Here is a 144,179-nt window from a genome sequence, read left to right on the forward strand (position 1 = left end):
TTATTTGTTCTGAATTACAGAATATATAATGTGTCTGGGATTTTAAGTTTTTTTTTGGTAGTTACAGGTCACAAAGCACAAGGAGTAAAATAACATTTTAATGTGGAGCGATTTTAGAATTTGGTATGTTTGTCTTGTAAGCCTAATAGCCATAAAATAAAACAAAATTGCCACACAAAAGTATATATTTATATAAAGTAGACATCACAGGCTATTTACCTAAGGTTGTTTTGACACTTTCTACGTAGCCATTTTACCGCCAACCTCTGCTAAATAGTGGAGTAAAATTGTGTTTTTTGGGGGTTTTCGCACACAAACGTATAACAAAGAACTTCTCATGTGTATTTTGTAAAGTTGGTGTGTGCTATTCCTGTACAAAGTTTTATTATGTGTTCAGTTACTTCTGCTGAATACAACGGTACCCCCATTGTATGTCTTTGGCACTATTTCGTGAAGCTACAGTGCCATATAGGAGACCTGTCCTTTTCAGTATTCACAGTAGAATTTTGAGAGACGGATTTAATGAGCCTATGCTTCCATTTGGGGTATTATAACAGTTTGACTGTTCAAAAACCCCCACAAAGGCCTACCATTTGTAAAAGTAGACACTCCAGGGTATCTCATAAGGTGCATATTGTGCCTTAACACGCCCCCATTTTTTTACCATTACATGCCAAAGTATGTGGTAAAAAATAATTTTGTGCATTTTTTACATACGGATTGCATTTTTGCTGGGCATTTTGTATATTTCATATGTGCCACTAAGTTCAAACCCCCCAAATTATGCTCAGCTAAGTCTTCTGAGTAAAAGGACACCCCCATTGTATGTCTATGGCACTATTTCGTGAAGCTACAGTGCCATACAGGAGACCTGTCCTTTTCAGTATTCACAGTAGAATTTTGAGAGACGGATTTAATGAGCCTATGCTTCCATTTGGGGTATTATAACAGTTTGACTGTTCAAAAAAAAACACAAAGGCCTACCATTTGTAAAAGTAGACACTCCAGGGTATATCATAAGGTGCATATTGTGCCTTAGCATGCCCCCATTTTTTCACCAATATATGCCAAAGTATGTGGTAAAAAACAATTTTGTGCATTTTTTGACATACGGATTGCATTTTTGCTGGGCATTTTGTATATTTCATATGTGCCACTAAGTTCAAAACCTCCAAATTATGCTCAGGTAAGTCTTCTGAGTAAAAAGACACCCCCAATGAATGTCTTTGGCACTATTTTGTGAAGCTACAGTGGCATATTGGAGACCAAGCCATATCAGTTTTTACAGAACTTTGAATTTTGACGCTGGGCCTATGTGCAATTTCCAAGCATCTTCGTAAGTTTTAAATTCAAACTACCCCACAAAGGCCTACCATTTCTTAAAGTAGACACCCCAGGGTATTTCAAAAGGCATATTTTGAACCTTAGCGTGGTATAATTTTTCCGCTAGCTTGTACCAGGTGTAGTGGTAATAAGCGTTTTTTCTGCCTTTTTGACACACAAAGTGAGTTTGCACAGTATATTTTGCAAACCTTATGTGTACCACCACTCTATAATACTTTATATGTTGCTCAGCTATGTCGGCTTAGTACAAAAATACCCCCGTATGTACCTTTGCCAGGTATATGTGGACATCGGAGGGGCACATTTGGGACACAGCCATTCCATTTTTTTTCAAACTTTAAATTTTTACGCTGTGGCCATGTCCCATTTTAGAGTATTTTACCAGGCTATATAATCCAAATACCCCATAAAGCCATACCATTTCTTAAAGAAGACATCCAAGGGTATTTCAAAAGGCATATTTTGAACCTTAGCGTGGGATCATTTTTCCGCTAGCTTGTACCAGGTGTAGTGGTAATGAGCGTTATTAAATTAATTTTTTAACTTTTTAAAACTTTTTTTACTTTTTAAAACTATTTTTTAAACTTTTGTTTTGCTTATTCATTTTTTTAAAGTTTCCTAAATTTTCGTAAAACTTTTTTTTTACAGATTTAACATTTTTCTAAGCTTTTTCTTTTACCGTTAACCCCTAACTAGCAGTAAGCAGCACTAACAGTAAATTCCCCATTTTCCCATAACTCCCACCCACCCCAGCTAGCAAAATATTTAATTATACAATATTTAAATTAGTTAATTAAATTAATTAAACCCCTGAGGGTTAAAAAATAAATAAAAGTTAATCGTCAGGGGTTAAAAAAAAAATTAGATCACAGTATAATACCGTGCTCTGTATTTTGATCACTGTAGGCAGTGATAGACTGGCAGGGAAGGGGTTAATTTTTATTTGGACTGGGTAAAGGGTTTATTTTTTTTTTATTTTTTACTTAAACGTTATTAAAACTTTTTTTAAACTTAATTTTTTAACTTTTTAAAGCTTATTTTAAAACTTTTTTAACATTAACCCCTAGTTAGCCTAACACTAAATCCCCCAATTCCCCACTAACTTCCACCCTCCCCAGCTAGCTAAATTTATAATTTTAAAATATTTAAATTAATTAATAAAAATAAATTTAACCCCTGAGGGTTAAAAAAAAAAAAAGAATTAACCCTCAGGGGTTAAAAAAAAAATCAGATCATATTAAAATGTAATCCCTGCCAATTGATCACTGTAGTCAGTGATCAATTGGCAGGGAAGGGGTTAATTTTTTTATTAATATGGGTAAAGGGGGGTGGGATTTTAATTTAACTTTTTTTTTTTACACACCAGGGGGCAGGATCACTGAAGATCCGTCTCCCTGCACTTCACACTGAACCCGGAAGTGCAGGGAGGCGGAGGTGAGTATGCAGAGCACATGTGCCCGCTCAGACATGCTGTCAGAGCGGGCACATGTGCTGGGACAGCCCGATCCGGTGCTCCCGGTCTGCCTCTAATACAGAGGCAGACCGGAGCACCATTAACCCCACGATCGCCGCAATTGCGGTGATCTGGGGTTAATTTTACCGCGTGACGGACGAGGTCCGTCATCCGTCGTTAAGGGTATCCCCTGGATGACGGACCTCGTCCGTCACCCGTCGTGAAGGGGTTAAAGAGGACATGGAGTCATTGGGTGTAAGGAATTCCAATACAAGTAGTCTGGCATTCTCTCAGTACAACCACTAGGAAAAACTAGCTGGTTCCCTGCTGTTTGTTATACAATATTCTTAAAAGGTAGGAGCACATTTAATTATTATGGCAACATGGTGTCTGGGTGTTTTGTTTTTTTGTATAATAGCTGACACAATATTAATCAGTCATATCTAATAGACTTTAGTTTAAACATAATAAAATGTTCTCTATCAATTTGTCCTAGCCAACATGCTAGGATATATATACCGGTAAGTGAAAAGTTATTCTGCTACACATTAATTTTGACTTTTTTGCTACACTGCCAGTTTGCTATGGGCATAGCAATAAAAAAGTAGTAAGTCTCCCAAAAGCTAGGAAATTTGGGATGCTGATCAGACAGTTGGGGGCAGGCCAGCTGCAAACACTGGTGCTGCACTTGCTCCAGGAGTCCATGCTGTTTGTGGATAAAGAGAACACTTAAAATGACCTGAGAGTGAACTAATTATTATTATTATTATTTTATTATTTATATAGCGCCAACAAATTCTGTAGCGCTGTACAATCATCAATATGGTATGAGAATGCCAGGTTAATTTTAAATATATTCTCAGATGTCGGGAAATGTAGTAAAGAAATCTAGCAACACTTGCATAGGGACAACAAACATTGCTTGCAGTAAAATCATAATACCTATTTTCACGTTGATTTGACAATAGTATCTTTATTTTTGGTACAGTACAGAAACGCATCCTGTAACTTGCCACTAAGAAAATAAACACAGACATTCAGACATTGCACATTTATTTGTGGCTCCATTACATCTCTAAGTGAAATAAATGCAACTACACATATTGCACTGGGGACCACCTCAAAGATGAGTGTCTTAGTTTGTTTTTTGCAATTGAAGAAAGCAGTATTTAATCCAATACTGGGCTTAGGGCACTAAAGGTCAGTATTTTGTGATCGAAGATTTTTGAAATTGATTATTCATTAGACCGGAATTTTTGGAGTACCCTTCCGTTTCTTAGTGATCAATGAGTCATTTTCAAGCTATTAAACTGCTGGTGTGGTTAGCAGGGGATAACATGTGAGAAATAGCATATAACAAGTGACAAAAAGTGAGGTAAATGTGATATAACATGAGGTAAAGTAGGTCATAAAACAGGAGTTAAAACATTATTCTGATACAATTCATAGGAAATGCTATGGATATCACAAACAAGTATGAGATATTATATATTATATTCCTATGTCTTCGTTGAAAGCAATTAGATACAAGCAAGACACACACACAGCCTCCATCTTGATACTTGTCCTGTCTTGCTTCTTATTTTAATAGTCTATATCATTTTATAAAAGCTATGGTTCACACTTTGGGCATTATTTTAGAATTGAAATGTTGACTAGTAGACCGCATTATGACAATACTATACGTATTTTTGTTTAGGTCACGGCGTAATATCCGTTTTTGTTGTGATGAAGCCTAGTCGGTCAGATTCAATTTTTTTCATCTGAAATTATAACAGTGATGCGAATGATAATATATCCTATGAAGAAAGAGTTTCACAAAGGTTTCACCTCTTGTGGCAGTAACACAGAAAAAGGTGATCATTATTAAGGAACAGTGCTATGCCACGACTGATCACAATTACCGACCTTTAGTGAATGAAGCCCACTGTAGTCTACCAACTTGGTGCAAGGAGCAGTGTTGCTCTCTCGGATGTTGCTAAAAGGTTCCCAAAAGAGTATTGGTGGATGTAGGTAATCTTATAAATGGTCTTCCTTTTACTTTTCTACATGATTTCCAGGTTTAAAACGTAGTACTGTGTGGACATATAGTGCTGGAATCCATATAATTTAAATAATATATTCTATCGTGGTTTAGCACACAATGTATATAGGCTATAATAACAGGCTTGATGACGGTCTCAAATACTTCCTGCTTCCACCTCTTTCTCTCTGCGCACAATGACGTGCTCCAGCTGGCCGGCATCAGAAATGTCATAACTAGTTTTGTATTTGGCTAAGATTTTCATCAGGGGTCGCAGCTTCAACCACCACTGTTCCTTTGGTATTCTGTGCCTGGTATAGAGATAAAATAACTTTTTTAGAATGCGGCAAACTTAAATAGGGTAGACTGAATGTTGGGTTGTTATGAGTACAGTATGTCGCTTATTCGTTTTGAGACAGGAGTGCAAGAATGTCTTCTAAAATTGGGTCTAATTTTGGTAGAGTTTTTCGCTATGGCTGCTTGTGTTTATATAGCCTGATGAAAAGATTACTTTCTGTCCCAAAGTGACTTTGAAGTAGAAAAAACACAACTGGCAGTAAAACATGCACATTGATCTAGATCAGGGGTGCCCAAAAGGTAGATCTTTAGATGATATTGAAGAACTACTACTCCCATGATGCTTTGCATGCCTTTAGAAAGACAGGGCATCATGGGAGCTGTAGTTTTAAAACATCTAGGGATCTACCTTTTGGGCACCGCTGATCTAGATAATAAACATCTTCCTTCGGTACTTCTCAAAGTCACAGTTTGGGGACATCGATTGAACTTGGCCGGTTTATGGTTTTAACCCCTTAAGGACCAAACTTCCGGAATAAAAGGGAATCATGACATGTCACACATGTCATGTGTCCTTAAGGGGTTAAGGGCTGTTCCCATATGAAATGTTCTCAACATGTGTTGCATGTAACTCATGAATTGCTTGTAGCAGGGCCAGGGAGAAACCCAAATAGGATTAATGTAAACACATAGTGTATTTAAAGGCCTGCACTAGATACCACAATCAGATCATGGTGCAGAGACTACCCTGCATCAAAGCTGACAGTGGCTTAAAACCGCTATAAACATCGCTGATATTTTATCTACTTACTTGAAGTCTGTCTCGTCCTTTAACTGAATGACTGGCTGGAAAACCAGGGCTCGTCTTCGCATTCCTAATAGACAGACGCTGTCATCTGTGTTTGCAAATATTTTTCCTGCAAATTAATAACTTTAGTTACTTTTCCAGACATTTTAATTGTTCAAAGTCACGCCCAGCTACAAAGTCTGTTTATTAGAAGCATGTTAAGCTTTAAGCAACTCAATAAACATTGAGTAAAGCGTATATACAACTGGTATAAGAACTAAGGAAAGTGGACCTGCCACCAAAAAGAAGTAAAACAAATCTAAAAGTGAGTAAATATTAAAAACAGTTTATGGGCTCATTTGTGGTTTTTAAAATCAATTTCACAAATAGACCATAAATTTATGGCATTATAAGTGATGTATTTCATCATATCGATGAATGTAATCTTCATTTATAACCTAGCCCCAAAATATGTGTTTTAGATTCATAATCACCATGGCAACCACCACCAGTCAAATACATCAAAATAAGTGATCATGATCAATAAAGTGTTTTTTTCTAGGTGACAGGTCAACATTCAGAAATGAGAACTTTACAGGTTAATACAATATGTAAGATTACTATATTTCAAGTGCTACTTTCCTGTATCTATACAATTGACCAGGTGTCTAATTATGGCAGCAATTACATTATCCTAAGAGCTACTTAAGGTATTTGGATTTTCTGGTATTTGGGTTTTCTGTAGAGCTACTTGAATGCAATCATGATTATCAAAGATGTGCCATGGTTTAAGTTTTTGGCAAAATAAAATAGTTTGTCATCATCATAAGGCCTTTATGTTGGTTTATCGGTTTGATTTTAAAGTTAAGGATTACTGTACTATCTGTATGGAGATATCTTTCTGGTTACAACATTTCGAAATTGATAGTTCCCCTGCTGTGTGACTTGATCGATCGATGAGGTAGCCCTCTTTGCTAAATGTTATTTTGCTGAAATCAAAACATTACAGATAATCCTTGTTTTGTTTGTGGGTTTTTTTTTAATCTAAAAAACGGTGTTAATTAAACCTTATATTTAGCAGCAGAAGGCAAGCTGTCATATTTGAAAACTCCAGTCAGGAAACGTGATTTTCTTAACGTCGTTCAAAAATGTAATTTTACACCTGTGTTAGTAAGGGTGACACAGAATAATGTTGTCTTGTATACTGTATTGATCATTTTATATTGTGTGTGTGTGTGTGTGTTTACTGAAATAAAACAATATTACCTTCCTCTAAGTATCCAGAGTAGCCAGCAAGAACACAAAAAAAGAAAGCGAAACAAAAATAAAAAAAACATATTTAGCTATTTTACATTTCTACAGTCTAATAGCCAGAAAGACAGCATGAAGAGTTATCAGAAACACAAGATTATGAAGCAGTCAAAGTCAAATGAAACAAAAGTTGACTATGTATACAGCCTTTTTCTATCACTAGTGCACAAAACATTAGATGCAATGAGAGATCCAAAGCAGCGAATGATCTGGTCCACTTAATAAATAAACTTCAAATGTGGATGTAACGCTGACGGGAAATTGAAATAAAGAAATATATCTCTGCTGATTTCTCAGGCATATAAAATACCAAGGCAACGTCATACTAATAATATATTTTAAAAATAAACAGATTGCCGTAATCGTGACGCGTGTTATATCGTTAATGTATAATCTAAAAACAAGTATAGCAGCGATAGACAAGAACCTATGCATGCGTAAAGCCTAAAGAGAAAATAGTTAGGGATGAGAGGGAAAGAGAATAGGAAGGGGAGTGGACTGGAGAATTTTAGTAAATAAGAGAAAGTTTCTACATTCTCATAGTATATATTGTGATGACCATTACATGTCTCCCAACTCGTATAATAGCGTAAATGTATGTTAGACTAAAACATGGGGGAGATATGTCAGAATGGAGAACAAGGTAAATAGAGGCGAGGGAGGGTAAGTAAGAAGAGGAGGAGAAGTGGAAAAATAGAAGCCGATGTGTAAACCCTTTGGTGTGTGCCAGGCAGAAATCTCCAGCCAACACCCAGGGTAGGTAAGGAAAGCACGTAATGCATGAGGGCTAGAGGGGGACTGAACTTTTAGCAATTCAACACATATCAGGTACAGGGTATGCCATATGGCTTACCGCCAATAATATTTTGTAGTGTCAATACACATTGGCCCTAGATAGTGGTGGATTGAACAGACGGCCGGGCCCTGCACCCCCTCTATCACGTTTTGTTTTATGTCCTGATAATTGCTTAACTGTTAATCAAATAGCCTTCATAAGAGGAGACCGTCTTTATGCTTATACAGGGAGTGCAGAATTATTAGGCAAGTTGTATTTTTGAGGATTAATTTTATTATTGAACAACAACCATGTTCTCAATGAACCCAAAAAACTCATTAATATCAAAGCTGAATATTTTTGGAAGTAGTTTTTAGTTATAGCTATTTTAGGGGGATATCTGTGTGTGCAGGTGACTATTACTGTGCATAATTATTAGGCAACTTAACAAAAAACAAATATATACCCATTTCAATTATTTATTTTTACCAGTGAAACCAATATAACATCTCAACATTCACAAATATACATTTCTGACATTCAAAAACATAACAAAAACAAATCAGTGACCAATATAGCCACCTTTCTTTGCAAGGACACTCAAAAGCCTGCCATCCATGGATTCTGTCAGTGTTTTTATCTGTTCACCATCAACATTGCGTGCAGCAGCAACCACAGCCTCCCAGACACTGTTCAGAGAGGTGTACTGTTTTCCCTCCTTGTAAATCTCACATTTGATGATGGACCACAGGTTCTCAATGGGGTTCAGATCAGGTGAACAAGGAGGCCATGTCATTAGATTTTCTTCTTTTATACCCTTTCTTGCCAGCCATGCTGTGGAGTACTTGGATGCGTGTGATGGAGCATTGTCCTGCATGAAAATCATGTTTTTTCTTGAAGGATGCAGACTTCTTCCTGTACCACTGCTTGAAGAAGGTGTCTTCCAGAAACTGGCAGTAGGACTGGGAGTTGAGCTTGACTCCACCCTCAACCCGAAAAGGCCCCACAAGCTCATCTTTGATTATACCAGCCCAAACCAGTACTCCACCTCCACCTTGCTGGCGTCTGAGTCGGACTGGAGCTCTCTGCCCTTTACCAATCCAGCCACGGGCCCATCCATCTGGCCCATCAAGACTCACTCTCATTTCATCAGTCCATAAAACCTTAGAAAAATCAGTCTTGAGATATTTCTTGGCCCAGTCTTGACGTTTCAGCTTGTGTGTCTTGTTCAGTGGTGGTCGTCTTTCAGCCTTTCTTACCTTGGCCATGTCTCTGAGTATTGCACACCTTGTGCTTTTGGGCACTCCAGTGATGTTGCAGCTCTGAAATATGGCCAAACTGGTGGCAAGTGGCATCTTGGCAGCTGCACTCTTGACTTTTCTCAGTTCATGGGCAGTTATTTTGCGCCTTGGTTTTTCCACACGCTTCTTGCGACCCTGTTGACTATTTTGAATGAAACGCTTGATTGTTCGATGATCACGCTTCAGAAGCTTTGCAATTTTAAGAGTGCTGCATCCCTCTGCAAGATATCTCACTATTTTTTACTTTTCTGAGCCTGTCAAGTCCTTCTTTTGACCCATTTTGCCAAAGGAAAGGAAGTTGCCTAATAAGTATGCACACCTGATATAGGGTGTTGATGTCATTAGACCACACCCCTTCTCATTACAGAGATGCACATCACCTAATATGCTTAATTGGTAGTAGGCTTTCGAGCCTATACAGCTTGGAGTAAGACAACATGCATAAAGAGGATGATGTGGTCAAAATACTCATTTGCCTAATAATTCTGCACTCCCTGTATAGGGGATTGGAAGTAGCAGCAGTCTGAGGGTGGTATGTAAGTGGTTTGCTAAAGCTAAAAAGACATATAATGAGAAGCTGAATAATGCTGGAACTGTAGAAATAAGCTTGCTTATATGTAGGAAATAAGAGATTATGAGGATAACAGCAATATAACGGGGTAAGTACGACTGCAGCATAGATGGAGCAGGGGGGGGAAATTGCAGGATTAAGAACATAAGGAGATAGTGGGATGGTTTATGGAAGGGGCATTTGCAGACAATGAAAGGGCTTTGTAGAGGATTTGTGACGTTGTTTATGTGCTTTGTAGAGGATTTGTGACGTTGTTTATGTGCTTTGTAGAGGATTTGTGACGTTGTGACACAGGCTCTGGTGGGAGAGGCAAATAATACATAATTATCAGAATTTCAGTTCAGGTAAAATATATTGCTTTAAATGACACTACCACTGCAAGGTTTTAGAGGAAAAAGTAAACTCTATTGTATAAAAGGTAGTTATGGACACTGGTAAAAAATATATATATATATATATATATATATAGTTTATGAATGTTTCATTAAAAAATTTACATTTAGGCATTCCCAACCTTTTCTGTGGGTTTCTTTCAACTTTCTGGAAATCCACTGAATGGCTTTAGCAGAAATCTTTGTGCCAAAATTTCTGTCAAATGGCGAAGGTGCTCCACCCTGTAGGAAAAATATGTTGGACATATTAAGATAAGGCCAGGGACTAATTAAAGTATTTAGAAAATTGGACAGACTAGATGGGCCGAGCAGTTATTTTCTGCTTATTATGTTATGTTTATTAAATGTAAATATGTATATTTAGTAATATGAAATAAAATAAAAAATTATATATATATATATAAACAGATGAATCTCTTGCAGTAAATTCACACTTTCGATCCACCTTTTGTTACATCTACATTAACTAGGAAGTCAGTGTCCCACTGATACCAATTAGAGAAGAAATGTTCATGTTTCCCATTGATGTCCAAAGACAAACATTGTCTACATGTAGTAATGAGCATAATGCTACACAATCAATAGTCACATACTTAAAGTTTATCCACAGAAATGAATAGCAGATGCTTTTTTTTGGACATAAACCATTTTCTTATGTATAAGTGGAACCTCACCACTAGTAATTTGCATCTGGCACAATCAACTTGCTATTGTGACAACAACAGGAGATTTTGTCATAGTGAAAATGTTTTTGGCGCAATCTGTTAAATTATTCAGTTATTAGATATTTACATAGGCTGAAAAGAGACACATGTCCATCAAGTTCAGCCTTGCTCACATTTGTTTTTTGCTGTTGATCCAAAAGAAGGCAAGAAAAAACCAAAAAACAACACAGTTTGAAGCACTTCCAATTTTGCAACAAACTAGTAAAAAAAATCCCTTTTGACCCCAGAATGGCAGTCAGATTTATCCTTGGATCAAGCAGCTATTACCCTACATTGAAAGATTATATCCTTGAATATTCTGTTTTGCAAGCATGCATCTAGTACAGACTGATAAAACCACATCCTTATTATTCTTAAGGTGAAAAATCCTTTCCTTTGCCTTAGGCTAAATTTTTTATTTATTTTTTTAAACGCATGACCTACCTATAAGGTAGAGTGGGGTGGATTATTCTCAGATTTTACTTTGCAGAAAAAAATTTGATTTATCTTGAGCCTTTGTGAATAATATGTCGACAATTAGAGCTGAAAAGTTGCCAACTTTGATCCAAAATAAATTCTTTTAAAGGAGCATATCATGTGATGTCCAGACTTTTGTTTGGTACATATACTGTCATTGGTGCTGTTTCACCTTTCGAATTTCCTGGTTACCATGCTTACCTGTTGCATGTGTCCCAAAACATTTTTTCGGCAGTCAAACACTCCTTTCCCTTCTTCTGAATAGAGCTGGTAAATGAAATCTGTTGTGTAATTCTGATTGCAGTTTTCATTCCTAAAAAAAAAATCAATATGTAATGAGCCAGTTACATAAACACTGGGGTTGGACAAATCATGAACTCACAGTGATCTGTCTAACAGTTTTAAAACTGACATTATTTTGGTTAAAAGGGACAGGATCCTTATTGAGTGGGAAGTTGTCATGAATATGTTTGACTCAGCCTTTCTCCCATTCTACAATCCTACATATACCTCTTTAGGGGGCAGCTACTGAGTCCTCTGTAACTGCCCAGACCAACTTGACAATTCATTTTTTTTCTGAACTGTACAACTTATATCGCGTTAAACATTAATTCCTGTACCTTAGCACAAGACCTCTCTGGATGCACGTCTTCATCTTTTCCGTTAAATGTTCCACATTTGCCTATAAAAAGAAATCAACAACATATTGTGTATCACTCAATAAGGACATCTGGGTAGCAAACAGAACCACAAATACCAGACTATTTAAAGAAGATCTTTAACCCCTTAACACCGCAGCCAAATGTACAAGTTGTGAACGAAACAAAACGTAAACAAAACCTGGCATTTGCGCTATATGTCTGTCCAACCGTAATTCACCTCTTTCATATTAAATGCACCCCCCCTTATTATATATCATTTTATTCAGGGGAAACAGGGCTTTCATTTAATATCAAATATTTAGCTATGAAACATAATTTAATATGAAAAAAATGGGAGAAAATAAGATTTTTTTTGATTTTTTTCGTTCTACATGACATTTTAACTGTTAATGTCATAATACTGTTTGCTTTTACTGCAATAAAATACACATATTTGTATTCAGCAAAGTCTCACGTGTAAAACAGTACCCCCTATGTACAGGTTTTATGGTGTTTTGGGAAGTTACAGGGTCAAATATAGCGTGTTACATTTGAAATTGAAATTCGCCAGATTGGTTACGTTGCCTTTGAGACTGTATAGTAGCCCAGGAAATAAATTTACACCCATAATGGCATACCATTTGCAATAGTAGACGACCCAAGGTATTGCAAATAAGCGATGTCCAGTCTTTTTTAGTAGCCATTTGGTCACAAACACTGGCCAAAGTTAGCGTTCGTATTTGTTTGTGTGTGAAAAATGCAAAAAACGCCAATTTTGGCCAGTGTTTGTGACTAAGTGGCTACTAAAAAAGACTGGACATACCCCATTTGCAATACCTTTGGTTGTCTACTATTGCAAATGGTATGCCATCATAGGGGTAATTTTCATTCTTGGGCTACCATAGGGTCATAAAGGCAACGTAAGCAATCTGGCGAATTTTAATGTGAAAAAAATTAAACACAAGCATTATATTTGACGCTGTAATTTTTGAAAACACCATAAAACCTGTACATGAGGGGTACTGTTGTACTCAGGAGACTTCGCTGAACACAAATATTTGTGTTTCAAAACAGTAAAAAGTATTGCAGCAATAATATCGTCCCTGTAAGTGCTGTTTGTGCGTGAAAAATGCAAAAAACGTCACTTTTACTGGCGATATCATGGTTGTAATACATTTTACTGTTTTGAAACACTAATATTTGTGTTCAGCGAAGTCTCCCGAGTAAAACAGTACCCCCCATGTACAGGTTTTATGGTGTCTTGGAAAGTTATAGGGTTAAATATAGTGCTAGCAAATTAAATTCCCTATACTTTCGGCATGGGTGGTCAGGCAGGTCCCGCTAATTGTAATTAATTAGGATACCTAATTATGTAAAATTATTACATAAATATATGTGTAGAATTAATATATGTATATATATACATATGTGTATATATACGTATATATATATATATATATATTTTTTAATATTTTTATTTATATATAGGTATATATATAGTGATATATACGTATATATTTATGTATATAGATATATATATTATTTCGTTCTACGTGTATTTTGATATAAATATATATATATTAATATCACAATACAGTTAGAACGAAATAAAACACATCTATATATTTTTTAATATTTTATTTTTAATTATTTATTTTATTTTATTTTTTTACGTATTTACATATTTATTTTTTTTATATTATTTATAAATATATATATAACAATAATTATATATATATTTAATCAGTATCAGTCTACGTGTAATTTGATATTAATATATATATATATATATATATATATATATATATATTAATATTTAAATACACGTCGTGTATGTGTAAATGTGTGTGTATGTGTATATATATATATATATATATACTTAGATCATATATATATAATATATATGATCTAAGTATATTTTATTTGTAACTGTCATTTTTTTTATTTATTTTTTTAACTAATATTTTATTTTTTTTACAGGACAGGGGGCAGAGACAGTGTCAGCCAGTGATGTCACATCACTGGCTGACACACAGGATCAGTGATCACAGTGACTGCCTGTCACTGTGATCACCTCCTGCAGATTGGGTAATTGACCACAGGGGGGAGTGCCTGGGTGGTACAAGCACTCCCCCCTTCCAATCTGCAGGGGGATCACTGTGCCAGTTACATGTGTCAGCCAATAGGCTGACACATGTAACACTGATCGCAGTGACAGGCTGTCACTGCGATCAGAGCGCTCTGAGATCGCAGTGACAGCCTGTCACTGCGATCTCAGACCTAGCAGATCGCGGTCACTGACCCCAGGGGGACTGCCTGGGGGGCCAGGTAAGTCCCCCGACCGCGATCTGCAGAAGGGGAAAGCCGCCGGCCGCATGTGTCAGCCGATTTGAAATCGGCTGACACATGCTTAATACTGGTCGCAGTGACAGCCTGTCACTGCGATCAGAGACTGCAGATCGCGGTCACCGGCCACAGGGGGGGTTGCCTGGGGGGCCAGGCATCCCCCCCGACCGCGATCTGCAGCGGGCGATTAGCGCCGGCCACGTGGGCGGCCATTATGGCGAGGACGTACTATTACGCCCGCCGGCGTTTAGAGCCGGTTCCTGCAGGGCGTAATAGTACGTCCTCCGGATTTAAGGGGTTAATATGGTTGTGTTTTTATTTATTTCTGTTTAAATCTGGTCAAAAAAGTACTTGGTTTTACTTTCAATCAGATGTCATTTACCTTCAACAATTGTATCTCTTTCTCTGTAAATTGAACTTTAATCACATACAGGAAGACTCTTGCAGTGTCTAGCAAACTATTAACATATCAAGGAAAAAGAAAATCTAAATTAAACTGAACTTGCAATAAAGGACGGATAAACTTTAGATGACTCTTAACAGGAAGTGTTTAGGAAGGCTGTGCAAGTCACATGCAGAAAGGTGTGACTAAGGTTCATAAACAAAGTGATTTAACTCCTAAATGGCAGAGAATTGAGCAGTGAGACTGCAGGGGCATGATCTATACACCAAAACTGCCTCATTAAGCTAAAGTTGTTTTGGTGACTATAGTGTCCCTTTAATTATTTTTTCTGTTTACTTTTTATTATATTTAAATTCATGCATCGACATAACTCATAATAGCCTAAAATATTATTAGAATTACCTACATTGTCCCATAATTTCGGTCTTTTTTAATGCAATTGTTTCAGCCTGTGCGTGACTCTCCCAAAATCATACATTTGCCGGTGGTCAGTCCCTACTGCCTTCATTTAACAGAAATTAAGTCCAGGCACTCTAATAGCTTGAGGTACATTTATTAGAAACAAGGGAACACTGCAACGTTTCCACCTTAAATTAGGTCTTTGTCAAGCTGCCTTCCTTTGAGTCTTTGCTTGCAATTGCAAGTCTCGACAACTGGCCAAAAAGGGTTAATTGCCAAGTCTTCCATGAGGAGTCACCTCTGGTGATCTTGAATTTGAAGAAACATTTACACAATTTTAAGAGATACATCATGGGTACATATTGAAATGAGGGTGGTCTCTACCTTTTTCTGTCAATACCACATCAACATTGCTTAATGGAATGAATATATTACAAAACCCTGAAAACAGAGTGTGAGGGTTTCATTTAAATATTCCTTGTAGCTCCTTACCAGACTCAGTTATTCTAAGCCAGACAGTTTTGCCAGTGTATATTGATGTGCATCCATTTTGTATACTGATGGCGGCAAACGTGACTTCACCAGTGAAATAAAGCTATTAATAAATGGCTAAAAGGGCAAGCAAATCTATAGACTTGTACTGATCTTGCCACATTCATATTGTAATTCCAACTGTAAGATCAATGGACGTTTACCTGAAGTTCACGAATGTCAAATTGTTCTTCGAAGATGTAAGCTGCATCTGCACCGGCTGCAAGGGCCCCCATGTTTGCCAGGTAACCGCAATATCCTCCCATCGTCTCAATGATGAACACTCGCCTTTTGGTTCCACTGGCGGATTGTTTGATGCGATCGCAGGTCTAATTCAAGATGCATTTTGCATGAATAAAATTATTTTTTTTTCTTTTACACAGGGGTGTGATGCGTGAAAGTCAAATAGTTTCTTAAAAATACAATATGTCGCTATACTCTACACAGATGTATAAAATGACTGCATAAGACAAACATTAACTTATTTGTGTCATCAAATCATGTTCTGGCATTGATTATCTAGTGTTGTCTTTAGCACAACGTGATCTGGTTTATCCTTTAAATGGAGACACTGTGTGATAAATGAACGCTACCGCGCTGTATAGAGAAGTAACAGAAAGCATAAAAAATGGCAACATTTATGTTAAAGTGACGCCATCATCCACAAGCTAGAGGTGGACTTCTAGTAAGTTATAAAATATATAAAATAACAAGGTGATAGTGCAATTTCCAGCAAATTGGTAGATTCGACTATTTATGGAATAAGACTTCGCAGAATGAAAATCCTGGACAGATCGATTTGTTTGAATGTGGATTAAAATAAAAATTTGCACAAGTCTACTATATACATGCTGGAGGTCTGGATTTGGCTAATTTTCCAGTTAAGCTACTTTGGCCTAAAATCGGAAATTCACTTTCATGTCGTAACAAATCACTTTTTAGTAAATAATCTTTTGGATTTTATATTCCATAAACTCTGAATTGTAGCAAAATTTACACTAAAATTGCTAATTTGGGAAAAAACAACTATAGCCACAGCTTTTCTACTTTAACCTAAAATGTATTTTTTAGATTTCTATTCGACACAATTTAGAGTTTAGCAAATAAAATTATTTAATCAGTGTTTGTGGAGCAAAATTGTCAGCCTGGGAGGCAATGGCAATGAAGGCAGGTTTACAATGCCAAACTAATTAGATGTAGATCTTCTAAAAGTCTTTGTACTACGGCATTGTGCCAGTGTGTAGAATGATGACAATTCCCACCCGCTAATAAATGCATTCAGATTATTGATAATACCCAATAGAATTGACATTGATTTGGATCAGTCATAATTACAACACAGTTACAACACTTTCTGGTCTTTGTCAATCATTAGGCTCCATAGAGTAAACCTTGTTTAAAGACAAGGATAGCAGAGGGAGAGAAGGCAATATCAAAGTATTGAACCAGGATGTGTATATTTCGCCGGACAACATCCTTGGGTCTAAAGGTTGTTAGTACCCAGATTACCAGCGCTTATTTTATTGACCTCAGATAGATGGGAGACTAAAGCCAGGAAGCCATCCTTTGATTCTGAGATGGTGTAGTTGGATCTCTAACTATTTATGCTCATTATATGAAGATTATAGATACAGTGAAGTCTTTTTAAATAAGGACATGACACTTTATCCACTGCTGGAAGAGACTTTTAGGAATTGCTGAGCATTCTAGGTGTTCCAATCTCTGACGATCAACAACACATTAAAGGCAATAGACAGAAACTCTATTGCAATTTTTGATCCCGACGAACATTCTCTTGACTACACAATACACCGATGAGCCACCTGCCTTATATTACATGGATTATTTACATGTTGTCAGGCCTCAAACATATCCCATGGTGGAAACAAGTACATAATCTATAGCAACATGGGAACTCCCTGCCCAAACTATCCATTTAGAGCCAGAGCCACGTGAAATTGGGTTAAAGCACAAACTCCTAGACAATATCAGATGTCTCACACTTTGTACATATAGCAATAACGATGTTATATATTTATACTTGTTTATGTAGTAATCACCTTGTTTAAATACAATGCTAAAAGGTTTATTAAGGGGTCATAATGATTCTTGTAAAGTAGGTGAAGTTAGGGACTTCTAGCCTCTCTGGAAGTAGCAGATGAACTGGTAGAACTGGATATGTTTAATTTTGCATTACATTTTTAATTCAAAATTAAATGTAGCGCATGTATAGACGGCTTGGAAGAGAAAGGACTCAAGTACTGAAAACAACAACAAACATCTTATAGTAAAAAATGTATGTAGGCTACATTTACAAAAACTATCAATCTAAAAAGACTAGGGAAATGATTCCCCTACACAATCTTTTTCCGCATTAAAAAAAATAAATAAAAAAAATTGAAGACAATATTTAATGTACTTATACTTTTTAGAACATTGCTTTGTGTACTAAATACATTGAGTATAAAGAAATTATAAATAGTTTTCTATGAAATTTATGTTGAATAATTACAGATTTTATAAGAACACCATACTTCAGTAAAAAGTTTAAATCTCTAACCATGTTACTGTTGCTAATAAATTTGAATATTGTAAGTATGAATTAAAACGCAATCTTACCTCCATGATCGCATTGAGAGCTGTGTCAGCGCCAATACTTAAATCAGTGCCTGGTACATTGTTGCTAATAGTGGCAGGTACTACGCACATGGGGATGCAAAGCTCGTTGTAGCAAGCGCGGCCTTCAGCCAGCTGCAGCAAACTTTCAAATGCCTGAAGCAGCATAAATATTGTTAGCCGTTTGTTACATGCGCATGTGCAGTGCAAGTGGCTCCATCTATGTGATGGGAGGTATGGCTTCCCAAAGGCTTTCATCTCTGCCAAAACTGCTGGTGGTGATCAGAATTTCTTGCGGACTCCCAAAAAAAGCTTTTATTAATGTCCTGACGCAGGAGGGTGAAACCTAATGTCGGTGCTGTGATAATTAAAATTATGCACAGGATATCGCATTGGTGCAATTCATTTCTGGAGTGAGTTTAAAAGAATCCCAATTCAGTATTAGTGCAGGAAAAAAATGGATAGTGTGTATTTGGAAATCAGAAAGTGTTAGAGAAGGAATATAATCTGATTTTATCTTATTTATTAGAAGAAAGCAACATAGTCAAGTATGTTTTTTTTAGTTTTTGAGCTTTTGAGTTATTACGCATTTGAGTTTAATTGAATTGTTAAATAGCAAAATATTCCCTTGTTTACATAGGAAGAATAGATTAATATAGATGAATTGAACACACCTTGTACAGCCAGAGGGTCAGAGAAAGCAGTGTCACAATCAAACTTAATAGCCATGATTAGTTGAGACAAATTTCAATGGGTACAGCCAATATTCGTCTAAACTGCATGTTATGGAAAAGTGTATTTCTGCAAAGACGCTGGTAAATTTACATAAAGGTGTTCACTTAGGTCCTCTTTTCATAGCAAACAAAGACAAAATCTGTCAAAAAACAACGTGCAACAACTAGTTGCAAAATCCTAACTAATTAGGTTTGATGGTCAGGAATTCAAAATAAATTCTTATTTTGAAATTCAGTTTGAATTCACATTTATTTTCCAACTACTATGTTTATGTATTATTATTATTATTTTATTGTTTTATTATTTATATTGCGCCAGCAAATTCCGTAGCGCTGAACAATGGGATCATCTTCCATACTTAGCAATTGGACACGGCAACTTTCAGATTGAAAAATAACCCAAAATAATAACGTCTACATACGATTTTGAATGTTTATCCCAAAGACCCCTGAATATTCCCTGAATTTTAAGAAAATGATCTGAATAAATAATCTGCAGGAGGAATCAGTGGTCAAATGTTTTACCCAAAAATAAACATACAGAGTTATTCACTCAAGTGAGAATCTAAAGTGAATTTAAAGTAAATATCAAATTCAAGGGAAAACTAAACAAAACTAGAAACATTCTCTAAGCCAGCTATGCTTCCCATTTGACTATTTTGGAATAACATTTGAAATTCCCTTTGAATTCTCACTTTAGTGAATAATGTGGCAGCAGTCTTTTGTTTAATGATGTTCTGGGCAGATGGAAAGGAAGCTTCTAACCCATTCCTCCATCTCAGTCCAAAGATTAACAGCGAGAAAAAGATCATCAAATCTTCTCTCAATTTTCTTTTATCAACTTTTTATCACTTCACAGGTCAATAGAGAGGGACAGGGCATCTTCCTGGCATTTTATATTATGGGTGATGGATGGGGTGTACTCATTCCAAGGATACTTGGAATCTGGGTTGCTAGAGAAGGTGGATCCTTTATCTTTTTATCTGTTAATTCTTTATTTTTATTATTCTGGGATTTCTTTTGCAAAAATTGTGAACATCCAAAATCAGAGCCAATGTGAGGCCTATTCCGTGTTCGACATACATCCAGAATCCGATACTGTTATAAAATGTGAAACTTTTTAGTCTGTTGTCAGACGCAGAGATTGACCCAAATGGTAATAACAATTTGGGGTAAATCTCCAAATTTAACACAGACTGTTTTGTTTTGTATAAAAAAAATGCAATTCTGGGTCAAATTTGGCGATTTTAGTAATTAATGACCTTAGTGAATGACCCTAATAGATACAATATCATACTATTAGTAAGCATTGTATCTGTTATATTAACCCCTTAAGGACACACATTACATGTGTGACATGTCATGATTCCCTTTTATTCCAGAAGTTTGGTCCTTAAGGGGTTAAAGAACGGTTCTTTTCTTAAATGGCCCTTAACACTAATGTCAAAGTAGATCTACTATAGATAAACTTACTATCCAATAATGATTTATCTTACGGAAGCAGTTGATTTAAAGACTAGCTCGTAGTGTTCCAAAACTCCTGATTCCATATATACTATATATGTTATACACTTTTAAAGTCGTGCTCACAGATGAAGACATCTCGAAAGGACACTTTAGTCAGAACTGGCATCCAGTTTAATGCCTTGTGTAGTTAATCCATTAAAAAATGCAAAATGAATAATATATATACATACGTATATATATATATATATCAGTAAAGATTTTCTATGCAATCTCTCTTCTGTTATAATAATAACTAAAGCAATAAGGAAGAGTCTGAATATTTCAGCCAATCAGTTCTCTAACACACCAATATATGAGAGAAGCACTGATTCACAAGAGTGCATGTTACATTTTCAAAACTTTTGTAAGGAAAGTAGTTGGGCAAGCTCAGCTGTATTATGACCTACTGTGCCAGTATATATTGCCTTCAGCAATACATTTTCTATTGGAAATGAAAGCAAAAGGTAGGGCTAAATTCTACAGGTTGTAATTGTAAAATGTATTTTGGTTTATTTTTACAAAGACTATGATGCATGTATAGTGAGGTAACTATGTGTACAGTCTGCCTTACCACACATGGTATTTGTTCATGTGATTGGAGGATCACAAGTTTTGTAAAAATATTCATTAATTGTGTTACTGCACCCTCCAGAGGGAGTTGACAGGTTCTGAAAATCTTCTTAGTTTTGTTCTAAGTCAGTATGCTCAGAATGGTGTAGTACACCCTTGAAAGCGTGGCAAAACATGTGGGAGCAATATTTCTCATTTTAGCTTGCTAAAATGCATTATGTGTAAAGAGAGTGTGTCCTTTATTTTTCATTTTACAAAAAATTGCAGATTTAAATAGAAATTGGCTCCGTTATAAATTAACCTGGTTACACCCCGCTGGCTGTCAATCAGACAACAGGTCAGGTTACTTCCTGGTAGTTTTGTTCAGTGGAGCTAAATTTATGAAGCAGCAACTGCCCAGAGCACCTGCCTTGCAAAGACTTTTCATTGAGCTGCATTGGGAAGTCTGTGATTGGACAGCCACAGAAAGTCTGCGAGGGATTAGAAGAGGAGGGCTTGCAAAGACTGCAGACAAGGGAGCTACATCTTTTGCAAGTTGTTTTTACCTCCAAGAAAAAAAAAATCACAAAAAATAAAGGCATGCATGTTTCATTGTGGGTATATCTACTAGATAGAGAGAAACATGTTTGTTTATTTACCTATGTATTCTGTTTGGGCAGTGGAGTGGAGTGTCCCTTTAATAAAAATATGTAGGGTTTTAGAAAAATACCCATCTCTGTCTCATTAGAGATTTTGCCTTCTATCTGTAAGAAGCAAGGTGAATTGTTAGCGAAGGTCTCGCATAAAAGGTTTGCCTTAATGCGGTAGTTGAGCTTGCCATTGGAGTGGTACTGAAAACCACCTGTTATTTAAAGGGACACTATAGTCACCTGAACAACTTTAGCTTAATGAAGCAGTTTTGGTGTATAGAACATGCCCCTGCAGCCTCACTGCTCAATCCTCTGCCATTTAGGAGTTAAATCCCGTTGTAATGCCATTTAGGAGTTAAATCCCTTTGTAAAGAGAGCCCTATTTAGGCTCTCTTTATTGCACGTTCTGTTTAATTAAGATTTTCGTATCCCCTGCTATGTTAATAGCTTGCTAGACCCTGCAAGAGCCTCTTGTATGTGATTAAAGTTCAATTTAGAGATTGAGATACAATTATTTAAGGTAAATTACATCTGTTTGAAAGTGAAACCAGTTTTTTTTCATGCAGGCTCTGTCAATCATAGCCAGGGGAGGTGTGGCTAGGGCTGCATAAACAGAAACAAAGTGATTTAACTCCTAAATGACAGTGAAGTGAGCAGTGAAATGACAGGGGAATGATCTATACACTAAAACTGCTTTATTTAGCTAAAGTAATTTAGGTGACTATAGTGTTCCTTTAAATGTGAATCGGGATTTGAGACATTTTTACCTTTGTTCTATGTATTTGGCCTGATGGCTACTGTAGCCATTGCTGCTGCCCACACGTAGCAGGAGTCTGAGCGCAGGGCTTAATTGTGAGTGATAGTTCTCATTCACTATGAACCTGATGGAAACCAAACAAGTCCCATCTATTGTTTGAAAGGTAGATTTTAAAATAGTTTATTGTTTAAATAAGCTCTGCTCCATGTGCATTGGAACTCAACATTTCTAAAATAAAATTGTCCCTAGTTGTTAATTCAAATATGTTTAAAAAATATAACGACCACACTACAAATTTACGCAAATTATAACTAGAATCGTGATCTAATTGTGATAAACACTAGGTTTATATGACAGACTCAATTTGTGGGTACTTCAGAAAACAAAATTATAATTTTTGTCTTTCTAATTATTTGGATATATTTTAAATACGATTAAAGTAAGTTCAGGAACATAGACCTTTATAGAGATTTGAATGTCTTTATATAGTGTTAAAAAAATGTGTTTTCGTAGTTGCTAAATATTATTAAAGTTGTAGTAAGTCAAAAAGTGATAAAAACGTAAATTCTAAAATGTACTGATGTGTATCATCTACATCGCAAAAGGCAAAAAGTACAACAGCACTCCCAGAATACCATTATAAATATAATATGTCTAAAAATGCTAAGAACTCCAAGGGACTTACATGATGCAAAAAATGCAAAGACAATAGATTTTGCAAGATCAGGTCTATTTGGCCAGATTGTTAGTCACTGCTTTTTATTCAACACACATTTGCATTTTTGCATCATAACAGTTCATTTTGCTTAGAGAATTTAACATTTTTGCATGGATTATAGACTATAATAGGCCACAGTAGGGCATTTGATGCAGTGCCTCTAATCAAACTGGATTTATTTAATGTAGGTAAAAAGAACAAAACTTACATAAGTATTTTGAATGTAGTTTAATGCACCTGTGTTTCTTGGTTTCTAAATATTTAACTGTAATATTTATATTTTGTTTCTTATTTTTCTATTAGTCTGTCTCCCCCAAGGGCACAATGTACACACACAGATAATCTGTCCAGGAGTGTGTTTTGTTCTGTACTTAATGAATGAGCGCTTACCTTGTCAACTAACTGGTATTTCTGATGGAATGGTGTCAAGCTACATTCACTACAGCAGCCAGGAAGTGTCAGAGGTCTATGCATGTGTGGTTTACCAAACAACTACACACTATAAATACTATGAAAGCTTACACTAAAAGCTGCAGACAGGCATCTAGGCAGAGGATCCGAGCGATGGAGTAGAGAAAAGTTTAGGAAGCAGCATGCAGCATGCAATACTTACCATGCTAAAGTACGTTTATTTACCAGAACCCAGTCTTTTAATTAAACAATAAATTGACATTATCTCTGGATACATTTCCAAACATACAATTTTTTGTAGTTATAAGAACTATTTTATTTATTTTGTTAAACAGATTATTATTAAGAGATACTTAAAGTAAAATTATGTAAATGTACACCATGTTAACATTTAATTTATTAATTTGTCCATTACAACAATATAATAGGGTGAAGGTTTTAAAGATTATCCAATATGGGCACATTTTGACTAGGTTAAAATTACAGATACACCAGGCAACTGTATTATTGCAGCCTACAAAGACTCCCTTTGATGGAAAACATGTGTTCGGAGATCCCCTGCTGTCTGTTAGAATGAACACATAAAGTTTGACCTACAAAGGTAACTTTTGAGCGTGGGAGTAGAGATGGAGAGACCATTTACAGTCATCCTGCGGAGATGCAGAGGAACATAATTCAACTCTGGTAGAAAAATGTATATCTCTGCAGAATAAAACCTAGCACTCGAGCAAACTGCAATGTACGGTAAGTGGGGCTCTTTGAGATAAATTTAAAGTTAGCATGTGTACATACATATTTGTTTGGAAAAGATTAAAGGCAAGTCTTTTTTTTTTTATTGTGTTTTCAAGTAAATAGTTCATTTATGATGGGTATCCGAGTATCATGTTCTGGTAAATAAGCAGAGGCAGTGTGCTGTGAGCCAGCTAAATTAGTAAGTGCACTCAAAAGTTTTTAGATCGAACTTACATCGGTTATAGTGTTCAGAGCAGTATCTGCACCAATGCTGAAATCTGATCCCGGCACATTGTTGGAGACAGTGGCAGGGACCATTACGACAGGGATACAGAATTCATCATATTTCCCTCGGGCTTCAGCAAGCTCCAGCAGTCCCAGGTAGGCCTGAGATGCGCAATTCACAGTGTGGGGAGGAAAAAGAAGATATAATCTTTGTAGGAAAATTCACTAAAAAAATAAAAATGACTTAGGGAGCCACAGGGAGAGCCATTTCTACCACAGCACACTAGGAAAGGAACCACTACACACAGCAAAATAAAAAAGAACAAGTCAGATAACAGTAACATATACACAGAAAACAGTTACATTTACATGTGAATGCGCACAGGACAAAATAACCCTGAACAAAATGCAAAGATATACCGTATATACTCGAGTATAAGCCGACCCGAATATAAGCCGAGGCCCCTAATTTTACCCCAAAAAACTGGGAAAACTTATTGACTCGAGTATAAGACTAGGGTGGGAAATGCAGCAGCTGCTGGTAAATTTCTAAATAAAATTAGATCCTAAAAAAATTATATTAATTGAATATTTATTTACAGTGTGTGTATATAATGAATGCAGTGTGTGTATGAGAATGCAGTGTGTGTGTATGAGAATGCAGTGTGTGTATGAGAATGCAGTGTGTATATGAATGCAGTGTGTATATGAATGCAGTGTGTGTGTATGAGTGCTGTGTGTGTATGAATGCAGTGTGTGTGTATGAATGCAGTGTGTGTGTATGAATGCAGTGTGTGTGTATGAGTGCAGTGTGTGTGTGTATGAGTGCAGTGTGTGTGTATGAATGCAGTGTGTGTATGTGTGTGTGTAATGCAGAGTGTTTAAGAGCCTTGGTGGGGGGGTGGGCATTTTTTATTTTTTAATTATTATTTTAATATTTTTTTTTTGTTTCATTAAATTTTTTTATTTTATTATTTTTTTAATTTTTATTATTATTAATATATATATATTTTTTTTGTCCCCCCTCCCTGCTTGCTAGCTGGCCAGGGAGGGGGGCTCTCCTTCCCTGGTGGTCCAGTGGATGGGCACTGTGTAGGAGGGGGCTGTGGGGGCTGCAGAGAGATGTTACTTACCTTTCCTGCAGCTCCTGTCAGCTCTCTCCTCCTCCGCCGGTCCGTTCAGCACCTCGGTCAGCTCCCAGTGTAAATCTCGCGAGAGCCGCGGCTCTCGCGAGATTTACACTGTGAGCTGACAGAAGAGCTGAACGGACCGGCGGAGGAGGAGAGAGCTGACAGGAGCTGCAGGAAAGGTAAGTAACATCTCTCTGCAGCCCCCACAGCCCCCATTGTCTGTATTATGGCAATGCAAATTGCCATAATACAGACTCTGACTCGAGTATAAGCCGAGTTGGGGGTTTTCAGCACAAAAAATGTGCTGAAAAACTCGGCTTATACTCGAGTATATACGGTATACAGAAAATTGGAAATCTTTTAATTAACTTTTCATATGCGTAATAATTGAAATATATATATTTTTAATGATACATTGGGCTTTTTAGGTTTATAGATGCTATAGTTACCCAAGGTCTGAGTTTAACTTGCCAGGTATATAGCCTCTGAAGTTTTAACGGTTACTACATTTGGTGCATTAACCAACTGAACTATCTCTGATGACATCACTAACAAGGTGATTCCCAATGATTGAAACTTAAAGTAAACTTACTTAGTTTAAAAAAAAAATAAAACTAAGGCCTGCAACATCTAAAGTTTAAACTGTAAAACTCTCAAAGACAATAATTAAAAAGGCTGATATGGTGAGGTGTGGTCAGTGGACTATTTGTACTCACCTGTGCATCACGCAGATCATCACTTACTACAGATGACCCTACCTTATTACACTGTTTATTTGGTATTACATTTCTTACTCTATTTTGCCTCTTGGTATTCCCACTATAGGTGTACCTCCATAGCAGTCACTCGGCATTCCACAGACCATAATGAAAGGTATGGTAATTGCCATCTTGTTTACATTCATTCATTGTACAGATTAGAACCACACTATTTTTCTTTAAATACACACTCTCAAAAAGGGTTGGAATATAAAAGAACTTCACCCCCTTAAAAATGTGATCGTGATTTATCTACATATCTAAATCATACTATTTGTTTAACTTTATGTTGATATCGTGTGTTTCTTTATTTTTTACTCAACATTTCCTTCTCACTTTAAGTGCCAATCCTTGGGGTCACAGTTGGTCTGTGTTTAATGATATGTCCTTAATCATATACAAATTTATTTTTTTAATAATCTTATCTGGGTTTCTAGAGGGAATCCAAAACTGGTCATATCTATTTTAACAATCAAGAACAATAGGTATTTTCCTTTATAACTCAAGTAGGGTGAACAACGACTTGCTCTGATATCCTAAGAGCTATTTCTTTACCTAAATAAAGGGTACTTTGTAGATAGTCTGTGATTCGTTACATGCTTATAGTGCAGTCATGGATGGATCTTCTTCTAAAAGGGTTCCCATTGCATTTACATTACAGTAAAAATGATGTATTAATGCAGTAAACATACGGTACATTATCTTTCCTCTCTTTTAATGAGTTGACACAACTGTTCCATAGCGGACTGAGACATAATGAAATGAACTGCATTTAAGATTTGAAAATCAATGTAAATAAACAAACATCTAGTTTCTTACAGTAAGATGTACTGGCAATGGAATTCTAATCCTGGAACTCTGATATTAATAATGTATGTTTTTTTTAAATTCAATATAAGAAAATGAGTGGTACTGTATTTTTTACTTTTACTCTATATTGTGGTCTGAGGAAATCAAAGTTAGCCTAAAAGTATTCCACGTTCTAAATGATAAAAAAAAATTGAAAGGTTTAGCGATATACCTCAAATCCTCCGATAACAAGCAGGGCATTGATGCGGTGAGCACGGATTTGGTCAGCGATCTGCTCAAAGTACTTAGCAGGAAGGGTTCTGGAAAATGAATAATATAATTGTTTAATAGACAGTTTCATTGCATTAGCACATTCAAAATGCTCTGGTACATTTCAGCCATCTTAAAACCACATTATGGTTGGAGACATTATAAGAAATATGTATAAAGAAATATCAATGATAACCATAACCATAATTTGTTCTCATTTAAGACACACGCTCCCTATACATTACATACAGAAACTAAGGGGACGAAAGTGCAACTTGGTTCCCAAACTAACAATTTGTTGCCTTATAGGTGTGCGTCATACATCTCTTAATTGACTTGTAAACATATTTCATTAAACCATTACCGTTTAGTTCCCAGAAGTGATCCTCCTTGACCAGTCCAGCCACCAACGTCTCCCCATCTTATCTCTTTAATCTAACGGAAAGAACATTATTTTATCGTATGTACAAAGCTTTCTTTTTAATTTGTAGCTGCCTGATTGCATTCACCAAAGATATTAGTGTAATTTATTTTTGTATATAATGTGCCAACATTTTCTGCAATGCTGTTAAAAATAATGCTGATACAAACATGCTTATGTACAGTAAAACATAACACAGAATACAACTAAATACATATTTACACAGTGATACAAGATGGACCTTAATCCTGGTTCTGGAAGCTTACAATCTAATAGGTTTATTACGATAACAGCAGGTTGTCAATAAACGGCATGAGTGGACAACAAGACAACCAAACTGCAAGATTTAAGACAGGAGTAACTAACTTGACTATTCTGGCCGAAATTTTTGAAAAATAAAATAAAATAATGAATGAATTATTGGTCAAGCACTCCTTCTCAGGGAAAAATGATCCCTTTATTATAATGTGGCTGGTTTGGTTTAGTTAATAATTCCAAAAGAGTTATAGCGGCATACAAATGTGATTGAGACAACTGACTCAAGCATTTAGCATTCACAATGGATAATTTATGATGAATGGATGCTAGAGAAATATGTAGAGTTTGGAGGAAAGATGAGTAAAGTTAGAAACATTCAAATATATTACGGTATTTATTGAATTCCATAATTGGTAGCATATTTCAAATAGACAAATTGTCCAACCTTGACAAGAGGTCATACTCAATATCTTGAGACGGAAAGACTCAAGATATGTTTAGTTAAAAGGTGGTACATGACTCTCTCAGAATAATCTGTAGAAGCTAGCTCTGCAGAAGAATGTAAAGCATTTGCGGGACTGACTTAGGGCAATTCTGAACATTAGACATGAGGCTGAAGGACAAATTGAGTTTTCCATAGGTACGAAATGTGCACAAATGTAACATTCCATGTTTTGTTTTGTTTAAATTGAATTGTGTAGATCAGTGGTTCCCAAACCAGTCCTAATGGCCCACCAACAAGCCAGAATTTATGTATGTTTTTCTATTCCAATGGAGATACTGACAAAACCTCAACTGTTGGTGGGCCTTGAGGACTGGTTTGGGAAACACTGGTGTAGATGATAAATAGATTAATTTGCAGTCAATGGTACTAACCTATAAAGTTCTAGTAACTACTAGTTACAATCTTTATATTAAAAAAGTCACATTTTGGCAGTGACAAAAATATTGCTTCCACGCATTTGGGGTCGTCTTGAAATTTTTTCACGCAGTAACGCTCAGAGTTAGGGGCATTTAAAGTTATTGTGCCTGATCATGATTTGACCTCTATTTACTAGAATTCCAATACTGAACACGTGGAAGGAATTAAGTAAGTGTGGTTTGTAATCACTGTAATTAATTTGGTCAGTTGTGTGTCCTATATATTGCACAGTGGTGTTAGCTTGATAAAGACCTAGTTTAAGGTTGAAACGTTGCTGCTGTAATTGTTAAACTGATCTTTATTAAACCTGCCATTCACTAGCCTTCAGTGCCTGGATCAATTTTTGTTTTGCTACATATATATTAGGATTTGCCAGTCCTAGATCTGGTTCTGCACCGTAGACTGATTTATAATACGAAAGAGCGTGTGTGCCTTTTATATCCTTTACAATAAGGGGCAAAAATATTGACTACTTTGTCGAGAAGCCCAAAGGAAACTGGCCAAGAGTGGACCAGCTCTTACAGTACCTTGATATTAATGTTTTAGTTACTAAGTCCCAAAGGGCATATAAATAGCAGAAAACATTGGTGTGTAAGAACCTTGAGACCTCACTCTTACTCCTCTTTCAACAAAAGAAAGAAGGGAATGGTTAAATACAAAGAGATAAACAGGGATATTCGTTAATATGAGGATTAAAAGTGAATTCACAGTGAATTTAAAATAATAAGATACATTGTTTGAACTGGAAGCATAGCTGATATTTTTTCCACTTCAGCTAATTTTTTCTTAAAATTGAAATTCACTTTGATTCTAAATGTAGTAAATAACCCTGCAAGTCAAGAAAATGGTCATAAAAGTGGTGGCTAAGGGCTGAAAATTGACACAACCACCACAAAATTGGGGGGTGGGGGCTACATAAATAGCTGCCAAACATGGATTGTGAGTAGGTAGAGGTAAACATAATTCCCCACCACCCACAGAGAAGATTAGCATGGAGACCAGAGAATAGCCACAAATGTCAGATAAGGATAAAACAATATTTTGTAGTTAGTTCAATAGGATTAACTAATTGGCTCCATGGATACAAGTAATAGATTAATAATGAATACATCAAGATGATATAAATAAAAAGTGAAATAATGATGTTAGATGTGCCATTACAAACCTGTCCTTTTGCAAATCCTTCAAATCCATCGTTGACTGCGAGCATCTTATGTCCTTCAGTTATTCCCACCCTCACAGCGGACCTCACAGCTCCGTTCATTCCGGCTGCAGGTGCCCCAACATTTAAAATAGCGACCGTGAAATTACTCTACGAAAGGCAAAAGGAGGAGACACATTTAAAAATAATCCAAGGGTTCACATTTGTACAATATAAATAAAAAGGCATGGGCCGCAGATTTGGTAACGTCTTTAAGTCATTCCAAAAGCCTCAGGTCTTAGCCACACTCCATTCCGGCCAGATTCCTGCAGGTGATGTGGCAGGACCTGTTTGACCATAAACACATGATCTCGTACTAGGAGTTTATACTAAATGCCTGCAAGGGAAGGCTGAAAAAACCTGGGGAAAACACACAGGTCACAGCTTTGCATCATTCATGTGAAATACCTGCAAGCATAATAAGGAATGAAAGCCATTTTTAATCTTACAAGGCATGCTCCATTTACATATATTTAAGTTTCTTTAAATGTTCACTTTTCTAAAATAATACTGTATATTTAAGTATGTTGGCCTGGGAGGTGCATAAATGCTGTCTAATTGAAAAAAAAAGTGAAATATCTATATAGGTCACATAAGTTTGGTTATTATATGTTTTTGCAATCATTTCAGTGATATGTATCATTTTGTCTAAAAACTGAATATCAGGTTTTACTATTAGAACGCCTGAGATGGGAAGATTAATTCCTCAGGTGGAGGGATAGTGTGATGTCCAGCAGTCTCCTCCTCAGTTATCTCATCAGACTGACAAGCATTGTAAAACCAGAGGTGCAAAAGGCACAGGGTAAGCTCTATATTACTGCCCCAGGTCTATGATTATGCTATCATTATTATATTTTGGATCTGAAGCAATTTGAAAAGTTATCGTACCACTTTAAAAATGTAATTGCTAAACATATATCCATTTTGCTTTGGATAGTCTTAGACTTCTACTGCACAGCACAGATTTAAAGTGGCACGGTTACTTTAAAGATTTTCATAAAAATATGTCATCTATTATTCCAGATATCACGGGCATTGAGAAGAGGTGTCTTCCTGGGTAATGCCTATGGCATCTCATTGCATGTAAGATCATTTATGGATGATTTACTGTATACAAACCTAATCATCTATAAAACAGTTATCTTTGTTTTATAAGACTTTAGAGACTGTGAACAAACACTCATTAAATAATGGACTGCATTTATAGAAAGAGGGAGAAAAACAGGTGTTTACACAAAATACAAAAGATTAGTATTGGACTTGTAAGCTGCACGATATACCTAGCTGCATGTACAAAGCATTTTCTAAATAAGGGATATACATAACATTTGGGTTGTAACCACATCAGGTACCTCTCTGGATATGCAAAGCCACTTAAAAAAGCACATTCCATTGGCACGGACATTTCAATCGATGTAGATTTAAAGGAACACGAACCTCAAATATGCACAGATTAGTTTGCCGTGCTAAAAAGCTAAGCAGTAAAACCCACATCAACCGTGTTCTAATCATAGGCAGTATGTCCTTCCTTAAACCACTACAGACAGGTTACTGCCCTTTTCATTGCCAGGATACTGAGAAATGCACCATTTATTCTGCTTCAATAAAGAAGTTTAAACAATCTGTATCATGCTCCATAAATCAGAAAGGTGATGGCTTCTCTGTTTTTTTTTTTTCTGAATTGCAATTCCATAGGCATAACCGTCAATCCATGCCATATCCCACAGTGTAATATATAAACCAGTTTGAAATTGTGGCAGGGTAATCCCAGTTCTATTAAGATATGAATCTTGAAGACCAGTGGATGTGGGAATGCTAGAGATTTTTACTCACCAGTCAAATGGCCTTATCACTACCTGTTTTGAGTATAACATACTTCAGAATGATAAAGCTGGCCTATCTTTGGAAACAGCTCACATTAGATGAATGTTTTTTGTTTTAAGAACATCCAAGGGAGAGACATTTATAACTTGGCTGGATGTAGTTGTCCCAGTTTTCTTTATTTCCATCTGGAATTTAGATCAGTAGTCTAACTTGGGTATATATTAAAGAAGTCCTACGACCATAAAGCCACAATGGTGGGTTGCCGTCCATCTCTAAAGTGGCTTACCACCTTTCCTGGTTACAAAACCCTCAAAGTGTTCTCAAATCAGCATACGTTTTGATCAAGTAGATTGTAAAGTTCAGTTAATATTAGTAGTAGGCAGCCATATAATATATTTAGCTCATGCTTCCAAAGCCCATGTGCAAGCTCATGAAACAAACAGCAAAATATGTTATCATGCAAAAAATATATATATATTGTATACATTTATTAGTCAGTGATCAGCACTTGCAAATAGTTACTACATACACAACAAGAGAGGTTATCCTGTTAGAAGAAAGAGAAAGTAGTTGTAGTCATCAATTATTTGATAGCCTAAATGATTGAAATCATTAGATGTACAACAAAGTGAATCCAGACTCAAAGAAATGTAATAACTGTACATATTTATATTGGAATTGCAACAAGACCCGAAAAAAAGAACTTTAATATAACGTTATATTAAAGTTCTAGATGTTAGCGCAGTTGCATTTACCTTAATTGCAGGTAGGGTCGCCAGATTGGACACGTATCATATCTTCGTCCCGATGTGCTATTCATGAAAAGTGTTGCCCTCTAGTATTTATTTATTTATAAAATATTTTACCAGGATGGATACATTGAGATTCCTCTTGTTTTCAAGTATGCCACATATGTATAAATGTATGTATTTCTGTGGCATATGAATACTACAGGGTAATGCTTTTTATGTCCTGCCCATAAAAACAAAGAAGTGATTTATGTTCTGGCAACCCTATGTCTAAGGCACATAAAATGGTACAGAGGATGAGAAAATGACACCAACGTAAGTCAAGTAGGGAGAAGAAAAAATGCGGAGGAGAGAGAGAGAGGAATTACCTACAGAATGGGGAAGCAGGCATGGAAACGAGGACTAAAAGAGAGAATGCGAGACAGGGGTGAGTAACAAAAAAACAAAGGTTTTATTGAAAGTAAGAGGTTGTCAGAAGATCATATTTCAGCGCTTTCTGTACAGCTTTCTGCCACTAATCGCGTATACAGTGGGATGTGTACAGGTGTGCAATCATCCTACAGCTCAGGTGTATACCTTGATGTGATTATTTTATTTACTGTATGACATTACTGTTGTCATTGCTTATAGAACAGGTTTTACAACGTACCTGAATGAGACCATGTCATTCACGCATTTGTGGAAAACGAGTGTCCATGCTCTCAATACAGTTTAAATACAGTGAAATACATATTCATGCAACACTCTTTAAAACCACTAACGCAGAGAAGACATCACAAACAGATGTAGAGTCCACGTTACCTTTGGAAGTTCAGATACATTTTTCTTGTGGGACAGCAGCTTATAGGTGTTGAGGTTGTTTTCAAAACTCCTAAAAACATAAATGATTGAACTGTAAACTAATTGCCTTCTAAGTCACTAAAAGAGGTGAATTCATTGTCAGATTCAGAGATTTCAGTTCTATAATCTATGGGAAGAGATATGCAACCTTTCACTATCCAGATGTTGTCTACTACATCGTCCCTGGTGCTTTGCCAGTGTTTTGGCTGTAAAGGTGTTATGGGAGATGTAGACAACAATATCTGGAGTGCCGAAGGTTACCTAATCCTGCTCTAAAAGTATCAAATATAAAGTTAACAGTACAAATATTAATGTAAAGGAACCCATTGGTTGGTTCATTCTCAAGCATGGAGCACCATTCTCATGGCCCTTAAAACACTGTTGCAAGTGCCTCTTCAACTTGACAGATTGAGGTCTAGCACTCCCTTTGTAAATTCCTCTAAAAATGTTTAAGATGTAGTTGTTGTGACAAAGGCAGGATAAATACATCTTGGGAGGAACTGTTTGGCAGGGATCATGTATTTTATTAACTCTACTGGGAAATGTATGAATTTATTGTCCTCCTGAATATTCCTGATCATTACTGAACAAGTGTGAGCCATGGCAGGTACACTTTAAAATACTGTATCTCCTAACTAACAGGAAGGAGAAATATGGAGTAAGAATGGTCTCATTGTCTTCTCTAACACTTTGTGTAGGATTCAGTAACATATGTTTAGGTGGAAGGAGAAAGCTTTGTAAATGCACTCCCCTATTCCCCTTTTAAATACATCTATCAATTATAGAATCTATATATCCAGGATTTGTTTCATAACTTGATTACAAGCTAAATGTGTCAATGTGATGTACCTTCCACGCAACCTTACAGCATCTTGAAACCTTCTCTCATCCATTGCTTTTTGAACTTCTTGGGTCTAAACAAATAATCAAAATGCAATTAAAATCAACATCACGTTAGCACACAGAATTAAATAACTGATATGGATTTTGAAAGTTAATTAAATCATTCTAAGCCCGGCAAAAATTCTAAATAGTCTGAATTATTCAAATCCGCTATGAAGCTACTGAACACTAAACAAATAATGCAATTAATAGACAATTGAGCATTGCAGCATATTTTAGTACTTAGGACAAAAGGCAAAATAGCTCAAACCAAATGGAAATGCCTTGACAATTTGAAATTACTTTCAAACCCTTTTAACACTATCAGGGTTTATTCACAAAATGAGTTTCAAATGTATGGCCAAAGTAGTCAACCTGAATTATATCTCCAGGTCAGCTCGACTTATTTTAACCTTTATTTAAATTCACACTTTAGTAATTAACCCTTTATGTACAGTGAGGGAAAAAAGTATTTGATCAGTCTATAATGTTAATGGTATGTGTATTTTAACAATGAGAGACATATTAACAAAAAAAAAATCCAGAAAAACGCATGTCAAAAAAGTTATAAATTGATTTGCATGACACTGAGTGAATTAAGTATTTGATCCCCTATCAATCAGCTAGATTTCTGGCTCCCAGGTGTCTTTTATATAGGTTACTAGCTGAGATTAGGAGCACTCTCTTAAAGGGAGTGCTCCTAATCTCAGCTCTTTACCTGTATAAAAGACACCTTTGCCCAGAAGCAATCAATCAGATTGCAAATTTTCCACCATGGCCAAGACCAAAGAGCTATCCAAGGAAGATAGTAGACCTACACAAGGCTGGAATGGGCAACAAGACCATCGCCAAGCAGCCTGGTGAGAAGGTGACAACAGTTGGTGCGATTTTTCGCAAATGGAAGAAACACACAATAACTGTCAGTATCCCTCGGTCTGGTGCTCTATGCAAGATCTCACCTCATGGAGTTTCAATGATTATGAGAATGATGAGGAATCAGCCCAGAACTTCACAGGAGGATCTTGTTAATGATCTTGAGGCAGCTGGGACCATAGTCACCAAGAAAACAATTGGTAACACACTACGCCATGAAGGACTGAAATCCTGCAGCGCGACAAGGTCCTCTGCTCAAGAAAGCACATGTACAGGCCCGTCTGAAGTTTGCCAATGAACATCTGAATGATTCAGAAGAGAACCGGGTGAAAGTGTTGTGGTCAGAGCTCTTTGGCATCAACTCCACTCACCGTGTTTGGAGGAGGAGGAATGCTGCCTATAACCCCAAGAACACCATCCCCAACGTCAAACATGGAGATGAAAACATTATGCTATGGAGGTGTTTTTCTGCTAAGGTGACAGGACAACTGCAAGTCTTGGGTGAGAACCTCCTTCCCTCAGCCAGGGCATTGAAAATGGGTCGTGGATGGGTGTTCCAGCATGACAATAACCCAAAACACACAGTGTTACAGTTGCCTCCAGGCTAGCTGGAAGTTGGACCGCTTGGATATCCTGGTTCCCGATCTTGGAGAGTGAGAGCGCTGCTCCGATCAGCATACAATTTTAATCCCTGGAAATGTAGAAAATCCCACTAGTTATTAGCAAAGCTAGGATAACACCTTTCCCTACAACACGAGTTGAGGCTGTGAGTTGAGGGTAAAACAAACTGGTTTAAATACAAGTTTTCAGGCCAGGGGACCACCCACCTGGACCTGATGGTACACAGGACAATACAGTGTCGCAGCCAATAGGGACAAAGTGCATTTTATAAAACACTCCCCCTACCCTGGAGATAATTGGTCTCAACGGTTACAATAACTCAATTATCTCCAGGTACATGCAATACCCACGTTTTATTTCACACATGAAAACAGAATAAAAATAAATAACTTTCACATTTTAATGCTAAAATGTCACATCTGACCCATCCCCAGACAGCTTGAATCTGAGCGCACAAAACATACGAATAGCGCTCAGATCTCACGTATGGTATATGAAAGCCCCGGCAATAAAGTCTGTCTGTATGGCCTTCGTGTATTTTTGCCCGAACGGATGGGACAACCAGTACCTCAGCGGGATTCGTGCAAACTTGTGCCGGATAATAGCTCCAGGAGTTTGACGATCAAGTCTCGCTGAGCGTTCAAAGACAAAAGATGGCCGCCGCCTCGTGTTCGGCATACGAACGGTGACCACTTTGGTGCTAAGCGATTATGCTGCGGTTAATTACAGAAACCGCAGCTTCAAGGTAGTCATTTGAGGGCACACGCTGGTGTCCAGGTGGTTGTTGTTCGGTAGTTCTTTCAGTGTTTTATTCGTCACCCCGTTCGGTTTCTTAGGTACGAACGGTGACCACCCTGATGCCAGCCAATTAGGTTGCGGTTAACCACAAACCGCAACTCCGGGGTGGTTAATTGCCGACACACTCCTCAAGTGGGGTGGTCAGCCGTTCGTCGGTTTATTCTTTACTTTAAAGGTGACCGGGGTTAACTAGAGGCACACGCCAAGGGCCGGGTGGTTGGTCATTCATGTATACGAATGGCCTATAAAGGGTGTTCGCATAAAACAAAGTATCCAAATAGAAACAAAAGTATCTGTATGTAGCAGACAGAGGGGATCTCTGTAACACACAGCCAAAGGAGTGGCTCGAGAAGAAGCACATTAAGGTCCTGGAGTGGCCTAGCCAGTCTCCAGACCTTAATCCCATAGAAAATCTGTGAAGGGATCTGAAGGTTTGAGTTGCCAAACGTCAGCCTCGAAACCTTAATGACTTGGAGAGCATCTGCAAAGAGGAGTAGGACAAAATACCTCATGAGATGTCTGCAAACCTGGTGGCCAACTACAAGAAACATCTGACCTTTATGATTGCCAACAAGGGTTTTGCCACCAAGTACTAGTCAAAGGGGTCAAATACTTATTTCACTCATTGACATGCAAATTAATTTATAACTTTTTTGACATTCGTTTTTCTGGATTTTTTTTCGTTATTCTGTCTCTCACTGTTAAAATACACATACCATTTCTTTGTCAGTGGGCAAACATTTAAAATCAGCAGGGGATCAAATACTTTTTCCCCTCACTGTATTTATTTTCTTTAATGCTCCATCAATTAGGAAACACCTGACTGTATTATCTGAGCTAGTTGAGGTCTCTGTGTTCAATAATAGTAGCGAGCAGAGTATCACTTTACGCTTACTGCTTACAATAACTATAACTATACGTCTTTCAGGTCTGTTTATTAAATACATGCTTGGCCCAGGTTGGCTTCAGAGTTGATCATTCTTGTGTAACAAAGTAAATATCGCAATCTGGTGTTATGAATGAACCTCTCTAATTCATCCACCACTGGATTTATCTGATGATTAGAAGCAGAGGGTGGAAAACTAAGCTTTAGTGAATTCATGGGAAAAATCTGTGAAAGTGCACTTATAATGCGCTGAGTATGACGGAAATGTACTCATGCCTCAATGAAAGGCCCAACATGGTTGACTAGCTTCACTTCAGCTCAACCATCTATGGATATTTATTCTTATTAAACCACGGATTTCCAATAAATTATTGTTGTACTTGATATTCAGTAATCTACAGACATGCTAAGAATCATAGGAGTTTTAGTTCAGAAATAGCTAGACGACTACTTGTTGGCTACCTGCATGCAAAACCATCACTTATAATTTTATTTTAAACTGGTAAGAAAAATGAGGAAAAAGAAAAATGCCAAACGTACATTTTAATAACATGCTAGTGATCATGATTGTGGTGAATGATATTTAACATTGGAGGACTGTATGAGTGTATTAAGCAAACCCCCATCTATAACAGAAGCGCCTCTTTATAATTATTCATGTAAAAAAGATTCCACAGCAGTTCATTCAACAAGTGTTCCATATGTTGGAGGAGAAAGAAGGACAGTGTATGAGAGCCACAGAAAGACTTGCTGTTTTGCCTGCCAAGTATTGAACTTCACAGAGCCAGTGATTGTCTCCCGCAGCTCCCTGCTCTCGGTAATACCCGGATTAATACTGCTCTGATACTCACCATCTGTACACATTCCATGAGAGGGAGGCGCACCGCTTGGTTTCCACATAGAGATACCACGCAGGCCGGGGTTTCTGGCGTAGCTTCAAGAAGGGCCAGGACACATTCGACTCCCATTCGACTAGCCTATTAATAAGATAATAGGAGAGTATGTAAATTCTATTTGTATTTAGGTCTAGATAGAGAGTCAGACAGACAGACAGACAGACAGACAGACAGACAGACAGACAGACAGATAGATAGATAAATAGATAGATAGATAGATAATACTTAATGGTGAATTGTGTTTTAGGGGAAAATAATGCACACATCATCACATCATAATACATTTCTGCAGCTTCCCAATATGGCATTATTTCCCCTTAGTTCATGGTTCACCATTAAATAGTGATATTCGGTAGTGATGTCCCGAACTGTTCGCCAGGAACCGTTCGCTGGCGAACATAGTTTGTTCGCAGCGAACGCGGTGGGTGAACATATGCGATGGTCGGTCCGCCCCCTATTCATCATGGAGGTGGGAGGGTCTGGGAGGGAGGGTCTGCTGCTGATTGGCTGGAATGTGTCTGCTGACTGTGAGGTACAGGGTCAAAGTTTACTCTATGATGACGAATAGGGGGCGGACCGACCATCGCATATGTTCGCCCGCCGCGTTCGCCACGAACAAGCGATGTTCGCCACCAACAAGCTATGTTCGCCGGCGAACGGTTCCTGGCGAACAGTTCGGGACATCACTAATATTCGGTAATATTATTAGGTTATGGTCAGTGTTAGTGTGTTAAGGTAGTGTAAGGGGTTAATGTTTAGTGTTGGGGTACTGTAGGGGTTAATGTGTAGTGTAGGGGTTCATGTTTAGTTATAGTGTAGTGTGTTACGGTAGTGTAGGGGTTAAAGTGTAGTGTATAGTCCGCAGTCTAGGAGGAAGAGTTTTCTGTAAGGGCAGCACTAAGACATGTTCCAGTGCTGCCTGATATTAGTGGGAGTTTCAGGTGGCAGTTTTTTCAGCTGCTATCATTAAAATGTCTACAGATGCTGCTCCAGAGTATAACAATCACTAATCTCTGGCACACTGGGACATGGAAGTCTTGGTCTGTCTGAGATTAGGGCCCCAGAGATTAGGGCCCCGGAGGCGATCCTTGCATTATGTCCAGGTCATTGGAATAATAACACAGATAATGTCACTATCCATGCTATGGGGGATTCTAAAACATGACCTGTTGTTTAAAATAACTGTGTGCGTTTGTATGTTTTCGTTTGTGTGTGAATAAATAAATACGTACACATGTGTTATCTGGGTATATACATTAATTTGTGCATGTAAACATATATGTTGATGTGTATTTATGTGAGTGTTTATTATACGATGTTTGTAACACAGAACTACACTGCTCAAAAAAATAAATAAAAAGGGAACACAAAAATAACACATCCTAGATCTGAATGAATTAAATATTCCTCTGAAATACTTTGTTCTTTACATAGTTGAATGTGCTGACAACATAATCACACAAAAATAAAAAAATGGAAATCAAATTGTTCAACCCAAGGATTTGGAGTCACACTCAAAATGAAAGTGAAAAAACACACTACAGGCTTTGATGTAATGTCCTTAAAACAAGTCAAAATGAGGCTCAGTAGTGTGTGTGGCCTCCACGTGCCTGTATGACCTCCCTACAACACCTGTGCATGCTCCTGATGAGGTGGCAGATGGTCTCCTGAGGGATCTCCTCCCAGACCTGGACTAAAGCATCTGCCAACTTCTGGACAGTCTGTGGTGCAACGTGACGTGGTGGATGGAGCGAGACATGATGTCCCAGATGTGCTCAATTGGATTCAGGTCTGGGGAACGGGCGGGCCAGTCCATAGCATCAATGCCTTTGTCTTGCAGGAACTGCTGACACACTCCAGCCACAGGTCTAGCATTGTCTTGCATTAGGAGGAACCCAGGGCCAACCGCACTAGCATATGGTCTCACAAGGGGTCTGAGGATCTCATCTCGGTACCTAATGGCAGTCAGGATACCTCTGGCGAGCACATGGAGGGCTGTGCGGCCCCCCAAAGAAATGCCACCCCACACTGACACACTGCCAAACCGGTCATGCTGGAGGATGTTGCAGGCAGCAGAACATTCTCCACAGCGTCTCCAGACTCTGTCACGTCTGTCACGTGTGCTCAGTGTGAACCTGCTTTCATCTGTGACGAGCACAGGGCGCCAGTGGCGAATTTGCCAATCTTGGTGTTCTCTGGCAAATGCCAAACGTCCTGCACGGTGTTGGGCTGTAAGCACAACCCCCAACTGTGGACGTCAGGCCCTCATACCACCCTCTTGGAGTCTGTTTCTGACCGTTTGAGCAGACACATGCACATTTGTGGCCTGCTGGAGGTCATTTTGCAGGGCTCTGGCAGTGCTCCTCCTGTTCGTCCTTGCACAAAGGCAGAGGTAGTAGTCCTGCTGCTGGGTTGTTGCCCTTCTACGGCCTCCTCCACGTATCCTGATGTTCTGGCCTGTCTCCTGGTAGTACCTGCATGCTCTGGACACTACGCTGACAGACACAGCAAACCTTCTTGCCACAGCTCGCATTGATGTGCCATCCTGGATGAGCTGCACTACCTGAGCCACTTGTGTGGGTTGTAGACTCTGTCTCATGCTACCACTAGAGTGAAAGCACCGCCAGCATTCAAAAGTGACCAAAACCTCAGCCAGAAAACATAGGAACTGAGAAGTGGTCTGTGGTCACCACCTGCAGAACCATTCCTTTATTGGGGGTGTCTTGCTAATTGCCTATAATTTCCACCTGTTGTCTATCCCATTTGCACAACACCATGTGAAATTGAGTGTTACTTCCTAAGTGGACAGTTTGATTTCACAGAAGTGTGATTGACCTGGCGTTACATTGTGTTCCCTTTATTTTATTGAGCAGTGTATAATAAGAATACACACTGGAAAAAAGTAAAAAGCGCCCAAAAAGATTCCACTTACAAGAATTCTGTCAAAGGCTGATGGGGTCCCTCCTCTTTGTACATGACCCAAAATGGTGACACGAGTATCAAATCCCAGACGTCTAACAACAAGCTGAAAAAAGAAGCAACGCAATTCATTTATTGATACATATAACAAACCAGAGTGATAAAGAAATGTTTTAACTTAATATAAACCGTAGGGGTTGTTCTTTATTGTAAAGCAACAGAATAAAGCTGTTTTACAGTGTGTAGTCATCTCTCATTACGAAGGAATACTGACCGTTGTACGTGTTCTTTCAGCACACTAATTCTAATTAATGAATGAGGGTTATACGTAATGCTTGTCATTGATGGTCAATGACAGCCAACAGATGGTGCGACACGATAAGCCACTGCTTAACCTAATGAAGGTACATTCCTCGACAGAAGACATAGTGAGAGTGACAGGGAAAGGTAAAGGAGAAAGCTGAGTGAGAATCTTCAACATAATGGTGGTTTCTCACTTAATGAAGAGATCTCTATCAAAGCTGTTCTCCAAAAACATTTCCTCTAAACTCCTCAATATTCCGAGACATAATTTCACTCTGTCAAAGAGATCCCCTTTATTTTTTTCTCAATATACCTAACGTTCCCAGTTCAAAGAGATCTCTTGCACTCCTTTTTCACAGACTGAAGAGACTGCCACTAAGACTACATAGTGCAAAAGATATCGCATTTTTCCTTAATCAGTGAGATTTCCTCCCAGTACTTTATCATTCCCCAAATATCTTCCAATACCAAAGAGATTCTTCTCATTCTCTATTTTTGGACAAACATCTCCTTCAGTTTGTCAATGTTTGAGATGTCATCCTCTCAATCCCTTATTATCTGATAACACCCGCTCCCAATCTATACCAGATATATCTTTCCAGTTTTTTATTGTCCGAAGAGATTCGTCGTGGTCTGCACTGTCTCTATAGATTACCTCCTACTTCTTACCTGTTTGAAAATCTCCTTTCAGTTCTTCACTGTAATTTCTCTCTTGCTTCTCACTGCCCAGAGCCCTCTAATTTATTACTGTCTGGATATCTCCTTTAAACTCATCACAGTCTATATAAATAACTCAGAATCCATGCAGCTTACAGAGATGCCCCCTCCCCTTTTCTCAGTTGTCCCCAAGAACTCCTTAATTACAAGCTAAAAAACAATGCAATAGTGGATTTGTTACAAATGGTTTTTTGTTGTATAACATACAAAAATCAAATCCAATCTATTTTTGGAAAATCAAATTTGAAGAACTGTTACAAAATGAAGATATGTTTTTTGTCTTGCATAAGCAAAACAATACATTAATTGTCTGAAATTGCCTTTGTATATCTAATTCTTAAACCCCTTACATTTCAGATTTAGATAGCTGTATATGGATTTCTCGAGCCTACAGACTACTAAGCACATTAGAAAGACAATCTTACACAGTAGTTACCGTTCTTTCAAACAGTTGGCATGTACAACTTCACAGAATTCACAGGAGACATATAGAAGGCTTTTGCCTGAAATTGTGGGAGGGATTTACAGCCCTATATAAGCTAACTAGTCCCCACTCACCTGTCTTCGTCGATCCGGAAGTTCTCCCGCTTTCGTTCCGCCTGACGTCATTCCTCCGCGTCGTGCGCCACGCTGCCCGCCGGTTCCTGGCTGTCCCACGCGGCCTTCAGCAATCTCTCATTCGTCTAACCGTAAGTCTTTTCAGTCCGTGCTCGTTCTACTCACCCTTCACGATCTCTATTCGCACATCACCTCGCTTTCCCAATTCATCGCTTTCGTTTCGCTTCAAAACGCTTGCCTTTCCATCCTCGTGTGCATGCCGTTTCGGCTACTTCCTTCCCGGTCTCATTTATTACGCATTCGCATATTTAAATGTTCATTTGAGTATATTCATGTGTGCCACCCTATATATTATAGCTGTGTGGGCAGCTGCACGCTGGCATTAGTAATAACAAGGCTTGATATTTCCTGCGTTGATTAGTTTTTTCTTATATATGGGGTACAAGTGGGGGGGCATGGGGAACGGTTTGTTTGCCATGAATTCACATGAATGCTTCTGGTCACTTAATATTGGTTATATAATTGGCTGGCTCCTTTTGGACTCTAAATTTTTCATGGGGTTACTGACTTCTTGGGTCTCCTCTGCGTTCTCTCCTCCTATACCCCTGGGGGTAATTCTGCCATTATAGTTGCAACATCTTACGGGTATTTTGTTAATAAAAAAAAAAAAAAAAAAATATATATATATATATATATATATATATATATATATATATATATATATAGACATTGTGTGTAATGTATATATGTATGTGTGTGTATATATAGAAGGCCAATTGATTACAGTTAAAGGGCAGTTAAATTTCGTCTAATACGCTGTACCCCTAGCAATGGGTTAGCGATGCATAGGGTTATTTCAGTAATTCATTGGCTGCACCACAAGGATTAGTTCTAATTGTATTAATCATTTAACCCTCCACCACCCAGCCCCCATTATTTAACTCATCCCTGCACACACAGATAGACAAGCTTTTTAAAGGACCAGGGGTGCTCATTATAATATATACAGCCCTCTAGCCGTGTCTTCAATTGCATATGGGCACGTTTTATGAATGTGTTCTGCGCATTGTTTGTGCACTGCATAGATATTCTCCTTTTATACTAACTAATTCCTTATACCAGAGATTTTACACCGGATGCTGTGCTCCTTCAACTCCTATAATCCTCAGCACGCCCACCGCTGGCAGGGAATTCTGGTTAAATTCAATAGCATCTGGTGCGTGCAGCTTGACACCCCCATGTCTTATTAATCTCTCCATTACTGACATGATTCCAGGTAGACACCGAAGCCATTATCGTTGCACTACAGCTCACTTCTGCCTCTACCCAAGTTTACCATTTCGTCCACAGTTTTGATTTTATTTCCCTCTGTCCAGGGCTGCATTACACAAATTGCATAATTAAAGCTCTCTACACACACAAAAAAAAAAAAAAAAAAAAAAAAATTATAATAATATAATGATTCCGTGTTTATATTAATACATTATCCCTGACGTTCACGTACGCATTCATACGCAGATATGTACACTGACATACGGATATACAGGGACACGCATTGGCGGTTTCGGACATTTGCCTGCTCGTTTGCTTATGGCTGAATTTTTGGTTAATTGGCTATTCTGACTTGCTTTCACCTGCTCATCGTTGTGAGGGTCTTCTAAGCGATGTGGGTACACAGCACGCGGTGCGTTGTCTCTACCAGCCCTAATTCATCCTCAGTCAGCGCGGCATTCTGCGTTACGTGTAAAACCCGGCGTACTCCTACGCAGACAAGCACTTGCGTTATTGGACAAACGCGTCTACTTTCATATTGCAGTTCTGGGGAGCGAGCCTCGGCTAAGGCACGTACGCATTTAACAATACTACGAACATATATGTATTACGACAACTGATATACACGTTTATTCGTATTGCATTTCGACTCAAGGCCACGGTCTGGCACCACGAGCCCCGAGGGCCATACATACGATCATACACGCATTCTAGTTCATACGTCCCGACCATCCGGACCCCACATCCTCGCTGGGCACTCCAGTTTCGCTCAGAAGTACGATCCTACCTCATCGCTACCCACGTTTCGCTCTGTAGCATGTCCTCTCTCACTACCCGACCTTCCATCTTAGTTAGCAACTGCTGGCTGTTAGGTTCCTAGGTGTCCACTAGTTGTTATTCCCCCTGGCTTCTTCGCCATAGGTTAGTGGTCCCGCGAGGCCAACACCCATCCTCATACTCGGAGGTACTATGCCCCTCGGGCCAAATCATAGTTAGTCGCCTCGCATTGTGGCATAGAGAGGGCCTCATCTGTCACTCCCAGTCTATCTTATGTTAACTGTCACCGAGAGGCCGACACCCCGCCACCTCATTCAGTGGCCACGCTGCCCCCTCGCGCCAACGCATAGGTAGAGCCTCTCAAGCCGCTTGGCAACTAGCAGGGCCTCACCTGTCACCAACCTAGTGTAATCGTTTCGCCGCATCGCGGCACTAGCTAGTCGGCCAGCACACACGCACTCACGCTCGCGCTCCTAGCAAGCTGGGGGGGGGGGGGCGCACACCCCAGACCCGTCAAGCAAAATCGCTCTGTTTTAGATCCCATAACCGCTTCAGGTATCCTAGCGCTTTATTTCCCGCCTTTGTTTTGTTCGTGCGTTACATGCTCCTACATTGGTGCAAAACGGTATTTCAGAACTATCGTACTCGGCTACTCCGGTGCTTTCAATACGTTATCTCTTACGGGCAATGGGTCTGCTAGACGCTTAGTGCTAGCTGTTCGAGGTTACCTGTGTATATATGGTTGTATATATTTATACATACATATATATTACCCCAACCTGTCGCTCACTGGCGATCCTTAGGTACCACGTACACTACGTGCCCAGTCCAAGCTTGGAAACTCCAAGACCAGCGGTTCCTCCAACAACATGTTTCGGGCATTTCTTGCTTATATTCAGTCGAATTGGTATGTTGGGTCTCACGTTGCCCTCCGCATTGCACGTCGTACAGATTTGGCCTCGTATCGGACCATCGTCGGGTCCTCCAGGCGCGGACATGACGCACAGTGACTGCTTCCGGACTCATGTATCACGGATATACCGTTTATTTCTTCACAACGTTTTGGGGGCGCTTCGGTTCGCTGAGTTCTCAATTACCGTTTATCGACTCATACTATCACTCAGTTTTCACGTCGGCGTAGCTTATACGACCTATGCAGGACAAGCTTTAGCGATCTGATCGGACCGGGTGAACGGAATTCCCACCTGTTTCATATCGAACACCGAGGCATCACTCCGCCTTCTTTTTGGCCAAACAAATACCATTCGGATCCTTAATCTACTAATTAGGGACTTGTCTGCACGCCTGACGTTCACAGGGTCCTCCATGCGCAGTCAATTCATTTATCACGCATTTGTCGTCGTTCACGCTTCTCTTTATGTAAGCTTAAGTAGTCCATAGGGAGTTACTTTCGGTCATGCTGGATGTTTTAATTTAAGGCGTGACACCTTACGCATCCTGTTGTACGATCTTTCACGATCTCATGCCTACCAAGTAGCTGCTATAGGGTACTTGCTATACGAACACATATCGTCTTCAAATTTTGTCAAAGCTCCTCTTCAGGTTCCTCTCTCGTGCAAACATTTCCCTACGGTGGGTCACGGTTTTGCATTCTATTCTTCGATTCACGTCACGGCAGTTTCTTCAGGCGCCTGTTACAGTCCTTTTTCGCTATGGTTTAATGCAGGTAATCGCACGTGTTCGGTCAGGTTAACGCTTTTCCACAAGAGGTTAATACCCTGCCGCGCTTAGATGGTACAAGTCCACATGGCCTAAATCGTAGGTAGGGCTTCTCTCAAACACAGGGCTACTGGCACGGCCTCAACTCTTACGGGATAGTCCTTATCTTCACCTATTGGTTCCCATTAGCTAGCAGCTCTACTACACGAGAAAGCTCAATGAGCCGAGTTTCGCATAATCTAAACCTATTACGTTTCCTTCCTCCTCACAGCATGCTACAAGAACTAGCTCCAGGTATCGTATTATCTTTAATAAACGCTAACCCTGACGTCTCAAGTTCCCCTGCAGTTTCCTCCGCTTTAGCCACTTCCGAAGTCCTGAAGTCGGACATTGCTTAAACGTAACGGTTGAGATAAAGAACACACAGTCCAGATTTCCTCTGCAGGTCAAAAAAGGTATCAATCATGCCTGTAGTTAGAGTCTATGCAGGTAAGATTTGTCCACTAATACTAAGCAAACGTACTCTACGGCTTTCGATATGTGTAATTATTGTATGTGGTTTCAAGATGCTAAATGCGTTCCGATTATAATGGTTGCACGTACAATTTTGCCACATCTCTCAAACAGTTCATGCTATACATTCGCTCCTTGTTTGTTAGTCTTGGCCTCAATCCAAAGTTCCTTCTCGGTACATTCATTCCGTGTTAGGGTCGCCACAGCAGCCTCAAGTCATCCAGTTCCAACTCATCTTGTAGAGAAGATGGGTCGCTGGTAGTCCTCGGCATACAACCGGTTCATTCCAAATCCAGAAAGAAATCAGGCTCGCTTTCTATAATATGTCTAAGTGATTTGTTATGTCTAATAAATGTCACACACTTTTTGGCCCTCTTTTGCAGGCGTAACCTCACGTCGGTTTCGGCACACCTCAACCGACTCTCATATATTTAAATTACACACAGTTTTAATGTGCGCCCCTTCCATAATCCCGTACACAAATAGAAGGCTTTTGCCTGAAATTGTGGGAGGGATTTACAGCCCTATATAAGCTAACTAGTCCCCACTCACCTGTCTTCGTCGATCCGGAAGTTCCCCTCCCACCACACCCTCTTATCAGTTCATCATAACCAGGCGGGCCCTCTTTTGCAGGCCTAACCTCACGTCGGTTTCGGCACACCTCAACCGACTCTCATATATTTAAATTACACACAGTTTTAATGTGCGCCCCTTCCATAATCCCGTACACAAATAATTTATACCTTCAAAACATGTGTCCCATATCAAAAATATTGAACAGAATGTTCCTTGACTGTGTAACGTGACTGACGGCTGAAATTAGTCTAGAGTAGAATATAGCCAAAACAAAGCAACCTAAAGCCTCATATAGTAAAATGTAAGAAAAATGATGGGTTGAGCAGTGGAAGCAAAATGTAAACCCGTAAAAAATTATCTATTTTACTATAGAAATAATTTTAAAATGGACTTGAAAAAAATCAACCTAATTTATGAACAGCCACAGCCATTCTAAAGAGTTTTATTATTGTAAAACATAAATATAACAGAGCGTCTTTAAATCTGCCTGCTGAGAAATGTTACCAGATCTCGTTTAGCAAATACTTGTGTGTTATAATACAGAGCCATTTTTAGATTTACTAATATATCCCTGAGACTGAAGATAATGTTTATCTACCTTTAACAAGGAGAAACGGAATTCTAGAGTACGGTTACTTACTTCCTTAATGGTTTCTGAAGTAATCGCTTTGTTATGGGAATCAATAGCTCCTTCTGAGACGATGATGATGTTCAGCCTTTTCCTTCTTGCGCGATTCTAAAGCAAATAAGAACATTATTACGTATACAGACAACAGCAATCCAATTCTAGTTAATCAAGGCTTGTCTTATTGCAGCTTAAGTCTCTCTTTGCAAATAAACATAGAAAAATCTGACCGCCCATCTTCAAAATTGTGTATAGCCCACAGTGTTAAAAAAATGGGTTCACTTCTTTCTTAAGAAGACTGAGTGACAATAGTCAAGGATACCTAAGGGTAAACAGTAACCAGCTCTAGAATGACCACTTCAGGAATCCAGAAGTGTTTTGCAATATTCCTTTGGATATCATAAATAATATGTAAGTGTGAACTATTTAGACGATTATTTACCTCGGAAAGTTTGGTACACATCAGGTCTTCCCATCCTTCTTCTGGTGGACTTTCAGGGATGAACACCCAGTCAGCTCCACAAGCCAAAGCACTTACAAGGGCAAGATACCTAGAAGGCCAAAGGAAACATACATCATATCAAAGAATACACAATTTATATCCATTACTTCTTACATTAAAGGAAAACCCACAAAGCATCACAGTTACATACCCACAGTGTCTTCCCATCACTTCCAGAACAAAAGTCCTCTGGTGGCTAAATGAAAAAAATGGAAAATATTACGATGGTGCATTTAGAAAGCTAACATGTTTAGGGTGTAGCTCCAATTGTTAATAAAGAGTTAGAAATGTTATTACTCATTGTTTACACAAATCAATTCAGACAAAAATATCTCAGTTCCTGATCAATAATAGACATAAAAGAAAAATGCACATTTGCCTGGAAAACCACTAGCCTGGTTCTGAATTATTAACCGAATGGCAAGGTTCCAACACAGTAATTAAAAGCACTCATGTACATGTATCTGTAAGAAATATGCCAAATGTGTCATCTGATTTTAACAGTTACCATATTTCAAAAGAAGAACCAGTTAAAGGATCACTATAGGGTCAGGAACACAAACATGTATGCCTGACCCTATAGTTTTAACACCACCATCTAGCCTCCCTGGGCTCTTCAGGCCTCCATAAATATAGTAAAAATCTTACTGTATTCAAGCCTGAAGCTGTAAATCTGCATGCTGTTAGACTCAGAAAAACAAGCAGTCTGCTGACATGTGGTAGCCTGATCCAATCACAGTGCTTCCCCATAGGATTGGCTGAGACTGACAAAGAGGCAGATCAGGGGCAGAGCCAGCATGATTCAAACACAGCCCTGGCCAATCAGCATCTCCTCATAGAGAGATTAATTGAATCAATGAATCTCTATGAGGAAAGTTCTGTGTCTGCATGCAGAGGGAGGAGACACTGAATCACAGCATGCTGTGCACACTGCTGCCCTGTGCTCTGCTGACAGCAGATCTGAGTGGATGGAGGCATATTATGCAGTGTAGGTAAAGGAAACCAAATACCGCAATGATTTAGATTTGCTTAATACGGTATTAGTAATACAATATACTACCACATGAGTTTCCTGAGCAGGGATTCATCGAATATGTACAATGCTCACATATAGATCTATGAGAGCACCAACATTTCGCTACCTCCCAGTATAGTGAGAGTTCACAGCAGACAATTCTAACACTGAAGATTTGTAGGATACCCGGGAAATTTAAAGGTGAGTATCTTTCTTTAGTAAGAAAAATCTATTTGTTTGTATTTCTATACATTCTCTATACACTGCACTACATTTTCTGCCTGGAACGTCGATTTTAAGAGGAAAAAAATAGGTGTTATTAGCCTGAAAAGTCTACTACTTTTTGGATTGATCCATGAATGTTCTACTACAACATTTTCCTTAACACTAGGATAACGTGAAATCAGATCGTATTTTTAAAGTTAAAGCCAGAAAGTATAGTCGACTGTTTTATAATACCAAACGTAATTTCCGAGCGTACCTTATTCACCCTTAGGCCAATGAATACATTAAAACAAGAAATACCTATTTTTGTTTACTTTACCATTCTTTAAATAGTAAAGAACACTAAAACAGTAATTAATGTCACATATTGTAATCCTTAATAAGGTGGTGCAAGCCAAGTGAAAACCAGTACGGTGTGCTTGTATGTTGTCACATTGTGATAACATTTAACACTTCGTCAAGCATGTCCCGTGTCCTTGCCAGCTGGGAAGTATTCAAGTATTCAAACTGGAACATGAATCACTGGAGAGACAGAAAGGAGCTGGGATTTTGGCTGGCTTCCAGGTCTAGATCTGAAAGTATTTTCACATATTATGATTAAGCAGTAGGTTGTGAGATCACTGATGTTGATGGGTGTCTATACCAGGTGAGCTGTTTCTATTCTATGCTTATAATGTGGTCTATACTCCTCCTTCTTTAATCTACAATCGGCGGTGTGGTCGGTGCGGGGAGGTTTACTCCAGGTGGTCTTCGGCCTGGGAAGGCTTTTAGGACGGCCATTGTCAGTGGCCACTGTAATGTACAAGGGGCTCTGGGTGGTCATGCATTTCATTTAAGTCCCTGTCCTCTGTCCCTGTAGTGGGGGGGTTCGATGGGTAGTCTTGTTGGATTTTCTGCCCTGGTGGGTTATGTGTATCTGAGGTGGGGGTTCGGCAGGATTGTATACCTTGTGGGGCCCCCCTTAACCCCTCTTCCGCTTGTAGGCCTTTGCTTCTCCTCTCCCCATTAGCTTCCACCACATTTACCTCCAGTTTCTCCCAGAATCGTGTAAAGAGTTCGTCGATGCGCTGTAGCATACCATCCAGCGTGGCGCTTCCGTTTGGCTTGGACTGCCGCATGTCACTGATAATGATTGTGTCTGCCATTTTGTGAAGGTTCGCCGGACGGCAGACACCCAGAGGCTTAGTCGTCTGCACCGTAGGTGGGGTGATCTGGTGATGGACCGAGATAGCCCCCGTCGGTCCGGGGGGGGGGGGGAGGGGAAGTGCTTCCCGAGGTGTCCAGCTATGGTTAGTGAGTTCGGAGAGCGGCCGCCTCTCCGAGTCTCTTCCTCGTGTAGGCCGCAAACCTCGTTCCGTTAGCGATAAAGTCGGGAAAGGCACCGTTCGGTGCAGCAGCCTCTCCCCGGTCGCGTGATACAGGTTGCGGTTGGCAATTGTTGTTTTTTGGGTCTGGATCACCCCGGATTATGTCCCCAGGCGCGGGAGCTCTTATCGAGCACGTCTGGTCCACTAGGCAGTTAGGCTCCGCCCCAAAAATCCACTTATTTTCGACCAGAATGTAGACGCTGCAGCGCTACTTGAACTGCTGAGGTTTGTAAACGCGTTTGTGCTTTTGTTTTGTTTTTTAGAATAACGTTTCTGAAAGAAATTAAAGGGACACTGTAGTAACCCAGACCACTTAAGCTCATTGAAGTGGTCTGGGTGCTGTGTCCCTTTTACACTGCAGTTCCAGAGAAACAGCAATGTTAACACTACAGCACTAAGTCAGCCTCTAGTGGCTGTCCACCAGACAGCTACTAGAGGGCTTCATGGATTGAAACAGACCTTTGGTACGGTATCTGACACTAAACGTCCTCACGCTCCGCATGAGGACACCCAGTGTCAGATTTTTCCCCATACGAAAGCATTGATTCAATGCTTTCCTGTTAGGAGGTCTGCTGCGTGCGTGGCATTTCATTTGCATGCGCATTAGCACCAGTCTGAGGGGTGGAGTGTCAACCCAGCACCGAGGGACATCGGCGCTGGGATAAGGTCAGTAAATAAAGGGGTTTTTACCTTATACAACATCTATTTTTCAGAACCAACTTTTTATAATAGGATTATATATGTCTTCATAATCTCTTCTGTAGGATAGAATGGAGAAATGCTGTGATATACTGTTGCCTGTACAATTTTACCTTTGAGCTGTGGTCATGATTGCATCCACAACCTCAATGATCCTGTGCAAGGCAGAGTCCGTTCCAATTGTCATGTCAGTTCCACAAAAGTCATTATCGATGGATCCCACCATCCCGACTATATTTAGATGTGAATGCTGCTGTGCAGCCGCGGCCTCAATCTGACCTGTAAAAAGGGGAAAGATTAATGTATAAGTAACGCTAATCTTACAATTAATTTTAGATCTATTAACTGCAAATTAATATTATTCTATCAGCTATTGAAATAGTTTTAAAAAAACATGTCTTCATAGCAATATCTCACATAGGAGAGCTAAAAGGCAACTTCAACTTTTCCGGTGACGAGAACCTTCAGAAAAGCAAAAAACGCTGTTCACACACGCCATGATGGTAAACGAAATTAACCCTGAAAAAAGACCCCTAAAAATCTACAAATGTACTTTGTGTAAGGCTGATCCAAAGCAATGACTTATTTAAGGACCACATTGATAAAATAGCCATCAAACAATAACAGGGAATCATGGTCTAAAATAAATCCAGGAGCGAGCATCATTTCATCTTTCCTTAATTATTTCATTTTATTTTCCTTTTTTTGACGGTGAATTGCCAAATGTCTTGCAAAATTTAGACCATAATAGTACAGGTGAAACAAATGTTCATCTCAGCTTCTGACCAAAATTGCTGAGCATTTGCATTTTGGATCATTTTCGCAAAATTTTGTAAACTGGTTTTAAATTCATCAAAATAAACGATTTAGTCAGTAATCTTCAGAAAAAATATATATATTTTTTTTTTTACCATTTTTAACCAACTCCTCCAAGAGTCCACTCCATTCCTCACGGAAAAGGTTTGCTCCCGTTAAACTCCCATCTCCACCAATGACGCAAAGATTAGTGATTCCGCGCTGAATTAAGTGGTAAGCAGCCTTTAATCGCCCTTCACGGGTACGAAACGACTTGCAACGAGCACTTCCGATGACAGTTCCACCCTGAAAACAAAAATAGGTGTTTTGTTTTTTTCCTTTTAGCAAATAATGTAAATGTTTGCTGCTGTTGGAGTTAGCAAATAATTTATATTACTAGTAAGAGAACATCGGTTCAAAGTATTGCAGCACCTATTAGGGGTCATTCAACAAACTGGAAATAGTTGAGACTTGAAAGGGGTAGTTGGACATTTCAGACAAAAGTAGGCATATTTGCTATGGATTTACAGTCACCTTGTCAGTTATCTAGAATTCCTGGTTTAGTGGCTAACATCTATTTATTTTCTAGAATGGGAGCTGTTCTCAAAACGTGACTGTGACATAATGTGATAGTGGGTGGGGTTACAGAAAGGAAGAAGGGGGGGGGGAAGGAACATGAGTAGCATTGACCGCTTATCATCCATTCTAATAACTATACAGTAATAGTGTCTATTTATTCATCTGGTCGAGGTCGGCATATCTCGTTTGGTGGCCTACTTTTTACCATGTCACAGTGCAATAACCGTTTCCCTTCACTTGATTTTGCCATTTCACAACCGTTTTCAGTTGATTTACTTCTCATTTTTTAAAAGTTTATTACACTTAATAAAGCATAATTATTTTTTTTAAATAATGCATATTGATTGTTTTGATAAAAAAAAAATATTTTTGTATTTGTCTGAGCAGTCATGTTGGATCAAAATGTCCTGTTATCTGACCAGCTTCTGCTCAACCTAACTTGCCTGCTGCAGCAATTTAGCCAGGGCTCGAGTCCTGCAGGAACGTGTGGTAACGGCATTCCTGCACTTTTTCCACAGTAGAAATGCCGTTCCCATTGCTCCTGCAGGGCCTGGGCCGTCTTTAACTGCAGCTGCCCCGGGCCATCTCCCGATCCGATCCTTCACTATGCGAGTGGCATCGCTGCATAGTGAAGAACTTCAGCAGGCAAGTTAAATTAGTAACAGCTAACCAGATAACAGTAGAGTCTTACCCAACATTTTAAAAACATATAATTATTTTTCACTAAATGTAAAAAAAAACATTTGAAAAAAACGAGAAGTGAAAATGTGATGACAGTTTAAATTTGTTCTCAAGTCATCAACATTCCTCACCTGGTAAACAGGCCCCTTTATATCGCTTTCCATTACCCTAAATACATAAGGCTGTTGAATCTACTAACTAGCCAAACAAAATGTCAGTGGGCTGATTCAATGGAAAAAACAATGTAGCCTAGCAACCCAGTCGCACACTTTGTCACATTGTCGTTCTAAATAAAACATCAAACAAAACACTTGTGTTAGATTCTTCATTGTATATCTATATGCAAAGTGAGGCCTGGCTAGCTACACGTTTATAACCCTTGCCAACAGTAAATGTCTATAATTAATACTGTCCATCTCTACACTATGTCCTTATTTGTGTAGGAACTTTGTTCTTCACAAAGATGAACAGAATATGCAGTGATGTGTATTAAAATTGCATTAGAAATTAATGTAACTCAGTCTATGTAATGCATACAGCACCACAGAGGGACTGCCAGAGTGTACATGTGCTTGTTTGTCTTTTCTAAAGATGCCCACGTGTGCAGTGTTGAGCCTCTAATCAATTCATGTCAGTCTTCTCAACAGACAGGTCAACGTTTGTTAGTAGAATAGTCAGGAAAAAACTGCAGCTCCCATTGGAGGTAGGGTAGTTGATTATATACATGTAGTGTATATACTTCGACCCTTTATGAAATATACTGTTGATGGTTTTCCTCCTGTCTAATGCAATGCATTTAAAAAAAAAAAAAAAATCCAATAGCTATTATCCCCACGTGAGTTTTCATTCAATGATATGGACCTGTTGAATCCAGTTTTAATGGCAGGTGATGTGAGATAATTGGCCTCGTTGTAACTAACTAACGATTAGTAATGGTTCTCTACCTACCACTTGCAGAATGCTTGATACACTCTCCCATGATACTTCAACAATGTTATCTCCTCCATCAACCATTCCTTGGTAACCCTGTTAAATGAACAAAAAGAAAGAGAACACTATTATATTTACAGAATATAATGATATCAAATTATTTGACCATAAAAAGCACATTTAGCTTTGTACAATTTTAAAAATGTCCTGAGATCTTCACGGTATTAGAAAATACATTTTCATTTCAGCACATATCCCTTTTAGTTGGTTTGAATTTTTTTAACTAATTTCCTGCCGGCCAGACATTAAAGGGACACTCCAAACATGATAGCCACTAAGTACGCTGCAGAGGTTTTGGGGCAAGAAGTGCCCTAGCACCCACCAATGGGAGACGTCAAGCCATTTAGCAATGGCAGCAATAGCACTGCCGGGCTTAGCTCATTGCTGAGAGCAATCGGCTGACCCTCTCCGCCAATGAGTTGGCGCCAGCTGCACCGGACATGACAGGGGTCGAGATTTCTCACTGAGACATAGGGCCTACTCTATAATACAGTGGCACAGGCAGCAATGTCCAATGAGTGCAATTTCTAAGTGACTGGCAGGAGGGAAGCTCACAGCGCTCCTCTCCTGCTAGTCAATTCATGTAGCATGATCGAGCTCTGCTAACACCTCAGTCTGGCCCATCGCCTCAAGTGTGGCCCCCCCAAATAGTGCCGCTCGTAGCAGACTCCCCCCTTTCCTCATAGCTTAGCCACTGAGATAGATAGATGATAGACAGACAGACAGACAGACAGATATTTAATTATGTAAATATATTCTATGAGTGTTAATCAGTGCATGAGGGTGGGGAGAATTAAATCCATACTGAATGGCTCCTTAATGAATTATCAGGACAGTTTGCAAAAACATTTAAGATCACACCTGGCCCCCATACCCCAGAGGCACGCAGTCTGATGATTACAGAAAGATAAGATTATACATTTATTGCCATGAGGAACTAGCTACTTTCTGAAGAATATGTGAGTACTAAAATAAACTAGAAATAAAACAGAGGAAGAAAGTCTGTTATAGAATGTGTTCAGTTGAATTCAACAAAAAGTGTTACATACACTTTTATTAAAGAACTAAACTTAAAGTGAATTCACTCCAAAAGTATGTCGCAAAATTTAATTGTTTCTAATTATATCTTTGTTTATACGCTGGCCCCCGGGAAATAAAAACACGGAACATTCTCGTAACAGTGTGAAATAACAGCAGAGACAAGTGAAATGGTTTAGATTCTGGAAATGTGATATTTTTTCAGTAAAATGGCACTGGAAACAGAAAACTTCAAAGCGGAAGCTGGTTTAACTTGTTCCTCAAACACACACACAGTGATTAGTTTGAATTACTAGTCTGTGTCACAAACCTGCAACAGGGATAGGATGACATAAACAAAGACACATTAAAAGCAGTTCCACCTCAAAGTAACTTAAATCACAATCTCATATGCAACTGTAAAGGTGAGTCGTATTAGGTTGGTTGTCAGTTAACAGAATGAATAAAAGAGACAATTATCACTTTGATATGCAAATGTTTTCAAAACAAGAAGTGTCTGTGTCTGGATGTCTCGGGCATTCTAAAACATTACAGAATGTATGTAGGGGAACTGTTTGAAAAATGGCTGCATATACGATGTGTGCAGGGCCGGCCTTAGGGGTGTGCGAGCTGGTTCATGGTTCAGGGGGCGCCCTGCGGCTGCATAGCTCACACGGCATGTCTGTTAGCCGCAATGCTAACAAGGCATTTGCCTTGGGCGGCATTTTCCAGGGGGCGGCAAAAAAAGCTGCCCCCAAATGCCCAAGGCAAATGTCTTGTTAGCCTTGCGGCTAACAGACATGCCGGGCTGCTGGGGGGTCGGGCGGCGCTGGCGAGGGAGCACTTCCTCTGAGCTGTATGCTCAGCTCCCTCGCGCGCCGCAGAGTGAGGCTGGGAGCCGGCTCCCAGCCTCACTCTGCGGTGCGCGAGGGAGCTGAGCAAACAGCTCAGAGGAAGTGCTCCCTTGCCAGCCGCCCGCCCAGCCCAGCAGCCACTGGACCACCAGAGAGGAAGAGACCCCCCCCCCAGCATTCCCAAAGGTAAGGAGGCTGGGGTGGGGGGGGGGGGTGTCTAAATAAATTAAAAAAAATGTGTTAATGTGGGTGAGTGTGTGTGTGTGTGTGTATGTTAGTGTGTGTCTGTGTCTGTTAGTGTGTGTGTGTGTGTGTGTGTATGTTAGTGTGTGTCTGTGTATGTGTGTGTGTGTGTGTGTGTGTATGTTAGTGTGTGTGTGTATGTTAGTGTGTGTGTGTATGTTAGTGTGTGTGTGTCTGTTAGTGTGTGTGTGTCTGTTAGTGTGTGTGTGTATGTTAGTGTGTGTGTGTATGTTAGTGTGTGTGTATGTTAGTGTGTGTCTGTGTATGTTAGTGTGTGTTTGTCTGTTAGTGAGTGTGTGGCTGTCTGACTGTGTGTGTGTGGCCGTCTGCCTGTGTGTGTGTGACTGTTTGCCTATGTTTGTGTGTGTGTGTGTGTGTGAGACTGTCTGCGCGTGTGTGTGTGTGTGACTGTCTGCGCGTGTGTGTGTGTGTGTGACTGTCTGCGTGTGTGTGTGTGACTGTCTGCGCGTGTGTGTGTGACTGTCTGCGCGTGTGTGTGTGGCTGTCTGACAGTGTGTGTTTGACTGTTTGTCTGTGTGTGTTTGACTGTTTGTCTGTGTGTGTGTGACTGTGTGTGTGTGGCTGTTTGCCTCTGTGTGTTTGGCTGTCTGCCTGTGTGTTTGTGTGTGGCTGTCTGCCTGTGTGTGTGTGTGTGTGTGTGTGTGGCTGTCTGCCTGTGTGTGTGTGTGTGTGACTGCCTATGTGTGACTGTCTGGGCAGACTAGATGGGCCGAATGGTTCTTATCTGCCGTCACATTCTATGTCTGTGTGTGTGTTTGTGTGTGGCTGTCTGTATATGACTGCCTGAGTGTGTTTGTGTGTGTGTGTGTGTGTATGTCTGTCTGCCTGCCTGTGTGTGTGTGTGTGACAGGGTGTGTGGGAAGGGGTAAGGAGTGGGGGAGGGGGGGGGGGCGCTGTGAAGATTTTTTGCACAGGGCGCCCAAATGCCTAAGGCCGGCCCTGGATGTGTGAATTAACCAGATTGGTAAAGTGGAGCATTGTTCACAAGTCAATGTTCCCTGCGTGTGATCGATGGACACTTCACGGGACAGATACTATTTGCCACAATGGCATAAAAAAAACTAGCCAAATTTCAGGCCAAAATAAGCTAGTCTGAATACACAGTAAGGGTAGAGATTTTTTTTTGCCTACAATTATACAATTTCTATAACTTTACTTTAAAATTTCTACAATTTTCAGTTAGTGAATAAACCTGTCTTTGTCGCAGTCTCACCAAAATCTGTATGTTGGAAGCCTTACAAAGGTGGAATTTATAGCTGGGCTGCTTTTTAAAAAAAAAATCCAAACTCAATGCACAGCAATGCCTAAACTCTTGTATTAAACTAAAAACCTGAGTTACTGAGCAGTGGAAAAATGTAAAGTCCTGGTGAGTCATCATTCACTTAATTCTCTACACCTGAAAGGGATTATATTTAGAAAAAAATCAAAAAGATGACTTCAGCTCACAACGTGTGATAGCATCTGCTAAGCATGATCTGAGGTAAGATCCGAGATCTGAAGAAGGCTCTCTAGGCAGTGAAATGGCATGGGATCAGATCAGCTATCTAATTAGGGTCAAACTCGGCTTTAAAGTTGTTGGGTATTTTGTGTAAAATGCAGATAAAACTCTAGTATGGAAAGCAATGTTATTTCAAAATATATGATTTTTCTTTAAGACCAGATCCATTTACATCTAAAATGTATATACACACATACACACAAGAGTCAAGTATGACGCCAAGACATCGCGCTTGCAAGGATGGACTTATGTAGATAAGTGAAAGAGGAGGATCAGTATTAGGAGGAGGAAAGACAAGGAGCTCAGTTTTAGAGAGATTGAGTTTCAGAAAGCGGGAGGACATCCAGTCAGAGATGGAAGAAAGGCAAGCAGTGACACGTTGCAGGACGGCAGGGGAGAGGTCCGGGGAGGAGAGATATATCTGGGTGTCATCAGCGTACAGGTGGTAGGATGGCCATGCGTTGCAACTCTGGGGCTACTACCTTTTTAACCCTTCGTGCCAAGGACTCATGCTTCCCTACCTTGGATGTAGGTTGACAATCAGTTACGACCCAAGACACTCACACAGTTCATCATACGGGACTCTCCTGTGTGTTCAAGTACCATAGCTGTATGAGCTTTTATAGGCACCGTGTCGTCTTGTCTAAGTTTCTTTTGCTTCTTATGTTTACTTTTGCAACCCACATCCTTAAGCAATTCCTCACCTAGTGGTACTAGTCATCTTCACTCTTTTTACATATTCCTCATGTCCAGTTTGTCTATCTAACTTAGCAATCCAAAAGCAGTTTAACTACCAGGACAAACATACCTAGCCTGTATTAATCTTACTATTCAAAAATGTGCAACGTTATCAAAGCCATGTAAATGTTCCATATGTGACACTCTGTGCTTGCAAAGGCTATTGTGGCTGAGGAAGTCTCTCTGTATATCTATGCACTCAAAAATAAAGAATTCTAAAAAAAAACTTTTAAAAAGAGATGTTTTTTTTTCAGGATAGGTACTACAGTGGCATGTTTAAGGTCAGCAGGGACAATGCCAGAAGAGAGAGAGCAGTTGAAGATGTGTGTTAAGGAAGGCACAAAACAGGGGGAGAGAGATCTGATAAGGTGAGATGGGACAGGATCAAGCGGGCGAGAGGAAAGGAGAAGCGCAGCCACCTCTTGTTCAGTAGCCAGGGAGAAAGTCTGAAGGGTAGGGAAGGCATGATCTACGTGTGGTTGAGAAAGAGAAAGGCAGGGTGGGGAGAATTATTTCCTTAGCTGTTCACTCTTGTACTGCGTACATGTTGCAAATATAGCAATACGTGTCAGTGGGAAGATTGAACAGCAATAAGTCTACAGGAGGAGGGGTATAAAACACAATTAACATAACTAAAAAATGATAGACTTCGTACATGTTGCAATTATAGCAATAAGTGTCAGTGGGAAGAGGTTCTCATCTTCCCGAATGAGGTGCCAATTGCATTTTATTGCAATGAGAAGATCTATGGAGAAGCATTAGATATTCTATAGGTCCACATTTTATTTTGGCTCCTGAAAGATGAAGACGTCGGGGGATGAACGTAGAGAGGAGAAGGAATTTCTATTTTTGTTCCTCCTAGATTTGAATGAAAATCCACCATGGACTTGATATTGTGTTTAAACAAGGCATTTCACTCTTTTGTTTGCCATAATTCTGAATAAATTCCAGGAAACTATAAGGTCTAAAACGTACAAGAATTGAATTCTCTGCATAATAAAAGCATTGTAAGTCACGAATGTCGTTTGTCAACATTGCTGTGCTCGAGGGACGCCACAATGTCAGAGTCTTAGGATTATTCCAGTTAAGGAGCAATCAGCAAATTAATTTGCTGTATAGATGGGCTATTTATAGCAATGGACAAACTGTGATATGACTTTGAAATGACATCTGATGATATAAGTTGGGCATTTCTTTTATGAAAGCATAAGCCCTGAATTCCAATGTAGATTAACATTATGAGAGAGCAAATGACAGCAGTAGAATTATTCATTGGACAAAACATGTCAGTATTTGCAAAGTGCAGTAATTTGTGGAATAATGAAAAAGCGGTTATGTTTAGGAGGAACTGTCACTTGGAGACACAGCTTGTCAGACAGAGACATAGACGTATGTTGAAATTGGAAAATTTTAAGGAAATCAGTCATCATTGGTTACTATTATTTAGAATAAAACATTACATACAATATAGCCTGTGTTTTTTTGTAATGTATAGATATCAGTAAATACCTCTCTTGGGTTAGTCTTACTGTATAGGAGATGCCATTTTTGGCCCGGAGCACAGGTTATCTGAAGGTAAACTGTGCAGATAAGCACCAGTGTGAACTCACAAATAATAATATCATACGCAGATCCTGGCTATGTCGGAAATTCAATGTGGCAGTTTCTACCCTTCACATTTTGCTGATCTTAGCGGATAACTGGCACTTTGGACAAAAATAAGAACAAAGATGGCTGCCTCTCACTGCACAAAGAAACCCAGATGTTATACTAAAAACATTATTAAATGGACACTATAGTCACCCAAACAACTACAGCTTAACCCCTTAAGGACACATGACATGTGTGACATGTCATGATTCCCTTTTATTCCAGAAGTTTGGTCCTTAATGGGTTAATGTAGTTGTTCTGGTGAGTGTGGGAAGTCCCTGCAGGCTTTTTGCTGTAGACAATGCCTTTACAGAGATGCTGATCGTCTAGCACAGCGTTTTGCTTTGCCCCCGCCCGCCTCCTTGGGAAAGCATTGGATTGGCTGAGAAAATAAATTATGATGATGTCAGCCAAGGAGGCGGATCGGGAGGCGAGGGGGGGAGAGAAGGCCAGCACCATCAGACCCACGTGGAGCTGGAAGTAAGGTGAGTTTTCACTCTATTTAAGGGGACAAGGGCCTAAATAATGGTTTAAACACTTTAGGGTCAGAAATACACATTTGTGACCCTATAGTGTTCTTTTAACTTAAATGTATTCTTTACAATATAATGAGGCTATATTACATTTAACTTTTTATTTTCCGTATTAATAAAAATAATGACAGTTTTTCTTTAATAAACTTAAACTTGTAAAAATGTACAAAATATACACACAAACAAATGTTCTTGTACCAGAGGTACAGAGGGAAAAGTTAATTTGTATGGAATACAATACCTGAGTCTCCTCCTCACAAATCAGAGGATTATGGGACAATTTATATAATTTGCATGAAATGCCTTATCGATGTCTTTCTATAAAGCGCTTCGCTCCAGAAGATGAAGAGGAAAGTTTATTTGCATAAAATGATTTGTCTGTGCTTTCCAAGGCAGTTCGATGTTAGAGCGCAGTAATATTTATAGAAACAATGTGGTAATAGCGACATTCATGCTCTGAATTGCCAGATGTGAGAATTCTTTATAAAATGTCCCACGCCTGTGAGTCTTGTAACATTCTAAAGCAGATGGCCTCACGCTTCCCTTGGAGTTCTGAATTTAGGTATTTTAAATTCTCTTCTACTTAGAACATATATTATTATTATTATTTATTAAGCGCTAACAAATTCCACAGCACCGTACAATATATAAATGTATATGGATGATTTGGGATGATTTTGAAAGGTTTTGAGAATTATCACTCCAGAGATTGTCTATTAAATGTGAAATGTTGCATCAAATAGTAAATATTTAAGATCAGAAGAGGGGCAAGTTTACATGCCCAAGAACGTATTATGGCAAAAATAAACTCCAAACATACTATTACTACTTCTTTAATGAATTATTTTCTAGAAAGGTTTTTTTTTTTTTGCAAACCAATTTTTATCTTCTAAGGTTTCTAATTACGGTTTGATAATAGTGTGACCTATTTTACACTGGTGCTTGTCAAGACCTGTTTGTCTGGTTTACGTCAATGTGCAAACATTTCCCTGGAAACTTACCAACATTTCCTTGGTAACTCTCCAACTGCAAAATGAAACACTAGCTATGGTGTTCAATTGAAGAGAATTGTTTGTTCATGAACATCAGTCCACTTTTTGCTGGTGTCCTCTCCTGCCTATATTTTTATTACAAAAACATTGCAAAAAAATAGAAAAAATTCCAGAATTCCTAGAACAGAAAATATCTGGTAATTTAGATGCTGTAGATTATATGACTCTCAAGATGCTGAGCTAGCCAAATTCCAATCAGCAGTTGGACCAAAAGAGGTTGCCTGTATCGGCTTTATACCAGTAGGTTTATTCAATAAGTGGGTTAACATGGAGGGGGCGGGAGGGGGACAGCAAATTTTAGGCAAACAAAGCCAGACTGGAATTGGAGAATTGTTCTATTTTGGATATTTTAGCCTACAATGAATTTACGTGTTACTTTTTCACGATAACTTGTTTAGTGAAGAAACCAGCTTCTGGTACATTTAGTTGGGGCACAGATAATATGATAATGATTAGTCTAGCACTGTGGTTCTCAAACATTACGGGCCACTGCACACTTCAAATACAGAACAGTTTCCAAGTGTACAATTTCCAACCTACTTTATTTACCTTCATCAGCAGCTTGTCAATGTCACATTTACCCCGAAGCCTCGCTACAGATATATGGATTGTTCTGCTTATTTATTTGATTAGATTTAATTAGTTATCAGATGAGAATCCCACTAGAAGCTACTAGAGCCCTGAAGTCAGTCAGTCCTATTCACTAAAGTGAGAATTCAAAGTGCATTTTAAATTTAAGGCCAGAGTAGTCAAACTGAAAGCATGGCTGACTTAGAAAAGTGTTCCATTTTGCCCTTTATCCTATAATTCCCTCGGAATTTGCTTCGAATTCCCACTTAAAGTGGCACTGTCATGCCAAACTTAACTTTCTCTTATTGTTTCCTCTTCCCTTCCTCTCTCGGAATATGTTCTTATTTTCTTCCTATCTGATCTAGTTTTCTTTAAAACATAAGATAAAGTAGGGACTACTTTGTCTTATGTATTTTTCCTACGCTTGACCTTCTTTGACCAAAGGAGAATTTGCTCCATTTCCTGTGTCAGAGAACTTACTCATCCTCATCCTTGACATGGGAAATAGAGAAGACTTGAGCTCCTCCTTTGGTCAAAGAAGGTCAATTTAGTAAAAAAAATAGTCCCTACTTTATCTTGTGTTTTAAAGAAAACTAGTTTAGCTAGGAAGAAAAGAAGAACATATTCCGAGAGAGAAAGAGAAGAAGAAACAATAGGAGAAAGGTTTTTGGCATGGGTTTTGGCATGGCAGTGCCACCTTAGTTGAATAACCCGGAATGTGTACTTGGCAAACTTTGAGGTTGCTCGAATCACACCAGTGGTCGTGTCACACTGGTTGAAAACCACTAGTTTAGGATTATTATGTGTTTAGTGAGCAGGCAGCACATTGGAGATAAGCATTGTTCCATAATGTCGACAAATGTTTATATCTTATGTGAGAGATAATGTATATAAACATTATCTACTTTAAAGTCTTCCTTTGTGTGTATCATATTACGCTAGCAGTGTGTTCCAAGGTATATATAACATTAATAGATACATTCAAAGTTTGTACTTTAAACCTGCCTCCTCCGCAGGTAAAACTGTGTGGCAAATTAATTATTCACTGAGTGCCTTTAACTTCCTGGAGTTATCCTGAGTTTAGATAAAGTCAGTAGTTTCTCTGCCCTGAATTGCAGCTTGGATTCTCAGCGAGTATCTTCCAAGAGACACAGCGCAGTTTAAATGGACGCAGCAGATTCACAGTTACCAGTAGATCAGGTTCTGAGTTTGTCTGAGATTTTCCTTTTCATGAATATCTAAGATGGATTATCACATCTAACTCGCCTTTCTTGATTGAAACCTGTAGCATATTAAATTTATTACCGTATTTTTCCATGTATAAGACTATGTTTAAATTGTTTTTTGTCTAAAATTGGGCGTCTTATACACGGAATGTCACTGCAGAGGTTAAAAAAAACAACAACAAAAAACCACTTGTGCTCGGGGCCTGACAGCCAACCAAGCTAGTCGCATGTGGCTGGAGCACCTTTAATAAATCTAATTATTAAGCCAAATACTTACGGCACTTACTCAACGCAAGTTGGGCATTAAACTTGGATACTCACTAACAGAACACTCAGCTGACTGTTGGGTTCGTTACTGCCAGGTTCCTGCGGGCATAGGCTGTGTTGTACACCTCTGCGACCTGCTGGTATACTTGAAGCAGAGGAGGCACTTCTCCGTGAATTGGATCGATAGAGTGTGCGGGTCTGGGAGATCTTGCACAACCGTGTGCTTCTTCGCATCACTCTGGACTATGCCAAGACCCCAGCAGCAGGACGGCGGTCCAGGTCCTGTGTCCAGGTGTGACCAGACCTTGGGGAGCGGCCTACTGGGATGTGAGGGGGCAGGGACCGGTGGGGACTTCAGTGCTAGAGATGTTTAAAATATGTATGTAATATTTCTTAATTTTGGGCTCAAAAAATAGGTGTCGTCTTGTACATGAAAAAATACGGTATTATTTATATTTATTTATTTTTTTATAATTTTTTTTATTTATAAAATATTTTACCAGGAAAGATACATTGAGATTTCTCTGGTTTTCAAGTATGTCCTGGGTCCACAAAACGTTGCATTGTACTGTGCTGCAGAATAACACCAGCATAGTCTGCAGCAAAGTACAATGGGTATACTAAAAAATAAAAAAAAAAATTGAATGACAAGTTATGGTGATCAGAAACAAGAGAAGAAGAGGGCCTGGAATAAAACTAAATTATCTTGGGGATAGAAGAACCAATGGAAGATGTACTTGAGTGCCTGGGAATTTTACATTCTAGGCAGTGTTTCACACAGACTCTCTGATATGGTATTTATCATCACCAGTCTCACTGATTTGCTAAATGAGCCGGCTACAGTGCAGCATCAGAGGAAGTCACATAGCCAGGATACTTCCAGGTTTTTAGAAAGGAGGAATGAGGTAGAATGGTACCTTAAATATTGTGTACATAAATTAACCTTATCTGACATTCAATACGTTGATTTATTGATTGATGAATTTGGCCCTACATGCATACATACATGCATCCAGGACATACTTGAAAATGAGAGAAATCTCAATGTATCTTTCCTGGTAAAATATTTTATAAGTAAATAAATAAATATGTACTAGGCTGGTGCAGAATAACACCTATTCCTATAAGGCTACACAGTGATGCTGCTGCTGACATGGCTACATACCTTTACTATGGAACGTATACCTACTGTAAGATGCGTGCACATCAAAATATCCTGTTGAATAGGTTGAAGGTGATTTTTAACCCCTTAAGGACCAAACTTCTGGAATAAAAGGGAATCATGACATGTCACACATGTCATGTGTCCTTAAGGGGTTAAGGGGTTAAACCAAACGTATTGACATTGTGTTAGTTACATTGAAAACATTGATATTATTATAGATGATCCAATCTTTGCCATTTTAAGTAGTGCTCACATTATAATATCTCTCTCTGTTTTCTTGAGGAATAGAAGGCACGCGCGCTCTCTTATATACTGTATTTACTTGAATCTAATGTGCACCTTTTAAGTGGTTTAAAAAAGAAGGTTTTCAAATCTGAATGCGCATTAGATTCAATGGTGCAATACATTCGGGGCAAAATGTGAAATTTTCTGGCGAAATCACACAGGCAAATTAAAACTGGTGAATTAAAACTAGTGAATTCAAACAGGCAAATCAAAACTGGTGAATAAAACAAGTGAATTCTAACAGGCGAATCAAAACTGGTGAATTCACACGTTCAAATTTCGTTCCTCAAAGAGGGCTTAAGAAAGAATAGACTTAACATGCAACGCTAAAATTGAAATACCATCAATGTTACTATGGCACAATGTTGTATATCTTCTTGTCCAAATGCGCATTACATTCGCCAGCAGAAACATTATTCAGCTTCCAGGTTTCATAAATTGAAGTGCGCATTAGATTCAAGTAAATACGGTATAAATTGTGCGTTGTCTGAAATCTGAAAATTAATAATAATAATAATAATAATAATAATAACAATCATGGAATTATAGTCATGGACTAATATGTTACTGGGCCTGAATCCAGCTGAAACAATGCTGCCTATTATGTTATAATACATTATTACAGGGTTTATTCTGCCTCCTTATATTAACAGATTGTTAGCTCACGGGCAGGGTCCTCTACCTGTTGTATCGGTCTGTTCTTTTTGTGTTTGTGTTTCCCCAATTGTACAGCGCTGCAGAATTTGTTTGCAAATAATAATAAAGCATAACAAGTTTTAATTCTCACTGAGGCTACAAATATAGTCTCAAGGGGCCACTTCCAGTCCCCAGACCACAACGGAAAGCATTTCTGCTACAGACTGAAGTTTATTTTACTTTCTTGGAATGCGGGCCCCAAGGAGACGTTCTGTTTATACGGGTAAGTAAATGCTCTAAAATAAACTGGTGTTTTCAACGGCACTTTGCTGCTCTGTGCAAACAAAAAACACCAGTCCACAATAAATACTATGGGCCAATTAAAACAATGAGAATTTCAAGGAAATTGAGCTCTCTGTTGGAAAAGTGGATCTGTTTACATGTGAAGGCAGGTATGTCAAATATCTTAACAATAATAAAATGTGGGAGTTTATTCACTAAACGGTAAATTATGTAAAACTCAGATTTAGGAAATGATTGCTAAGGTAAGTGACTGCTACCCATTAGTACATGTTTTGTCGGAGTGGATAAGAATGATGGTAGCTGTATTTATATAGGAATTAAAGGATCACACATTGCTTGGCGTGATTTAATCGACACACAATAACATGCAGTAATTTTCCATTTCTATTCCTTGCTTTCTACTGCCAATTTCTTGGTTTCTGGCACCAAAATTGCCTAGCTGTTATATAATAGATGACGTTCCTTAGAATATTATATCATATTCCATACAAAAGACAGTATTGTATTCACAGATAGCAAAAAAATTCAACATATTATAACTAAAAAGATCTAGAAAATATTATAAAATGAATCATGATCTTTCATTATCTATCCATCCATCCATTCATCCATCCATCACTATTGTTAACCACATTAACAATCTCTCTGTCTCTCTATAGATAGAATAATAGACTGTCAGACAAATGGAAAGAGAGATAGAGTGATAGTTAGACAGAAATATAGATAGTTAGACAGACAGACAGACAAATAAAAGATAGTAAATTAATCATTTTATGATGCTCTTGCATTAACATATTTTCTAAATGAATATATTTATTGCAATAAAGTGTAATTTGGGATTGATAGTGTTACAGTACAGGCCAACATGTCAGTCTCCTGCAAGATCTGCATGCATGCACGCACATACATCCAGGCAATAGAATGTTCTCTGGCTTCCACAAAATGCATTTTACTGTATGCTCTATTGAAAAGATACTTCTACCTATAGGTGAAATTTTAACTCCATGTATACGTTTTTGTTATACCTACTGCATCTTCCTTGTAATGTAAGATCAACCGTAAAATTAACAGTGCTGAGTAGAATTGTTGACACAATATATTCTGTAATGCTTACATGTGTATTACCATACCACCTATATTTTTATACAGTAATATAAGTTTCAAAACTATCGAATCCTTCGTCTGAAAGGAGAAATCTTTTTTTTTTTTTGTCCTGGTTTTGTCAGCATAGTTATTTAAACCATTTTTATTCAATGAGATTTCAGATGCAATTCAAAACCCATGTAATTGAAAAATAGCTAGCATGACGAATTTGAAATAAAATACACAATTTGTTATATGTAACAAATGGCATAAAAGATACCTAGAAGAAATGCGAAATGCGCATGGGTCATATATTCCATGAGATTTGTGCTGCTGTTTTGGAAGATGCTTGGAGAACGAGTTGCTGATTTTGCTTTAAAACAGAGATACTGCCTTCTAATTTTAAGTGTCCTATTTTACTCATGGATGGCTAAAGAGATTCTAATCTGCATTGGCATTTTCGGTTAAATCAGCTGGCTATGTGTTCTTCTTTCTATCACGCTGTGTGACCCATTTCCACTTATGACTTTCATTTCAGTTTTCTGTGTACTGAAAGGTTTGTGAATTCAGTTTTTAGTCACAAGGGCAGCATATTCCAATAATGCAAGAGTGTAGCAATCTTTATATTTAAAGGGACACTATAGTCACCATAACCACTACAGCTTAATGCAGTAAACTATAGTCTGTCTCTGCAGGATGAGCAGTGTAAACACTGCTTTTTCAAAGAAAAGGCAGTGTCTATATTGCTGCTTAGTAACACCTCTAGAGCAGGGCCGGTGCAAGGATTTTTGCTGCCCTAAGCAAAAAAACTTTTGCCACCCGAATCGTTCCGCCCACTCATGCAGACTTACCTACACTGACCAATACACACACACGCTGACCCATACATACACACACACAGACACTGACTCATGCATGCACATGCTGACCCCCCCTACACATACACACTGACCCATGCAGACATACAGAGACCTATACACACACACACACACACACACACACAGACCCATACATACACACACACCCACACAGAGACCTATACCGAAACACAGACCTACACACACACACACACACAGACATATCCATACATACACACACAGACCCATACATACACACACACACAGACCCACACATACACATACACAGACTCAAGCAGACTGACATACACAAACATACTGACTGAAACATACTGACACACATTCTGTGAAACACACTGTGCATTCTCTCTTACCTTCATTGCACTTTGCTCTTTGTTCCTAACACCTTTACTGCGCCCCGCGGGCGACACTTTTTTTCTGCCCCATTTCCCGTTATTCTCCCGCCCACAGGGCAAGAGGCGGAAGCGAGTGAGTGATGCGCCCTTGCGCTGCCGCGGTGCTTGGCAAGGGGTCTTGACCTTGCAGGCTGTGGTGAATGCCAGACCGACGTTCTACTGGGCACTAGTCTACAAGTAAGTGCTCCCTAGTACCCAGTAACATGGCAGGCGGCCCGCTCTATATGATCGATTGAACTTGATAGGGGGTGGTCAGACAAGCACTAAAGCCACTGCTGGCGTCCCCGTTAAAAAGCCACCTACTTAGCCTATAGGACGCGCCGGCCCCGCTCTAGAGGCAGTCACTCAGACAGCCATTAGAGGTGCTTCCTGTGTCAGTGCTGCACAGTGTGCATGCAGAGCATGGAGACGCTGAACACTCTCCATAGAGATGCATTGATTCAATACATCTCTATGAGGAGATGCTGATTGGCGCAGCGTGGTGTTTTGCCACACATGCACAATAGCGTGCACAAGATTGATGATCTCAGCAATGGAGGCAGGCACAGATGCGACAAGACTGGCGCAGTGTGGAAGAAAAGGCAAGTTAAAAACCTATGACGATTGAATGACCACAGAAATGATAAATCAACTGTGCAAACAGTCTTTTACAGGGACATTTAACATTAAAACAATTTTTTTATTTTACATGGACAAATTAATAAAAATTCTAAGAATACCATTAATTTACATAGAAACTGTATACATTTTTTTCCCCTACCTGATTGTCAGGTAGGGCTATTGCAGGCATACACTTACTATGGTGGATGCCAGAAATATCCCATCTAAACTTGTGGACCTGCTGTGAAAAAAAAACAACTTACCTGAAATCGCTCCCATGTACACTGCGTACATCATCCAGCAATACAGAGAAGCACCTGCTAGGGAGTTTCCATTGCAACCAGAGTGCATGCGCTGTGGTTGCTATGAGTGAAGAGCAGAGGAACCACCTGTGGGAAGTATTTTCTGCTCTCCTGTGTCAGTCAATGCCTTGACCTGCCGAGAACAACCTATTTTTAAATACGTTTTCTCCTAGTCTATACATTTGCTAGCGAAAGTGCTAGCACAATGTATAGATGGAATCTTGCGATCAGTCTAATAAGCACAGGTTGTTTAGGGCATGACAGATGTCTGTAATGTGAAAGAACAGTTGAATGGGTGTGCATGTGATGTCACTCTTGTGTTATTCCCTAACAGCGTAGCCGCACATTATCAGAACAGACAGGTATTTCAAATATAACTACGGTACAATTCTGTTTTGCATTTTTGTCTAGTTTGTATAATACCGGTCACTTCTACATGACAGATTACATTTGGATTTAAAAAAAAAAAAAAGGAAAGAAAAGAAAAGAAAAACAAAGTTGAGCTTTTTTTGATATTAACTCATCTGTGCACCTGATATTTTTATTTGTATCAGGTATAAGGCTTCTTTGGAAATTATACCAGCACTGAGGTGTTCCAGGTCGTAATTATTTTTTTACGTGTTTGATTTATTATATATTTATCTGCCTGACTGCCTGCATTCTGTCTGTTCCTCTTCACATTTATACGAGTGTATCTGAATATTCACAATTATATTTATATCGTCTTTTCAGATCAAATCGAACAACAAAGATATCATTTTCAAATTTTTATTTTTATAGGAGAAAATGATATGTATTTATGCCTACTGTAGTTTTAAATACCTGAGATTAATGAGATTATTTCCTTAAACCAGTAAATCACCTTTAAGCAAGGTTTAGAATTAACTGTTACAATTAACTTAAGCTCCCCAATCTAAAATATGTTTTGAATATACTACATGAGTACAGGTTTAAAATCTTCAAAAAGTATGGCCACATATTTGTGCCTATAGAGCATTCTCATATATGTAGCATGATTTTTTGACATTTTTCTGTGAATAAACTGCTTAATGCCATTACCACCTCAAGGGGGAATTCAGAATTGACCACAGCTCTGTGGAGTAAAACAATAACACAGAGTGACCTGATCTCATTATAACGAAAGTGATTATTGGGAGAATATTGTGGAATAGTGATCTAGCATCCAGTGTATTTATTTGCCTCCAAATGAGTCAGGTGTGTTAATATGGAATAGGGAACAGTATGGGGGGTTGATGGCGAAATTGTGACCTTTTTAGGTTAACAGTCTGTAGTAATTATAGTGCTTGGAGTATTCCTTTAAGGAAAATGCAACGGATCATTATTATTATTTAATGTAATGTCCACTCAACAAATTACTTCCATAGTATTCCATATCTTTGCTGACCAAAGTACAAAAACGAAAAATTTTCATTAAAAGGTATCAAAAACACTGTTACTAAAGTTCATAAAAAATACATGTGTCAAATTGTGTTGTCTATCTCAGCTTCAAAATGTTTTTTTTTTTTTATTAGATGATGCATTACAGTATATAGGGGGAAATATATGTTGTTGTTTTTTAAAAAAAGGAGTAATTTTAAAGTCGCTGCTGTTGCCAATTCACAAGCCCCTCTCAGATTAGGAACAGGCTCCACTAATCAGAAGCCTCCTACTCTGGTCTATAGCATTGTCCAATATGTAGTTATGTTGCTTAGAGTGACGCTTTATTTACATTTTCAAGGTGAACCTTTACTAAGGTTTGTAAATAAATAAAAAATTATTTGCTTCAATAAGTTTCACCTTTTTCTATAAATACAGATATATTATGGGACGTACGCCTACTGTACGACACTAAGCATTTTAAGTAAATGTATTAGTTATGTTACTGTTTAGTGCAGCGTTTTACATTTCTGCTTTTTATGATCTCTGTATTAAGTAAAAAGTTATTTGTGTTGAAAGAAATATATGCATGTTGAGGACCGTATCTTACAGCCACAGAATGTTTAACAAATGCTTATCTTGTCAGGAGACACAGGATCTTTCGTAGGTGGTGAGAGGTTTCACTTTTTACCATATAAATAAAAAGATCATGGTGTGGCACCAAGCGCTATAACCCTGTCTCACTTCAGGACTGCCCTTTGGTTACAAATTCTACTATGCCTCTTGCCGGGGCAGTGATGGAACTACCGCGGTCTCAGGGGTCCCGGCCGTCTTGCGGATCCCTGCAACTGGGTGCCCGCTGCCATGTGTTGCGACTGCGGCCTGTGCAGTAGAACCGCGGGGGCTCGCACGTTAAGGGAACCATCGGGTGGCGCATGCTGTTAGGCTTTAACACCGCGACTGGCTGACCACTGATGACATCAACAGCTGGGAGGAAGTGACAGCCCGATCACTTTCTCCCAGCAACCACTGTGAGCCATGTGGGAGGAAGGAAAGGAGGGAGTCAGAGTGGGAACTCTGACTCCCATCAGGCTGAGCCACCACTGGACCCCAGGGAAGTCACCCTCCTGGATCTTAAAGGTAGGAAACAGGAGGGTGACTTAAACATTTTGCGTGTGTGTGTTAGTGTATGTGTGTCTGTATGTATATATCTGTATGTGTGTGTGTCTGTATGTATGTGTGTCTGTATGTGTGTGTGTTTGTATGTATGTGTGTGTGTGTGTTTGTATGTATGGGTCTGTGTGTTATGTATGTATGGGTCTGTGTGTTATGTATGTATGTGTCTGTATGTGTGCGAGTCTGTGTGTGTGTGTCTGTCTGTATGTATGTGTCTGCATGTGTGTGTGTGTCTGTATGTATGTGTGTCTGTATGTATAGGTCTCTGTGTGTATGTGTATGTGTGTCTGTATGTGTGTTTGTGTGTATGTGTATCTGTATGTATGTATGTGTGTGTCTACATGTATGTGTGCCTGTATGTGGGTGGGAGACAAAGACGTGTGGGGTGGGGGTAGACCTATGGGGGTGGGGGCCCCAGCACAGTTTTTGTACCTGGGCCCTGGGACTCCTATGTGCCGGGGTCTATCTTTTGGCCACCCTCTCTCTAAAGTCTTTATCAAAGGTGACACATCAGTACATGTACTGCTACTATTTTATATGAGTCACTGTATTATATTGATTTTAAAATATAAATGGCTGCTCAATTATATTCAAAGCAATTAATGAATTACAGCATTATATGGTTTTTCTTTGATTTATCAAAAATAAAAATTTAACAATAATAGAAAAAAAAAGAAAAATTCCTCTAGAATAGCTTAATTTCTAGAGAAAGACAGAGCACCAATTAAATGTTTAAGAAATTTCTATTCTGGTATCTACGGCATCTCTCTAAAACACATGATAAGAATATAGATAACATAGCACATGTTGCAATATTAAACACTTTACCAATACATTCATGCAGTGTGAACTTTGCTTGCAGTATGTAATATTTTATGATTACACACAAAGTATAAAAACAAACAATTCTGAACAGAAAGAAGGGGGAACTAACCTCATGAACAAAGTACACTTTAGCTTCTACGTATATTCCCATTCGCACCACGGCGCGGACAGCGGCATTCATACCTGGAGACAAAAGAAGAAAATAATGTTACTGCATTAAAGGTCACAATGTTCATCAAGCAACATATTTTCTTGTCCTATACTCAATATAAAACACAAATAAAATACATGCAGGACACAAAAAAAAAGAAAAGAAAAGGAAAAACACATATCCTATCATCCAAGATTTCTTTCACCAAACTTGTGGTCATAGGAGGGCAATTACGGCCCATGCAATAGCACTTTTGAAGGGCTCTGCGCATGCGCAGTCCTGGTTGGTGATGCCTTAGCTTTTCCATCTTGGAATCATCTGATGCCTTGTATTACTTATGATTAACATTTAGTCATGCCCCTTCTTTGCCTACCTTGCCCCTTGACATCAACTCCTCCACTTTGGTTGTAAGGACCCCCCCCCAAACTACTCATACTCTTCTTAAAGATAATGAAATGTCATCAAGTAAATTTGTAGACTGGGAGAAAGACCTAATTAAAAAAAAATATATAATAATTCACACCTATCATTAAATTTTTCATGTATAGACTCTATGCAGAAGAGTTGATTTACAGGGCGAGCATAAGGGACCTCCCACAGGTGGTCCCTCTTCTTTCCACCCATAGCAACCACAGCACACGCACTGTGGTTGCTATAGTAACTCACTAGCTGGCGTTGCTAGCACTGGTGTGGGAGTACAGGAACAAAGTGACTGATGTCACTCCATTCAGATGCTGGCATACTGGCAACAAGGTCAGCATTTAGGAGTAATTAAGGAGGTTTGCCCTTCTTGGTGAAGCTTCCCCAAGCAGAGTAAATCAGTGAAGATGGGGCGTAGGTGGTTGTTACAGCTGTGTAACACCCACCTCTGTAAGGAGATCATGCTAGGGGAGCAGAGGACCAGGTACGTGTCTACAGGTTCCCTTTAAAATAGTATAGAAAACCTGTACAGTAGACTCTCTTAATTACACTATACGGAGCCTAAATGACACTACTGATGGAGCTTAACTAGTATGATCAATGTTTACTTTTTCATTTTTTTCATTAATTTTTCAGTATTTATTTTACTCCTTAAAGTCCATTAATATATCATACAACTATAACAATCCTGTCCCTAAAAACGATAAGACAACATACAATGGTCTCCTTTATGATCTATACAGCCCTGCAACCTGTTAAATAAGAGATAAATTCCATTCTAGAATCCATAAAATTTTGAAGGCTGGTTTGTTATAATGGAATTATGTCATTATCTGTCCTTAAGTGTTAATGTACATTTAAACATACATGTGGCCATTATATTTCTCTTATATTTGAAGCCTGTATTAATGAGAAGGCATTCTCCTCCAATTCCTGATTTATCCAGAAAGAGACTACATTCACATGGGCGCCCATGCCCATTACAATCTACCGCTCTGTAGAACACTATTGACAGGAATTAAGTAGGGCAGTGAGTCAGGTTGTGAGAGCAATGTATGTCAACATCAAAATGTGTCGAAATATCTACACACACATATTGGAATATAAAACCATGCCAAAAATGCTTATAAAATGTAGACTTTAAAACAGGCCTGATATTAATTTAGCTTAGGTATTATATAAGTGCGGTAATTTAAGCACTGACAGTTTTTTTTGAAATATTGAATTTGAAAGACTCTGGGGTATGTGCTATAGTTAATTTAGAAGAGGTTTGATGCTAATAAAATAAAATCTTGGACATATAAAGATTTATCGAAGTGCCCATTATAGTGACGTTGTCAGATTGGAGCTGTGCTTGTAGCACAGTCCACTAATTTTCCAGCCAGTGAGGTGCTCTCCTTTCATCCAATGCTGAGGTTGAGCACTAGTTAGCTGCAGTGGTTATTTCACCAGGTGACTTCTTTGTGGTCGCAGTTAGAGAACATTGCTATATCTCCCTGTGCATCCTGATGCCAATCATTGATTATGGGGATGTAGTATATGCATCTGCATCGCAATCCCACATTAATAAACTCAACACATTGTATTACTCATTCTGCCGATTTGTGCTACAATGTAATTACAGGACCCACCATTGTGACATGCTAAAAGAACTAAACTGGCTGTCGCTGGAATCCAGACGCACCCTTCATCTTTCCAGCCTTGTGTTTAAGAGCTTTTCTGGGAAACTCCCACCCTACCTGAACGCAATGCTTTCCCCGGCTGTTCCCACTTCCTATAACCTCCGATCCAGTACCAACACTTTACTTAGTCTACCTCAATACAAAAAGAAAGCAGCCCGATCCTCCTTCTCCTACAGAGCACCGCACTTGTGGAACGACCTCCCGCACTATTTCAAATCTTCCCTAAGTTTAAAGTCCTTTAAGAGATCCCTCTCAAAATACCTCAAAACCTGTCATGGTTGATCATATATTTCCTACCTGTTCTATGGTAAATTTTGTATATGTTGTATATTAATATTGTTTTTGTATTTTATTGCACACTAACTGTAACAATGCAATGATTTGTTGGACCCAGGACATACTTGAAAACGAGAGAAATATCAATGTATCTTTCCTGGTAAAATATTTTATAAATAATTAAATAAATAAATCCTGCTGGATATCTGACTGATGGGAAGCAGCTTTGATAGTCCATAGAAGGGATACTTTGAATTTTACTGTAGTCATCTATGCTTAAAGCGGCACTGTCATGCCGAATCCCGTTTTTTTTTTAACCCCCCTCCCGCCTCCACTACATCCAATTGACCCCCTAGTCACCCCCAAATGCCCCTAAGCCCCCCAGATTACCTATTTTTAAATCTGTATCTTCTGCCCCGATCTTTATTCAGGGCGCTGCCATCTTTGTGTGGGTAGGTGAAGTCCCTGTGGGACACGTCATCTACCCACACTAGACAGACTGTGAGATTCCCGCACATGCCCAGTGAAACACCTGGACATGCGAACGGGAATTTCATCTATTCATTCATTCATCAGACAGACGAATGAATGAATAGAAAAAATCAGACGAACAAACTAACACTGAGTATCAGTGTTCGTTTGTTTGTTCGGTTTATTACAAGGAGGGAGCTACCGACGTGCAGCTCCCTCCTTGTAATATGTAAAGACAGAAGCGGTGGGGAGCTGTGCTCCCCACCACTTCATAAGCCCCCCAGGTCCCCCCCTCACTCTATGGGGGTCAATATGACCCCCATAATAGCACAAGGGAGATTAAAATCTCCCCAATGCCCCTACTCGCTATACCGCGAGTAGGGGCATGTCCACTAAACAGTGAGCAGCCTGTGGCTGCTCACTGTAAAATCATAAATGGTAATAAGGGGGGGACCTACTGTCCTCCCCCCTGGCCCCCACCCCTGTGCGGTGGGTGGGGGCACTAATAAAATAATAAGGGGGGGGACCTACTGTCCTCCCCCCCCGGCCCCCACCCCTGCGCGGTGGGTGGGGGCCCTAATAAAACAATAAGGGGGGGGGACCTACTGTCCTCCCCCCCCCCGGCCCCCACCCCTGCGCGGTGGGTGGGGGCCCTAATAAAATAATAAGGGGGGGGGACCTACTGTCCTTCCCCCCCCTGGCCCCCACCCCTGCGCGGTGGGTGGGGGCCCTAATAAAATAATAAAAGGGGGGGGACCTACTGTCCTCCCCCCTGGCCCCCACCCCTGCGCGGTGGGTGGGGGCCCTAAATAAAGATAGGGGGGGGACCTACTGTCCTCCCCCCTGGCCCCCACCCCTGCGCGGTGGGTGGGGGCCCTAATAAAATAATAAGGGGGGGGACCTACTGTCCTCCCCCCTGGCCCCCACCCCTGAGCGGTGGGTGGGGGCCCTAAATAAAGATAGGGGGGGGACCTACTGTCCTCCCCCCTGGCCCCCACCCCTGCGCGGTGGGTGGGGGCCCTAAATAAAGATAGGGGGGGGGACCTACTGTCCTCCCCCCTGGCCCCCACCCCTGAGCGGTGGGTGGGGGCCCTAAATAAAGATAGGGGGGGGACCTACTGTCCTCCCCCCTGGCCCCCACCCCTGAGCGGTGGGTGGGGGCCCTAAATAAAGATAGGGGGGGACCTACTGTCCTCCCCCCTGGCCCCCACCCCTGAGCGGTGGGTGGGGGCCCTAAATGAACCCCCCCCTCCATCAAGGTGACTAGGGGTCCCAAGCCCCTAGTCACCCCCCCACCCCAAAACATTCTAACCCCTACCTACCCCCCTCACCCTAAAAATAGTGAGGGGGGAATAAAATAACTAACCTGTAAAAAAAATAATTAAACTTACCATTTGACGTCTTCCTTTTTCTAAATTCTTCTTTCTTCAGCCCCCAAAAAGGCCAAATAAAAATCCATCATACCCGTCGCACTTTAAAAAAAAAAAAAAAAAAAAAAACGAGCGCAAAAAAAAAATTAATCCATGTTCACCCATGGAGGGCACGCCGCGTACTGAGCTCCGCAGGGCGGGTCAAGGCTTATATAGCCTTGCCCCGCCCTGCAATTAGGCTTAGAACACACTGATTGGTTGGTTTAAGCCAATCAGAGTGCTCTGTGTCATTTTACAAGCGTGGGAAAATTCCAAAGAACTTTCCCACGCTTGTAAAATGACACAGAGCACTGTGATAGGATGGTTTTCAAGCCATCCTATCACAGTGCTCTGTGTCATTTTACAAGCGTGGGAAAGTTCTTTGGAATTTTCCCACGCTTGTAAAATGACACAGAGCACTGTGATTGGATGGCTTGAAAACCATCCAATCACAGTGATCTGTCATTTTACACAGCGTGGGAAAGTTCTTTTGAATTTTCCCACGCTGTGTAAAATGACACAGAGCACTCTGATTGGCTTAAACCAACCAATCAGTGTGTTCTAAGCCTAATTGCAGGGCGGGGCAAGGCTATATAAGCCTTGATCCGCCCTGCGGAGCTCAGTACGCGGCGTGCCCTCCATGGGTGAACATGGATTAATTTTTTTTTGCGCTCGGTTTTTTTTTGTTTTTTTTTTTTAAAGTGCGACGGGTATGATGGATTTTTATTTGGCTTTTTTGGGGGCTGAAGAAAGAAGAATTTAGAAAAAAGAAGACGTCAAATGGTAAGTTTAATTATTTTTTTTACAGGTTAGTTATTTTATTCCCCCCTCACTATTTTTAGGGTGAGGGGGGTAGGTAGGGGTTAGAATGTTTTGGGGTGGGGGGGTGACTAGGGGCTTGGGACCCCTAGTCACCTTGATGGAGGGGGGGGTTCATTTAGGGCCCCCACCCACCGCTCAGGGGTGGGGGCCAGGGGGGGGAGGACAGTAGGTCCCCCCCTTATTATTTTATTAGGGCCCCCACCCACAGCGCAGGGGTGGGGGCCAGGGGGGAGGACAGTAGGTCCCCCCCCTTATTATTTTACTAGGGCCCCCACCCACCGCGCAGGGGTGGGGGCCAGGGGGGGAGGACAGTAGGTCCCCCCCCTTATTATTTTATTAGGGCCCCCACCCACAGCGCAGGGCTGGGGGCCAGGGGGGAGGACAGTAGGTCCCCCCCCTTATTATTTTATTAGGGCCCCCACCCACAGCGCAGGGGTGGGGGCCAGGGGGGAGGACAGTAGGTCCCCCCCCTTATTATTTTACTAGGGCCCCCACCCACCGCGCAGGGGTGGGGGCCAGGGGGGGAGGACAGTAGGTCCCCCCCCTTATTATTTTATTAGGGCCCCCACCCACAGCGCAGGGGTGGGGGCCAGGGGGGAGGACAGTAGGTCCCCCCCCTTATTATTTTATTAGGGCCCCCACCCACAGCGCAGGGGGGGAGGACAGTAGGTCCCCCCCCTTATTATTTTATTAGGGCCCCCACCCACCGCGCAGGGGTGGGGGCCAGGGGGGGAGGACAGTAGGTCCCCCCCCCTTATTATTTTATTAGGGCCCCCACCCACAGCGCAGGGGTGGGGGCCAGGGGGGAGGACAGTAGGTCCCCCCCCTTATTATTTTATTAGGGCCCCCACCCACAGCGCAGGGGTGGGGGCCAGGGGGGAGGACAGTAGGTCCCCCCCCTTATTATTTTATTAGGGCCCCCACCCACAGCGCAGGGGTGGGGGCCAGGGGGGGAGGACAGTAGGTCCCCCCCTTATTATTTTACTAGGGCCCCCACCCACCGCGCAGGGGTGGGGGCCAGGGGGGGAGGACAGTAGGTCCCCCCCCTTATTATTTTATTAGGGCCCCCACCCACAGCGCAGGGGTGGGGGCCAGGGGGGAGGACAGTAGGTCCCCCCCCTTATTATTTTATTAGGGCCCCCACCCACAGCGCAGGGGGGGAGGACAGTAGGTCCCCCCCCTTATTATTTTATTAGGGCCCCCACCCACCGCGCAGGGGTGGGGGCCAGGGGGGAGGACAGTAGGTCCCCCCATCTTTAACCCCCGCGCAGGGGGGGGGGGGGGGTTATTAGGTGTTTTTTTTTTTTTTTACAGTGAGCAGCCACAGGCTGCTCACTGCTTACTAGACATGCCCCTACTCGCGGTATAGCGAGTAGGGGCATATTATTTATTAATACTAAGTAATCTTTACTTAGTATTAGTACATTTGGCTTCAAGACCAATTCAGGTCTTTCAGCCTTTTAGTAGATAGCTCCCTGATACCGTGGGAATTAGGGAGTTATCTACTAAGCGGCTGCAAGATGCAGCCACAGCAATGAATAGGATCGGAGTTTCATTCATTTGAATGAAATTCCGATCCGAACAAAGTACCGAATTGCATCCTAACACCAATGGAGAAACTGTTCTCATTCTGTTAGGATGCAATTCGGCAGTTTTGCCGGCGTTCTGTCTAAGTGACAGGACTTTCGGCAATACTGACAGGAAGTATTGTGGGAACTGGGAGGAAAGCTAGGGATCATGGGAAAATTGCTCTGACCAGCGGAAATGAAGCACACTTTGCTCCTCCGCTGGTCAGAGCTGGTCAAGCGGAGGAATCCTCCATAAGGCAAAGAGTCCCTACTTTGTCTTATAATTTTAAAGAAAACTAAAGAAGAATGGAAGAAAAGAATAACAGATCCCGAGAGAGGGGGAGAAGAGGAAGAGATTGAGGAAAGGTAAGTTCGGCATGACAGTGCCGCTTTAACAAAGCCTAGTGCTGTTAGGGGGGCATGGAACGTGACTTCAGGGATATTTGTAACCTGACCTCTACCAATGAACCATTGAATCACCAACGAAGAATGTCTTCTGCACCTGTCACAAAAAAGGAAGACCTCTAACTAGTCTGTGCCTCCTGTGACCCTTGGGACACCTTATTGTAAATTCAGGGACTGAGAATATGGTACTGTTTATTTTTAAAGAAAACATATCACTTCATCTTGGGCATTTTGTGATAATTAATTCAAGGAAAAAGTATCAATCTTAGCACACTGTACTTTTATTGACTGCCTCTATAGCTACCTGGTACCAAACTTCAGCCGTTTGGCCCCTTTTTTATCCTGTGTAACCGTGTAATAGACTGACAACACTGAATGCAAGACTTAGACACTTGAACTATGTAGCTGTGTATTGATACCTAGAGATAATTATATACCAGAGAATTTACTAAATGAGCTGACCCCACGACATCTCAACACATTAACATTCAATTGCCTTTCATTAAAAGTCTGTGAATATCAAGGCAGACAAACATTGCTAATACAGGTCCACACTGAAACACTAAATGTCAGAACGTAAAGATATCTGTAACTTGGTCACAGGGAAATTAATATAACCTGCGATATTAAAGTAAGAAACATCACAATTAGTGATGTCCCGAATGGTTCGCTGGCGAATAGTTCTTGGCGAACATAGCTTATTCGCGTTCGCCACGGATGGCGAACATATGCGATGTTCGGTCCGCCCCCTATTCGTCATCATTGAGTAAACTTTGACCCTGTACCTCACAGTCAGCAGACACATTCCAGCCAATCAGCAGCAGACCCTCCCATCTCCTAGACAGCATACAATGTATTTTAATTCTGAAGCTGCATTCTTTTTTTTTTTTTTTTTTTTTTGGCAGAAGTGTGTTATAGTTGAGCATGCTAAGCTGAACATGCGTATATCATGGCTAGTTGCACTGAGGGTATGAGTATATAGCAGTACATTGCTGTGAAAGATGGCTGTCATGTTTAGGGTGTAGCTTGCACGTTATCAACTGTGTATTTATATCAGCAGCTCCCCCACTAGTTATAAATCAAGTGTAAGTCGCCCCATGAGAGGAGACTAGTGAATAACATAATACATGAACGGTTAAGGTAAAGGCATGTAAGGAACTATGACAAAAAACTCTTTAGGAGGTGAAATAATGACATGTTAAACGCTTGCTACTTTACGATTAGTTAATGTGCAGAGAGCAGTTCATGTGATCAAAGGCATGGTGTGGAGGATCGGCTATAGTGGGACATGCTTGGCAGGCTGCTGTTTACTGCTTGTGCTCATCCCATCCCTTCTGGGCGCCAGGTGCAGACCCTGGGAGTCCCTGATACCTGGAACAACAAAGGCAAGTCTCTGGCTGAGTGCCGGGTTCGCGGCTTGAGGTGGTGGAAGCTTGTTTTGTCGGGTGGTCGGATCTGTCCCGGTGGTGCTTCACGTCCGGTGCGGAATTGTGGTGGCTTAAGGTGGAGGCGAGTGCTTGACGTGGGGCAGGCTCTGCATTTCTGTTTGTGCCTCCAGTCCCGTCTTCGATTCCTTTTGCGTTGGTGGATTTTAATGGGGACTGCTTCGCTTAGTTGTGGTGGAGCTTGTTGGGGCTTCCTGCTTGTTATTTGCTTCCAAAATTGATTAAAGAGTCTGTCCAGCTTAGACTCAATATCCTGCCATGCTTTGCTGGTACCAGGAGGACACGCGGCTGCCACCATATTGGGAGAGTCGCAGATGAGTATGTCAGCCTGGGCGGCTGTCCTCTGTGTGTCCATTAGCTCCAGACAGCCTCTCAGGGGTGGACCGGGATAGCCCCCACCGGTCCGAGGGGGGGGGTAACGGAGCTCCTGCCGGGAAGTAGCTGCTCCTGGGCATCCCAGGATTGCGAGATCGTCTGCCTCTCCCGCCCGGTGAGCACCAGGCCACACTTGCCATGCGGAGGTAAGTAAGACTCTGTCGAGTTGCTGACCGCTATTAAGCATGGCGGGTCGGTCAGGTAGGAGCAACATTGCTGGGTCATCCCCTTCTGGGGTGAAATTCGCTTGTTGATAGCTGCTTACAGTGAGATATTGAGGGAGCTCACACAAAGTGAGTCTTTCTTCCATGACAGCTAGGCCCCGCCCCCCGGAAGCTGCATTCTTAGTGAGAGGAGGGACAGTGTAGCTGCTGCTGATTTAATAGGGAAATCGATAGCTAGGCTAGTGTATTCAGTGTCCACTACAGTCCTGAAGGACTCATCTGATCTCTGCTGTAAGGACAGCACCCCAAAAAGGCTAGAACATCAGTCTGCTTTTTAGAAGAAAAAAAAAAAAAAACTTTTTTGACTGTAATATAATAGCAGTCCGTTTCCTTCACACGTGTGCGTTTCAGGGCCTGCCAGGGCAAAGTGTCACACCAATGCAACTCATATCTGGTGTAACAGTAGTGTTTATTTAAAAAAAAAAATACAGGGGGCTTGTTGTCACCTTTCGGGGACCCTTGGTATTGTACGTGGCTGGGTGACATCAGTGAGGACAAGGAACGGGACATGGCTAGCTTGGTATCCAACCTTGTGCAAATGGGGAGTTTGCGGTTGTGCAAATGGACTGTTTGCGGTTGTTTGCGGTGCGTTAAACGGGGAGTTTGGTCTGTCACTGTGAAGCGGGCGTAACCCTTACACTACCTGATCGATACAACATCATACCTGATGTTTTAAAGCACGTTATTAGGTGATTAGGAATGTTAGGTGATTTATGCCCTTTATGGATTAAAACCAGACTCTACATCAACTATGTAATTTTCCATGGGAGTTTTGCCATGGATCCCCCTCCAGCATGACACAGTCCAGGTGTTAGTCCCCTTGACACAACTTTTCCATCACTATTGTGGCCAGAAAGAGTCCCTGTGGGTTTTAAAATTCGCCTGCCTATTGAAGTCTATGGCGGTTCGCCCGGTTCGCACGTTCGCAAACATTTGTGGAAGTTCGCGTTCGCCGTTCGCGAACAGAAAATTTTATGTTCGCGACATCACTAATCACAATGTGTAAGTCCCAATAATTGTCTAGCCTTGTCCAGAGATAATCTATCATACCAGAAGCTGGGGAAGAAAATTTTGTGAGATATGTTGTCAGATTAACCCTGAATTTTGAGAATTTAAGCCAATGCAGGAATCTGGTTATTTTTTTAATGGTTTTCCCTAAAACCTCCCACTACACCAAACCACCAAAGTATTTTTGTTCTGCTAACAAGCAGTGATTTGACTATTTCTTTGCATTAAAAGTTGAGGGGGTTTTGTCATTAGTGGCATTAACCCTGCAGTGCAAAGATTGCATCTTCATAATTATTATTTTCATTATTTTTAAATAATATAATCAGCAGCTCTGTATAACAGGATTATCCTCCCACGTCCTCATTTAATCAGAGTTTCTTCAGAAAGGTTTATTAACAGGAAAGGTTGTTAAGATCAACAAAGGAAAGAATTGCCAGATACAGTTTTATTGGTGGCCTTTAGTCTTATTAAGGGAAAGGTTTGTAGATTAGCAGGTTCTCTGAGGCTTACTGGTAGATTATGACAACACCCAAAGGATAAAATAAATGAAAAATCAGAAATGAGATGTAGTTGTGCAAATGTGCAACCAACAGTTAAACTCGTTTTAACTACTGAGAAAAGGCCAGACCAGTTGTCTATTACAACTAACTTACACTTACACCTGTTTTGGTTACAGTATGTTTACCTTGAAATCTAGCGGTCTTGCTATTACAAGCAGAGAAAAAAGATTGAAAATGGGTAATCAATAGAACAAATAATATACAGATGGTCATGACAAATGAGCAAAACCAGTATTATAGCCTTTGTGAGAAACATAGAATGTGACGGCAGATAAGAACAATTTGGCCCATCTAGTCTGCCCAATTTTTTAAATACTTTCATTAGTCTCTGGCCTTATCTTATAACTGGGATAACCTTATGCCTATCCCATGCTTAAACGCCTTTGTTGTGTTAACCTCTGCCACTTCAGCTGGAAGGCTATTCCATGCGTCCACTACCCTCTCAGTAAAGTAATACTTCCTGAACCTTTGCTCCTCTAATTTAAAACTATGTCCATTGGTTGTGGTAGTTTTTATTCTTTTAAATATAGTCTCCTCCTTAACTGTGTTGATTCACTTTATGTACTATTGTAATGCACATATAAGAAAATACCCCATGTTAGTGCATCTCCTGGCTAACCCTAACGTTGTAGGGGCAACGATCTTTTAAGCCTTCCGTAGCCAGAACCACTTGGTATCTAGAATAGGTACAATTGAATGGCTAAAGAAATGACCACATTTAGTGCAGTGCTTCTTACCAAGGGGATTTAAATATGGCTGCCTGCATGTAGCATGGGTAGGCCACAAGATACACTGTAATATAGCATTTACTTATATGTATGCATTATTAGGTTATACAAACAGATGGTATAAACATATAGGCTTTTATGTTAACCCCTTAAGGACCAAACTTCTGGAATAAAAGGGAATCATGACATGTCACACACGTCATGTGTCCTTAAGGGGTTAAACAATGATGAACAATTGACAGTTTTCCTTTAAGTAAGTAACCTTTACTCAGATATTTGACTGTGAAAAGCACTGATGCCATGTCACGGCGTAAAATTACTTTTTTTTTACCAGACATTGCTTCAGGAATTGAATGTGTAAAAGTCATTGGTTAGCAGCATTCTTTTAAACTCTATTTATTTGAATAAAAGGTAAATTTGTTGTCTCACCAGGAAATGGAAGCTGAATATACACTGTTATGACTAAGGACCAAGAAACACATTCGGTTTTTCGAATTTGGCAATCCCTGTGTTGCTTTTATGTATGTGCCTTTTGTAAGTGCCAATAAAGTTTTGTCTATCTCCCATGGCAAGAATACGGCCATATCCTAAATTAGAGGGACAAAGGTTTAAAAATAATATCAGGAAGTATTACTTTACTGAGAGGGTAGTGGATGCATGGTATAGCCTTCCAGCTGAAGTGGTAGAGGTTAACACAGTAAAGGAGTTTAACCCCTTCCCGACCGCGGATGTATCAGGTACGTCTGGCAGAAAACAGTCCATAATGACCTTGGACGTACCTGGTACGTCTGCATCTATTTTGAGCTCTGGAAGCTCTGATAGTATAGCAGTGATGTTCTGCATGTGATGAGTGCCTTGAGGGGTCCTAGGACTCAGTGCATATATAATAATATATATAAAAAAATATATATAAAATAAATAAAATGATCAATATTAACTTAATATTAAATTGAGGATTGAACAGTTACCTCCACACACGTTCTTCAACTTTTTTTATTTTTTGTCTGGCTAAAAAAAAGTTGCATTAAAGCACTCCACATGCAATACCTCGGGTGTCTACGTTTCAAGTATGTACCCTTTTGTGGCGATATATAAAACTGGGGTATGTGATAAGCCCCAAGCTAAAGATAGGCCTATCAAAAGAAATACTCTCAATTTCAGCTCAAATTGTAAGTCATAAAATTGTAACCATACCTTCCCAAAATCCTGGCAAACCTATGCATGGGGGGCATGGGTGTCCTAAGGAGGCCTCGCAGAAAACAACCCGGGGTGTTTTCTTGCAATAACCAACAACGGGCTCTCCTAAATCACAGTCAAAAAGTGGTGTGCGTGTGTAAAATTGAGGATTGAACAGTTACCTCCACACACGTTCTTCAACTACTGTGGGGTGTCAAATATATGCACGTTCATGGCAAGAAAATACATTGGGATATCTGATAAGGCCCCCAAAAGGAAGATAGGCAAACAAGATATGTAAAATGTAAAAATATGTAAAAATGCATAGCAGACATTTTGCTTTGCACCCCTCAGTGAACCCGACAAACGTATGCATGGGTGTTATCGCTGTACTTTGGAGATGATGCCGAGTACATATTGGGGTGTCCTTTGGCAGTAACACCTAACAGGAGCTTAGAATCTATGCACAAAGTAGAATATGTGAGTGAAAAATAACACCACAAAAACGTTTGACAGAGACTGGTGGTAGAATTAGTGCATGTAAAGTGTTCAAATGCCACCATGTGAAATGCCCTAGGGTGTGTACTTTTCAAAAACATACAGTTTGACGGAGGTGAATTACATTGGCCGGCTTCAGACATGTTCCAACTGGGACATGGGTGCACGATGGCCAGCTGTGTTTTTTTTTCTTTTTTCATCATATTTTTACTTTTTTTATTCTAGTAAATTATATGATATGATGAAAATAATGGTCTCTTTAGAATGAACATTTAATAGCGAGAAAAATGGTATATAATATGTATGGGTACAGTAAATGTGTAAGAGGCAAATTACATCTAAACACAACCACTGCAGAAATGTAAAAAGAGCCCTGGTCCTTAACGGTAATAAAATTGAAAAATGGCCTGGTCACTAAGGGGTTATGCATGCGTGGGATAGGCATAAGGCTATCCTAACTATAAGATAAGGCCAGGGACTAATGAAAGTATTTAGAAAATTGGGCAGACTAGATGGGCCGAATGGTTCTTATCTGCCGTCACATTCTATGTTTCTATGACTTTTTTTTTTTTTTTAAATGTTTTTTTCAAAATATAGAATATCAAAAATAACCAGAATAATACATTTTAAATACTTTATAAAGCTATTTAAAACTATTAAATCAAAGCCAAAATGTCCAAATATATTTTATTTTCAAGTCTCTCATAATGTAGAAATCCAATGACTACGTAATGAGCTCAGAGATTCTCTTGGTGACAGTTGTGAAATCCATGAATCATTCCGAATCAATACAAATCCATGATTCATTGGGAATTAATAAATTGGGCAGTTAAAAATTAAATGACATAACATGTACTTTCAGTTTTATACACAGTCCCTATGTAGTCTTTTCTATAGAATCACTATGAAACAAATACAGTATGTAGCGGTAGCGTTTGATGACTGCGCGTCTCTGACTCTAAGTTTCGCTTGACAAAACAGTTTTTATTCTTATGACAGTTTAATGGCAGTAAAACACCTTTCTAATAATCTCATTTGGTTTACAATAAAGCTTGCACTGTATAACAATGAGGGGAAAAAAAATATTGTCCCACCCCAATCTGACTCCCACAGTGATTTATGAAACAATAACCAGCCAGCCACAAATCTATTTACACAGCCAAGTCAGACTGGTTTTATCTCATTTATCGTACCTTTAGCCTTATTTCTCCAGTCATTAGTCAGAAATAAAATACAGGTAGTTGTGTGCTAGAATAAAGTTCATGTGTAGATTTACTATATAAAATAGGGTATCTCTATGATATTAAATTGCAATGTCTGGTACATTACGGGAACAATTGTACAGCGCTGCGGAATATGTTGACGCTTTTATAAATGCCAGTGATAAAAAAAACAAAAAACAATTATCGTGGTGGCAGTGTCACTTAATTGTTTGTGTGGCAAGCACACAAGAAACTGCACTCAAAGGCTTTACACTTAATGCAGTTCCAATATGTACACATGGACGCCAACTGATGAGTGCTATGATTCCATTTTCAAGTGCTTGAAGGGCTGACCAACAATATTCTGTGTTCTAAAAGCAAAGGATAAAAGATCTATTTTTAAACCAATGGCTGCTGATTTAGTTTTCCCTACAGGCTCCAATGACAAAACTCCCCCCTTCCCTCCACCTCAACTGTGCAATCTATAGTCTAAATATTCCTGAGCACATCCTGCGTTCCAATGACCTTGCACGGTTGCTCTGGAGATGTACACCTGATGCTTCTCTTAACCTTTCTGTCTCCTTTCACCTCCCTTCTCCTCTACCCCTGCCCGACTATAACCAATTCAGCTTTAAGTTATGCAACTTAGTCCCAAGGGAGTTTAGGTGAAAGATTGGATTTTTTTCCTTCTCACAGTTCAATAAAATCATTATTGGAAATCAATCAACCTTGAGCGCATAACCTATCCTTCGCATTAAGAAACTGCATAGTTTTGCCTTTTTTCAATTAATCAATATTAATTGTATCAGATTAAATCCATATCTCATTGTTAACATTAAGGGATATATTTTCAAAATATAGTGTGTGGTGGATTAGTAACCGAATTGTAAAATTTGGTCCAATATAGCAAAATAAGACTTTTTTTTTTGTTTGTTTTATATTTAGAAGCTCAGCTATATTGCCCTAAATTAGCAATTTCTTTGTAAACTGTCCACGATTCCTGGTTTAAAAAATGAAATTCATATTATATCACATAACAGGATGCAGAGTCAAGTCTATATCACCCCAATAAAATGTGAACCTCAATTTGCAATGCATAGGACACATTTAACTAACCGCTACTCTACTCTACTCATCCAAATCAGAGGGATCAGTCATAAAACCGCCATTTTACAGGATATGGTATTATGCATTCTTTGGTTTCTAACTGAAAATACAAAGGGGTTAAAAATGAAACCGGTGACCTTAACCCCTTAAGGACACATGACATGTGTGACATGTCATGATTCCCTTTTATTACAGAAGTTTGGTCCTTAAGGGGTTAAAGAGCTAAGAGGGAAAAGGGTGGAACCAGGAAGGAAGGCACTATGATGCTGGTTTGAGGATGGGTGCTGTGAGGTGCATACAGTGCACTCTGTGGTGGGGATGCTCAGTAATAAGTGTAGTAGTATAGTAATAATGATAATAAAAATGGTTATAATGAAACTTCTAAGCATAGAAGATGCTGTTACTCCCAGTGTCTATGATTCAGAGAAAGGCCCAAGACAGACTGAGCTGCACGTACACACAGAAGGCAAGGGAGGGATTTACAGAAGACCAGGGGAGGCGTTTAATAGAGGATGAGGAGAAATGACTCATATAGTGGGGAGTACACAGGGGCTACAGAATGTCCCCTGAAGGTTAGATAATTTCTGGCACTTAACCTGCTGAAGAAGGGGACTACAACTCTCAGAATGATTAGCCAGCTCTTGGGAACAATGTGAAAGATTTATAAAATGTAATTTAAAAGATGATAATTAATAAAAGCCCATATTGCAGTACTGTGTTTAATAAAAAAAATAAAATGGCAATAGGTGTATGCACACCAAAGAGAAGTATAGCCCAATAAATGGTTTGATAGATAGGGACCACCAGTCTGTAGAGGGATGTAGAAAGTAAAATGAAGATTCATCTAGTATCACTCCCAAATGTGCAGATACCAGTGAAAGTAACAGGTGGGAGTGAACTGATCTGTATGAAACACGTGAAAAGCAAATATACTGAGAATGCGGGGCAGGGGTGGGCAAATTTCAGCACTCCAGATGTTGTGGACTACATCTTCATAATGCTGGCAAATCATCAAGATAATTGTAGTCCACAACAACCCCAGTGCTGAAGGTTACCTACCCCTGCTGTGAGAGAAGGGGATCAGAATAGAGAGAAAAAAAAAGTCAGAAAAAAAAGATAACTAATTTTTCATCAGTTCTCAGGAATACAGAGGGTTAATGTCATCAGAAAAGGCGAAATGCAGTAAGTATTATTAACCATGTCTCTGCCAGTAATTGCTGAAAATACTTATATTATTTTCGATTATTACCTCCCCCTCTCTTTTTAATAAAAAAAAATATATATATTAAGATTAATAATCCATTCTCAACATTCACACCTGGCTGTATACATCACTATTTAATTGCCCTTCACATTGTGTGGAATTATAATCAATATAGTGTGAACTCCATAACTCTGAAAGGTTTTACTAGAATCATTTTTCCATGAGCTGCCATTACATATGAAACACAATGATTCACTGGGTAATTGCAATACTAGAGTTTCAGTTTCTCTCTGCAGACGGTGAAGGGTTACTTTGTAGCAAGGACTATGTATCTAATGGTGGGTGGAGATTATGTCTAGAAAGAGGATGTTAGTCACTGGAAGAAATGCCCGCAATGCAGCATCAGAGCATCAGGATCCTCCTCTTATCATAGGTGACTTGTCACCACAGTCTGGGACATCCAGTAATGGCTGACCTTTGGCACTACCTACTCCCATGATGCCCAGCCAGCCAAATGGCGCCAGGGAATCCTCCATAGCTGCACTCCTTATAGGGGTGACAGGAAAAAAACCTTGACAGTGCAGATGTTTCTGTACTGCATGTCTCACCGTGTGGCTGTGCATCATGGGGAGGAGAGTCCAGAAACATCTGGTTTGCTGTGGCTACCCACCTTTATCTTAAGGTGAACACTCTCTGGATTTGGTCACCCCAGACATTGCATGCAGACACTGTATCTGGCTAAAAGACACTAAGCTTGTAATACCATTACATAAATGCAGGTTATTTAAAGCCCTGGATGGGTGCCAATTAGAAAATGGCTTCCACGAAAGATGTGGTGCTGAGGGTGTGCTGTTTACTCACAGCCAACCACCCAATGGCCCATGCATGCCTACTAGAGGCCACCTGCCTATAATGGGGAGCAGGCCTAAATGGGTACAGAATGAGCTGTGGTGGGGTAGCCAACCATTTGCTTTCAACTACAAATCAGATTAAGAGTATGGCTGAGGATGATGGGAATTAAAGTGCACTGCAACTGGAATACCAGACGTGCTGGATTCTGATGAGCATACTCTCTGCTTGGACTAGATGATGTTCTTAGCAGTGCACACAGAGGGTTAAATGAATTGTAGTTGGGGATAGGTGATAGGCAGACAGATTTCTCAGAAACAGTCACAATTATATAGAGTGCTGTCAGAGAGCTCCTGTACCCTCAGGCAGGCAGATACAATAAGCACATGAGCTTTAACCCATTCATCTGAGACAATAAGGTTTACAGTGGGGTTTATTTTCTAAACAGTGAATTCAAAACCGAAATGCATAATGTTGACCAAAAGTTGCCAAAAATTCCACAGTTCCACCATTCTTTCAGCAATCTGGTCAAAATATGGCAGTGCAATCATACATCCACTATTATTTGGTGTTTAACTGGTTACAGTGTCATTCAGCAGATCTTTTTCCAGGAAAAGTTTTGTTTACTACTGGGGAAATACATATTTAAATAGCTGAACAGTCAGTGGGTGTTCATAATAGCTGGGTTATTTGTGGCCAAAAATTCAATATTGAATAATGATTTCCCATACCCAGATCACTATGCTGAAAGATTCAGGCTCTTGGCAAAATGAGGGATGCTCCATATGCCATTGGACAGAAAGGTTGTGTATAAAAATGAATATTGTAAATTGTAACAAGCATATAAATATAATATATGGGGTATTGGGGTTTGTGTCTGTATCTATTTAGTCTGAAAGTGGCCATTAAGATTGCATTGAGGTTGCATGTGCCAAGACCAGAGGGCAGTGACTAAGAGTGTGTGCATGGTAGAACATTCTAATCCTAGAAGATATTAAATAACACTGGTATCTTTTTATAACTGTAACCATATTAATACACAGCACCCCCAATTGATCTATGATGAGCATAAAATAAATGACAAGGTGGGGAGGGAAGTGATGGGAGTGGAATCATATCATGGGCATCCATTTTATGTAAACGTCACACACTATGTGTAGAGAGGAGCAAGGGCACCTCTGGTACTCCAGCTGATGTGAACTCTAGTCTCATCACACTCAGCCAGCCAATGCAAGCTGCTATTAATGCCATCTCCTTGCCTACAAGCAGCAGTAAGCTAGATCTCTCCCAGACACATCCACACATCCAGTCATGCTGCAAGGGGGTTAATTCAAGAGTTACTACAGGTGATCTTACCTTGGGCATCCCCTCCACTGGTCAACACCCCTATTGCCTTCCCTTCTCCAGACAGGTTCTCGAAAAACTTCTTATCTGGCTGTGCCATGATTGTCACTCTGATTCTCTGAATAGAATTAATAAATATTCATACAATGATATCTGGATAAATCTCTCTCTAAATATAGAGACCTCTTCTAAATATGCTTCAGTCTTTAATTATGTTTATAAATAAAATACTCTGCTATATGAAAAAAATAAATAATATATATATATGGTCTGATGGTGGGTGTAGGATGGATTACCCAGCACCTACTCTCCCTCCCACTGGCTTGTCCCCTCTGACAGCTCTGCTACTCAGCAACACAGCTCCACCACCAAACCACGCCCACTGCTTGCCCGGCCACACCTCCTCAGGGCATTTCCTCAACGACGTGCAGGATGCAAGACTAGAGGAGATTGGCTGCTGAAGGAACATGCAGAGGAAATAAAAAAAGGTGGGCGGGGCTTATAACCCTCAGGGCTCTTGTATATTGGCATCGGTGGACATGAAAGGTTTAACCCCTTGAGTGCCCGGAATATAATGGATACAATGTTATAAAAACACCCATATACAGCCCTGAAGGGCTCACAGTACTATTTAGTTCAATATTTTTCAGTTTTGTGGAAAGTATCTAGATAGAACTGTTCTAGAGGCAGGGTTCTAAAAGTGGAATGATCACCATGGAAACCAATGGAATGTTGCTGATCCACATTACGAACTCCTCCCCCCCCCCCCCCCCCCCCCCCAGAAGTGCTCTATATCATTATCTATAGACAGTGTGCACTATTCCTTGCCTGGGAAAAAGAACACTTACCTGTAGGGAGAACGCATATTATTATTATTATTAGTAGTAGTATTTATATAGCGCCAACTTATTCCGCAGTGCTTTACAATATTATAAAAGGGAGAATTTTAACAATAAATGAGACAGTTACAAAATGTTACCGGGACAATAGGTGGACGAGGACCCAGAGTTTACTCTGTTTAAAATAAAGTTACTCTGATTAAATAAGTCCTGTGGACTTGAGGTGGGGTGGGGGGGGGGGGGTGTCAAACTAGAATGCAACTGACATTGTTCTTTCAGGGAGTAGTACTTTTATTGACCACAAAATTCTGTCACTTTTTATACCTTTGTGTTGCATCATTTTTATCAGCTTAAAATATTTAGCGTGTATAAGAATACAGCAGAATTCCACAGCAATAAAACTCACAGCAATGCACGGATATCTAGTGGGACTATTCAGATTTGGGATTTGATGTCCAGGGATGCCTCTTGTTTTTTCCAGTCTCTATCCCACTTTTGGGAACACCAGAAAACATCTCCCAAAAAAGCACAATGTGTGGTGGAACTTACTAAACGCATTCGCACCTGCTCAAGGTCATCACAAAGCAATATGTCCACGTGGGAGTGTGCAGCCCTTGATAACTGTCAGAGATGCTTGTTTATCTGGTGTGCACACATAACAAAATAGCACTCCCTCTTTATTAGGAGCACATGCAACCAGAGTGATGTACTATTATTATTTTATTATTTATAAAGCGCCCACAAATTCCATAGCGCTGTACAATGAGATTGGTACCTGTCACTGGCCCTGCCCACATATACCTCCCCCCTCCCCATCCCTTCTGACCTGGCTTCATAACTCCTAACTGTAGATTGTGATTATGGAATTATAAGTAGGATTGTGGTGTGTATTCATATATCACAGAGCTCCACAGCAATAAAAAACTAACAGTAATATAAAGTGGGCATGATTATGGCCCAGTGCTCTGTAGAAATAGAGTTTACACTAACATGGGAATGTATGATATGATTTCACAAATCCACAGCTATATACCTTGCGGTAATGTGTGATGTGTATGAGTGTTCCACAGCAATACAATTTGCAGTTCATTGTTCATAGTTATTGCAGTTACTGACCGATACAGATTGGTCTCTGCATTTTTTGCAAAGATCCCAGAGGTGCCATGGTCGTATCTCAAGGAAACAGAAATATATACTTACCTGGAACATGTAACTACCACAAGCTGTATCATTTTGCCCTATTTTGGAACATGTCAGTAGGAGAATAGAAGAGACAAAGGGATCTTCCTTAGGTCACTCTGTTTCTGTGCATTAAGATTCCATATGTGTCTGGTCAAGCCAGAAGATGAGGGTTGTGATAGCAAGGATGGCCAGCTGAAGCTCATTAAAATGCCTTTTACCATTTTTTGCGCAATCTAATGGAAATATAAGCCAATTTTCCCCTGCTGTGTTATATGGATCTTTCTATAGTTCATTAAAATTCCAAAATATATTACTTTTTGTTTGTTTCTTACTGCATAGAAACTCGGAAATGACAGTACCACTTTAAGTTGTGAATGTGTGATGTTTGGCTTCTTAATGGTAAGCGCATACATTATTACAAACCATGGGTAGACCATTTAAAATCGGGAAGGATAGAAGAAGCCAAAAACTGAAGTCTGTCAAACTTCACATGGGGCAAAGAAATTTCACAGTGATCATGTTGGGTTCTTTTTAACGAGTACGAAAATAAAGCTGATGCGTGAATCATTAGGATAACACCCCCATTTTTTTATTTAATAGCCCCCGCCTTCTGGCTACGGATAGGGTCGGAGGGTGGACAGTGATATCTCCACCCATTATTTAATTTAAAGCCCCCACCCAATGCCCAAGGGTGAGAGCATGAAGGAACAAGTCCCCACAGTGTCTACTGACTTGGCAGCAGGGGCTGCCCAGTTACTGGTATATAGTTTATAGTTACAGTAAACCACTGGCTGCCCCTATTTAGTAGATATGCCCCCACTCGCCACATGACTGGTGGAGGCATAGTTTTTTTTTATTTTTTTAAATATTCTCTGCAGTAATATGGAGGACATAGCTTATTTATTACATTCTAATGTGGCTGCTGGCTAGTAAGAGCTGGTCATTCACCCCATGGTTAATCCTGGCACAGACAATTTTTTTTTCTCTTTGCGATATATCATCTTTATTGAGAATTATCACTTGTACATTAAAAAAAAACAAAATCATTATTACCCATTGCAGTGATGCAGTGATTAAACATATATATATATATATATATATATATATATATATATATATCCAGGCTCTGGCACTCAACCCCAAAAATTATATAAACAAATGAATTAACTATACCTGGGTGCTTCCCCTGAAGGGTCAAAACGTTGATGTATAGGTGGTGATAACCTGTGAAATACACTTGGAAAACCCAGAGAGTGCTCCTGTCTTTACTTAGTTTATATATATATATATATATATATATATATATATATATATATATATATATATATACGCAATTTATTCAAAGTCAACTGTAGAATCTGTGATGGAACACAAGCTTAAAGTGGATTTGGTGTGGTGTGGTTTGGTGAAGAAGGAAAAGATGGGTATTAAGGGCTACCTATGGCAGGGGTGACACAGGAGGCTGAAGGCAAGCCCGATGTTGTTTCAAAGTTTTCAATACTTTCTGAATTTTGTGCAAAGAGCCTGAAATTCTGTGGGATATCCCTTTACAGTTGTGAGTGGTTGGTAGAGTTAAAGACTGGTCATGTTGGAAGTGTCTACTCTAGAGGGTATTTTAAAGGGATTCTCCAGTGCCAGGAAAAATCCCATGTTGCTGAAGGTTAAAACCCCTTCAGTGACTTACCTGAATCCAACGCCGATGTCACTCAGCGCTGGGTCAGGCTTCGCCCATGCTGACGTCCCCCACCGGCAATGGCCGTTCGCGCACATTAGACTTCTCAATAGGAAAGCATTATTCCCTGAGGGGATTCCGGCGACGCTGGAGGTCCTCATACTCATGCTGACGTCCCCCACCGGCAATGGCCGTTCGCGCACATTAGACTTCTCAATAGGAAAGCATTATTCCCTGAGGGGATTCCGGCGACGCTGGAGGTCCTCATACTCATGCATATCGTGAGGACGTCCAGCGTCGTTTAAAACACTTTTCGTGTTCTAAGAAGCCGGAAGTTCCTCTAGTGGCTGTCTGAGGACTTAACCCTGCAAGGTAATTATTGCAGTTTATGAAAACTGCAATAATTACACATACTGGGTTAAGGATGATGGGAGTTGGCACCCTGACCACTCCAATGGGCAGAAGTGGTCTGGGTGCCTGGAGTGTCCCTTTAACTATTTGCCTGCTGACTGCTATCACTGCTTTCAGGTATTAGTACTACAAATTATTGTTTGCTTGCAAATAGCAAGTGAACAATAATATGCAAAGATGCAAATTGCTAGATGCATTCGGCCCCAAAACGTGAAAAAAAAATTGTTGAATTATAAATATTCCGAACCAAGTGCATCCAGTTGATTTTTGCAAATTCAATCAGATTGTTCCAATTCCAACTGGAATAATTACCATTCCGGTCAGAATTTGACCACTTTTACAGGATATTGTCCATCCCAGCAAAATCCGATGTTTAGTGAGTTACCCTTTTAAAATGCAGCTGTACTTGAAGAACATAGATAGGGCACTGCAGATATATTACTAGTTATCTGGGCTCAGGCATAAATTCCTCAGTGTTAAAGGTCTTGTGTAGGAGATTTGAAGAACAAAAATGTCAGAGGTCCCTTTAATCATCTCTAGGCATGCCTGACAGGGTGCCCTGTTTGACTATATATAGAAGTTATCAGGATCAAAAAAATATATAACACAAATATGTTGAAAATGGTATAGAGGGAGTTGTACTGGTATAAAAATACTAAATGTAGTGCACATGATAGTATATGTACAGATGTTTAAATGTGTTTTTTTTACATAGGAATTTTTATTTTCATATTTATAAATGATACTGCCTAAATTGGGTTTACATTTACACTGCATTCCAGTCAAATAAATACATTTACAAATATTATTTATAAAATATTTTACCAGGAAAGATACATTGAGATATCTCTCGTTTTCAAGTATGTATTGCAGTTATGCCTCTTTATTTTTATATTAAATGCTTAAAAATTCTACAATACAACGAAATCATCTTTTTAAATTTGAATTGGTTGTTTTATTGAATACTGGTGGACCATTTAATCTTCCATCAGTATTCAATATTATATACCCTATTAAAGGCAGTGTTCTTACCTTTGATGCTTTGCAGCGACAGCCTCTTCGGTGAAACCCTGCCATTGATACACCCTTTATTTACCTGGGCGGGTGGCTATAGGGCAAGGAATACAGCTTTGTATTCCTGGCAGTATAGTATCCCTTTCAGATTAAAAAACAAGTAGTAATGAGTAATAACTGCAGGATATCTTTATAGTACAAACATGTACATTTAACTAATGGGTGGCTCTATTTTTGTGGACTCGAGAAGTAAATACAGAATATTTACTCATATTTATATATATATATATATATATATATATATATAACCAATATATATATTTATATAAATATACATAATTTTTTAAATCAAAGCATGCGGATAGTGATGTCCTGAACTGTTCGCCAGGAACCGTTCGCCAGCGAACATAGCTTGTTCGTGGTGAACGCGGCGGGCGAACATATGCGATGGTCGGTCCGCCCCCTATTCGTCATCATTGAGTAAACTTTGACCCTGTACCTCACAGTCAGCAGACACATTCCAGTCAATCAGCAGCAGACCCTCCCAGACTCCCTCCCAGACTCCCTCCCAGACCCTCCCACCTCCATGACGAATAGGGGGCGGACCGACCATTGCATATGTTCGCCCGCCGCATTCGCCACGAACAAGCTATGTTCGCTGGCGAACGGTTCCCGGCGAACAGTTCGGGACATCACTACATGCGGAACTATTAAAATTACATTTCTGTTTTAGTAAGCTATGATGATCTTCTTAAACAGAACAGTCCCAGTTTGTAAAAGAAGGGGGCATAGATTACATGCGCCCCCAGGTGGTAAGGCCATGGTAAAGCACTTTCTCTCTGAAGCAGGTTAACTTGCAGGGTAGAGTTTGGATTATATATATGTTTGCTGTTAGTTTATGCCTATAAATTTTGTATTTTAGTTAACTTGTGTGATTAAGTCAAAAGATAAAAATGTAATCTAGGGAAACTCCCTGTAACGAGCTGACAGTTTGTTTCTGTTTGTTTTGACTAGATGTGTTGATGCAATTTGTGACTGGCCTGGGGCAGAGAGTATCCTGACAAGGTTACACCTCCCTTTAGCCACCGGCCTGACTACCCCACATTATATATGCATTCACATCTAAATGAGCTCTGTCATACTTAACACTACAGGACTACATGTTAATTATCACAATTACTAGCAAGCTGATTGACTGGCATTTATTATTTAAAAACCTCATCTGTTCCTTTTCCAAATGGGTAAAAAGAGAAAGGGTAATACAGTCACGAATACAGGAACATTTCCTCCAATACTACAGTGAGTTGAAATCTGAATTGCAAAATTGAGGCTTAAATAGCCAAAATATGACAATCACTCAGTTGGTCATTTTTCCAGAAAAAGTTGGACATGGAAGATGGACATGATTAGGCAGGGTGCATTTTGGGAAATGTGTATAGAATGTAGTTTTGAGATGCCATATTACTGTGTGTTACACTTGTACATGTCCTTTAGAGTTAAAGCCGGCATGCTGCCTCTGACTCTTCCATGATAGCCATGTTGGACATATAATGCTCTATTTAATGACGAAGGGTTATTTTCAAACTAGTATAACTGAACGTTGGTAACATGTTTGGTGTGAGGTCCCTGCTGCTACCCTAAATAGATATGAAATAATTGGGGGGGGGGGGGGGGGGTATACTCACTCAGTTCATAATGTAGATCGGAATACCCAAAAGGTAGAACTACAAGTCCCATTAGGCTTTGCATGCCTTTAGAGTGCATTTAGATTGACAAAGCATCATGGAAGGTGTAGTTTTAAAACACACCGTTTGGGCACCCTTGATGTAGATGGGTACAAGCAGTGTCAATTCCACTGTTCCTCACTCAAAATTGCATAATACAAAAAGCTGGAGCTGCACTCAAATAGTATCAATGTGGAGATTCCGTAAAAAATTAAGGTTTAATGAAATATTTAATTATATATTTAAACATACATGGCGGTATTTAAGACCAAAAAGGCATGGATACACATGATAGATCACATAAAACATACCAACACACCGGAGAAATTAAGGGAGTGAGGAGGGCCAAAAAAAATTGAGTACCTTTTATGGAATGTCCACAGCCTTGGTGATTGATACTATTTGATTGTGCCCCAATGTTTTGTATTGTGCATTAACATGTGTTTGGTGCTGTTATCATTTGGTTTGTATTTTGTTATGCCCATATCTAGGCATCCTTTGCAAACCACAGTGTAACAATAACTGAGGGTTGGTAGTAGGAGTTTGGTGTGGTTATTTAGTTCGCACTATATCCAGGGCTTGAGTCCTGCCGGAATGAGTGGGTATGGCATTTCTGTACTTTTTGCCCAGCCGTTCCCGTTACTAGAGCCTCCATCAGGAGGGGTAGAACCAGGGGCGCTGCTTTGTGGCACCAGTTACTTGATAGCAGCAGCCGGTACCAATTTCATCACAGCTGTGAGGAGCAAGTTCTAAGCACAGCTCCCGGAGTCTTGAAGAGATGGGTACACAAGGAAAGAGGAGGCTCCATGGAGGAATGAGGATAGGTAGTTTTGGGGGCACAAGCATAGATGAGGACACATGGAGACATACGAATTGGGAATGCAGGGAGAAATGGTGATCCAAAGAAAGACAACGGCACATGGTGAGGTGTGGATTGGGGACACGAGGAGTAATGTGGACACAGGAAGACATGAGATAGAAAGGGACATGGGGAACAAAGAAATAAATAAGTACAGGAAGAGGTAACATGGATGGGTGACAAAACATGGATGGGGAGGAAAAAGCAAGACAACAAGGCAGCCATGTGAAGGGAGGGAGAAGTGACACTGTTATGGTACTTTTTGAAAGTAAACCAAAATGTTCAAATGTCTATCTGTTCCTGTCCAAATCAATAAAATTAAATTGCGTATATACGCTGAAGTAATTAAGTCTGACACACAAGGTTCAGGTTAAAATAACTTCGAGAAAGTTTATTGGCAAGTGCAGTAAAAGCGGGCGCGCAGGCCCTTTTAAGAGGCATTTTGCGTCATCATTGATTATTAGAATATCAGCAAATTAACATCATCAATTGGATTAATTTGTTAAGTGTCGGGGTTAGTGTCTTACCTATTGGTTCAAAAAATTAAGAGGTTAGTCCCGTGTCCACCCACCGGAGGTGGGATTATTCTGGACACGGGTGGGGATAAGGGGGTCCTGAGCGTCATTTTACACGGTCAATGATATCAGGCTTCATGTCCAGGTGCAAGGTCTCTTATGAATAGAACATTTCATTACTACTGTGTTCTCGTGGCCTTCAAACTATACTATCTTACAAGTCCTAAGGAGTAGCCGGCAAGTCTTAAGGAGTAGCCAGCACCTCCTGGTACTTGTCCTTGCAGGAAACACAGTCTTTGTCTACTGTACTAATTGGGTTGAGAAGTTCAGTCACGTAAGGTAGTTTTAAAATGAACAAGTTAAGTCATGAGGACAAAATGGAGGATTGAAGAAGTCAGGTTAGGAGGACAAAATGGAGGAAGAAGTCACAGTATAAAGTTAAAATGGAGTTAGTACAATAATTCAATACAAGTACAATAAAGATTTTTAATAATTCCACATCAGTCCCCCCTATGAAATGTTAGATTCTAAGAGATAAAACTTTATTATGTTAGTATCAGAAGACGTGTTAACCCAAAGGCACAGAAACCCCGTGGCCGCTAGCTAGGTGTTAAAGGACCACTCTAGGCACCCAGACCACTTCAGCTTAATGAAGTGGTCTGGGTGCCAGGTCCATCTAGGGTTAACCCATTTTTTCATAAACATAGCAGTTTCAGAGAAACTGCTATGTTTGTGAATGGGTTAAGCCTTCCCCCTAATCCTCTAGTCGCTGTCTCACTGACAGCCGCTAGAGGCGCTTGCGTGATTCTCACTGTGAAAATCACAGTGAGAGCACGCAAGCGTCCATAGGAAAGCATTATGAATGCTTTCCTATGTGACCGGCTGAATGCGCGCGCAGCTCTTGCCGCGCGTGCGCATTCAGCCGACGGGGAGGAGAAGAGGAGGATCAGAGGAGGAGAGCTCTCCGCCCACCGCTGGAAAAAGGTAAGTTTTTACCCCTTTCCCCTTTCCAGAGCCGGGCGGGAGGGGGTCCCTGAGGGTGGGGGCACCCTCAGGGCACTCTAGTGCCAGGAAAACGAGTATGTTTTCCTGGCACTAGAGTGGTCCTTTAATGCAAAGTGCAAGTCTGTCCCTGGAGCTGACCCTAATAGGCTAACTCATCCATCAGTATGGCTCTCGAACACTTCACACCCATGGGTGTCCCATGGCAGCTAACCCACCACTTCTCCACACGGGGCCTTTACCATTCACTGACAGATGCTGTCCCTAAGCTAGTCCCTTCCTAGAATTCCTGCACTTTATCAACAAAAGGGATTGTTTGCAGTGGCAGACAGGGTGAGTTGACGTCTTGGAAATCTTGGTCATCAACTTCGAGATGGGTAAAAGTGGGTGCCGCTTGGTCAACAGTCTTCATGAGGGATTTTCTCACACATGGGAGGATACAACAAAAGAGAAGAGCAAAAATAAAAAGGAAAATTAGTATAGCCATACCAATCTGCATTAAAGCCTTTTGCCATCCTGTCATCCAACCAAACCATCTTTCCCAGGGATCTTTTATCCCAGAATTCCTTTTTAACTCTTCAGACAGGTCATTTAATTTTTCTATGGCTAATGTAACTTTACCATTAGGGCCTGTGTTTTCTGGGATATAGGTACAACATGTCATGGTGTCGGGCAAAATTTTACAAACCCCTCCTTTTTCGGCTAAGATCATATCTAGGGCCATTCTATTCTGGAAAGCCATTTGGGATGTGGCCTGCAGCTGTTCGGCCAACCCCTGGAGGGCGTCTCTGGTATAATTAACAAAACGCTGTTGATTATAATAAATGTAATTTATCCAATTCAAATTCTTGTTTGCGGTAACTATGGTAAAAATTGATTCAAATCCTGCGGCAACTTCATCCCTTGCTTTAAACTCATTGGGCACCCCCCTAGGCACTCCAATGGCATCAATATACACATGAGGATCAAAACTTCCTTTCACTGGGGCGTCACGCTTAACCTTAGTGTGTTTGGACCCATGGGTGACGAGGTGTGTGTCAGAGATGATATGTATAGGCATAATAGCTTTAGCCAAAGTACACTCCCCCCACCACTGTTTGTCCATTCTGGATCTTAGCTGTAAATCCCCACACAACCAGTAAATATCCCCTAATGACCTGGTGTGAAACTGCAACAAGTCCATAGAGACATTTCTGTAGGTAGCACAATACCCCTTGGAGAAGTTACCCAAGAATTTACCTATTCCATCGTAATTAGCATAACAAGTGTAATTACCTTTATACACGGTAATACCATCTGGGGGTTTGACATCCTGGGTTAGGAGAGGATACTCCTTTGTCCATGCAATACATATGGACCTGTTAAAATTATAGTGATAGGCAAAAAGGCTTAAAACACATTCTTCTATATCTACTGGTAGGATTAAAGGCACGGTACCCAGGTGAGGCCGGGCACCGCCACACACATAACATGCAGTTCTATTATGCTTATTAGCATTATATTTCATCCATTCTAACCATAGATTTACATCATTAAAACCTGTTTCAGCGGCCATGGTATCTTCAAAGGTTGGGTTAGCAATGGCCATCATGTCTTGAAAGGTCTGGATATGAGGTTTTAATGGGTTAGGGACCATATGGGTGGCCCCTTGCCACTCAGAAGAGTTGCACATATCTTTGAGGTAGAAATGCCCTAATTTTTGGTAGGAACCCTTTTTCCAATACATTCCCATCACATACTGGTCTGCATCTGTTGGGCTTGGATGCTCAATGTTAAGGATTAATTTCATTGGTGTACTCCCCCCAGGCTTTCTCAAAGTCATTCTCTGGAGAAGAGATCTACCATGATCATCTACTTTAGCTACGGCACTTTTTGGTTTGTAACCCCAGGCGGGCCCGGCATTCCATCCCGCCGCCCCCCAATGGTCACAATTGTGCCCCCATTGCTTGTCAACTACACAAACATATGGGTCTTTCGAATGAGGGATATCTCTATAGATGCTCTGGATTTGTGGTGTGGGAAATGGGCATTCTACAATATCACAGTAATCAAAGGTATAAGTAGCCACCTGGGTGCACGATGAATTATACCAGAAGGTGTACCCACTAATATCTTTGGTAATGGCTACTTGCTGGGCCTTTATAAGGCTAATTAGGGAGAAGGTGTACCAGAGATACATGTTTGTGCGGTACTCGCTTCCTCTGGGGAAGGAGATTTCTTGCAGTGGGAAGCGTGGATCCAATTTGGCCTACCGGCCAATTTGACGGAGGTTGCGGTAATCAGAAGAACTTGGAATGGACCGTCAAATCTTGGTTCCAGGGTATTTTTCCGCACAAACTTCTTGACCAGGACCCAATCTCCGGGAAGCAGGTTATGGGAACCTGTATCCAATTCGGGATCTGGAATTGAAGAGAAAACTTGGGCATGTATTTTGTTTAAGGCACTTGCAAGTTCAGTTACATAATCTACTAAAACATCTGATTGGAGCTGCAACTGTTGCGGATAATAACAACCTAGTCTGGGTGCTGTCCCAAGTAGAACTTCATATGGGGACAGTGAATGCTTCCCTCTAGGTGTGTGCCTAACGCTAAATAAAGCTATTGGCAGGCTTTCTGGCCAGGGCATCTTTGTTTCTTGTGACATTTTTAACATTCTGGTTTTTAGAGTGCCATTCATGCGCTCCACTTTACCACTACTTTGTGGGTGGTAAGGGGTGTGGAAGGCTAGAGTCACCCCTAGAGCAGTCCAAATTTCTTTAGTCACTGTTGCTGTAAAGGCTGGGCCTTGGTCACTTTCAATGACTTCTGGAAGTCCGAACCTACATACTATCTCGGTAAGTAGGCGTCTTGCGGTTGTTTTTGCAGTGATATTGGCCACTGGGTATGCCTCTGGCCATCCTGAGAACATGTCCACTATAACTAGTGCATATTCATGGGGCCCACTCTTGGGCATTTGGATGTGGTCAATTTGAATTCGCTGGAAGGGGTACATGGGCTTTGCCAGGTGTTTTGCAGGCACCTTGACTGGTCTTCCTGGATTGCATTTTGCACAAATGACACAGGCTTTACAGAAGTTGCTGATCAATGTTGTAATTCCAGGTGCTTCATAATACTTCTGTATGAGGGCGGCCATCAGTTCTTTTGACAGGTGTGCAGGCCCATGTGCCCATTGGACCACTGCTGGGTATAAATTTCTGGGAAGACAAAATTTGGAGTTGTTGTAATATATTCCGTCCTTTTGGACAGCTCCTTTCTTTTTCCATTTCTGGATTTCCTCAGGAGTGACTGCAGCTTGCTGTTCTCGCAAAATTCGTAAATCAGTAGGAAGAGTTTGCAGAGCAAAAATAGGAACTTCTTCTTCTTCTTGTCCGGACACTTCTTCGTCCACTTCCTGCAGATCCCTGGCCGCTAGCTTAGCAGCCTGATCAGCCAAATGGTTGCCCTTTGCTTCATCTGTATCCAATTTCCCATGGGCCTTGACTTTTAAAACGGCCACCTCTTTGGGGAGTAGGAGGGCATCCATTAGCTCCTTGATTGCAGTGCTATGCTTGACTGGTGTACCGGCGGTGGTAAGGAATCCTCTTGTCTTCCAAATTAGGCCGAAGTCGTGTGCCACACCCAGAGCATATCTTGAATCTGTATAGACGTTGGCACGTTTTCCTTCGGAAATTTTGCATGCTGAGGTCAGAGCCTGTAATTCAGCTTCTTGCGCAGACATTGCTGGCGGTAAGGATGATGATTTGATAACTTCATCTGTTGTGGTTACGGCATATCCTGTATGGTATCTTCCTTCTTCATCAGCATATCTTGAACCGTCCACAAACAGGGTAAAATCCGGATCTGGTAATGGATTCTCATGCACAGTTGGTAAGTGCACTGTTTCCATTTTCATCTGTTCAAAACAGTCATGAGGTGTTTCTGGGTCATAATCATTCTTTATGACCAGATCTTGAAATTCCTTTTCCAGGAAATGGCGTGGCCATGCTTCTAGAAGGTCAGTTGTTGGGTATTTGACAATACCATTTTCCTGTAGCTGTTCTTCATTCATGGTGGCCCATAGTTTTGCCATGGGTCCAAGATCATTCCATGACCTTGTCTTCAACTTGGTAACAGGAATATGTGGGATAGCAGTATCCCAATGACGGTAAAGGTAGTTAAGTTGTTGAGGTAGCTGGACCAAGACCATGCTATTGCCTTCAGAGTCACAATAGAAGTCTTGTGCAGTGAGCTTTACATCGGTCCAGTGGTAAAGCTCATCTTCATAGCAAGGTTCAGGAGTAATGTTCGGCTTGTACCACATGGTGCAGAAGGCGTAATCCGGGCCTTCACAAAGAGGTGTCTCATCTTCATAAAATGACAAATGTGGATGCATGACTTTCTTGATACATCCACAGAGCAGGTAGATGTAGGTTTCATCTGTGATAAATCCATAATAGATACCCCCCTCAGGGAGTGGAAGAAGAGTGGACGGATTAAGCACTTGACATCTTTGGATGGAAATGTTGTCAGGCAAAAGAAGATGACACTGTAGGCGCAGGTGTCTGGCTGGAGACACGTGCTTGAGCTGGACTTGGTTGATAATAGCAGAAATGTCATGAGGGGCCAAAACAACCAGAGGGTGGCCAAGGACCAGGTCTGAGGTTCTTTCTATGAGTTCTCTCGCAGCAAAAACAGCCCTGAGACAGGAAGGAGTCCCTCTGGCCACAATGTCCAGTTGACATGAGAAATATCCAATAGGCCTCTGGCGGCCTCTTAAGTCATTAGTTTGGGTGAGAACTCCTGTTGCATGGCCTTGTCTTTCAGAGACATATAATTTGAAAGGTTTGGAGTAGTCAGGTAGGCCCAAGGCAGGAGCAGAAGCAATGGCACGTTTAAGAGCATTGAAATTGTCCAGAGCTTCATTGGTCAGACAGAATGGGTCAGACTTAAGAGCATCGTAGAGAGGTTGCATAAGCAGAGAGGCTTCTGGGATCCATGCTCTGCAGTAGGAAATGAGGCCTAGGAAGGCATGAAGAGACTTTGAAGTCCTTGGAGGCGGAATGTCCAGCACAGCTCTCACCCGGTCCCGAGTAAGATGTCTGGTACCTTGAGATAGGCAATGCCCGAGGAAAATTACTGAAGGTTGGCAGAATTGTAGCTTGATGAGCGAAGCTTTGCATCCTTGTTCTGCCAAATAGCAAAGGAGACTAATTGAGCAGTTTTCAGTAGTGGGTATATCAGCTCCACAGAGTAACAAATCATCCACATACTGGAGCAGAACAACTTCTGGGTGCTCGGCTTGCCATGGATCAAGGATGGTACCCATGGCCTTTGCAAATTGACTTGGAGAATTTTGTGCCCCTTGGGGCATGACAGTCCAGGTGTACTGTTGCATCTCATGAGTGAAAGCAAACAGGTATTGACAGGAAGGGTCCAGGGGGACACTGAAAAAGGCATTGGCCAGGTCAATGACTGTGAAGAATTTTGCAGATGGTGGGACTCCAGAGAGCAGAGTATGGGGATTTGGTACAAGAGGGGTATCCAGGACGGTAGCTTCATTAACAGCACGGAGATCCTGGACCATCCTGTACTTCTCTGGCTCACCCTTTGGAGTTTTCTTTTTCACAGGAAATAATGGGGTGTTGCATTCAGATTTACATTTTACCAGGGCGCCCTTCTCTAAGAGTGCCTTGATGTGGATAGAAATGGCAGCAGACTGTGCTGGTTTTAAGGGATATTGTGGTTTTCTTGGTAGCTTAGCTCCTGGAATGAGCTTTACCACCACAGGGGGAACATTTAGGTGACCTATGTCCTCTGGGCCTGAGGACCATAACTTGGCGGGCACCTGTGTTTTTAATTCCTCTGGGAAGTTAGACCTTAATTCTGCTGCTTCCTCACGGGGCTTTTCTAAATGCAGCATCAGAGGCAAGGAGCACAGGGCTGAAGTGTCCGATACAGATAGAGGTGTAAACATTTCTACCTGCCCATCCGGGGTAAAGGTGATGGATGCTTGCAGGCGTGAGAGAACATCAGCACCTAACAGGTTAATTGGGCATGTGGAGGATACTACAAAGCGAGCGAGCAGGCTAGAACCAACTCGTAGTGGAGTTGTTAGAGGGCTATGTCTCGGCTGGCCATCTACTCCAACACAAGAGACATCAATATTTGACAGAAAAGATGGGTCTGGCAGGTCTTGTTCTCGCAGAACACTACGGGCTGCACCTGTGTCAACAAGGAATGTGGTAGGGTGACCTTCAATGGGCAAAGTCACTGTGGCAAGTGGCCCCCCTTTATCCCCTGTAGACACTGCCATTACAGGGGTTACAGACACAGGCTTGCCAGCTTCCTAATCATCTGGTTCTTCAACAATTGGAACCTTTTTCTCGGTCTTGGGGCCTGGGGCAGGCCTGGAGAACTTTTTGGGTGCCCCTGGTTCCCTTTTAGGTTCCGGACAGTCACTTCTGTAGTGTCCCTGAGCCCCACAATTAAAACAAATTACATCCTCTAACTTGACTCCCTTGGTGCCAGAGGTGATGGGGGTAGCGCGGGCCACCATGAGGGGAGCTGGATTGGGTCTCCTTGGGGTCTGAACAGATTCCAAACCTCTAGCAACTAAAAGCAGGGTATCCAGGGGAACAACCTTATATTCAGGGCGTGCAGCAATGATTCCCTTACGTATAGAGTCTTTAACACCTTGGACAAACGCACCTGACAGCATTTGTGAATGAATTTTGTCAGTAAGATCAAATCCTAAATCTGTAAACATTTGATACAGTCTTGCATGGAACCTTTCTACTGATTCTCCTTTATCTTGAATAACATCAGTGAGGCCAGCAGCCTGATCTGCAAGTTTGTCTTTAGCCCATTCTCTTAATTGGGTGCAAAAGGTTACCCCGGAGGGGTAATCAACATCACTGGAAAGTAGATCTGTACTGAGGTGACGGGCCATGCTCGGCCAGTATGCATCCCCTGCTTTAATAGCACAAATGCTCAGCAAATCACGCCATGCGGCGGAATAGGTCTTTTGAATTTGAACTATCCCTCGGTAAAAAGGCATAGGCTGTTTTTCTGGGTCAGGGAGCGATTTCATTAATGCGCTAGCTTGAGTGGGGTTAAAGGCAACATATTTAGGAGGGGTCCGTTCACCCCGGCCCTTGTGTCCAAAGGGATCATCGATGGAACGATGAGTTGAGGCTCCTGCAGCGGCTCCTGCAGCCTCCGACGAGTCCTGGGATGAACTATCCTCATCTCTCTCATCTAATTCTATGATCTGAGCTTTCTTTCGTGCAGGGCCCGGGTAAGGTGACAGGACCGGAGGATGAGCGGGGGTCCCAGATGCGGGGGTGGCTAGCGAGTCATAACCGGGGGATAGGTAGTCACCGGGAATTATCGGCATCAGGGCTGTACTGGGGGCCGCCATATTAGTGGCCGGAAAGGGTATCGTATTAGGGTTAAGGGAAGAAGTGGCGGCCATGTTGGATGTGGGCACATCCGGGGCAGACTGTGTCGGACTGGGCATGACCGGAACCTGGGGAGTGGCTTGGGGAAGGGGTAGTGGATATCCGGGATAGGGCAGGGCCATGGGATACGGGAAGGGGTAGGGCCAGGCTGGGGAGGGGAAGGAGGTGGGGTATTGGACTGGGGTGGAGATGGGCGGGGACGGAGAGGGATTGGTAGGGGTGGGTGTAGAGGGAGGAGCTGGGGCAAGGGTGGAAGAGGTGGTTAGCTGGGCGGATGAGGAGGGGAGGGGATCATGAACGGAGAGGGAGCGTAGGGAAGGAATGGCAGATGAAATGTTAGGGGAAGGTACAGTAGGTAGCGTAGGGATGGATGAGGATGATGGGAATGTTAGAGACGGGGAAGGGGAAAAGAAAGATCCATCAGAATTCAGGACCGGGCAGACAGGGGAGGTGGCGGGATGGGCGTTAGGAGGATTGGGAGCGGGGAACATAGTCAGTTGGCTATCACCTATTGCTGACTGAACCTTGGGGATAGACATCCCCTGGGCGCCACCTTGGGGCGCTGACTGAGGGTAAACCCCAGTAACACAATTATTATGATACACAAACAATTTCACACCTTTGTGATTTATTTCTTCCTCAACCCAACCTTCTAGCTGAATAGCCTTCGCTACTCTGTACCATGCTTCAGCAGTCTTTAATAAACCATTATCTGTAAGCTTGCCTTTCATTTCTGCCAGTAACTTACGCCAACTTTCTGGTTGCAATCTTCCACCCGTTGGTACAGTAATTTTACATACTTTTGCAATCTTTACAACACCTTTAACCATCTCCTCACCCTCTCTGTTTTCTACCAAATCACATGCTAACCAGCCCTTACTGGGCTTACCTAAATCCTGCCCCATAATCCCCCTACCCCTATACCAGCGTCCTAGATATAGAGAGAGAGAGAGAAAACTGAACAAGAACGTCTACAATGCTCGACTGCCACCTGAGAACCGTGGGACTTTCTCAGATGCGTCTTCCCAAAACGTAGACTAGTCACTGAATCCGCCTACCCGGGGTGGTAGACACGGATTGGAGCGAGGTGAGAAGTGTGTGACCAATCACTTCTCTTTTAAGAGGAATGGGAGTGGATAGTATAATAATATAGGAAGTACAGAAAAGATGAAAGGCAAGGAAAATCCTTAGAGACAGACACAGGAGTTCATAAGACTCCTATTAAACAAACAAGGCAACAATACAGTTGAAATACAGTGCATGCATCACAGTTCGAATGAAATCAACAATAATCCCTTTCCTTCTACATGTGCTTACTCCAAAGTCACTTCCCTCAACCTCGTAGTGTCCCCGCTCGGAGAATGACTTCCTCAAGTCTCACTACCAGCGGCCAAGGATAACAGCTAACACCGGTCCGAAATCCTTTCTAGCCTCCCTCGTTACAGCAGTCCATTTAAAGTGGCCGCGCCACCCTCACTCCCGTAGTGCCCCTATAAAACCCACTTTATAAGTCTCACTACCACGTGATGCGGAAAACAAGCAATGCCTGCCTGAATCCCCCCAGGAAACTGAGTCCCCTGCCACAAGGCTAAGTCTCCTACCACAATTAAATAATCAGTGGACCTTCAACTCAACTAGAGCCGAAGGGTCCGGGTCAGGGCGTCCCCAACTCAACTAGAGCTGGATGGTCCGGGTCAGGACGTCTCCAACTCAACTAGAGTTGGATGGTCCGGGTCAGGACGTCCCCAACTCAACTAGAGCTGGATGGTCCGGGTCAGGACGTCTCCAACTCAACTAGAGTTGGATGGTCCGGGTCAGGACGTCCCCAACTCAACTAGAGCTGGATGGTCCGGGTCAGGACGTCCCCAACTCAACTAGAGCTGGATGGTCCGAAAGCGCACAGTGAAGCTAGCTAGGCTATCAAAGTGACACAAAATTGGATCACAGGAAACTATGATGCTACACAGATCCCACAGTTCCACAAACTTCTTTTTCCATACAGCCACAGCCACGAGGCTCCTAAAAGAAGTAAACAGGCAACAGAAGACCCCCAGGAACACATCCACAGGTCAACCCCCCTTTATCCCAAAAGGGGTAAAATACAAACAGATAGACAGATATACTGAAGACCCAGGCAAATCCCCTCAGGTCCGCCCCCCCCTTTATCCCGAAATGGGGAAACAGGCAAACAATTCAGACACACCCAGGCAACAGATAGACTAAAATGCAGGTAAACAAGTGAGTAACGAGGCACCGGGCAAGATATTACCTGTCTTTGATGTCCTCCCGGGAAGCAGTCACAGACACGTGGACGGGTCAATCAAAGGGGCCGGAACATACCGGTGGCTCTGCAGAAGTCTCTACCGTGTACCTGGAGGTGATCAATCTCCTTTCCTTCCCCCCGGATTCCTCCGTCCACCCTTGTCTTCCTTAGGACGGCTCACCGGCCGGACATAGCCCGATGCCCCACGTTGGGCGCCAAGTTGTTATGGTACTTTTTGAAAGTAAACCAAAATGTTCAAATGTCTATCTGTTCCTGTCCAAATCAATAAAATTAAATTGCGTATATACGCTGAAGTAATTAAGTCTGACACACAAGGTTCAGGTTAAAATAACTTCGAGAAAGTTTATTGGCAAGTGCAGTAAAAGCGGGCGCGCAGGCCCTTTTAAGAGGCATTTTGCGTCATCATTGATTATTAGAATATCAGCAAATTAACATCATCAATTGGATTAATTTGTTAAGTGTCGGGGTTAGTGTCTTACCTATTGGTTCAAAAAATTAAGAGGTTAGTCCCGTGTCCACCCACCGGAGGTGGGATTATTCTGGACACGGGTGGGGATAAGGGGGTCCTGAGCGTCATTTTACACGGTCAATGATATCAGGCTTCATGTCCAGGTGCAAGGTCTCTTATGAATAGAACATTTCATTACTACTGTGTTCTCGTGGCCTTCAAACTATACTATCTTACAAGTCCTAAGGAGTAGCCGGCAAGTCTTAAGGAGTAGCCAGCACCTCCTGGTACTTGTCCTTGCAGGAAACACAGTCTTTGTCTACTGTACTAATTGGGTTGAGAAGTTCAGTCACGTAAGGTAGTTTTAAAATGAACAAGTTAAGTCATGAGGACAAAATGGAGGATTGAAGAAGTCAGGTTAGGAGGACAAAATGGAGGAAGAAGTCACAGTATAAAGTTAAAATGGAGTTAGTACAATAATTCAATACAAGTACAATAAAGATTTTTAATAATTCCACATCAACACACATATATACTCATGCATTCACACACCACACAACACAATACATGATAGCATTTACACACATGCCATTTATAACAAAAATATAAATAAATACAATTATGCTGGTTACATCGTGGTGAGTAAATTTTGGACCTGGCTAGTAGCTCAGGTGATTAAATATTTAACCATGCCTAATATATGTGATTTATTTGATATATACACGTCTTGGACCCCATTCCAGCTAGGCTCTCCTACAAGTCGCTATGTTAGTGGCTCAGCTCATAATAGAAGGAATCTGCTAATTGATACCGGCAGCAGCACCGTCGCTGGTATCGTCTCCTGGAGTTCACAGGACTCCATTGAGATTTGCACGACCCCGGGCGAGCTCACGTAGGAGGGGTCATACTGGCATGCGATTGTATATTTATATTTTTATTTCAAGCTGGGGAAAGTGGATATGTTGGGGAGTTCTCACACTTTTTTCCCCCAAGATGTGACCCCTGGCTTTATCACAACATTCTTTTAATAGTTTAAAACCCTTGCAAACTGTTCCAAAACGGTGAACTGTCACTTCACAGGGTTTTCAATATCATGTTTATTTATCCTTACATTAAACAGGTAATTGTAAGGTATCAAAATTGCAACTGGGTGCCTCCATCTTATCTCCTTTTTGGTCATTGTTATAAGCTCTGCCATTTACAAAATACAGAATAAGGAACATCACACACAAAAAGAAATAAAATAAAAATAGTTTTAAACGTAACAAAGCTGCTTTAAATCACACATCTTAGCAAACAAATATGGGGGTTCAGTTCCAGCATGTGGCCATATTGTGTTAAGCCCGCCACTACGTCACAGTACCCCAATATCGCTGGGTCTTACACAAATTTGACATGGAAGATTAACATGCTAACTTGCACTACTGACTGGTTAAACTGCTCCCAGAAACTCCTTAATTTATGCTTTCCTGTGGTCACCTCCAAAGGGACACCTGTAGTGGATGGGTGTGGTGCTCAGCCTAATATAAATTTCAGGTGTGCCCCACATTTTCAATGTTTTCTTAATGTTGTAAAGCAGGACTGCCTAATTGGTAGACCCCCCAGATATTGTAGAACTACAACTTCCATAATGCTTCGAATGCCTTTCGAATGCTTTTAGAATGACAAAGCATCATGGGAGTTGTAGTAGTACAACACCTGGGGATCTACCTATTGGGCAGCCCTGGTGCAAAGTGAAAGTGTCTCTTTAAGGATGCCGAGTCAGCCAAAACAGTACATTGACATGAAGCTTAACTTTTTGACTGGTCGGATAGTTGTCATGGGAATCACAATCTGTTACAGCTAGGGATTTGATTATTAGTTAAAGTAAAAGATAAGAGTGATCTATGCAGATATTGACAGCATCACTCACTCATAGGCCACAGTTTGCTATTTTAGCAGGATTAAGGGCAGGGAAAGGATTAACAAAATAAAACAGGTTATTTGGTTAGCCAAGCCAAAGGTGTGGAAAGTGCCTAGAGCAAAGAGCATCTTTTAATAAGCGGTAATGTGAAATTTTTGCCTTAATGGAAACAGTAAAATGAGTACCAACCCTTACCTGTAAGAATGTATATTTTTTATATTTTAACTAGTGAGAAGTTACATTCAGACACTAAATATACTAAAAATGAAACTGTGATGTCACTCCTGATAAAATACAGTAAACTATTGGATTATCTTACTTTGTTTAAATACTTAAAGGGATGGTCCCTATTTTTCACCTACCGTAGTGATACATTTTTGCATTTTCCTGTTGGCTTCAGATGAAATTTGTTCGTTGAGGTTTATGTTATCTGTTGTCTGCAGCCTTTGCAATCCCTCCCCTTTTAACTCCACCCTTGCCTTTCTGTGGCTGTCCAATCACAGACTTCCCAATGCAGCTCAATGAGAAGTCTTTGCAAGGCAGGTGCTCTGGCCAATTGCTGACTCTCAAACTTAGCTCCACTGAGCTAACCAAACCAGGAAGCAACAGAACCATTTGTCTGACTGACAGCCAGGGGGAAGTGTAACAAAGTTCATGTATAAAAGTGCCAATTTATATAGAAATCTGCACTTTTTGCAAAATGAAAAAAAGAGGACACACTCTGAATACATAAAGCACTTCAGCAGGTTAAAGTGCTTTAGGGATCTGGAGTGTCGCTTTAAGTATCATTTTAACATGTTAATACTTATTTCAGAAAAGGGTAGCTTTGTCCGTTTTGTGCAAGACATTCCTTCCGTTTGCAATGCGTGATGGCCAACTAATGACAGGCTCAGATGGGCTGTGAATATAAGACATTCATCATGTCAGTATAGCTTCTTTTGACTAATAATAGAAACACTGTATATCACGTTTGGGTGTATGTTTCTACTGCTAGTAGTGGTGACAACTGTCCAATGCAAAGGGCTCATTTTTCAATTCACACATGAATGCTAAAAGTACTTACAGGCAAAGTCACACGAGGACATTTACTTGGAGATGCATATTTTAATTGAGGTGGCCTGTCTCTATAGGGCTTCCATTTGCTACCTTGTGGTAGATGGCTCGGTGGCTGCTGCGCTGGGCTGGTTGATAAAGGAAACGTGGTAAATATGTAATTCACTTTCGTGAATAACCCTCACAAGGAACATCTCAGAATTAGGCTACATTCAGTTTTCGCTACAATCTAATTTTGTCAAACTCATTTTCAAATAAATGTAGTTTTGAGAATTCTCTATTCATGCCATCACCTCAACAATGCTGATCACCGTACATGAAATTAAAAAAATACATTTTGAATCAATGGGCTAATTTATAAAATAAAATGTGGCTCCAGAATTAGCTAGAATGAATGCACCAGTTTTACAGATAGAAAGCACATCTTTCTTATAAGGGTAATGGTTTGGTTCCTCCGATCAGATGATCATCTTGGTAGCCCACTCTTTTGTAGTGATAAGGGCATGTAAACCACTTCTTCCAGCAAAGGTCTTTTTGTGCAACTGGCTTGTTCCACTGTGTGTGGCCAGGAACATGACATCATGACTTACACAGCCTGTGATGTCATGGCCAAAATTTTAAAAAAAGGGGACTGCATTCATTTCTTCAAGCTATTTTTTTTTCTTAAGTAGTTAATTGCTGTGCACACATGTTGCTGCAGGCCATGGGGTTGGCCCCAACCTACAATTACATATTCAAAGAAGCAAAAAGGGGTCCAGGCACTCAGCGAGTTATGGCTTGATAATGGTCATGGTTTGTGACGGAAACATTGACTTGTGTAATGCTACATTAAATGGTTGTTTAGCAATAACACTGAGTGTCTGGCACTTTTTGTTGGCCTCTTTGTGTTGTCATGGGTGGACGCCTCAGGTCATTGTGATGTGACGAAAATACTCATGATCTGATCCTTGATGGACACGTCTTAGTAGGCATGTGAAACAGGGATATAGGGAGGGCTTGACAAACAGGCTATCCACAGTCACGGGGAAAAAAATATTAATTTGCCTATACATTATTATTAATAATAATAATAGCACATTGTTTCTGTGTGACAGGACTGACCCTTAGTGTGGTTTACCCGCTAAGCAGCCATTATCCTCCTTACACGCCATCCAAATCCTACAGGAAGGATTTTGAACTCTTGTTCTGTCTTCCTGTTTTTTTGCCTGTGGTGTTCCAAAACTAAACATATTCTTGGTGAAGTCAAGTCACTGTCTGTCTGCCCATGCAAGAACATGGCAGCTCTGAGAGAAAGCTTACTGGTAGGGCTATACGTCAAACCAGACTTCATGTTTGTTTTGCTGTCATAACTTCTTATTGGGGTACAGATTCACTGGGAAGCCCCCAGTTGCACCTACACATACCACCTGCCCAATTTCAGTCTTCCAAAGTTTAAAAGGCATTGTAACATCACCTGGTAAACTGTGAAAAATATGCAGTGAAAAGGTAATAATTCAGTTCCGTAGACTGTAACCAAAATGTATATATCCAGGTTCTATGTCCAGGATTAGAAATGCAGACCATTCATTATTTCAATTTAACTGGTGATAAAAGGGAAAAGTGAAAGTGGGCACTCATTAATCTGAGTGCAAACATTGTGTTTATTTGATAATATACCATCATAAACATATATGATATGTGTATCAGAGATCATATAGAAGATGTATTAGCAGGAACAATTTATGTTTTGGAGCTTTGACAACCCGCAAGGTCTATAGAATCCAAAGGAAAGTGGACATGACACGAGCCCGTGCTTAGATATATCCTTTTATATTGGACAGGTGCACTCAAAATACTTTTAGTTGCTGGAAAACCTGATTATCTAGATTTGAATTTTTTTTCCTTCCAAGATGTTTTGGAACTTATCCTTTACCATGCTGATTACATTGAACCGTGAAAGACCTTTTTTTATTGCTTTTCTGTAAATATGATTTTGGTTTAATCAACTTTGTGTATTGTGTAAACAAGCTAATCAGTTCTTCATTTTCTAGTTTCTGCAGGTTTTGTATGTCAACCCTGTGTCTTCTGTGTTTCTTTTTTAACTGTTTACAGTACAATTGAAGATTATACTAGCTTTAGTGTACTAATAATCTTAATTTTAGTAATGACAGGAGGCGAATATTTGCATATCTTTCTTTACTGAAAACTCCAGCAGCATAGAAACAGTAACAACCAATCAGAGAAAAGATATGGTGCCCATAAAAGGCCCTGTCTATGACATCACTTCCTCTTTCTTTGAAGCGAAACAATAAATAGCAACAATAAACATAATCATATTACGTCAACAGTTCCACAACATATTAGAATAATCAACTCCAGTAGTTCTGTGATGTAGAGTTACGGGAGGTGAGTCTTTGTCTTGAGGAGAAGACGTTCACGCTGTAAGAAAAAGAAAAAGGTGAAAGGACTCTGGCGTGATAACTTGTCCGCATACAATAAACATTAAGAATCTGATATACCAATGGATACTAGAATGAGTAACATATCAATACATATCCATTCTATTAATTATATTAATTCCAAAGCACTGACAATTAAGAATCTGTAAACACAACGTAATTCAAGGTACATGTCTAATTATTCAACCTATAGTCTCTCAAGCCACATATCTAAGTAGCAAACATACAACCATGACGTACTTACCTTCCTGAACATAGAGGGCATATTCAGTTCAACACGAGAAAAAACATGGGAGGGATCCTATAGGGTGGGAAATATTCGCCTCCTGTCATTACTAAAATTAAGATTATTAGTACACTAAAGCTAGTATAATCTTCAATTTTACCACATGACAGGAGGCTTCATATTTGCATTTTTAAAGCTTAGAATTGACCAGTGTGAAGGAAGTACGAGATGTTTGCCGAAATAGAGCGTTCTAAACGTACCCTCTCGCGCTCAAATTGCGCATCGCGTAGTGTCGGTTAGGGAGGCGACGTCCGAAAAAAAACTTGTGGGGCCAGCGCTCCCTCGACCGAGTGGGCTCCGAAACAAGTTTCGACGCCCGCCAGATGCAAAAGCTATCGGCTCCATCTGGCCAGTGTAGCAGTAGGCACCTCTCCATGAGGGTCCACGTAAGAAGTCAGGAGTAGACCCGTCGCATGAATACGAAGGGGGAATGATTTCGGTATACTGTATTAGCGTTCCGACCACACCTAGTTTGGTGTCTGACACAAAGTATGGGTATGACACCGAAGATGAACTGGACTTAGTTCATCTCGATATGGAAAAAATAATCCCATCTGGCGTAATAGAGAAAAAACCATTCATATCGAAAGCCCTAACGTCCATCACCCGTCTAAATAAGACGAGGCATAACAAGAGGGCTAGTTTGGCTGAAAGTTGTTTCCGTGACAAACAAGGATTGTCCTGCTATTCCCTCCAGGAATCACAGCATCACATCCACCTGCCAGAGGTGTGAATACTTGGGTGCAGAGTCTCGATAATTCGGCACCCCGTAGTAGTCGACAACCCCGTGGATCTTGACCTACTGGTCCGCCCTGTACCGGAATGTGCGCCACCGATATGGCGGATCCGATCACGTTGAGGGATCGATATGACCGCCCCACGAGACCAGGAGTGACAGATAGTAAGGATCAGCGTGACAGGTGCGGTAAAGGGATCGGAATCCCTTTCCACCCACCAATCACTCCAGGCCGACCAGGCAGAAATATAGCATTTCCTGGAGTCGGGAGCCTACGAGCCCCATAGGATACAGATGATGCAATAGGTCGTGGACTGACCAGGAGCCCCTGAAAACCGTCCAGGCCATTAGTGCCAGTTGTCCTTCCCTGATAAGGGAGTGAGCTTCCCCTTGCGGTCCCGTCGGAAGAAGAGGAAAGTCAGGGAGTAGTAGATGGTCTTCGCGAGACATCCCCAGGCGATCCGGGAACCGCGGTTGATCTGCCCGAGGGGTGTCATGAGCAGGAACGATATCTTGTGGGTACGTGTGTATCGAAGCACCCTTGCTATTGTGGAGAAACGGCTGGGACACGTTTGTAGGGTACATCCACCGCTTCGTATCCGGAGGAAGAGTCAAGGACCGTTCAGCCAATTCAAGTTTGTATGTGAAATAATCACCATGGAAATTCCATCCTCATTTCTGCTGACAGTGAGATCCAGTGGTCGTAAGAGTGGCCGGTGCGTACGTATCTCGCCATCAGCTGTTGCATGGCCTGTAGTGTAGTGGGCCAGGGAATATCGCTTGTATGAGGGAGGAGAGGAATCCCTCAATCCGGCGAGTATCCCGAGAGGAATCGTATCCAACCCTGGAGTGAGTCTGACCTCTACCATTGTAGAGGCGATCTTTGCCCTAGACCGACGCGGAACGTGGTTCTCCAAGCCGATGTCGAAACCGAGGAATTGGCCCAACTCAGATGGAGAAGCGATCTATGTTTGTGTACTACCCAATGTGTAAACCAGTAGTTATCGCATATGTCTGGAGAACCCCGGTGACTTTGGTGATCGTCTCCCAATTCCGTAATACAGAGAGAGGCTGCCGGTCGTAAAATTGGAAACAGTTAGCTATGTAGGTCGACTCACTAGTAGAGAAACGAGTAAGAAACTATATGAGGACTGTGTATACGATCTGGAAACTATCGCCCAGAAGCGGCCGGCGGCTCGTTCCGCTACCGAACAGTCCTCCCAAATACATCTTTCCCCGAAGGGGAGACATGAATAGATTGACGTGCACCTTGAGTTCTGCCACGAACACTACGTCAAATAGTAGGCCTTGTGCTTTTTGGCCGAATTCTTGTCGCTCCTAAGTCCCATAATGTGTTGTTGACAGGATTGCGTCTGTCGGCGCATAGTACGTCATCTATTGAGCTCGGGAGCAACTACCACTTTGTCTGGAAGCAGTGGTCTGGGGTATTTGGCCTTGAGGCGTGCGCATACTTTCATCCCCAGAGGGTTGCGCAGCCAATAGTGTTCATCCAGGAACGGTCCGTCTTCGGTCACTCTGGTTTAGTGCCGTTATTGCTATCCCTGCCTCGGCCGCTGTCACAGAGTCAGGTGTCCCTAACGTACTTCGAGGAAGTGTCCTCCATCAAGCGGTGTGGGGCAGAGCCCATAACAGAAACTTCTCTACTGAGGCCGCTACAGCGGCGTTTGTCCCCGCCTAGAAATCTTGGGAAGGTTGAGAGTGTCCACCATGACTCATTCCCGTCCTGTTTGGAGACAGTGGTAGTCAGTGGGAGTAATGTTTGAGGGTCAACATGTAGGGGTGTTAGACTCCAGGTAGAACTGTGGATCACCCGGGTAAAATGGTTTGAATTGCCTGTTTAGTTTGTTTGAGAGTATGAATACCTGTGCCAAGTGTAGAAGGGTCACCTCTATTAGTTAAATCTGGCTACTGAGGGCCGCGGTGCAGGCGCGACCGACTGGTAGTGGTGTTTGGTCAGGTTAGCCGGGTCACCACAAATGTACACCAGAGCTGTATGTACGGTATTAAATTATACAGGCTGATTATAGAGGCGCGTGGGGCCTGTCTCCAAAAGGTCTGCAACCGCAGGACCCACGACTGTTAGGTTGGGTACATCCCAGGTGGCGTGCCATGGAAAACCAGAGGACACCCACATCAAAGGTAATGGTCTGTCAGTGACCTTGCATGCATATCTGGGGGGTCACCCCAGGTGGTGTGCCATGAAAAACGTACCCAGAGGACACCCACATTATAATTATTGGTACCTGCGAGTATTGCATGCATATCTGGGGGTCATCCCAGGTGGTGTGCCATGTAAAAACGACCCAGAGGACACCCACGTTCAATATGTACACTAGGCACCATAAATATATATATATATATATATATATGTATCCCTGTGAAGGGTACTACGCAGTACACTCAGCATCCTTAGTGGCCCTGCCGTCCACCGTATCCAGCATGGTACTGTTGCTTTAAAGTAAACTGACAGGCATTGAGAGGGCTGTATATGCACGTAGTCAGTGTATTCGTTTATCTCTTGACAATACAGGCCCTTGTGCATATCATCGGGGTTCACCCCGGGTGGTGTGCCGTGGCAATCAGAGGACACCCACATCATTTGAAATGGGCCGTCAGCGCCCTTGCATGCATATTTGGGGGTCACCCCAGGTGGTGTGCCATGAAAAAATACCCAGAGGACACCCACATAAATGTTGCACCCTTGGGTACAGTAATGTAATATAACCCTGTGCCGGGTAATCAGTATAATATTCCCTTTGAAGGGTATAGCAGAAATATGATCCCCTGAGGGGAAATAGTGTTGCATCTGTCCCTGCAGGGACCAGCGAGGCAGTATGCCGGTTAAGGTATGTATAACGTATACAGTACAGCCTTCATACCAAAGAGAGCCCAATTGTGCCTGCATTGACTATCTTGTACCGAACAATAAAAACAGGACCGCCATCAGAATGTGATCATACCTACTGACCTTACACAGGGTGGAGATAAAGCCTGCCACAAACTTCAATTTGTACCCTATAAACTGGTACATAGGTAAAATAGGACACTTATTAACCTCTTAAGGACCAAACTTCTGGAATAAACGGGAATCATGACATGTCACACATGTCATGTGTCCTTAAGGGGTTAAACTAATTGATAACATTAACATAGATAAAGAGTGTTATCTACCAATATTTGGTAAATGGTCCTTATATATTGTTGGTTTTGGGAACAGGAAAAATTCAAGTTACCATGGGTACCCATGCTGGGGTTCGAACTTGTGTTTTGTTGGACCGACTGTCTGCTTGCTTATACAGGCAGACAGCTTATCTCCTGAGCCACCATACCTGCTAGGTATATATATATAGAAGAAAAGTTTCACTAATCCTATGTAAACAGTCTAAATAGAACCATTGCGGTTTCAAGATATATACACTATGAGTTTCATAACTATAAGTTTCATATAGTTGGAATAGCTGTCTGTGTGCTTTGCAGGAAAAACAGCAAGTCACATAAGCCATCCCAGCTGTCCGTTTCAAGGATGGCAAACTGCCACATGCAGTGCCTATGTGGATGTATGACTAACCCTGGTGTTTAATACCTACAATTTAGTCCTAGAGATATTTGGAGGATCTATCAGGGAAGTTCACTTTAATTGCCCCCAGGTAACAATCTTCATCTGAGCGCAAAGCTTCAGGAGACGAAGGGGGAGAACAAGGGAAGTAAGTTAACACCTAGCTGGCCAGATCAGCCTAACACTAGCGATCAATGGAGTGACAGATGTCACAACCACATCACCCTCGCATCCTGAGACTGAGAAGAGGTGGGGGGGGGTCCCTGAGGGGGGGGTCCCCCAACTCCGTTGCGGCGATCGGGTGATTCCCCGACCGCCGAGTGAGGAGAGGCAGCCGTCGCGGGTCTCGCGATTTTACTGCGAGAACCAAGATGGCCGCCAGCCGCGTGAGTAAGAGAGAGAGCTACCCGCTCGCGGCTGCGAGCGGGAAGGGAATAAAAAGGGCGGCAAACCGAAAAAAATTTTAACCCCCGCTACCCTCCACCCGTCCCCACCCAGCCCCCTGTGTCAGTAAGGGCAGGTCCGCGCGGCGAACGCAGCACAGACAGCCGTGACGCCCGCGGACCGGCAGTCCGAAAAAAACAAAGTAACAGAGGCACCAGAAACCACAGGGCGACTGAGAAGTGAAAAACAGGAGGGGGACAGGTATAGGTAGATAGGGGTGAATAAGGAAAAACAGTAATAATACAATAGTAAATATAACAGTAATAATCATACAATAATAAATATAATAAAAACAGGAATAATACAATAAAAAAGACAATATAAGTACATAAACCAGAGAGGTAAAATTACTCTGACCTGTTGATGGCTGGAGCAGCAAAGAAAGAGGAAGTGATGTCATAGACAGGGCCTTTTATGGGCACCATATCTTTTCTCTGATTGGTTGTTACTGTTTCTATGCTGCTGGAGTTTTCAGTAAAGAAAGATATGCAAATATGAAGCCTCCTGTCATGTGGTAAAATTTAATTGTAAGAGTGGGTATCCCAGATGATCAAAATGCCTCCAGGGATATTTAATATAGTTGCACACCCTTAATTAGGTTAGAGTCCAAGAGGCACTGCCCTGCACCCACTTCGTGTTACATGTAAGCACGGTGACTGTGATAGAAATTTGGTTGCTAGATAGAATATTAAGTTAAATGATTGTCAACAATTCATTTGCTGTCAAACTAATTAGCAAGACAATACAGGAACATCTTGATCCTGTCTTTGAGCCTGTGTATCAGTGTGCTTGTGTAGGTGTCTGCATTTGAGTAAACTTACTGTATAATTATTATTTTTTTCCTGAAAGGACCAATTTATTGAATTAAAAAAGAAACATAAACAAGAGTGATTATATATAAATATATATATATATATATATATATATAACAAATCCAAAAGGTAGTCTGCACTCATTAAAACAGTGATTATATTACATTAAAGTAGGAGTGCAAGGCAAGATTGAACTATATATATATGTGTGTGTGAATGTATGTATGTATGTGTATATATATATATATATATATACACACACACATTACGTGGCACAAGAATTTATAGGGCAGGCATACATTTTACCCTCTATCAGCCATCTGAGGAGTGGCCAGTGAAGTTATCACTAGGCTGTAATGTAAACACTGCATTTTCTCTGAAAAGACAGTGTTTACAGCAAAAAGCCTGAAGGTAATGATTCTACTCACCAGAACAAATTCAATGAGCTGTAGTTGTTCTGGTGACAATAGTGTCCCTTTTAATGACAAAACTTTAGAATCAGAAGCACTAATGTTAAAATCTTTTTAACATTACATCAGCTGATGTACAGCAGCTGATTGACGTCCACCTCTTATCCCATTGTCAGTGTTTTGTTTTTACTTCTCTCAGTTATTAGAAATGTGAACATAAGAAAGTGGAATATATTGAGCCAAAGTACATTGTAAGGTGCAGGGGGCCTCCACATCATTTACTTATGTCTATTAATTTAACATTTTACATACAATGCTCTGTTTCAAAACATTGTATTTCCTAATTCTCACCCTACTGCATACACATTTCTATCTATCTATCTATCTATCTATCTATCTATCTATCTATCCATCTCTTTCAAGGAAATTGAGCTCTCTGTTGGAAAAGTGGATCTGTTTACATGTGAAGGCAGGTATGTCATATATCTGAGCAATAATAAAATGGGGGAGTTTATCCACTAAACGGTAAAGTATGTAAAACAGGGATTCAGGACATGATTGCTAAGGTAAGTGACTGCTACCCATTAGTACATGTTTGGTCGGAGTGGATAAGGATGATGGTAGTTGTATTTATATTGGAATTAAAGGATCACACATTGCTTGGCGTGATTTACCGTATATACTCGAGTATAAGCCGACCCGAATATAAGCCGAGGCCCCTAATTTTACCCAAAAAAACTGGGAAAACTTATTGACTCGAGTATAAGACTAGGGTGGAAAATGCAGCAGCTACTGGTAAATTTCTAAATAAAATTAGATCCTAAAAAAATTATATTAATTTAATATTTATTTACAGTGTGTGTATATAATGAATGCAGTGTGTGTGTGTATGAATGCAGTGTGTATATGAATGCTGTGTGTATATAATGAATGGAGTGCAGTGCGTGTATATGAGTGCAGTGCGTGTATAATGAATGCAGTGCAGTGTGTGTATGAGTGCAGTGTGAATGCAGTGTGTGTATGTGTGTATGTATGAATGCAGTGTGTATGCAGTGTGTGTATGAATGCAGTGTGTATGCAGTGTGTGTATGAATGCAGTGTGTGTATATAATGAATGCAGTGCAGTGTGTGTATGAGTGTGTGTATGAATGCAGTGTGTGTATATAATGAATGCAGTGCAGTGTGTGTATGAGTGTGTGTGTGAGTGCAGTGTGTGTGTGTGTGTGAGTGCAGAGCATTGGTGGGGGTGGGCATTGTATTAATTATTATTTAATTATTATTGTGATATATTTTTTTTAATGTTGTTATTATTTTTTATTATTATTATTTTTTTTATTATTATTTTTTTATTTATTTGTTTTTTCGTCCCCCCTCCCTGCTTGTTAGCTGGCCAGGGAGGGGGGCTCTCACTCCCTGGTGGTCCAGTGGATGGGCTGTAGGAGGGGGGCTGTCAGGAAGCTGTAACTTACCTTCACCGCAGCTCCTGTCAGCTCCCTTCTCTCTCCTCCGTCCGTGCAGCTCCCAGGTCAGCTCCCTCTGCAACTCTCGCGGCCGCGCGGAGCGTTGCCACGGTAACCCGTGGCAACGCTCTGACTCCGCGGCTCTCGCGAGAGTTGCAGAGGGAGCTGACCTGGGAGCTGCACGGACGGAGGAGAGAGAAGGGAGCTGACAGGAGCTGCGGTGAAGGTAAGTTACAGCTTCCTGACAGCCCCCGGTCCTTGTCTGTATTATGGCAATGAAAATTGCCATAATACAGACAACTGACTCGAGTATAAGACGAGTGAGTGTTTTTCAGCACAAAAAATGTGCTGAAAAACTCGTCTTATACTCGAGTATATACGGTAATCGACACACAATAACATGCAGTAATTTTCCATTTCTATTCCTTGCCTGCTACTGCCAATTTCTTGGTTTCTGGCACCAAAATTGCCTATCTGTTATATAATAGATGACGTTATATAGAATATTATATTGCATTCTATACAAAAGACAGTATTGTATTCACACATAGCAAAAAAATCCAACATATTATAACAAAAATTATAGTCATCTAGAAAATGATTTAAATTATGAGTATTATAAAATGAATCATGATCTTTTGTCTGTCTGTCTGTCTATCATCTGTCTATCTGTTCTGGGCTCCACGCTATCCATTTACATTACTCTGTGTTCCCTCCTCTCTGTGATTACTACATTTCTTAGCCATTTTTTTCTGTCTCTTTAAATATTTATAGCCCTGTGTTTCCTGCTAGCGCCCCCCTCCCTTTCTACTTTCTTCTTTTGACTCTCAATCTCTATTTAATTTCTGTCCCACGACACCCCTTTTGCAGACTAAGTATTTTTCTCTAACTGGCATTATAATTCAATTGCCATGCCACGTGGTAATTTATTGCAAATAGTCCGTCCGTCAAAAATAAATCATTTTATGATCAGGAGAAACATGAAATGAATTGTGTATCTTGGTAAGAGTTAAAACAAGACCTGTTGCTGTTACATCTATTTGCATTTTACTGCTGGTAAAGAAAATATGCAGTGAGAAAGGCAGGAAACCACTGATGAAAACAAGAAAATTTAACTCACACTTTTGAAATGAAAGCTGTTTTCTTTCTTAATGAGATAATGACAGCGAGTTATGATGGCTTGAGAACCAATTCAGGCTAAAATAAACAAGATGGAGAACCTCTCCAATCCACTCACTGTGTCGATAATTTACAAGTCAATTCTCTTTACCATTTCATCTCCTTATTGTGAAGTTTAAGAGCTTTTCTGGGAAGCTCCCACCCTACCTGAGCAGAATGCTCTCCCCGGCTGTTCCCACCTCCTGTAACCTCCGATCCAGTAACAGCACGATATTTAGTCTACCTCAATACAAAAAGAAAGCAGCCCGATCCTCATTTTCCTACGACCTCCCGCACACTTTTAAATCTTCCCCAAGCCTAAAGTCCTTTAGAGATCCCTCTCTACGTACCTCAAAACAGAATGCACATATCTTGGTTGATTATATATTTCCTACCTGTTCTATGTTAAATTTTGTATATGTTGTGTATTAATATTTGTTTTGCATTTTATTGTACCCTATTGTAACAATGCAATGTTTTGTGGACTTAGGACATACTTGAAAACGAGAGAAATCTCGATGTATCTTTCCTGGTAAAATATTTTATAAATAAATAAAATAAATAAATTGGTGCCCTGTTGGTTTGTAGATAGAGCTCAAATGGTGGTCACTGACCATAAAGATCAGAATAAACTAACGGAGCTATCATGCTGGGTGCTGGGTGACTAGAATTACATAGAACCAGCAGACTTATCGGTAATGGGTGAGTGACTAGGGTTCAATAAAGGTTGGGAAACTTTAGGAAATGTATGGTACTTGTGTGGACTAATTCCGGTTGAAAGGAAAGCAACAAAGCAGGAGTGATTCACAAGCAATGTTAATGAATGGTAATGAATCTTTTAGTAGTTACAAAGAGCAGGAAACAAATGGTATCCAAGGTAGAGTATAAAAAACAAAAGAAGGACATTATACTAGGGCCACTGTTGGGAAGAATACTTCGAACTTTGATTGTAATCATATGAAACTTGATAACGAGTTACTTGGATGTCAGGAGTTGAGATAGAATAGTAAATTATAATGTCCATTATAAGGCCTTAATATTTGCTGGCTTAAGCAAATGGGAGATACAAGAATGGCAAATCAGGTAGGATGGTGTTGCTAAAAGTCCAACACTAGACGGGAGCTTAGAAAGTCTCTTGCAAAGATATTTTTAAAGAGATCTCTAAATATTAACAAATGACTGTAGTATATTGACTTAGAGAAATGTACGCAGATAAATTAAGCTGGTCACACCCCCTTGACTTTCAAGCAGACAACAGGTCATTTTACTTCCTGGTTTCATTAGCTCAGTAAAGCCAAACTCAATAGGCAGCAATTACTCAGAGCACCTGCCTTGCAAAGACTTTTCACTGTGCTGCATTGGCAGTCTGTGATTGGACATCCACAGTAGAACTGCAGGTTTTGCAAACTGTTTTTAGAATTACCCCAACGACAAAATGCATAATTAAATGCATGCATGTTTTTGTTGGCGGAACATCTAATAAATGGTAATTTTTATTTATTTTGTATTTGGGTAGTGGAGGGTCCCTTTAAGAGTTGTCAGGAATTGATAGTGAATTTAATGTGAATTTGAAAGGACAAAATAACCAAATTCAAATGGTTTAATTCTATACCCCTAATTTATCCACCAACTACTTAAATGGAGTAAAAAAGAATATCCATTGTGTTGGCATTATAGTGCAGATTGAGGGCATCCTTTGCTGTGACTAAAACAGCTATCATTGGCTAATAAATAATTACTCCTTGTATCAAAGGCTCCTTTGATTTATCCTGTATAAAATATCAACATGGGCCTTTTATTTCTCCACCTGTGAAAGCACAGAAGCGTGAACACATGCAGAGACACTAATACTGTGATATTATCTTACTTGGACCTGTAAGAGAGTTACCACAGAAATACAATGTAACACATAAGGCATTATCATCTTATCAACTAGACTTGTGCATTAGGTTTCAAACAAATTGCGATTTGTGCACATTTTGGGCAATCGGCGGGCCGTCCGAATTCTGTAACTGGGAAATTGCATATGGACGAATCACAAAGCGAACGAAATGGACAATGGACAATTTTTGAGGAAGCAGAGTCCCGTCTTTAGTGCCGAAAAAAGAGACGATTAATGGAAAAACATTGATTTTATTCACAGATCATGTGAGAAGAGGTCAACAGATGGAATAATGTAAAAGCAGTAAAACAATCTTTATTTTGATTCGGTTATATATTTAATAAATATATATTATATAAATGTGTAAATATAGATCTTGACTGCTCCTCCTTTTCTTCCCTCTATTGGTTACAATTGATCTGTGAACCATGTGCGTAAATGAGCCAAATCAGTGTTATGCGTATAAAATATATACGCAATATTATATTTTACAGCACACTAATAGGCCCACTTTTGCTCCCTTTTGGTTTGTCTGACTGTTATTCCCAATTCATTTGCGTGAACAAAATACAAGCCAAAACTCCATATGAATGAATTGCAGACCACCTAAATGTAATTTTCAGGTGAAGTTCATTTTTTCGTCTGATAAAAACAATGCATTTTCTCCACCCTTTCCTCGACTTGCAACTCTCCTCTTGTTTTATTATCTACTTCACATCTCCCTATTAAACCTTTACTCTATATCATTTAAATTCACTGCTACCTAACATCAGGCACTCTACAAAATAATTTTCCTGTCCCATCATCGTGTACTCTTCTCATCCTGCAGCAGAGATAGACAATTATAAACCTGACAATAACTAGACTAGAATCTAGTTTATCCATGTGACGTATTAAATATATTAAATCTACAAACTCAATGGTTTGCTTGAATTGGGTTCCCCAGGTTGTAACTTTAATTCTTTGCTTGGTCTTCAAGGGAGACACCTATGTTTCCAATCCTCCCTTGCAACTTTCAACCTTTGTGATATTAGTTGGAATCCTGAATACTTGCTAGAACTCACATGGGTCCAAGTTCAATTCCATGCCAATTCCCTGAACATTCCATGAATAAGCTGCGGGGCAACCACTAGACTTATTGGCCTCAGTCCTGGACGACCAAATTCCTGGGAAAGTATGTAGACACGTCCATATCTGTAGTCCATTACTACAGTCCTTTATAATAACATTACAGTGGAATATGGAACAGACATGATATATGGTAGGCCAGGATCACGGAATCCAAAATATATAATTTCCAGGCAGACTAGGACGGCATAACAATCAATCAGACACTCAGGATCAGCTCATGTGAACTTGGACAAAGCCATGGTATGGTTTGAACCACTAGGAATTGGGGAAAAAAAGAGTCGTCATAGTGGGATTATAACTCGGAACACTAATCCATTTGCATGAAAAGTTATTCACAAAATGCTGAGTTAGGAGAACTGACAAGGAAAAAAGCAAAAACTAGCCAAACTGAAAAAATATCAACTTATTTTCTATGCTTGGCTATTTTGACCTAAGATTTGCAATTCCTTTAACAATCCCTGGCAGTTTATGGTTTGCAAGTTTTTTTTTTTACTAAGGTGAGAAGTCAAAGCGAGTTTCACATTTTCGGCCAGAGTAACTGAACTGATAGCATAGATGAATCATTTTGATTATTTTGATCTTAAATTTGAAATTCACTTTGAATTCTCACGTTAGCAAATAACCCAGATGAGGAGAGGCAGGGTTATAATTCTGGGAGAGAACAGAGAACAGGTGCAGACTATTTTGACAAAAAGCTAAAAGGCATCTGCTCCTTCAAGAGGAATCCAAGCACACCAACCACAATGCTAAAATAGCAAAAAGAACACAGGGCTAGAAACAAAAATGGAAAACAAAAGTAAACAAGGAATAGAAGTCATGGCATGACAGGGCCACAGCCGCTCATACGACATGACCTGACTTGGCTAAACAGGGAAGGCAGCAGGACAGCAAAAGAATATAGCTTAAAGTAGCAATCGAGGAGGCCAAGGACAAGATCCTGCATATAGCACAAGCAGATATTGCAGCCAGTGGCATCCACGGGGCTATACGTCAGCTGTGCTTTTCATTCAGCTATTTTGGCCTTAAATTTGAAATTCACTTTGAATTCTTACTTTAGAATGAAAACCGATTGGAATTCACTTTGAACACTCTTTTTTAATTGTTTGTAAATAATCCCCGTAAACAAAGAAAAGTAAGAAGACACATATAGCTGACTTCCCCACTTATTATTATTTTGTAAATTCTCACACAGATATGTTTTGGTTGCTTTTGCTCTTAATCAAACAATAAGGGACACTCCAATGCCCACATACAAAATAGATAAATACAAATCACTTTTTAGTAGATATACCTCAAATGAGAACATGCATGCATTTAATTATTCATTTTTATCTAAAAATATCTATTGTGTGCAACCTTTGTAAGCCCTCCCCTTTTAACCCCATCAGTCTTTCTGTGGCTGACCAATCACAGACTTCCCAATAGAACTCAATGAGAAGTATTTGTCAGGTGCTCTGGGCAATTCCTGTCTCTTGAGTTTAGCTCCACTGAGCTAATCAACCAGGAAGTAACAGGACCTATTCTTTGCTTGAAAGAAATCGGGATTGCTACAATGTTATTTTATAACATTTCTATTGAAATCTGCACTTTTTGCTAAAGTAAAAAAAGAGCACTATAAAGTGCTTTAGCTATCTGTAGTGTCCCTTTAAATAGTTATTTCTTATATCAAAAAAGGTCTACATCAAACAATGAATAGGAGTATCAGCACTAATTCGCAATCAGAATTAACTGGGATGACAACGCTATGTAGGCAAATCACAAAATAAATGTACCAGGCAATGCAGTGAACTGTGACATCATTGAGGAGGCATGGCTTCCTCTGCAATGGTCCAATACAATGCTCCTCACAGAGGACTATTGAGGACCTGGTGCGCACGTGCAGCGAGCGCCGTTGGCTCATCCAATTTTTCCCCTTAGGAAAGCGTTATATTCAATGCTTTCCTATGAGCTTCTGTGTCACGAGACGAGTCCCGAGTTTTACTCAGTCAGTGTCGCTGAAGTGCCTGTAGTAAAAGAATAAAACAGGATAGTAGTATGGCGCTAAATAGAAAAATGGTGCAGCTATATCACCCATGAATAAATTACTAGAATTCACAATAATACATCTAAACACAAGAATACCAAAAAAAGGGAAACGCACTCAATGACAAACTATATAATAGATTTGCCTTTCATTGATATGGGTAATTCGAGAGTGCAACTGGATACCTAAATTGATAAAGTAGAACATTTCTCATAGTGTATTATGTTTTATAATTTTAGGCGTGAACATGCTTACAGGTTACACTCACTATTCAGGGAGCCAGCAAAATCGGCTTTATTTGATAGTAATGGGTTGGCAGTATCTCAATTTGTGGAAGTAATCAGTATTTCCATCTGTGTCTTCAAAATTTTTCTCAATATTCCAATGTAAGTTCTGATCTGTGTCTAACCTTATAACCTACATTGGAATAATCAGGGTTAAAAGGACAGCCAATACACCCAGACCACTTAATTGAGGTAAAGTGGTCTGGGTGACTTTCGTCTCCCTTTAATAAATTTATAAATATAGATTTTTTTTTCTTGATTTTACTTGAATGATAACCAAATAGAGTGAAAATGTATATTTCAATTTTTATTTTGCAGTACACTGATTGGCCCAATTTCCGCACCCTTTCAGTTAATCAAAATAGGTTTCCCAGAAACTATTGCACAGACGAAATTAATCCGAACTGAAACCCACATTGACAAAACCCGAATCACACAATTATTACTGAATGTATAGAGCCCTAATGCTAAATGTAGGTAGTTTAACATGTCACCCCTAACACTATGCTCCCATCAACCCCTGGTGGGAGCAAATGTTTAACTCTCACTTCTCATATCCAATTCATTCTAACCTTATGGTTGAACATAGCACTTTTCATTGGCTAGAAATGGAACCTATCTCAATACAAAGGGCAGTGGCAGCCTATTACATTATTGATTAGCTTATTATTATTATTATTTTTATTGGTATTTATAAAGCGCCAACATATTCTGCAGAGCTTTACAATATTGTGTAAGGGGGAAATTTAACAATAAATGACACAAAATGATACAGAAACAATAGGTAGTTGAGGACCCTGCTCAAATGAGCTTTTAGTCTAGAGAAGGAGGTTTATAAAAACACAATAGGGCAGCAAGGTGGACCTCAACCAAAAAAAGGTGGTACAGTAGCAGAACAGGAGGTGAGAGTGGAGTGTGGCTCTTTAGGAGTGAACAAGAGGCAGATATGTAACATAGAAGTTACTCTGGGAGGCCGTAAACATTTCTGAACAAATGGGATTTGAGGGACTTCTTGAACGATTGATTAACCCAAGACAAACTAGAGTTTATTAGTGTGACTGATAACTAAAGAGATGCTGTTGGAAGATACGTATTTTAAATATGTTAAAATACATGGATTGGAAATCATAATACACTTTATTTTATTATCTCTTCGTGTTTTACATTATCAATTTTCTTTTCTTTTTTTTTTTTAACTTTTTTATTTAATGTCTCTATCGCCACTTAGTGGTCAATTTTAGTGGTGCAAACTGTGCTTTCTGAGATTTAAACTTTTTTTTATTTTCAGAAGTCCAGTAATTATTTTATTCATTTGGTCTTATATAACGTTGATATCCAGAACATTTTGCAAAATACAGCAATTACTTATAGGTTGGATTACAGACAGAGCTATGTATATGTAGATGTACAAGAACAAAATGTAGTTGAGAATCCTAATATTTAAAGCACTTTTACACACAAGAATCACAAGCATAATATACAAAAGGAACGTTTGCATTTAAATAAGAGGTAGCAGATAAGAAAATATAGTTGTATAACTTATTTGAGAGACATTGGAGAAAAAATATTACAATTGTGACCACTTAAGGGGTTGGTGAACTGGTTAGCAGATAAAATAATGCTGATTTCACATCAGTGGAGAGTCATGCTCTATATTTAAAGAGTACTCCATTACAAAAAAAAATAAATACATATAAATAGTATCTGAGAAAGGTAAGTACACCCCTCACATTTCTGTAAATATTTTATTATATCTTTTCATGTGACGACACTGAAGAAATGACACTCTGCTACAATGTAAAGTAGTATGTGTACAGCCTATAGAACAGTGTAATAACAAAACTCAACACACAGCCATTAATGTCTAAACCGTTGGCAACAAAAGTGAGTACACCCCTAAGTGGAAATGTCCAAATTGGACCCAATTAGCCATTTTCCCTCCCAGTGTCATGTGACTCGTTAGTGTTAAAAGGTCTCAATATCCCAAAGATACTGTATATATAGATTTTTTTTTTTAAAGGACCACTATGCACCCAGACCACTTCAGCTCAATGCTGAATGCGCACTGAGCCGTCAATATGGTCGAGTCATGGATTGGACCTCACACATCCTGACATTACGAAAGGGCATTTAAAGCGTGCCAGGAGCTTTGCCCAGCGAGGGATTCCATATAAAAAGCTATTTTATTCTAATTATGAAAATAAATTGGGGGTGGACAACTGTAATATAATTTGTTTGACCAAGGGTTATAGTTACCCTTCAAATTTGAAATTCTCTCTAAATTCTCACTTTAGTGAATAAGCCTAATGGACTTTCAGGAAATACATTTATCAGAGGTAGCCCCTCACGCATACACTCATGATCATGGCTTTCCAATGCATCTCGATGGCAGACGTGCGAGGCCACTTTCACTAGCTCTTAGTCATATTGCATGGGACGTAACAAAGGCTTGCATGGCAATGGCTGAACTGTAGGAGCTGAGCATTAATGTATAAGGCAGCCAGATGTATAGTGGTGATTACTCTTGTTATGCATTGCTTTTTTTTTTTGGAGCAAATTTGGAGTAAAGGTCTACATGGGGATTTTTCAAGTTTTTGTCTTCTAGAGAATCAGGTTGTGATTGATTTACTTGAAAGTTACTGAAGGTATGAAGTCAAAGTTTCATAGGACAGTAGATGGTTAGTTAAAAAAAAATCACAAATTGTCAAAATGTTGACTGATTGGTCATTTGTCTTAATTTCACTAATCAAAACGCTATGTGGTCAAATCAAGAATCAAACAAAATGGGCAATGGATGGGCTTTCAGTTTTTAGTGATTTGGAATTGTGTCACCAAGAAAAAGACGGATGGTCAGTTGACCGCCTCAAAATGCTGATTTTATTCACAGATCAAGTGAGAAGTGACCACTACTGAGAAATAAGTAGGAGCAGTGAAAAGAAAAATCAATATTTATATATTCAAACAATAATATTTGGTGATCGTACACAAATACCAATGTCAGTGGAGTGCTAACAACTAAGGCAACTTACCCTTATCTGTACTTGGGGTTATTGCTGTTGTTCATGCAATAAAAAAGAATACACAAATAATAGTGTAATATTGTGTACAAAACAAAACAAAACAATACAAAATGTGATATATTTTAGGGAGCTATGCAACTCACATGAGTTGAAGCCTAGGTAGATTGGCTCTAATCCTAAATTATTCTGTGCCTTTAAGGTGGCACACCACCTACCCGGCATTCTTCAGATAATAGGGGGCCACTAGTGCAGTATGTAAAGCAGTATAAAGTAACAGGATATCCAATTCCAAATATATTGCTCCTGACCTTTTAAGGAGTGTTCGAGAACCTGGCTCCAGGTGGTAACAGTGCAGTGTCGATACATAGGGGTACGTTACCTTAATTGTTAGCGTTACACACACATTGGTATTTGGGTGTGGTCGACAAATATTATTTTTTGGTTTATTTTTATTTAGATATGGATCACTGGGTGGGCATAAACAAGTTTTGAAGCTGCTTTTTCTCAACTTAATTTATATTTGAAAAACCCATTTACATTTTTTTATCACTATTTTCCTTCATATTTATGTATTATTGTATATATTTAATAAATACATTTCTCACATGAAATTTTAACCAATAGGTTCAAAAACACACTAATTGCAGTATACTGCTTAATACTTACATAATATTTATATCTAAATTAAGTTGTTATGGTGCCAGGAGGCCCCCGGACGAACTCTTAACTGCAGGGGTTAAACCATTTTCAAATGGATTAACCACAAATTTGCCTCCAGCGCGGTCTCAACTGCTACCCCCAGGTGGCATACGGCTTATGGAATTTCAGGGTCGCCGCTGATTTGCTGAGAGCAGTCAGCTGACACATTCAAAAACCTGGCTTTGCAATAAACATACCTATTCCAAGCAGGTTTTGAGAATGAAGAGTCACTGATTGGCAAAAAGCATTCGAAAAACGCATTAATTAAGAATGTGCCCCGGGGGCCTTCAGGCACCATAACAACTTAATTTAAATTAAGTTGTTATGGTGCCTTCATGCAACAAAACTGTTCCTTTAAGTATGTATTTTGCAGTACACCTATAGGAGCATCTTAATGCCATTTTGGTTTATCTGAATTGTTTTCCCTGAAACGATCACATGGACGAAATTCATCCAAACTAAAACATTGCATTGGTCTGTCTGAACCCAGGGGCGTACCTAGAGTATTTGGCACCCGGGGCGGACTGTCTCCCCTAACCCCCGGTTAGTATACCATTGTCTGAACCAAAACATTTTATCAGATGAATCGATTACTACAAACCAATTTTTTTTAGAATGCACAAGTCAGAAGTTAGAATGATCAATAGAGGTTGGGGATTACTAAATCAAAGGAGGAAAGAGTATGTTACAATAGCAGAGGCTGAAGCCATGATTGTACCTTGCTTCATGAATAGGGCAATATGTGTATTTAGTGACGCCCAACAAGGTTATAAATAAGAATTTAGAGACTTCCATTATTGTAAATGCCTAGTCATCAATATCTTGTATCCTACCCATGTACGTCTACAGCAAAGGCATAGTAAAGGCCAGAGCCTCCCCTCCCAGGCAATTTGCATTTATTTTTATTTTAATGGGATCTAAGAATGTCAGTGCCTACCCATGTTATGTCTTTGAGGACACCACAGTAATTACAGAACAGAGATATAAAATTATTAATAATTAATTTATTGGGAAATAGCAGTCATTCAATATACATATTTTGCTTTAGAAATAAATTAATAGAAAATGTTAAAAAATAAAAATGTACACATCTCAATATAAAATAACTTATGATATTCTTCACTGCATTTCCACTTATTTGCTTCTCTTTGCACAGTTTGTTAAACGTTGAATATATTCTCGGAAAATGAGAAATACTTTATCCCACGCACAGGCACTGTGTGACTGAAAAACAAAGGAAAAGTTACAAAAACTATACTGAACAAATATGCTGTAACATTCCCTATTTAGTTTAAAGGGACACTATAATCACAGAAAATACTTTTGTGCTCTTTTGTGCCGGGGGCTAGTTATACTCTAAGCACACGTGACATAGGTAGCCGGGAACTCTGTTAAATCTGTGCATAAGAAAATGTGTTTTTACCCTTGCATATAGCGCATCTGCAATGGGGAGCTTCTACCTTCTTGTCCTACACCCCAGCCCTTTCTGAAATTTGCAGAATTTGTCCATTTTTTTCTGGCTTAACCTCCTCCCTCCCTTGTCCACCCCCAGTCCAACCCTGACTCAGAAATGGTCCTATGAAATGTGTCTCAACAAGAAGCATTTGATTGGACTACGCAAACGATGCAGTGATGTCAGACTGGGTGTGGTGACCAGTACAGGAAGCTTTAATTCCAGGTAAGTTTTATATTATTTAGGAAGGTTTTCCTTACTGCAAATTTGGGCGAGGGAAGGGGTGAGGAACCTAGTGAATAATGACCAATAGAGTTTTTTTTTTAATTGAATAAGTCTTTTAAATAACAAGGCTTAGAGTAACCCCTTAATACTGACTTTGGGCTTATTTTATCAGTCACCCTTTGAGGATAGCTGGCAAACTTCAGATGGAAAAATAATAGTTCTCTTAAATTATTTTAATTGATTTAGGACTTGTTTCTCATCCAATAAATATTACGCTGTGCTTTATTTGGCTTTTGACAACCTATTCTTCAATAACTGTTCTTAAAGGGACACTATAGTCACCAGAACAACTACAGCTTATTGAATTTGTTCTGGTGAATAGAATCGTTACCTTCAGGCTTTTTGCTGTAAACACTGTCTTGTCAGAGAAAATGCAGTGTTTACATTACAGCCTAGTGATAACTTAACTGACCACTCCTCAGATGGCTGTTAGAGATAATTTCTGGGTCATGGCTGCCTAAAATGCATCCAAACATTCAGTGTCTCTACCCTCTGCATGCAGACACTGAACTTTCCTCATAGAGATTTATTGATTCAATTAATCTCTATGAGGAGAGGCTGATTGGCCACGGCTGTGTTTGAATAATGCAGTTTCTGCCCCTGATCTGCCTCCTTGTCAGTCTCAGCCAATCCTATGGGGAAGCATTGTGATTGGATCAGGTTACCACTGCTGATGATGTCAGCAGGCAGTGGGCAGGTCTAAAAGAAACAGTGACAAACTAAGCAGCTCCAGACTTGAATACAAGTAAGATTTCTATATTTAGGGAGGCATGAGGGCACCATGGCTAGATGGTGGTTTTAACACTATAGGGTCAGGGATACAGGTTTGTGCTCCTGACCCTATAATGATCCTTTAAGTACTATATACATATATTCACAATGAGAACATTAGCCCCTATAAAGTAGCTTATTTGTGACAGCTATTTTAGTTAGTTTAAAAGTTTGCACTTACTTCTTTTACCAAAAAAATATTAATATTTTTGAAGCATTCTTGCACTGATTGATGGACTTCAGAATCTTCAGGTGCATGCTGTAGGGAAAAAAATAAATGCAAATAAGAAATATTATAATGGACGAATGACATTAAAATACAGATTTTGACAGCAAACAAGAAATGGTTTGCCCAACAAGCTTGTGCATAAGCTTGTTAAAATTCTCATGTTTCATTTGTTTCTCAGAGTACTGGTGTATGTAGTCCTGGGATCCTAAAACATTCCAGCTGAATCAACAACTACCATGTATCTGTTATTAGACGGTTCCAAGCAACTACGCACTTTCCTTAAAAAAAAAAAAAAAAAAATGTAAAAATTTTTTTTTGTTATATTACCACTACCTTTTCACTGGTAAATAAATAAATAACAAAAACTAAAGGTTAAATTAATATTATACAAAGACCCAAACGACACACTAATGTCTTCTCTTGTATTAACCTGTGGAAAACACACTAGCATAAGTAACGCTGCAATGTAAGCCACACTATTAGCACAAACCGTACTATTAATATAATTAATCTAGAACTGTTAAGCGTTGACCGTCCTACTTTATTTTATTTTACTATTGCTAATTTCATTGTTTAGCTAAGCTTAAAATTGTAAAAATTTGCAATTCCTCATGCCACTGTCAAACTCAAGTACATCTTGTATTACGCTGATGTGGCGTATGTCGCTACCATGTAACACCCTGCACAACAAAAATAAAGAATTAAAAAAAAAAAAAATTAATATGATACAGCTTTATATATTTTATTGTACACGTTCTTGAACATGGTTGATTCACTAAACACTGAATTGTATTACAATTCCAAATTCCAATATTTTGGTCAATTTCCAAACTGCAAAATGTAGGTAAAAATAACTGATTTGCAAAAAAATTCTTCAATCCAGCATTTGGGTCTTAGCGCACATGCAGTCAATAAACCACTAAATATAAATAAACCACTTTGTGTTCAGCAAATAAACCAGATAGGTTCTTTCTTTGCTCTAGATTTTTTTTTCTACTATATCATTCCAAGTGAACAGCATGTTGTTCTAATTTTCAGATCTAAATGAAGGCTGGGACACTAGTTAAATCATTTTAGTAGTTATCAATATTGTTTTTTGTTAATAAATATAGCCAACATATTAACTTAAATGAACATATTTTAATTGAAAAAAATCTTGCACTTCCTTCCCGTACAAAAATACTCTATTTAATAATATACCTATTAGTAGAATTAATATTTAATTATATAATCAAGTTCCAGGAAACTTTTCAGTTGATTTTAATACCTTTATATTTCATTGAGTGCCATTATAATGCACAGTCTCTGTAGCGATGCCATTCATTTTTTATGCTTTATCATCTATCTGTTCCGATACATTTACTGAAAATAGCAAAATATTGATATTTGTATTATTGATGAAACATTAAAGCTATTTTGTGATAGGTGAGCCCAGATGCTTATTCCATTTTGTTGTTATCCTGTTTTTAGACTCAAGGTTCTACATAGAATACAGTGTGCAACAGCGCCTCCCAGACTGTGATGGCAACGGGAGGTAACACTACTATGTTTTTCTGTAGTTTGTTCTTAAACAAACAAACAAACAAACAAACGTATTTTGAGCATTGCATGAATCACATCCTGTCTCCGTATGTTAAGCTTGTTTTGTCACAGTGAGCTGTATGCTTTGTTTACTTATTGTAAGGCACTGTGTAATATGCTGGCACTTTAACCATTTTAATAATTTGATGAATACATCCATTGGTGCTACAAACTACCCAGGTTGCGGATTAAGTAGCAAAAAAACTGCATACTTTGCAATGGTCCCTTTTTGGTACCCAAAATGTACCCTTTTCTCCTTTTATTATTTTTTTTTTTTTTGTGAATGAACCCCAAAGTGTAAAATAACTTAAAGGGGCACTATAGTCACCAAAAATACTTTGGCTTAATGATGCAGTGTTTGTGTAGAGATCATGCTCCCAAAGTTTCACTGCTCAATTCACTGCCATTTAGGAGTTAAATCACCTTTGCTTCTGTTTATGCAGCCCTCGCCACACCTCCCCTGGCTATGACTGACACAGCCTGCATGAAAACAAAATAGTTTCATTTTCAATCAGATGTAACTTACTTTAAAAGTTTGTATCTCCTGCTCTGTAAATTGAACTTTAATTACAAACATGAGGCTCCTGCAGGGTCTAACAAGCTATTAACAGAGCAGGAGATGTGAAATTCTAAATTAAACACAATTTTCAATAAAGAAAGTATAAACATTAGATCTCTCTTAATAGGAAGTGTTTAAGAGGGCTGTGCAAGTCACATGCAGGTAGGTGTGTCTAGGGCGGCAAAAACAGTGATTTACCTCTTAAATGGTGGAGAAATGAGCAGTGAGATTGCAGGGGCATGATCTATACACCAAAACTGCTTTATTAAGCTAAAGTTGTTAGTAGTGCACCTTTAACTGCTCGTAGAGCTAAGTTGGAAACTTTATCCAGATCGACTATTTCTGCCTAAATTTTGAATTTAATGCACAAAAGTTGAAATTTTAGGAATAATTCAATACTTTACCACTAAGAAGTTAAAAGTTAATATCCATCAATTATGAATACTTACATGGCTCATTAGAACTCTGAGAGTCTCACTGGCAGTTTTTCGCAGACTTTCAACTTTTGCAGAAAATTTATTTTTCTGGAATATTTTAGTCATTTCACGGAGAATGTGAGAAACTGCAACTTTTTCATAGTTCACCTAATGAAGTGGAAAATGAGGAAATGTAGGTTAATTTAGAAACATTGCACTATGACAAGATGATTTGAGATATACCTTTTGGATGCCTTTTAGTTGTTGCTACACAATATTAAAATACACATAACTCTTTAAGGGTCAATGCAGGCACCATTTCCACTTCAATATATTGAAGTGGTTATGTTCCCTAGAGTCCGTGAATGGTCCAGCATTACCCGTACCCTTAACAGGTCCAGCATCACACCCGTACATGGTTTACTCACAGTTAAGTAGAGATTCTCTGTCCCGGCAGCCTGACCTCCATTGACAATATGGCAAAGTGGAGCTACGTTTCCACCTTGTGCCATACCAGGGATTGGGGCAGTAAATGTCAGACTGCACTCAGCTTATGCTCTCAGCCAGTCACTGACCACTACATCTACTATGGCGTAAAGTGGAGCATAGCTTGACCTTCTGCCATATCGTCATTGGAAGTCAGACCTCAGGCTGTTGGGCACCAATAATCCCTATTAAATGGTGAGTGAACTGTTTAGTGGTGGTGCAGGACATGATGCCTATGAACTCCAGGCACCATAACAACTTTGATGCATTGACATTATTATGGTGCCCACGGTGTTCCTTTAAAGAACTATTATTATTATGCATCAAATTATTCTTACCAATCATACCAAGATCCTTTAGATTTTCTAGGTTGAAAATTTGGAGTTTTCAAGGTGACTGGGTGTTTCGCAATGCTCGTTAAAACCTGACGTGTCAACGTCAATGTTGTCTAAGAAGCTCTCAATGAGCAACAAGTTCTTTAACTTTAACAACCCAGCCAATCACTGTCGTTCATATAGTTCATTTTATGCAAAGACTCATGTATGCTGACCTTTATTCAGTTTGCATTGATCGGTTTTACCCCACATACCTGATGAAGAACATCCTTGGGTTTACAAATAATACTTGGAAAAAGTTCACAGTCAGAGTTGTCCTCCTATAGAGGGAACATGTAGATGTTAGAATATCAAAATAGCTATTTAATATGAAATAATATTCATTTATTTTTTAAAGAAAAATATTTGACTTATAGTAGAAATTTATGATATTTGAATATTTACCAGTTTATAAAATTCTTGCAATAGATCGTCCCAGGTTATATCATTGTAGCATTTTGTATGCTTATGACTGAGCGCTTCCGATAAAAAGCAGGAAAAAATCAGGCAAATGAAGATTTTTGAAGCCAACATTTCCTGCAACAATAAGGGAAATCAAACAATGCATTAAGACATGTCTTAAAAATCAAAAGAAACAAGCAAAAAAGAATGGCAAGAAGGAACAACCAAATTTGTATTCATATTATCTATCCTTTCTCGTTCACATCATAAGAAACAATGAGAATAAAGATCAAGTGGTTTATAAATGTCTCCAGAATCCAAATATGGCATTAATACACATTTTACTGGCATGTAACTTTAATATCTTTTTAGATAAGTGTCAGTATTAGCGTAAGTGATAAGGTAGTGCTGGTGTAGTGTAAGGGTAACGTAGTGTAGGACATTCAGTGCTAGTGTATTGCGTTAGGATGTGGTAAGTATTGCACTGTGGTAGGTAGTACAGGGGATAATGTGTAGTCTGTTAGGGTAATGCATTGTGTAGTGCAAAGTGGTAGAGTAGTACATGGGATAATGTGTTAGTGTAGTGTATTAAGATAATGCATTTTTTTCATTAGGGTATATAAAAAAAAAACAGCTTGCAAAACTGCAAATGTTTTGCCTTAACCTTTGCAAGCCCTCTCCTACTAACCCCACCCAAACGTTCTGTGTCTATCCAATCACAGACTTCCCAATGCAGTTCAATGAGAAGTCTTTGCAAGGCTTGCGCTCTGAGCAATTGCTGCCTCTTGAGTTTAGGAAGTAACAGGACCAGATGTCTGATTGACAGCTATGTGGGCGTAACAAGGTTCATTTATAAAAGTGACAATTTCTATTGCATTCCACACCTTTTTTTAAATAATAAAAAAAAGAGGACACATTCTTCACATATTAAGCACTACAGTACTTTAGGGGTCTGCAGTGTCCCTTTAAGCATGCTGCAAATTTGTATTTGAAGCATATTTTACTATTGCAGTGAAACATACTATATTGGTTCTACCATGCAGATATGCCAAATAACTGTAGGGAATTGAAGAAAAAGCAGAACTCTTAATAATTGGGAATTATTGTATAGGCAAATTAATAGGGAATTGTAGATCAATATAACCAAGTTTATTATTCTTTACAAATTCAGCTATTTGGGGCTAAAATGGACAATTTAGGATTTTTCAAAATTCATGGAATTGCAAATGACCTTTATGTATACCTGTAGGTAACTAACTAAATTGTGTTCACAATTTACAATGCGTGTGAGAATCCTCCACCTTTAAGAAAACACTGTGTGCCTGCAAACCAGTGATATAGATGCAAATCTTCAAATGCATTAAACAGACTTCTACCTAGCGCAACAATTTATTCTCTGGTGATCGTAATTATTGCTTTAATTTCAAACATGACTTCTCATCTTTTGCAAATAATCCACTGATCCAAGATTAAAATTGACGTGCAATATAATAAATGTCATGTGAAATAGTTAACTTGTTTAAAAAAAAAAAAAATGCCATACATAAAACAACGATAAAGAATAATTCAAGCTCATTTTTTAATCTTACCTCTTAGCTTGCGTTGTAAGGTCAGATATGGAGAAGTATGCGTTGATGAGGGTGACATTGTGCATCTCTGCATCTCTTTTATACTGTAGAACACTACAAAGGAAGTCCATTTACCCAGCATAGCAAAAATGAAACCCTCACACCCCAT

At 40.1% G+C, this 144,179-nt stretch overlaps 1 protein-coding gene across 3 annotated transcripts; it reads right to left on the minus strand.

Moving 5' to 3' along the window:
- Positions 1 to 3,750: 3,750 nt before the first annotated feature.
- On the minus strand, positions 3,751 to 93,484 carry PFKP (phosphofructokinase, platelet). Of its 3 annotated transcripts, XM_063452646.1 has the most exons (23): positions 93,195 to 93,484; positions 74,368 to 74,441; positions 55,523 to 55,600; positions 53,431 to 53,620; positions 52,633 to 52,798; positions 49,365 to 49,409; positions 49,154 to 49,262; positions 48,727 to 48,822; positions 41,704 to 41,796; positions 38,727 to 38,852; positions 34,665 to 34,729; positions 33,777 to 33,846; positions 30,367 to 30,513; positions 27,965 to 28,035; positions 27,563 to 27,650; positions 24,663 to 24,815; positions 18,375 to 18,527; positions 15,920 to 16,084; positions 12,056 to 12,117; positions 11,637 to 11,748; positions 10,377 to 10,476; positions 5,929 to 6,034; positions 3,751 to 5,131 (listed from the first exon to the last, which is right to left on the minus strand). In XM_063452646.1, the coding sequence occupies exons 1-23, from the start codon at positions 93,280 to 93,282 to the stop codon at positions 4,978 to 4,980; spliced, it is 2,511 nt and encodes an 836-aa protein (XP_063308716.1). In that variant the 5' UTR covers positions 93,283 to 93,484; the 3' UTR covers positions 3,751 to 4,977. The 3 variants fall into 3 exon arrangements, with proteins under 3 accessions (XP_063308716.1, XP_063308715.1, XP_063308714.1); XM_063452645.1 differs by lacking the exon at positions 24,663 to 24,815 and having other exon boundaries at positions 93,195 to 93,478; XM_063452644.1 differs by lacking the exon at positions 18,375 to 18,527 and having other exon boundaries at positions 93,195 to 93,478.
- Positions 93,485 to 144,179: the final 50,695 nt, after the last annotated feature.

The sequence above is a fragment of the Pelobates fuscus genome, chromosome 4 (assembly GCF_036172605.1).
Source record: "Pelobates fuscus isolate aPelFus1 chromosome 4, aPelFus1.pri, whole genome shotgun sequence".
In the NCBI taxonomy this organism is placed as follows: Eukaryota; Metazoa; Chordata; class Amphibia; order Anura; family Pelobatidae; genus Pelobates; species Pelobates fuscus.

Coding starts and splice junctions, on each gene's coding strand:
- PFKP (XM_063452646.1), bottom strand. CDS start 93,282: ATGGCACAGCCAGATAAGAAGTTTTTCGAGAACCTGTCTGGAGAAGGG. Junction 30,514..33,776: donor ATGTATCTGAACTTCCAAAG/GTAACGTGGACT, acceptor TGCCTTTCGTAG/AGTAATTTCACGGTCGCTAT. Junction 11,749..12,055: donor CAGAGAGGTCTTGTGCTAAG/GTACAGGAATTA, acceptor TTTTTTTTTTAG/GAATGAAAACTGCAATCAGA.